General features: G+C 38.4%; 8 protein-coding genes, 4 long non-coding RNA genes and 7 pseudogenes across 13 annotated transcripts; 7 read left to right on the forward strand and 12 right to left on the reverse strand.

Moving 5' to 3' along the window:
• Positions 1-1,053: 1,053 nt before the first annotated feature.
• Positions 1,054-3,678, forward strand: LOC145234132 (protein FAM200C-like). The gene is made up of 4 exons (XM_080098907.1): positions 1,054-1,326; positions 1,482-2,040; positions 2,282-2,641; positions 3,536-3,678. Exons 1-4 carry the CDS (start codon positions 1,054-1,056, stop codon positions 3,676-3,678), a joined length of 1,335 nt encoding a protein of 444 aa, XP_079955033.1.
• Positions 3,679-15,737: 12,059 nt separating this feature from the next.
• Positions 15,738-18,467, reverse strand: LOC145234133 (52 kDa repressor of the inhibitor of the protein kinase-like; annotated as a pseudogene).
• Positions 18,468-22,433: 3,966 nt separating this feature from the next.
• On the forward strand, positions 22,434-25,103 carry LOC145234134 (uncharacterized; annotated as a pseudogene).
• A 2,100-nt stretch (positions 25,104-27,203) lies between these two features.
• On the forward strand, positions 27,204-29,481 carry LOC145233668 (uncharacterized). The gene is made up of 2 exons (XR_013861155.1): positions 27,204-28,755; positions 29,266-29,481. It is a non-coding gene; the product is annotated as an uncharacterized LOC145233668 (long non-coding RNA).
• Positions 29,299-33,331, reverse strand: LOC145233667 (uncharacterized). Of its 2 annotated transcripts, XR_013861154.1 has the most exons (3): positions 30,081-31,010; positions 29,787-30,026; positions 29,299-29,724 (listed from the first exon to the last, which is right to left on the reverse strand). It is a non-coding gene; the product is annotated as an uncharacterized LOC145233667 (long non-coding RNA). The 2 variants fall into 2 exon arrangements; XR_013861153.1 differs by having other exon boundaries at positions 29,787-33,331.
• Positions 33,332-38,630: 5,299 nt separating this feature from the next.
• Positions 38,631-39,059, reverse strand: LOC145234135 (protein FAM200B-like). Its single transcript, XM_080098908.1, has one exon. It carries the CDS (start codon positions 39,057-39,059, stop codon positions 38,631-38,633), a length of 429 nt encoding a protein of 142 aa, XP_079955034.1.
• Positions 39,060-42,001: 2,942 nt separating this feature from the next.
• LOC145234705 (uncharacterized) lies at positions 42,002-43,247 on the forward strand (annotated as a pseudogene).
• A 2,358-nt stretch (positions 43,248-45,605) lies between these two features.
• LOC145234137 (uncharacterized) lies at positions 45,606-46,889 on the reverse strand (annotated as a pseudogene).
• On the reverse strand, positions 46,744-47,357 carry LOC145234138 (uncharacterized; the record flags this gene model as incomplete). Its single annotated transcript, XM_080098909.1, has 2 exons — positions 46,744-47,052; positions 47,113-47,357. Coding segments are annotated over 2 exons (378 nt in total), but the record flags the coding sequence as incomplete, so codon positions are not given.
• Positions 47,347-48,673, reverse strand: LOC145234052 (uncharacterized). The gene is made up of 2 exons (XR_013861260.1): positions 48,411-48,673; positions 47,347-47,493 (listed from the first exon to the last, which is right to left on the reverse strand). It is a non-coding gene; the product is annotated as an uncharacterized LOC145234052 (long non-coding RNA).
• Positions 48,674-66,873: 18,200 nt separating this feature from the next.
• Positions 66,874-74,818, reverse strand: LOC145233639 (uncharacterized; annotated as a pseudogene).
• LOC145233638 (protein FAM200C-like) lies at positions 71,073-72,233 on the reverse strand. Its single transcript, XM_080098406.1, has one exon. It carries the CDS (start codon positions 72,213-72,215, stop codon positions 71,676-71,678), a length of 540 nt encoding a protein of 179 aa, XP_079954532.1. The 5' UTR covers positions 72,216-72,233; the 3' UTR covers positions 71,073-71,675.
• A 7,026-nt stretch (positions 74,819-81,844) lies between the features above and the next one.
• LOC145233803 (uncharacterized) lies at positions 81,845-82,816 on the forward strand. The gene is made up of 3 exons (XM_080098594.1): positions 81,845-82,132; positions 82,208-82,321; positions 82,392-82,816. The coding sequence occupies exons 2-3, from the start codon at positions 82,241-82,243 to the stop codon at positions 82,626-82,628; spliced, it is 318 nt and encodes a 105-aa protein (XP_079954720.1). The 5' UTR covers positions 81,845-82,132; positions 82,208-82,240; the 3' UTR covers positions 82,629-82,816.
• A 69-nt stretch (positions 82,817-82,885) lies between these two features.
• Positions 82,886-91,749, forward strand: LOC145234139 (uncharacterized; annotated as a pseudogene).
• A 2,786-nt stretch (positions 91,750-94,535) lies between these two features.
• On the reverse strand, positions 94,536-95,833 carry LOC145233149 (uncharacterized). Its single transcript, XR_013861029.1, has 2 exons — positions 95,155-95,833; positions 94,536-94,826 (listed from the first exon to the last, which is right to left on the reverse strand). It is a non-coding gene; the product is annotated as an uncharacterized LOC145233149 (long non-coding RNA).
• A 15,462-nt stretch (positions 95,834-111,295) lies between these two features.
• Positions 111,296-112,235, forward strand: LOC145234141 (uncharacterized; annotated as a pseudogene).
• Positions 112,236-116,049: 3,814 nt separating this feature from the next.
• LOC145234142 (uncharacterized) lies at positions 116,050-118,479 on the reverse strand. Its single transcript, XM_080098910.1, has 6 exons — positions 118,254-118,479; positions 117,201-117,748; positions 117,047-117,105; positions 116,737-116,868; positions 116,481-116,695; positions 116,050-116,192 (listed from the first exon to the last, which is right to left on the reverse strand). Exons 1-6 carry the CDS (start codon positions 118,438-118,440, stop codon positions 116,050-116,052), a joined length of 1,284 nt encoding a protein of 427 aa, XP_079955036.1. The 5' UTR covers positions 118,441-118,479.
• Positions 118,480-127,962: 9,483 nt separating this feature from the next.
• Positions 127,963-129,501, reverse strand: LOC145234143 (uncharacterized). The gene has a single exon (XM_080098911.1). The coding sequence runs from the start codon at positions 129,499-129,501 to the stop codon at positions 127,963-127,965; it is 1,539 nt and encodes a 512-aa protein (XP_079955037.1).
• A 567-nt stretch (positions 129,502-130,068) lies between these two features.
• On the reverse strand, positions 130,069-138,936 carry LOC145234144 (uncharacterized). Its single transcript, XM_080098913.1, has 9 exons — positions 138,858-138,936; positions 137,864-138,745; positions 134,928-136,758; positions 133,935-134,141; positions 131,568-131,695; positions 131,388-131,501; positions 131,155-131,310; positions 130,396-131,092; positions 130,069-130,322 (listed from the first exon to the last, which is right to left on the reverse strand). The coding sequence occupies exons 2-9, from the start codon at positions 138,113-138,115 to the stop codon at positions 130,069-130,071; spliced, it is 3,639 nt and encodes a 1,212-aa protein (XP_079955039.1). The 5' UTR covers positions 138,116-138,745; positions 138,858-138,936.
• Positions 138,937-144,179: the final 5,243 nt, after the last annotated feature.

Consider the following 144,179-nt stretch of genomic DNA (forward strand, 5'->3'; position numbering starts at 1 on the left):
CGTGTTTCTGGACAACTGTAGCTCTTTAATCGCTGTTTTAATCTCGTTTTTATTACGAAAATCCCCAAAACGACTATCTGAAATTTCTAGAAAGCATTCTTTTAGCATTTCTCCATCTAAGAACGGTTTTCCTTTTTAGCTAAGAAACAACTTGCTTTGAATGAGGCTAAAGTAGTTGCTTTTGACGAAGAGCAAAATCTTTTTAGACCTATTTGCTGTCCTCGCAAATTTGTTGTAAGCTCTTTAACTTTTATCTTCCTTGCTTCACTTCTTTCCAAATTTCCTTTTTTGGGCAATGCAAGAGAAGCATTACATATTAAACATGTGCAGTTCTCTTTTACCAGGACAAAAAAATAGTCGATCTCCCATTGATCATTAAAATGATACGTTTTCTTTCTTTTTAAACCGCTCATCATTAAAACTGAACTAGTGCTGCCGCTCAACTGTAAATGCTTTAACTGTAAATTTTCCCAATCAATTGCAACTGCTTTGATAACGCAAACACTCTGGTTGTTACGACAAACATTGCAGTTGTTACGACATACTTTGATACCAAAATCATAATTGTCACACAACAAAGAAGTAGTATTCATTTACTTATTTCATTTACAAAGGCACACTTCTGTGGTGTGTCAAATTGTAGCAATTGCTGTTAGATATTGTTTAACTTTAGTTGTTGATGAATATTAAAGCGATGATTAATTAATGGAGGATTTATTGGCGATCGACCAGGCGATCGACGTGTTGGCCACACCTGCTTTAAACGACGACATTCAAATCTCAAACACGGAGTTTTAACCTTGCTGCCGCTATTTGTCTAATTCTTTGAAAAATAAATACTAGTCAATGCATCAATAAAAAGCAAATGATCATCTGTCAGTTATCTAATCATAAAAATGCCAAGTCGTTCTGTTATTAATTGAGTCACATTGGCAATTGTGATGCAACAATTGTCATTGTAAAATAGTAATTGTGCTAGTTCGTTCACTGTTCATTATTCGGATATGAATTTTGACTGCATTGAGAGTGAGACGGTTTAAGCTGTAAGACAAGATGAGCATTAAAAAGAGAAAGTGTATGGAGGAGTATTTGCAGTTTGGTTTTACTCAAGCTACAGTAAATGGCCAAGCTGTGCCACAGTGTGTAATATGTTTTGAAAATTTGAGCAATGATGCACTGCGGCCAAGTCGTTTGAAACGCCATCTTGAAACAAAGTACTTTGGACTGAAAGACAAACCATTAGCGTATTTTCAAGCCAAAAGGGACTCTTTTAGGAAAATGAGAATTGCAGGAGGGGAGAACTTTCGCCAATCGTCATCTGGTGAAGTAGTAGAAGCGTCGTTTGAAATAGCTTACATGATTGCCCTGGCAAAGAAACCCCACAATATTGGGGAAACTAATTAAACCATGTATGCTAAAGGCAGCCGGTCTTTTGTTAGGGGAGACAAACCGCAAGAAGCTGGCAAAAATTTCTTTATCAGATTCTACCAGCTCGTATCGATGAAATTGCAGAGGATATTGAAGTTCAAGTTCTTGAGAAGATTCACGCGTCACCATACTTTGCTATTCAATGTGACGAGACCACCGATGTTGCCCAATTGTCTCAGCTAATGGTTTACGTTCGCTATGTCGGAACTACCACGATTGAGGAGGAAATGTTACTGTGTAAACCGCTAGCAACAACTACTAAAGCAGAAGATGTGTATGAAAAAGTTGCCTTTTACTTTGGTCACAATTCCCTGAAATGGGACAAACTGGTAGGTGTTTGCACTGATGGTGCGCCTGCAATGCTTGGTTCGCGAAGCGGATTTATTACAAGAATGAAGCGAAACAACCCAAACATTGTTGGCACTCACTGCGTGATCCACCGAGAAGCTTTAGCATCGAAGACTCCACCTGCTGCATTAAACAACAAGTTAGCAACTGTCATAAAGATTGTTAACTTCGTCAAAGCAAGTGCTGTAAACTCGAGATTGTTTGCTAAGCTGTGCAATGATTTGGAATCCGATCACAAGGCTCTGCTGTTTCATACTGCCGTTCGTTGGTTATCGAAAGGGAATATATATGCTAGCTCGTGTTTATGAAATGAGAGGAGAAGTAAAGCTATTTCTCGAAGATCAGGGGAAACAGGATCTCTTGGTTTTATTTACTTCAGAGGGGTTTCAATTGTCATTGGCATATCTGGTTGACGTTTTTGAAGCGCTTAATGTGCTCAACCGGACCCTACAAGGCAAAAACACCACGAGAATAGATAATTTTGATGTCATACGTGCTTTTATAGCGAAGCTAGGGCTGTGGCTTCGTCGAGTTCAGCAGGGAAACGCTGCACCATTCGCAAACTTAGATGCAGCCCTTGAACAAAATAGTGTTACACTGGGGGGCGAGCTCAAAAAGGAAATTGAAGCGCATCTTCAGATTTTGAAAGAGGAATTTGAACGGTACTTTCCGGAACTTACCACCACGGAATTGTCGGATTGGAAGCTGACTCGAAATCCTTTTCGCCTCAGTGAAGACCTTGTATGTGAAAGTTTGCAAGAAGAATTTTTGGATTTGAAATACAATTCCACAGCAGAGGATGACTTTGAAGCAATGCCTCTTACTGATTTTTGGGCAAAATATGCGTGCGTTTATAACAATGTTGGTAACGTAGCGCTGCGCACCCTCCTTCCGTTTTCAGCAACTTATTTGTGTGAAACTGGTTTTTCTACACTTGTTAGTGTAAAGACAAAGGCTACGATGACCTACGATGTGCTTTGAGTTCAACGAAACCAAGAATTAAACAACTGGTTTCAAAAAAACAACCTCATCCTTCTCATTAATACTTTTAAGTAACCGATGTTGATAATAAACAAAAATGATGCCTTTTTGACTTGAATTTATTCAGAGGGGGCGTGAGATTTAATAAAAAGTTTCAAGGGGGGTGCGACCCAAAAAGTTTAAGGACCCCTGCTCTAAAAGAATTACTATTTGATTTTGACAACAGAAGTGGGTTAAAAGGAAATTAATATTACGTTTCGTTATGAAGCATGTCTCCCTTAGTTGGGTCACGCAAATGAGAGAGTTTTGTAAATTGCTGTAATGTTTCTTCATATCAGAGTTGCTTTGAAATTAGGATTGCAAATTGTAAACAAAGATCTTGGCACGGTGTGGCTAACCTAGATACATAGAAATACAACTAAATCACAAATAAGAAAATTTAGTCTTGTTCATGGTATATTTAACATACAAAATTAATCAAACAGAAACGGTTAGTGATCCTTTTAAAACACACAATAAACTTTTAAAAACGAATAAAATACACGATATACATGACACTTGTAACCTGCAAGTTTATTATCACTTCAATTTCAAAGTTATTTGACATTTAATGCAATAAATTGCGATTTTTTGCCAATATCTTCACTCTTCAACCATTGCCCGCCATTGTAAAGAAGCCATTGTGTACTGGTTCATTCAAGCGTGACCTGAGTTGCGCATCTAGTGAATTAAGTTATCTATGCTTGAAGTAATTCAAAACGCTTATCATGGATTTTAGCACTGTGTTCAAAGTCTTTGAAGCAAGTGCCTGTCGATCAAGAAAACATTGTGTGTCCACTGATCTGGAAAAAAACGCTGGATAGCGCATCCGAGCGGAAAAATGGAGCACTTGTGGAAGATGTGGCCGCCATATTGGAATGATAACCTGTGTTAGGTGGTAGTAGCGATCAGAACGTTTTTGTGACTCAATACAGCGGTAATGCAAATTTTTTGCTATTAGTATACGCATATTACGCGGTTCTGTGGAGAGAAATTGCATATGTTGTCGTATTTAAATTTTAGCTACTTCATCTACGCAGATAATCGGTTTTGAATCCTCACTGACGTTCAAAAACAACTTTTTGCCATACTTTTTTTAATATTGTGAAGTCGAACTTTTGTGTAGCATTTGTATACCATTTTATTCAGTTCAAATGTATGATTGTCCATAACAGGGCAATCACATGAATGGTCAGATCCTGGAACACTTTGAAATAAGGAACATCCATCAACACTGCCAATGCTATTGCTTCAGGAATTCCTTTTCTTTTGTATAATTTGCCACCTGTAGTGGCAAGCGTGCATTGAAATCTTTTTCTGTTTCCTGGCATAGCCTATAAAGACAGAAAGCTATGGTAAGCTGGTAAAGAAGGTGAACCAAGTGCTGAAGTGTTCGTTTATTGACCATCTTTCCTACATATCTTCCAATGTATAAAATTGTGTTTGTGATGTTGGAACATCTGCATAATCATTTTGGAGTGGATTCCGACGTTCTAAATCGGTGGTTCTCAAACTGTGGTAACTTTTCAGTTGGTACGCGAGTACGATCTAAAATTGCAACTCAACTGGCCCAACTGATCTGCCCTGATTTGAACGAATCTCGTATCTTGTACAGGGTTTGAATTTGCTAAACATACTAGTCCGGGCGAGAAAATTGGCCCTTTTCTTTGTCTATCCATTCAAACAGGGTTAGGACAATGGTTCCCAACCGCCGGTCCGCAAATTATCTTACTTTATGCCAAGCCACTTTAAAAAAAATGGGATTACAAGTAGGCCTATTGCAAAGTTGTTGGTACCTGCGGAACTCATTTTACGATTGGCTGTAAAACTGAAGTAGCTCATACCCGCAAAATTGTAAATAAAGCTTTTGTGACGTTTTATTGTTTTGTCATAAATTGTGTCTAGCATTCAACAATTTTTTGTAAAACAAAGTTATTCTTCGCTTTTGAGATTTTGACATTCATACTGAAAGCGAAACAACAGCAAATATCCCACCAGCATTGATTTGGGAAATGGAATGGCGTTTTGTTGTTTCAGTTGAGTTGATTGTCGTTTGGGTATAATTTGTCGTCCTAAATACACAGGCTATGACTAAATCTTGCATTATGTTGCGCAACGACAACTTTGGTGAACAAAAAGCTTAAAAATATAGGTTGCATTTACTACGATCTTTTGTTGCCGGTCCATGTTTTTTTTTTACATTTTTACCGGTCCCGCGGTGTAGAAAGGTTGGGAACCACTAGTTTAGGATACGCAGTGATACAGGAAGTTGTCAGATGGTACGCAGTCCGTATAAGATTGAGAACCACTGCTCTAAATTATTCTTTATAATTATTGCAAAATGTGAAATTCTCCTATTTTGTTATCCTGCATATATTACTCATTACATTTAAAATATTGGTAGAATCTTGATTCTGGTTTGCCATTTTTCTGTGATTCTGCTTCTTCATAGAAGGCGCTTGCATGCTACTTTAAATAGCTGCTGGGTTGTTCTTGAAGCCCCCAAAAGAATCAAATACTTAATTTAAAAAGCTTTAAATGGGCTGTACTAAATTTGCACATCAACAAATACTTTTAAGGGTTAGTCATTTTCGTGTACTAAAGGCCTTTCGTACTTAAAGCACTCTCAGAAATGGTTTTCATGATACATTATTAGAAACACATAGGGATGATTTGAAGACATTGAAGCCATGGACAAATGCATTCCATTAAACAATCTAATAAACTGTCCGGTAGCTTATCTACCAGTAAATTCTTTTAACCTGAGTCGTGTAACCTAATTTCATTTACATGTGTAACACTGGAAAGACTGCTGCAATAGCAACCTTCATTTTTTTCACCTGTGTTTTTGCAATAGTACGAGGCTTCTTTTGTTTAGCGGTGTGGAGTGCAACCACATAGGGTGCCTCGACATTAGAAGATGTAGTTTGGTTAAATGTACTCCCTTTCTTTAACCTGACACGTTTGAGACAACTTTTTTTAGACTTAATATATTCAACAAGCTCGTTAGCTTGCTTCATGTGAACGTTGTGTAAATGCTGGTTGAGTTGAAACGGTTTTAAACAGCTGTTAGCCAGCGTTTTCATGCATAACACACCACGGTATATCCACTCCATCTTTCACGAGGCAAGTAAATCCGTACCTGATGTAATCTTTGGTGTACTTTCGCATAGTGGTAATATTAACTTTCGCAATCGACATTTTGCACTAGCTTAAACTAGATGCGTGCGGAAAACAATAATAAATTAAAAATGTGAAAATATTTCAGTATCTGCTGTTAACAGACCATTTCTGCAGCTTGCCTTTAGCAACGCTGCGTTTTAAAACAGCAATGATCAGATTGAGTCACAAAGTATTTTCATCGATGAATTGTAACTACAGGCATACTGTATTAACGTGCTCTTCTGGCAAAATATTGTTTGTACCAACGTTTCATATGACAAACTTATAGGTATTCGAGAAAAATCAACGACAACAATTTGCGTAACACTGACATGTACAGGTGGGAAATTTCCCACCGGTTAAGAACCACTGACCTGGGCCAACATATTTACATGTACGTGGAAGCAACTTCAGCCTATACACTATTGGTACACAGTTTGAAACAATTTCCATATATCACCTGATACAAACCAACAAGCAACACCAGAATACAGAATAAAGACCTTTTCAGAATGCAGGGGTCATCTCATGTACAAAGGGATTCTAGAATTAGATTCAAGAAAATGAAACATATCGCTTCATAGCCTTAACCAGCCTAAGGACTTTTGAACTGGCTTTTGTTTTCAATTTCGTCTTAAAGAAATTAGGTTTTGCTCAGAACCTGCAAACAGATAATTACAAAAACAGCTTTAGCTATGATATTTATGATATTCCCTATTTAAATATCTTTCTATTTGCATTATACTTTGTTAGCTTTGAACAAATTCGTAAGTTGCAGCTGCTTGTGGTGGATATTGCATGTACATGAAAATAGGCAAACGGGTATGAGAATGCTTCCCAGAAGTTAATGAATTTGGCAACTGTTTGTCTTTCAATACAAACCACAAATTTATCTGCAGTAGCAGTATTTAATTTTTAAATTAAGTTTTCATACATGTACATCCAAGATATTGCAAATGGTCATGCCTTACAGCAGGGGTCACAAAATGATTTGCAAATGCTGGATAGTTTAGAACCCCTTTCGCCAGTGGTTCCCAACCCTTTTTATTCTGTGCACCCTTTTAGTCGATATTCAAATCTAATTCCCCCTACAAATTTAGTTTGCTAAAACATCGTTTACATTAACATTTTAATATAATTCTTAGAATAGAATTTAAACTCTCGATTAGTAAACTCTATAGCCTCTAATATTCCTTTTGTGCTATATATTATGAACTTTACTTACATTCAAACTACAAGAGTCAACGCATTTAACAGTCAGTGTGAGCTTGTGATTGCCTTTGTCTCGACAACTCATAAATGCGTGGAAGAGTATTGGAACAAACACAGCGAATATCATTATCCACGTTCAATCTGTTTCTCTGTTTTATTTTCATTTGCAAAAGAGTTGAAAAAAACCAGATTCCCAGACATAAGTGGAGACAAGCGGAGGATACTTGTTTCTGAGCTCAAACACCCACTTGGTAACATTTCCTCTTGATAGCCATCGAGTACTTGTATAAAAAAGGAGTACGTGATGGTCTACATCCAATAATCGGGAGTTAGCAGTTCTTCCTTTAACGAAGTTGACCATTTGATTTGTTTGATGAAGAACTTAACGTAATGGAGCAGAAAGCGTTTAACAAATCAGCGCATGACGATGAATCATACAGAGAATACCTTTTGCATTTGAACTTGGGCTATTGATATGAGCTTTAAATCCTTTCAAAAAGCTCACAAAATAGCTGGTGCTCCGCCTGTGCAACACCCACAAGTTCCACAAAATATCTTCGGATTCAAAGAAAGAAGAAACTTCTTTAAATATGTCAACAGCGTTCGTAGTTGTTTCGGGACAGAAACAAAAAAGAAGCTTCTCTTTAAATGCGTTTGAACAGACATACATACCATTAACAAATTTAACTATTTTTAAAGCACAAGGTTTTATCAATTCTTCACCAATTATATGTGGCTTTTTATGCCTCGCTATTTCCAAAGCAACTCAGTAAGAAGCCTTAAGTAAATTTTTGTTTACTCTCATCTCTTTATTCAAAGCGCAAGTGCACGCTCGAGCTCGGCCCAGCTATTACCACAAGAAAAGTCCGAAACAATAATATTACCGAAGAGAGCTCGAAATATATTAAAAGACAATTTGGGTTCAGACCTTAGATTAACAGGTGGTGATCACCACTGAAAGACCTAGGAGAACGGATCCGGTGCGCTTTACTAGCCGTGGGTTCGTGTCGTTCGAAATCATCGGCCGGCTGCCGCATCGCCGGAACGCGGGGTGAGAGATCAATCCCACGCGACGGACAAGAAGCAGTACTCCGATTCGCCATCCCGACAGGCCTTTTCGGACCGAGGTCCGTTTTAGCCGGCCGCGTCAGCTCCGCTCGAGACTTCTTCTGGGTTTCGCGCAAGATGGAATCAGCGCTACATCCGGGGATCGGCTCACTGGGGTTTGCCTCCGGAGCTCGGCTGTCGATACTTCGCTCCTCTCTCGTCCGATCCTAGGTCGGAGACGGGCTAATGCCAAACAGCTTTGCCTGTTCCGACGCCACTAAGCGTGACACCGGAGATCGCTCGTTCCGCCGATCGGCCGGCGGCTCCTCCACACGGCGGCCTGACGAGCGGCCGACGCATGGCGAAACCCCCACGTTAGCACTCACGCATGGGTCTAAGAATGAGGCCAGAAGAGCGGAGGGAAGGTTGGGCGGAAGAACAATTGGGACCGCCGCCGTCCTTCTGATTCCAGTGGAAACTGGTGTTCTAAGCCAGCTTTGGAGTGGGGACGGTGGGACGATTGTCGGGGAACTCTCCCCGACGGGTAAGCGTAAGTTAAAAGGGGAACCGCAGGACGAATCAGTCAGCACCTACATACTGGGGATTGCTATAGGGCAGTGGTTCCCAACCTTTTTTTGACGCGACCCAAATACTCATCAAAATTTTGTTTAGTGGTTTCTCGCGACCCATGGACATGCTATTTTAGTTGTATCTTTGCCTGTAAATTTGAAAAGCTTGTTGAAAATTACTACGCACGTTTAGCAAATCAAATAACGAACAAATGGTGTTGTTTTTTCGACCAAACATTTCCATTTAGCCTGAACTTGGAGCTGAATCGAAGAATTGTTAGCCAGACAACGCTCAACTGTGAGCTAACACATCACTTTATGACGTCACAAACAGTTTTAACCACTACCACGACAAATTGTGATGAAATTATTGTTGGGCAACAATTTACAGCCTTGGGAAATATATATAAAAAAACGCTACAAGGCGAAATCAAGTAGATGCTCTTATTCGCACTAAAACAAGCGACCCAACAGAATGTTCAGGCGACCCAACTTTGGGTCGCGACCCATAGGTTGGGAAACACTGCTATAGGGGACGGAATTACTGGGGGAGGGGGTAGCCGTACGGCGAACCTCCGCCTAATCCATGACGCAAGGTCTGCGAGGAGGCCGCTCTCGGAGTTGGAGGTTAAGACCGGCGAATGGTCGAACACCATCGACGGAATACGGGGAGAGCAGACGGTGCTTTCTTCATCTGCGCCTACACTGTAAATGGTCGTCTTAGAAACTAGCACCAAAATTGGTGGTCCACAAACTCCAACCTGGGTGGAGTTGCTTCCCACCTTTAGGTAACAAAGGTGGTAAGTTCCACCTGTGAATTCCATGGTAAGTGTGAATGTGCCCCCCTTGGTGGCAACCACTACTCAGCTGTCTGCACCACTATAGGGTGTTGGTGTCTCCACCTTCGAAGGTGTTCCAATACAACAGGGTTTCACAAAATTTGTTGGCAAAACTTGTTTCACAAAATTTAATTTGCACTTCGCTTACAGATTGTTTGAAACACGCTGTACACCAATGTGACGATTTTTCAGTGGTAAATTTCTAATACAGCAGAAAAGTTGTATGCTTCGGAAAGCAAATGTTGAACACACAATAGCTGCAGATTATTGCAACTACGGCTTGTGGCAAATTAGGTGCAACACATAACTTCTTTCCATCAACAAACACCGAGTATTCTTCTTTGTCGAAAAATACATGTAGAAACATCTTTTCATCCTCCTGCATATCATGAAACAAGTTATAACCACAGCATTTGTGCGAAATAGCATCATTTCAGAGTGAATTATAATTTAACAATACTGTTTCAAACATTTTTTACTGTCTCATTAAACAAACATAAAAACAAACAAATATAACTGTCAAGCGATTTAATACCACGGACTAACACTTCCGAAACGAGATTGAACACAATCCCGAAAAGAGGGGTGGCACTAAATACCGCATGTGACCGCATGTGGCCGCATGTGACCGCATGTGATTCCTCTTAAAATACACCATGTTATGTGAAATGTAAGAATTCCAGCCCCATTAGGGGTAAAATAGACCAGATTTTAGATTGATTTTAATTTCAAACCTTCACCCAACCCTAATAGCTCTAACCGTCAGCGCTTTCAAAAGTCCGCAAAATTATTTTTTGGTAAAAGCATATTTAAGTCCTTCACAGATTCCTGCCGTGTGATAACATGCGGTCACATGCGGTAGCATGCGGTATTTAGTACCACCGCGAAAAGAGGACAGCCTTGGCGGACCCCTCTACCCACCGGTATCTCGCCGGTCACACCGACGTTTCAAAAGCACAAGTGTTACCGACGTAGACATCCGAGATGCAATCGCTCAAGAACTCGGGTACATCCATGGCTTGCATGCACTGCGGATACAATCATGCCGAATACTGCCGAAGGCATGATTGATGTCTAGCCACCCTACAAAGAGATCTTTGCGACGTAGCTTCGCATCGGCCAGCATGAAGCCCTTTTGCTCAGCAGAGACGACGCCACGCTCCAACGCCCAATTCTGCAGACGACGAGCCAACACCGCCGCATGTTGCGGCAGATCGAGATGGATCTCCAAATCGTCGAGGCCCCCCTCCGGAGTTTTACAAACCCCTTCGTGGAGTTCCCAGTCATCGGTGTTTGATTTACCTTATTGGGATGTCCACGCTCCCGGTTAATAACTGAGCGACGCACAGCGCCGCGGTTATACCGGGGTTTGTGTACTTGTTTTTTTTTGACGATATTCCAGCGGCCACTGTTCACTCTTGCAGTGCGCGCTCGAGCTCGGCAAACTCGTTATGAGCAAAGAAGTCCGAAACAATTGCATTATCAAACCGAGCTCGTAATTCATCATGCGTAAATTTGGAAGTAGCTTACCGACATACTGGGGATTGCTATAGGCCGTATAGGGGACAGAATTACAGGGGGTGGGGGAAGCCGTACAGCTTGTATAAGTAAAACTCTATCAATGATTATATTACAACAACATGCAAAAGTAAGCAAAAAGAATCCGGTTTAATTCACAAAAAACTTAAGGTTGCTGTAAGATCACGGGGTCAAGAAAAGCAAGATGGCGGCCTTGTGGGTTGACGAAGCAACGAAAAAAATCGACGAAACATCAATACTGCGGATGCATCGCCGTTCGAAAGATTGCGGGGCACGCACGGCCTTCACCGCCGATTTGGGTTTGTTTGGTTTTTCTTGTAAGTTGGCGGTGTGGCAAAACACAAACAAGCAGACAACGATACGACGCAGAGCAAGTGGGTGTCTGCATGAAACAACATAACATAGAAAAAAAGAAAAGAAAAACGTCAACAACACATGCCACACCGCCATTAATCTGTTGGAAAAGAGGTTAATTTAATTAGTTTTTAGCTGATTTTCAGTATAAAACGGGGCTGCAGGGTGTCGCAGGGGGGTGGGCTAGTGGACTTGAGGCAGACTGGGCTCCAAAAGGTGTGTATGTGTGATATGTGTGAAAAAAAACTGTGTGCTTTTCATCTGCCTTCCCAAACAATACTCAAATAAATCATGATAAGGGGATAAAATGGAAGGCAGTTTGCGATCTGTGTTCTTTTTTAGGAAGATTTGTGTAGGGGAAAAAACAACAACAATACTTCGTGAATCGATTTAAGGTGAGTGTCTGTGTGCTTCTGTGTGTTGTTAGGGCGGAATATCTCGCTCAATGTATACAACTCGGGAGGGCGCCAGGTGGTTGCTCTTCTGCATACCGTTACATTGTTTGTACATTTCTGGCACCCAACCCTAGGGCTCAGGTGTGCGCAGTGATGCGTGAACGACGGCGGGGGCAATTCCGGGTGTTGTACATGCCTTGTTTACAGTTTTGGTTTTCTTGTTGTTCATGACTTTTATGGGTTGTCAGAGGGCGCCGTGTGTCAGAAACGTGCGGTTGCTCTCGGCGCCCTCATCATTGTTCCAATATGTCCGATTGTTCTGTTCTTGGTCGACTTTCTTGTTTGTTTTTTTCTTTATTTGCCCCCGCCGCCGTTAAAATAAGAGTATGGAGCATGACCAGTCTGCACAAAAAAAGATGGAGCCAATTTGTGTTCTTACGTATTTTCAAGTCCACTAGCCAAGCCCCTACACCAGGACTGCCACACAAGGTAGCTACCCCTAATGGCCAGAGCGGAGCACACTCTGGCTAAGTCCGTCTGGAGGCGACCCGTAATGCCAAGGGCTGAGAGTGTTTGGTTATAAATTGCCCTTGGCGTAGCTTCCCAGGTAACCGACTATAAAACTGTGGAAACAGTTCCCTGTATTTGCTTTCTTTACGGGCCGCCGCAGAGGCAAGGGCATCCGCGCCGTTTTCGAACGGGCACGCGAAGTCGACGACCAAGAACCTGTCGGCACTTTCGAGAATCAAATCCGGCCGAAGGTTCTCGCCCGCCACCACCGCATGCTCCGAACAAACCCGGTCGACGGAAATCTTGGTGTAGTTCCCAGACGGCACGCGACTCAGAACCTCCCTCCTCCATGACGCCATTGTGCCGGGATAAGTTTTCAGGCATCACCGGTTGACAATGGTCGAGTACATGGGGAAGGGTCTCAACCTCGCGCCCACTGCGGCAGCACCGCACGTCGTGTTGGACACGCCTCCTAAACCGTGTCCGGGCCTTCCATATTGTTCACATAATCAAATAATTTTTGCGTTTCATATCAAATAATTCAAATTTTTTTTTTCCAAAATTATTTCACTCAGTTATCAAATTAGGGTTCTTCAAAAATTTAAGCAAAATACGTTGGGATTGCGCTCATTGTTTGCACATCTACATCTAACCTTTTTTACCTAAATGATAAATTAGTGGAATAATGCTGCAGTTATTTTGGTTAGGTTCAAAAGAATTGCATTTTCTAAACAAAATAGCACCACTATTCAATAGGGGGGTATTCAGACCTCGCTTTAAGGCATCTGCTTGACCGCAGTTTTGCAGTTTTCAATCTCGTAACACTGTAAACCCTTCGCCAAAAACTTCAACTGCCTTCGGAAATTGTTTTGCGGGACGTAAATATACCCATATCATTTTATTGTTGCAATTGAGAGCGCATAAAGCACAAAATATCAATCATGTGATCATTTAAGGAAGATCTTAACTTAGTAATAAAGAGTCCAGCAGTACTAAAGTATCTTTCTGCTTCAACTGAAGATGGTGTTCAAGGTTTTAAGGACTTTTGGGCATTCCTGCGTCGCTTCATAAAACATCATTTCTTTTTTAATGTGAGTTAAAACATTTTGTGTTTGAATGGTACCAGAATCCAATGCTGAATTTGTAGAAAGAATATCATTCAACTCTTCAACCTTTGTTCTCATTCTTTTGGCTGTAGGTTGCTCGATATTTTCATCTTCCTTTTCATTATTTTCTTCAAGGACTTCATTTGGAAACAAGCTGACAAACAAATCTCTGGCAAATTTAGGAAGGTCCTTCTTCATTGGGTATTTTAATCTAGACTGTTGAATGACATGGTTGTAGTTTTGTGGCGATTCAAGGTATCTTAATAAACCACAGAGGTTTTTGATTCGTCTCGACTCAATTCTCCGAAACACGGCAGTCAACATCTCCTCAGCGATCTGTCAAGAGTTTTTTTCAAATCTTTTACCAAACATACTTCATTCTCATTCAAACATTTTGATCCATGGTCTAGATCGTTCAAAGACCATCGACGGAATACGGGGAGAGCAGAGGGTGCTTTCTTCATCTGCGCCGGGGGGGATATCCTCGGGACCGGCTCGCTCGTTATGCCAGGGCAGGTCTTGTAGTGCGCCGAGACTTTTAACAGGTTTTTAGCGTGGCTGTCTACGGCGCACTTGCACTTGCCACATGTTGTTAGGTAAAAGTGTGAGGGCCCTGGCATAACCATCACTACTTTTCAGGCAGTCCGAAAAGGGGCAGTTATAAACGGTGGAGTCCCCGGAGTACAAAATCGGTGCTGCGGGGAGGATATCTTCGGGACCGGCTCGCTCGTTATGCCAGGGCAGGTTTTGTAGTGCGCCGAGACTTTTAACAGGTTTTTAGCGTGGCTGTCTACGGCGCAGCCACATGTTGTTAGGTAAGATAGTGAAGTCCTGTTGTGGCAAGTGCGTAAATGGGTCTTAAGTGTGAGGGCCCTGGCATAACCATCACTACTTTTCAGGCAGTCCGAAAAGGGGCAATTATAAACGGTGGAGTCCCCGGAGTACAAAATCGGGATGTTAAGTGGGGCGGGGCTTCCGCTACTCCGGGGAGGTTTCAGAACCTTCTCCACTGTGAATTGAGGAGATGTTAACGTCGGACCACCTGGATGCTGCGTGTAGTAATGCGTTCTGGCAGCAAAAAGGGACGCCCAACGACTATCACACTGTGGGCAACGAAAATCGCCGCTTGACACATTCGAGATAGGGGTGGAGGGTGCAGCGCAACTCTTAAAGTGGTCCCTCATTTTATTGAGGGAACCACGTAGTTTTAGCACGATCTTACATTTGGTGCATTTGACATCCATTGCACTAAGCGCCAACCGGTGGACATTAGTTATGTGCCGGTTGACGCTCGCTAATAGGGATGGTGCAACCCTTCACACTGCACTCGAATTTGTCGCACGAGAGCCGCGGTAACTCACCGTCAGGGGTGGGGCTTCAGGTCTGGTTTGGTCATCCTGCGACAACACCTGCGATTCCGTGCGTGCGCTTCGAAGTCGAGACCTCCGCAGTTCCGGATGTGAATACATAGTGAAATAAAAACAAGGCAGGTTAAAATCCGGGGGTCAAAAAACAAATTATGAGTATATGGTTGAGGTGTAGAGTCTTATTATTAAATTTCCTTTTATTGTTTGTTTAATATTTATGTACAGGGCGATTCTTTTGGATATTTCGACAGCGTTAGTCGTAAGGGATAAAAAAGCAAAAAGAAACAAGACAATTAAAACAACAACCGTCAGAGGCTATGGACTAGTTGAGTCGCATTTTTGTTACACTAAGAGAGAAAAAGGGCGGTATAGATTAGGAGCATGGGCGGATCTAGACGGGGGTGTTTGGTGTTTGGACACCCCCCTCAGAAAAAAAGAATCTTGTGCGCACTAATCCCAATCGATATACGTCGTTCGAAGAATTTTACCTGTGCATTTTTACGTGACAACGACCTTGAGATTGCTTTCAAGCCACAAATAGCCATTTTGACGCGCCCACAAGAACTCACAGGTCTGTCACATAATGCTTTGTTGACCACAACAATTATCGTATTGTTACGTGTCAAAGCGTGATTGCATGATGCAACTGCGTTCAAGCAGTTTTAGTTCAGTTGATGCTCAGACGCATGGAACTACTTGAGCAATCTGCCTATTTAAGAAAATAAAAAGAGTTTAAGAATGGTTCGTTGTTTATTTGCAGCAGGTAAACAGGAAAACGTTACAGAACAAGAAACGCAAACTTTATACACAACACAAGTTAGTATGCTTCGGTTTGATTAAGTCAGGCTTTTAGTTTTCGACGGTTTTTTCTCAGAAATTCGTCCACAATGGCTTTTCATCAGGAATGTGGATGTCAATATGGATGTTCAACAGCGCAAGTCCATTTAAACGATCCTGGACCAACGTATTTCTTAAATACATTTTAAGGCGACGAAGATTTGAAAAGGATCTTTCAACCGTGGCTGTAGTCACAGGAAGTGTCCAAAATATCTGCAAAAGACGTTTTGTTTGATATAACAAATAATACTTCTTCAATATTTGGACATAAACTCTTTTACAAACCAACCTTCAGTAACTTAAAGATGTTGGGGAAAAGGACCTGTTAAGCGTCGTCAGAAAAAGCCATTTCCACTGAGTTCCATTTGCGATGCCACCTGGGCAACTCAAGCAAAAAGTCTTCAGGCTTTATGTCATTGGCATACAGTCTGGCAACCTCTTGAAATTTTTCGACATCGCAATCTGTCCCATCTAGATGGAAAGAATAACAAAACTTAAAAAGTACACAGAAACAAACGGGTAAGTGCTTTACAAATATCTTACGTTTATACCTGCCATCTTAACTGGTAGGCTATTATACTCTTACTTAATTACACTTACGTAAAAATATCGGCAATAATTGGTTAATTTTTGCAGCAGTTCGGAACATCGTACTGAAACGTGCATCCATGCCTCCTATTAACGAAGATACAAAGGGTACAAACATGTTGTTGTAAAAGTGCTGGATTATATCTTCTTCGTTATCGCTAGCACCGAAACGATGGGAACGGACGGGAACATTGTGCTGGTGGGCTAGATACTTTGCTTTTTCAAACACTTGCTTAAATGGCCCGAGATGTAAATTCTGCAAAACTGATTTCACTTCACGTAGTTCTTCGCTTGCTGAGACCACATCCATTTTTTCTTTCTGCAAAGCCTTTGTCAAGGCAAGTAGAGTTTCGGTGGCTAACTTTAGTGTTTGTATTGTGACCAAAAATGAAAATGAAGTGATCTGTCGTCGAAGCGTTTCGGCTTGTGACGACACATTGTTATTGAGGAATTCTTCTACTTGCAGAAGCGCTTGCAAAATACACGGGTACAACAACAAAAACTTTAAAACGCCTTGTGGCGCTCCACCCATCTGGTTTGGCACAACTTTGTTAATTTAGTGGCATTGGTTGTAGTATCACCACGAAAATGATTTTTAACGGCAGCTTCTAAAATAGTTTGACGTTTAGGTGAGGAACGAAAGAAGTTGATCACGTCGGATAGAACCTTCAAGGCTCTCCGAATATCTTTCACTTCACAAGAGTGCATTAAAACCAGATTCAGACAATGTGATGCACAATGGGTGTAAAAAGCAAGCGGATAATTTTGCAGAATGTACGACTGGACGCCACGAAATCGTCCCGACATGTTGGCAGCGCCGTCGTACCCCTGACCGCGCAAACCGCTGATCTGAATACCCCAGCGAACAAGTGATTCGATTAGAGTTCGCGCTAAACTCTCCCCTGACAGTACTTGAACAAAACCAAGGAAAACCTCTTTAATACACCAATCAGGTCGAAGCGGATTAACGGACTTGTTTTTGGGATATCGTACAGTGATAGACAACTGCTCATTACCTGCGACATCTGTAGTGTCGTCAGCAAGGAGGGGAAAATAAAAGGATTGATTTATGTCGCTAACTAAAGTAGCTCGTATGTAGTTGCCACATAGTTCAATCAGTTGATTTTGAATCGTTTTGCTGGTGTACGTTGCATTAGATGGTGTCCTTTTTGGATATAGCTCCACTGCGGAATCGCCAGCGTCTGCACGGAACCTAAGAAGCGCCTTGAAATTGCCATCATTTATTTGTGCATCAGACGAATTCGAACGACCATCATCCCGATGTCCACGTAACGGTAAGCCCTGTCTTCCGCACAGCTTAATAGTGGCAACGACAGACTTTAAGAATTGATTGCACTAGAGTGAGCAGTCATTTGGTTGACCACATCTCCACGGTTTGAGGTATACATTCGAATGAAGTCGCAAGCTTTTCCGTCCGCGTCAATATGATAAGACTCCAGCGAATGCTTTTCAAGATTTACAATTCCTTTTGTTATCTGCGTTGCTGACACGCCATATGGGTCACGAACAAGATTGCCAAGCCTTGATCCACGCACGCTGACTGGGGCAAAAAGGACACATTGTCGACAAAACAGGCCTTGTTTTGTTAGACTGTATGACAGCCACGGAAACTTTTGGAACCATTCACGAACAATGCTTTGTTTGCGCATCTTTCCGTTCACGACACGAGTAAATGTTGGAAACGTGTAGCCTTCAGGGGGAACCCACGGGTTACTAAGTACCTGAAGCTTTATCTCAGCATGAGGCGGGTGTGGAGCTGTGGCTAATTGGCCAATGTCGGATCCAATAGATTCTAATGAGAAGTGAGACTGTAACGTAAATGACCTAATATTCGCACTGACGTCACGAGTAAGAGCGGACGTGACTTGTAAGTTTTCCCATTACGTGATTTATATACCTCAAGTGTTTGATTGCGTGAGACCGCAGAGGTACATCCCATATAATTGCTAATTGATGTTTTGAACACAGGATGGAAACGTTCTGTACCTCCAGGCCAATAACAGATCCCATGTGCGTAGTTTAATGACGTTGTTTTGATATGTGTTTAAATACCGTGTCTTCCAAGTCCGCAGGGGCACAAGGCACAGGGCAGAGTTGACTGGGCTTCGCCCCAGCCCTTGCCCATACATATTCTATTCGATTCGACTTCGGTTGGGCGTATGAATCACACTACATCAAGCCACGTTGAAATTGCATTACCGTTGTTGTCAACCGCACAAACCAACCAAAGCTTTGTGCTTGCAATCGGATTTTGGAACTTCAAACCTCAGAACCAAACGTATTCCTACAATTTGGTGACCTCGACTTCGATAGCTTCCAGCAGCGAGTTACAATCAAGACGAAGAAGAAGAATACGTCAAAACAACAACAACAACAACAACAACTGTGACCTGTCAAGCAACAATCAAGCAAGCGGTACAACTTAATTCCGCTACAATCAAGCATCGCTTAGACTACGACGAGTCGACGAACAAGCACTAAGCCTTGCCAAGTGCTAGAAGGTTACTATCAATCAATCAATCCATCCAAAAGGATTCAAGAGCACGAGCTTTCAATTTCTTGACGAATTAATCAAGCTCGAGCTATTGAGGAGGATATGTACTATTCGAGGTACGGAGATCGGAAAAATAAACTGTCTATTATAACCGGATCACAGAACAAATGGAACAAGCAAATACATCAAGCATCGTCATGAATCACTACTTCAACGATGACGCTTCTTTAAATCTTACCAGTTAAGTTTTACCTTTTTGTTTTTACTATGTCATTAAGTTCTTTGCCTACCCCATTTTTGGGATATGTTATACTAACACGTAACACCGTTATTTGTTTCTTTATTTGTAATGTGCTAGTTTAAAAGCTACTTATTGTGAAACACACACTTAATTTGGACTATTAATTTCGAAACTAAGCTTTTTATTATCGCTTTTGCTTGTCTCGATATCCATTAGCTTCGTGGAGACTCGACTTTTCGAGTTGAGACACTTTGTTCTCTAGTATGCCACCGAGGAAAAGTTAGCTCTTGGTAGCGATTGTGTCTGATCAACACAAATTATTACTTTTCGTGGTTCTGAGAAATACGTTAGCTTCTCGCGCGTACCTGCTTTACACCAGTCCTTATTGTCTACAAGCAACATGCTCTATTTTTGACGGGATGAGACTTTTCCCCGCACTTATATTCTCCCATGACACTTCACAAGGTTGCTATACCTTTACTGGCTAGATGGCGTCCCAATTGGAAACATGATGCATTAGACACTAGACCAGATATCTTTACTAGGCCATAGCTGCCTCAGATGTTGCTTACTGAAGCATATTGCGTGAATAACTTTGACCACGTAGAGTAAAAGCGATTATTATTTAGTGATGTTTTGTTATTTGTAATTGCATCTAAATTTTGCTCTAGCACAAAGCAAACTGTTTATGTACGTGTACTGCTGTTTATTTTATTGTTACAGAAATGTGATTCATACAACTACTTGTGGCACAATGAAGGAGGACATTTGAATTTCCCATACCACTGCTGAGCCCGATTCTCGAATTTTCGGATAACTGTCGACAACCGAGCTCGAGAGACGCGCAAGCGTTATGACAAATTTTACTGTTAACGCGTATCAGTTGGTGTGGTTAATTAAATGTTTTTCTTTCGTATCGTCACAATTGTTTTCACATGTTGTTTCGCAATTCTTTCTTGTGAATGTTTCATGTAAAACACTTTTTGGAGGAAGACTAATGTAACGTAAATGACCTAATATTCGCACTGACGTCACGAGTAAGAGCGGACGTGACTTGTAAGTTTTCCCATTACGTGATTTATATACCTCAAGTGTTTGATTGCGTGAGACCGCAGAGGTACATCCCATATAATTGCTAATTGATGTTTTGAACACAGGATGGAAACGTTCTGTACCTCCAGGCCAATAACAGATCCCATGTGCGTAGTTTAATGACGTTGTTTTGATATGTGTTTAAATACCGTGTCTTCCAAGTCCACAGGGGCACAGGGCAGAGTTGACTGGGCTTCGCCCCAGCCCTTGCCCATACATATTCTATTCGATTCGACTTCGGTTGGGCGTATGAATCACATTACGTCAAGCCACGTTTAAATTGCATTACTGTTGGTGGCTGAATAAACAAACTAACCCAAGTCTGGCCTATTGCTGCAAGTAGAATCAGAAAGCGCAAGTCGCAGAACACGTAATACACATACCTACCTATCTCCTACAAGACTCGGTCGCAGTAGAAGAGACAGAAGCTTTTTGAGTGCTGTGGCTAGATGGAGACGATACTGCCTCATTACGGTCGACTGGCTCGCTGTCTGATGGTGTATGCTGTGGGGTGGAAGAGGCCTGATTACTCTTGAAAAAAGACTGTAAACTTGACTGCCTCATGTTTCTTTTTTTATGCCTACTGTAACTCTGTAAAATAACATGTACAAATTCTTTCTATGTGACAACTGGTTTTACTATTGTATTCGCCGACGTAATTGCAAGTTTCTATATTAAACACTGTGCTTAGTAAAAATAACACAATAATCTAGCAGATGCTAAATGTGCTGGAAAAACTATGTCATTACGTTATTTAAATTTATAGCTGCACTCTTCTAACTTTATCAATATAGCATACGTTTTTCCAAAAAATACATATCCTGGTCACAAAATCTGCCAAGCTACAATGACTTTTCCCACCTTATTGTAACTGTTGCGTCATAAAGCTTATTGTTTTCTTTCAATATCACTGTGATGGAATAATTATAAATCTGCTGGAAGTAATGTCGTATCATTTCAGTGTTCCAAATGCACATTTTTTGAGGTGGTCAAGTTTGACACGGCATTTTAGGCGTTACTAAGTTACGATTTTACATTTTCTATCGAAAATACATAGAATTTAAAATTTTATTCAGGTCAATATTTAACAATCACGTAAATGTAAGTAACAAACCTGCCGCACATCAACTAAAAAATCAAGCTGATTGAAGTCTCAGTAGTATAAAACACAGAAATAGCATTTACACTATTTATTGTACCCATTGTGTAATTTAAAGATTTTCGTTGTAAAATGTTTGTGATTCGTTGAAAAAAATTTGGTCACACTGTGGCAAACGGAACCGGTGCTACGACGCTTCGGCTAGCGGTTGCACGTGTCTGCCACCTGCAGTGTTTATTAGGGCAAGAGTAACGGTGAACAACAAAGAGACAGTGGAGCAGTTTGACGTGACGACAGGATGGCATGTGAAAGCATGGCAAAATAGTAACCGACCGACGTATAAATCGCGAACACCCCCCTAATTTTTTTTCTAGATCCGCCCCTGGTCTGTACACAAAAATTTAAGAAAGATGTTTAAATGAACAAGTTCTGAAACCAATGTAATGTGGTTGTTAAATTTGTTAATTATGATACCAATAAAAAGCTGTATGGCTAGTTTTTTTGTGTGACAATAATCTGTGAAGTGTCATTGAATATGTTGAAAACGCTGACTGTGACTAAATTTACTTAAATGAAACATGACAAATTTTGTTGTCGAACTGAAATACTTCGACCTTTTTCGACTGATTTATATCTTTTTTTCTATATTCCTGTTGTGTTTTACCGTATTTACAACCGCTTCGTTTCGAAGCTGTGTCACGTGTGTTTTTGTTTTTCACATTATTACTGAACGTTGTTGTGTTTGGCCCGTCGCTGTGCAAGTGAACAAAATACACAAATGATGCCGTCTGCTGTTTACACTCGTGTACATTATTGCGTAACAAAAATTACGTCACAATGGAGTTGCTAATTAAGATTTGTATTACTTGTTTTTCTACACCAGGGGCGTGCAACTGTTTATCGCAGTTGGCCACAACTTACACTTAAAATAATGCTGGGGGCCAAACAATAAAGCAACACATACATTTTTAAACAGCTTATTGAATAGCAAAGCGCATGAACACAGTCAAGTTACTCTTTGAGTACTTTTTAATCAATAGGATATCTGCTAACCTTTTCGTTAAATAAATGTCAATATTTTTACTGCACCTATAAATCATGTCACTGAATTATTGCTAAAAAGGCAGTTCTGTCATAATGCACACTATGATGCAACAATGGGAATATGTCGTCACAGTGTATAAAACCTTATCACGGTGTGACGTTGTACAAAGTCAAAAATACCGGTGATTGTGTACAAATAGCAACATTCCATGCTCTAACAGTAAAAAGAATACATAATTAATAGAGTACTTGTAGTCTGCGTGGTCCACGAAAATAGGTGCCGCGGGCCGTATGTTGCACGCCCCTGTTCTACACAAAACAAATGGCTAGAAAACTAGAAATGTAGCTTTTCAATATATTGCCAACTTATATATGTTCAGTAAAGGCTAAAATTTGTGGGGGCAGCACCCCCACAAATTTTAGGCACGAGCCGCCACTGCTCTCTTGTTGGTAAAAGTTAAAACTACAACACTTCATTATGAATCAATGATTGCATTTCTGCATTGCTGTGGCTCTGACGTTGGCAACATAGGTCATGGCAGGAATAAGTTTAATCAAATGCTCAACGTCTTTCAAGTCCACCTGAGTCGTAAAACAAAAGAACTTTTAACGACACCACTCGCATCAACCGGTCTAATGCCACATTTTGCTACAGCATCCGATAAGTCTACACCAAACCGCGTCACAAACCATGCTATTATGATACTAGTGCGCTTTAAGGGAAAGAAAATTTCCATGCCTATCGACGCCCCTACTGTATATCGGTTTGCAGAGGAAAATGTGGTCGAAGGCGGTACTGCTTCTCATTTAGCTCGTCAGATATCGGAGGCGTTGTGTGGAACCTCTGTTCAGCTGCAGCAGCAGCAACTGACGTACTTAGTAGCACATCATGCTGATGGACAGTATCAAGCCAGGCAGTTTGAATCGACTTTAAAGCAACAGGTTTATCACGATGCCTGCTGGCCCGAGTACCACGAAACTTTTCGGCCCACTGGATGGATTGTGCCCTTGTGGACAAAAAAAACAAGGACTGTAAAGGTTTTTTTGAGCGATTAATAAAGCGGTCAAACAAGTTCAACATAATGTTTGGCAGAGGAAAAGGAGCCGCTGAGTACCAAGCCACTAAACAGCGTTACGACTTAAAGGGTCATGTTGCAAAAACGTACGCAACAACTAGGTTTACAAGTAGCGCTAACGAACAGTTTAGCAGCATATACACCAGTTACGAGGCTTTGATCCGTGCATTTGAGGAAAATCGTGAAACTGCTGATGAATGTGAGGAGATGAAATACCTCATCAAGGGACGTGATTTTTGCATTGACCTTTGTGGTGTGCTAGATTGTCTTGCTCCCATCATCAAGATTATGATTAAGTCACAAAGTTTGAATCAAAATTTGTGGCACATAACGAAATGGTGGCCAAAATTAAAAGCAATAATTCAAAGAATAAAATTAAACCTGTCTAAACAGGTTGAAGAATAATCACTCTGTTTAGAAAACACGTTGTTTCCTAAACTTTACCAGCACCTTAACGACATATGTTCCGAGGAAGGAAAGTTCTGCAACATCAAGTTGGAAGATGGTTGGGTTGTTTGTCCAAACAATGAAGAAATTACCACCGGGTCTGTCAAAAGGAAGGTAATTGAATGGAAGATGCGACAACCTAACGATTGCTTGACTGATTTAATTGGCTTATGTGATGCTTTGCAAAATCGACTGGACGCACGCATGACGAAATGCGTGCCGGCAGCAGCTGACATTTTGGCCGATTGTCTGTACTTGCCCGACATTTTGCGTTTGGTTACTGGAAGTGTTCATCAGTTCACCACTGGGAAAGGGCTAGACTGGAAAACCATGGAAATGACAGCTTTGCCAAATTTTTCAAGTATGTGTGCTCTCTGAATCACGTGAAGGTTTTATGCGGGACAAGTCCGTCTCTCAATTTACATCCTGTTTACGCTCAAAGAGTTTTAAGTGTATTTAAGCAAATTATTTTTCGAGTTGTTTGGGAAAACTTTGCTCAATGTAGAAACGAATGGTTTGATTTAGAAGTGGGTGGCATTGGGTCATCAAAACTGCTTCGATTCGAAGTTTCTTGTTCAGAAATGGATTTGGAAGATAGCTACAAATTTACATTTGAAGATGGTATCTGTCTCGCAGCTCTAAATGAACTTGCTGTTTACCAAAGCTTCTATACAAACGAGGAACTGTTTACAGCTGCCGTTAAAGAGTTTTGCATTGCTCTCGATGTCGCCTTGGCAATGGGTGGGTCCGAGGCAGTCGTTGAATCATACTACTCAGTAATGAAAAGTCAATTAAAAACCGGAGGTCAAGCAAACGTCACTCTTGTCCGACGGACAAACGTTGATTGGGTGTACCCAATGCCTATTCAATGCAGAAACACATTAAAAGAGATGGCAGCACTCTACCTCGACGGATGTGACAAATACAAATTGCCCAGCCACCAGGTGCCTATATTTATTGATGACAGAGGTCGAGCACGTTACATTGATAGCAAGGTCCTTTCACGATTAGGTCAACGAGCTTCGAGTTTTATAATTAATGATCAAGATTAACATTTCCTATTTGACTTTCGTTACGTAACGTGTTTTTGTTTATTCGTGTTCCTTCTATTTTTGTTATTGTTTTTTCAATTCATTCGTTTCCGTTCTTTTTATCCTGAATCAGTATGAAAACACCCTACTTACCGTGAATATAACAACCTGTCTGTTGATGCTTGCGCATTCCGTTACTATACCAGTTTTTCATTCATTGTTTTCTGTTTAAACATTGGCGTGCAAAAAAAATCCGCGTGCAGTAACGAAAAAATGGCGTGCAATTTAAAAAAAAAAAAAACAACTCGCGCGTGCAGCTGCCATACTCTGCAGATTGGCACACAGCTAGTCATGCGATTATTTTTATTATGGTTTTTGACGATTCAAGTAAATCTTATGCAGAAACCAGTGCGAATATTGGCGCAAGCGTAGTTTGCAGACCGCTGTAAAAATGTTTTGTATTGGACATGTCTAAAATACGGAAATCGGGAAAAAGTGCCAAACCAAAAGACGGGAGAGGCGGGACTACGGGAAAGCGCATATTCAACATGAATGACTAAAATACGTGACTAGGTGAAAGTTCACACGCAGTTCTCATAGCGTTGGACGAGACTACGGAAAAGCGTTTGTTGGGCTACATCCACACAAGATTTCTCGCGAGCTTAGCGTACGCCCACGAGCTGCCGCAGACGTACACACAGACATAAAACTCTAACTCGCGCGCTAGCTTTCTGGCTCACACAGCCGCACTTTACTGGGATCTTTTCTACTAGTGCTTTTCACCTGGAGAATGTTTGGGTGTACCATATTGGTTAATATAGATAAAGTTTATTCTTTCTATCCATATTATTTACCATAATTTAAAGGAAGTTTGCATTGCCCAAATCATTATGTGTTTTGCTAACAATGCCCTAAAATCACTATGCACTACACACATAATATGCATTTCGCCCAGCACGTAAAGTTACTGAACATCAGAAGTTTACAATTCAAAACTGCGCTGGCTTGCCGGCGTGAGCGGAATCAAATTTATTTAGCCAGCGCTCGCGCGCTCGGCAAAACGCGAGTGTGTTTTTAAGCTCCGCGCCACCTTGTGGACAAAACCTCACGCTTTGCAGCCGAGTCGAAACATAGACTCTACTATAAGCTGGACGCATGAATGAACTGGGCGCCAAACGTCGTTGAGCGCTTGTAGTACTCAAGAAAGTGGGTTGAAAACTCGGAAGATAAGACGCATTGTTATGTACCAGGCTGTTTTTATCGACACAACAGCAAAAATGTACCCAAGCGATCTCTCTTTATAATTAAAAGGCCAGATCTGGGGACAAAATCAAAGGAAGAAAAAGATCACTACAGTAATATTACGAAGTTTGTGTTAGGCATCCGCGATTCCAGCAAAGGAGATCAAATCAAATTTGTATTACACAAGGAAACGTGAGTAGCGACGTTTTTGCAACTAGACTAAATTGAAAAATACTAAATTAAAAGGTTACTACAGGGCAGTAATTAGTGAGGCTCACTTTAAACCCGAGGATGTAAACCCAGGATGTCCTAGAAGCAGTGTTTGGAATTTTGGTTTGTACATCATTTTATTATGCAGCTTTTTGTTAGACTTATTAGTTTTAATTTAGAGGTCAATAATGAGAAGGAACACCAATCCAGACATTAAACAAATTGGATATGGATTGTCTAACATTTCTCAAAGAAAAATTATTAAAAAAATAAAGGGAGCAACACCACATTCGGAAAATCCAATGTATGGACAAGTGTGTGTGAAGAACCATTTAGCAAAACAATTAAAAAATAAATAAAATTCTGCTGCAAGTTTTTCAACGATCATGCTTTTTATTGTGGTCGTTCTTCACATTCAAATTTTGAAATACAATAATACACCTGTTACGGGCATTGAGGAAACAAAATGGCAATACAAATAAATGTTAAAGAAGATAGTTGAATTTATACTCCAAAGTGGGAATTTTACTTGGATATCCATCCGCTTGAGATCACCACGTAGCCCAGCTGACTGAATATTTGGCTTTTTGAGATACTTGTGAAGTGTAAATTTTGCAAAAGTGTGTGACAGCACTTTAAAACAACACATAATCTAATACTTGAGTTACTGAAACAAAATCCACTTTCAATAGGTCACACAATTTTATAAAGTTACAATAATAAACATCATTTTTTGCTTTTTCTAAAAGATTTGTGAAGTTAATAAGACGCACATCTTTCTTAATTTCTCTGTTGTGCAATTTCATAAAAATAAAATCAACTGTAAAAGCAATGATTCATATTTTTTTCAACTAAAGTAACATAATGAGTAGTGGCATGGTCCTCACATAAACTGTTCAATATTGGTGTTTGATGGGAAAATTTTTTTGTTGCTTTTCTTATCAAATACCCAGATACGTATTCCAGAATCTCTGCAAATCAGACAAACAGATAAATAATAATTTTGTCAAGAAAACTACCTATTTTTTATGTCTCTATCATTTCTTCCTGCCCATGGGCTTTTTCCAAATCTGGTGAAGCTGCACAATGTAATGCAATAACATCAAACAACTTGATCAATAGTTGTGCTGCTTGGTTCTGTGGAAGAAGGTGCAGCGATGCATTCATGCAAAGTGATGGATATCTTTTATATAATTGGTCACGGTTTTGGTCTCTTTTGAATGATGAAATCAGTGTCCTTATAAATCCAGAAGTTGGTAGCTCATCTTCGGTTATACGGGCAAGAGCATTTTTGGCCTGAACATAGATAGCCGTTGCTTCCTAGTCAGACACGTTTATATTAAACTTTGTTTGTGCTGTGACTGATGCAAAGTCACTGTCATCCAAACTTAAAAACGCTTCTTCAATTTCACGAAAAGTAAAACTTTCCAAATAACTTGCGTGCTGGTAAGTTGCAAATCAACCTAAAGCAAAAACTAAAGGTAATTAGGTAATTTGGATCAATACAAAAGGGTTACTAAACTGAACTCGAACAAACAATATTTATAATTGCAACGTTAGCCTTAACACTAGAACGGCCGTGGTGTCGAAATCGACACCTTTTGAATTTCGATCTGTATTTTTTGCTAGTAAATACAGTTGCTTCAATATAAAACTTTCAGTAGCTTCCTAACTTTGATTGAAGAGTGTGTCTAACTTTTTTTGAAAACACTGTGTTTCCGAATTTTTTTTCACAATCTGTTTTACCTTCAACGGCCGTGGTGTCAAAATCAACACCATAACATTTTAAAGAGCCCCGGCACCGGAAAATTATTTTTTAATATGTTGTTTGTCGTATTTTTATAAACACGATTCCAGGTTTAAAACCACAAAAATCGAAGTTACTAGTTAAATATTTACGTTTTAAATCTAAAAACACTGACACCTTGCGGATACTTTGTCACTTAGCTCAAACGTCATGTGACGTCACCTCGTACCAACTTGGTTTGGAGCTTGTTAGTTGTTGGTGGTTGTATAACATTTTGCGACGCCAATTACGTTAGTCAGTTTAGGTATTTTGGTGTTTAATTGCTTTAATTTTTATACTCAAGTGTGCAAAAATGCCTGCAGTGTGTTCTGTGTATGGTTGCTATTCGAGAGGAAATCAAAAGGCCAGCAATATCACACTTTTTCGCTTTCCAAGTATAAAGCGATTGCGGTAAGCTTGGATTAAATTTGTTAACGTAAAGAGAACGTGGAAGGGACCAACAAAATGCAGTGTTCTTTGTAGCCTACATTTCACAGATGAATATTTCACAAATAAATTGGATTATGACAGGGGTATGGCAAAGTTGTGGTGTTAAAGCCAAATGCCATTGCATGGATTTATGAGAACATTCTTCTTCAGCAAGAAATGGCAATGAGAGCAGCTGCAAGAAAAGTAGTCACACAGCATATGGTATGCTTTAGTTAATTTTTTTCTGACATAATCTCATTTAACATTATAGTCTCCAATATTACCATTATGTTATACTAATTTAGTTTATTGTCATGCCATTTATTTGGTAATAACAAAAAAGTGTGGTTATGAAAAAAAAAAGGTGTGATAATATCAATACATTTTCATGTAGGGAACCACCCAATCTAAGCTATGAACCAAAATACATTGTGTGTAAAAGAAAACTTCTTCACCTCTTAAAATATTGCCCGAAATGTCAAGGTGCCAGAGTACCCACCAGAAAAAAATTGTTTCAATTGTGACTGAGGCTCAAGATTGTACTGCTCTCTGTTGCAAATAAGTGGAAAGTCAGGAATTCGTAAATGGTGTACCAGAAGTAAATTAACTGCAGATTTCCCTGGACACTCAGCTAAATTTGGTACATACACAATGATGGATCTTTGCAACAATAAAATTGTTGCTATTAACCTTGTTCAGGTATTCAGATGGTAATTTCATAATATTTTCTAGGGCAATGAAGTGGCAAACAACAATGCTATGGAAAAAGAAGGATTCTTGGGATGCATTGAAAGCATCACAAGCAAAGGATTGTTTATTAAAGCCTTTGTGACTGACAGGCATACACAAATCATTAAATACATTAGTGAAGAATCGTCAGAAACAAAACATTATGTTTGGCATGTAGCTACAAGTATGATGAAAATAAAAGATGAGCATACACCAGTATATTTGTGTTTATGGTTTTGAATTTAGAAATCCAAAAGAAACTGACAGCACTTTCTAACAAATCCTATTGCAAAGAGTTGGGACCTTGGGTGAAAAGCATATACAACCACATGTATTGTTGTGCAGCAACGTCACACGGGAATTCACAACTTATAGTTGACAAGTGGCTGTCAGTCAACGTAACTCTGAAGCCTTCCCCAGCACCATTCAACAAATTTTCTGTAGGCAGTTTATCTGTAAAGCCTGAATACATAAAGGTTGCTGGTGGCATATTGCATGTTAGTAGTTGGTACAGTAAAACTTACTCGTGACGGGTGTTACCCTCATCATGATTTCCGAATTGACGTTTAAATCGTTAATATGCTGCTTCTAATGCATACACGTTGAGACATATATTCGAATCCAGGATGTGCATTTATACAAAGCAGATTTGACTCAGAATATTCGTTGAACTTGGCTAACTGCTGTTGCACTTACTAATTTCATGGCAACAAACGCATGATTTTCTCTCCATTACCACACAGTTAGTACATAAACACGAACACCTACAATAATACTGTTACGTGAAAAATACCTTTTGTTAACAACAAAACACCTACCTTTTTAAGAAAACAGTTGTTATATATTCCTTAACTGTCAACTAAGTGTCTACGTTAATTTTATCAATTGTAAACAGTAAAAAAATGTACGCATCAAAGGTAAAACAAGCAACAAAAACAACAGCTGACCAACGCCATTGTTAGAAGTTGGTACGAGGTGACGTAACAATCGCTGCTGCATTTTAAACCAAGGTGTCGCTCGAGAGCTCATTGTTTGATTGAATATCTCGAAAACGACAAATCATAGGACAAAAAAAATTAGTGATTCGGATTCCCTGAATTATGGCAATTCTAAATGGCTAAAATGTAGAAAAAGTCACATCGCCGCTGCCGGGGCCCTTTAAGCGGAAAACTGTTGTATACTCTTTCTTGTTAACGTGAATGCGGTGGTATAAAACTAGGGAGAAACCATGTTTTCATAAAAACGTGTTTGTACATCTCATGTACATACTCATATAGCATTTACGTGAAGTTTATGACGTCATAGACCCACTTTATCCAAGTAGAATATAATATACAACCTTGTTATACTTTGCTGCTAAAAGACTATTTGCAGATAGGGTGCAGTTAGAACGTAGATAAGATGTCATCGCATAAATTCAGTTGTAGATACACTGCAGCAGAAGTTTTAAGAATCTTCATGAAGATTCCGACACTGATGAAAGAGGAGTTGTGTAGTGAAAGCAGTTCTTCATCAGAGGATGAAAATGATAATGAATGTTTAGTAACATCCCAACACACAGCAAGAAACGGAGAGACATGGACCCCTTTACTATCTGCCAGGACAGTACGTTCAAGTCCCTCGAATTTAGTGCGAGTGAGATCAGGTGTCAATCCCAGTGTTCGCTACAAGGCTGCCACCTTGCCTCGCACATGATCTCTTCGAAGGCAGTTTTCAGTATGACATGATGTTGTACCTAAATTATTTCATCAAACAAAAGTGGTTTACAATGGATTATTTAAACTTCCAGTTGCAATCATTTCCATTTGGTACACATGATTTACTCTCACGACCACCAGTATTTGGATGCAGGGCAAAAATACTTCCAGGCAATGCAAGTCAAAATTTATGTTTTTTAAGGATTTTTCCTCTTTTAATTTTGTCTTGTATAAAAGATACAGATGACAATGTTTGGCAGCTTCTTTTAACCATGCGCATGATTATTAAAAATGTACTTTGTCATTCATTACAAAACAATACATTTTGCATTTAAATGTTGTAATTTCTGAATATTTGGAAATGCGTTCTACGTTGTTTTCAACCATCCCTTTGCGCCACTGGCGCCCACTTATCTGTGTCGCTGATTACGTCATAAAAAGTTTTGCGTTAATTTATGCACATACAGTTTTGTAGTAACTCTGTACTACTGCACAGTCAAAGACTGTCTCGTTTGAACAGACAAACCTTTCTGAAAAATGTTCAAACAACCGATATTGTTACGTCACAAACGTATACTTGAAGTGTTACATGCAGGGTTGCCATACCGTCCTTATTTCTAAGATTTGTCCTTATTTTAAAGGGCAATGTCTTAGAAAAAGTTTTTGTCCCTATTTCTAAGAACTGTCCTCGTGTTTGACGAGTCCTTATTTTGTCTTATTTTTAACAATTACAAGTCAAATCCCTGCTAAAAGTAAACCTAGACCTGGGCTGTCGTGAGATGCACTACGTGTTTTCTACGAACAAGGAGTTGGAACAGATTGTGGCAAAAAATATGACATGTGGTATGTCAAGGCTCGAATAAATGCAAAGATTTGTTCAAAACGTTTATTTCGTTTGATATGAAAGTCCAATTGTTCGTGTGTCCATATTTCGAGTTCCATGTCGATGGCAACCCTGGTTATATGCAATGAGCCATTGGATAAAAACATGCAAGAAGTGTTTGCTAAAACTCGGTCAGCAACATCGACACAAATTGACATCGTTTACAAAGGGGGTAGCTTTTAGTTTTTTTCAGGGTGAGCCGCATAACATGAAAATGACATTAGATGACCACATAGCTTACAAGCACAAACGCAGCGCCGTTTCGCAATTGTGGTCTACAAAGCGGTTTTGTGGGACCAGCAGGAGCTACAATATTGTTAAGAGATAGCGCTACTGTCAAACAATAAAATTATGTGACATAAATTCCTAACTCATTTCTGTCATCACAATTAACAAAGAAAGGCACCTGTATACGCACAGTAACGAAAGCATTGATACTTTAAGTCTTGTATGTGATGTAACAAACTGTTTTTGGATCATTTTTGTGCGTCCTGTGAAGTGTAAAACTAGGTAAACTTAAGACCACATGTTGTTGTGGGAACACTTTCGTAGCAAATTAACTTTCAACGGTTAACTCGTTGTTTTCCAAGGTATATATTTAGAACAAATACCTTCGCGGGCTTTACTTTGAATTACCAAACGTAAATGCGTTACATGCAATTTTGAAACCAACCAAACGACCTAGAAACGTAAGAAAAGATTATTATATTGGCTTGTTGCGGAAAAATAAAACATGCTTTGCAATAATTGTTGCGGGGAAAGAAAAAATGTATTACTGTATAGTTGGGTCGGCATCAGCTGCTAATGTTATTGTATACAAGTACAGAAACACTGCAAAGGGTGTAACTTGCAACGTTAGGTGACGTCCAGGCTGAAAATATTTTCGTCTTTACCGAGTTATAAAATTCTGCCTCCCCGCCGATTTTAGCAAGTGGGCGCCTATGCTTTGCGCCCCAAACACCATTACATGCAACACTATCCCTGGGCCATTTTTGCAATTCGGGCCTATTGCTTATACCTCTACACTACGCTTTGAAAGTAAGCATTCATATTTTAAGCGTTTAGTAAGACACAGTCATCAACTTTTGCAAGCATGTTTGCTGGAAAAACCATTGTTTTCCTCAGATATTGTGCTTGGAACAAAAAAACCACAGTATTCACACGTTTTATTAGCTGCTATTGCACATAATGGATTTGATGTTTCAAGGTGCATATTTATTTCTTCAGTGAAAATTAGGTCAATTGAGTATAAAGTGGGAATGTACATTGTTTTGTGTGAAGTAGACGGTGATTTGCATGTTGGAAAAATACGTTGCTTGTTCATGATTGGCAGTCAAATTCATTTTGTTATAATTAAACAAATTGCTCATGCTTATCCACATTATGGTGTTTACAAATTGGAACATTCTCAACGTTTTGATTTATTATGTGTTTGTATTGATAGTTTGTTTTTGAGAATTCCTATAACTGTGTACAACATTGGAGTTATGAGTGTTTAGTCAACATTTGATATGTTTAGGGTTTTAAACTGTTGTTTCTAACAGAAAATGGAGGAATACTTTTGCCAGAACTGGTAACCAATGAAACAAAACTTAAATTATGTTTGAACCATTTAAGCAACCTGGGTGTTATTACCACTGATGATTTTCAGCATTTGAAACTGGATGATTTACTTGTCCAGTTTACACTGGTGCAAGCAAGAAAATTGCTTAAAACTTCCATGGTGAATCAGGGTAAGTAAAAATGCTTCGTAAATATAATTTGTTTAATGATTAAATATTGATTTGAAAAATATTGACCACTGCTGACCTCGGATACTGACAATGACAGCATCATAAATGATGGTGTTCAGTGGATACATGAGTACAGAGTACCTTGGGAAAAATGTTCCGGGGCTTTAATGAATGTTCTTCAAGAAAATAGAGTACCCAATGCCATTTTGAGAAAAGAACTTATTCATGTAATAATTGATAAAGTTATGCAGGTAAAAACATTACAAATGATACAAAATAAATCTACTTTTCATGCAGTCCAAACAGTAGCGCAGTTTAGTTTTTTCCACATGTGTATTTGTTGACATTTGTGCAAACATTTCAGTTTACGGAGAGGCCAGGAAGAAAAAACCTTGAGCGCGTTGCGTATTTGGTTGTTTCCAAATATCCAAAATCATTCAGAGATGTTATTGGAGGCATTCCTATGGGTGATGGCCACAACTCAATTGCAAACCAGCTGTACTACAGATGGGAAAATGTGATACGCAAAAAAAGGAAACTGCAGCATTTATCTGATGTCCAAAGTTCTGCAAGTAAAATTTTGAAAACTCCTTATGGTGTCAAAAATTGGTTGGTTACAAACAAAACCCAAAACCAAACTTCTTTGCAAAATTGGTTATTGCAAGAGTTTAAAAAAGCAAAATCTGAATGGGATATGCAACATACCAAAAATCTCATGAAGCAAACTTACTTCATGCGGGAATTAATTAATAAAAACTCCCCTGTCCAAATGGTGCTGACACAATGGCCATTTCTGACAGAGGCCGAGTTTTTACTTTCCCATTTTGGGAAGCTATTGGAAAAAGAAAACATAGAACATCTGCCATCAACCATTGCTCATCGCAGCATGGAGGTGTATAGGTGAGCACAGTGGAATTGCACTTTTGGTTTCTCATCTAATTTGTTGAATCTTGCTTCAGGTCACTGAAATTAAATGCTCGACCAAATGTGGAAACAGTGCTAAAATCCATTAAGCACCAATGCTCCCAATTTGAAAATAACGATGCAAAGTCCTTTCTGGCTGCTTTTTTTTAAGGAAGAAGGCAAGACCGTTTCAAGGTAAGTGCTGCATTTTTTGATGACAATGCACAGTTCACTTCTAACAAAATTGCACTTTGTGTCTAGGATGAGTATCAGTTAAGCACTATTATAAAGGAAAACGAAACTACTCCTTATGTTATAGCAATTGCTGAGTTTGCAATATACATTCTTATGTGTATGTTTTAAGTAAAAACATTTTTATTCTAGGGGACATGCCAGCCATAGCCAAAATTTTTAGGTCATTGTTGAAAAAACCATAGTAACTTCTTGCAGTGACCTGTTTCTTGCATTGTCATGCTGTATTGCCACCTACTTCATATTCAATATTGAGTATCCAAAAAGTGCATTGGCAACTTTGGAGTTCATGCAAAGGTAAGTGTGGACTATGTTTATGTTCTTTTGTTTGGGTACAAAACATTAAGTACAAAAGCTAAAAGTTTGTTGGGTCAGGTAGTGTTTTTTTTACCCTAAGGCATGTTGGTTTTAACCACAGGTTTTGATGTGTTTGTGATTTATTAGGTTTTTAGTTATAATTTTTTATGTTCATTGAAAAAAAAAACATTGCATAGTTTGATTTTATGTGTAAAATCTATTGTTTATTCAATTAAAATTATACTGACTGTTATGTTTTTTTGTATGTATAGGTATTTTTTGTGGAAATCAATGCACCCGGAAGCAAAACTTCAAAAAAAAGAAAAAATTGTGGGATACATCCAAAAGTTTTGCAATTAACCAACATTATACAGACATACACGCAATAATGCTCTGGATTTTTGCAACAATAAAACACAGTTCTTGAAAGCGTGTTGTATTGCAATGCAGTAGAATTGACAAACTTGTCAGTAAAAAAAACTGCCAGGACTTTTCCCTGCAGATTTAACAGCAGATTATTCAGTGAATTTTACTGGCCAGGTTATGTAAAAATTACGTGAACAGACATGTAAAACAAAACAAAAATACAAGGGAATGCACGTATATATTTACTTGGGATTCTGCAGTAAAATCTACAAAAAGCTGCCAGAAGTTTTAACAGTAAATTTTTTTAACAGTGTAGGCAACTATATGTGAACTTTCACCCAGTTCCGTCTTTTAGTCATGTCTAACAAACGCTTTTCCGCAGTCCCCCGTCTAACGCTATAGGAACTGCGTGTGAACGTTCACCCAATCCCGTCTTTTAGTAAACGAACTCATGCACCCCGTTTTCTTAAAATATAAACTGAGGTAAAAAAGCGATGTAAAAAATCATTATGTCAAGTAAACCGAGCGGAGCTGCAGCCGTATTTTTGATCTAAAACTTTTGACGTAAATTAACGCCAATCCGCACTCAAAACGTCTTTTGATGTAGATATTCTCCAATTGCACTGAAAGTACAGAGCATCATTTATACATCAGTTGAAATCGACATATTTTTTCTAATATCCTGAAAGTCAAATTTTAATAAGCTTAATTGGTTAAGTGGTTCTTAACCTTTTTTTCCAGCGCCTGGCGCCCACCATAAAGTGAGTGTTGTACTAAAGATTAAATGTGATACAGTGAAGTTGCATCGGATTCTCGTTGTAGTCTTGTGCAATTAGAAAATTAAAACTTACATTCTCAGAATGTGATAAATTTACTTAAAGAAATACATCCATAAATAAAAAATATAGAATAAAAACACGCAGGAAAAATGTAATTAATGACTACCTTGGGCCTGGCGAGAATTCGCCTACTTAAAAATATCCGGTTCAATATTTGATAAACAAAGCCTCAGATCCCCCCTTTTACATATTTGCAATCTATTTCTCTGTTTGGTTAAGAGTTGCACGACCATACTGAATCCCTTCTCTACCAGATATGATGAAGGAAATGCCAACAGTAAAAATTTAGTTTTTTTCCAAAGATGAGGATACTTATCTTGTTCCTTTGGCCAGAAAGCTTCATAGCCAATCTGCTGGAACAACATTTTTTCTTCTAAGTCATTTTGCAAGTTTATTAGTTTTTCAACTAGATTTGGATCAGCATTGTTTACATCCGTCTGGAATGGATTTACAACCCACTCTGGTATTTTCAATTCTTTGATATCTTTAAATCTAATCAACAAATCTTCTTTCAGTGCTTGAAGATGAGAGGAATAGCAGTCTAGATCTCAGTGTCTGACAACCATGAATCATCGGTTTGGTTTTCCTGCAGTGCTTTTAAGCTAGGAAACTGATCTAAGTCTGCCTTTAGTACAGTGGTCTTCAACCTGTGGGTCGCGACCCCAAGTGGGGTCGCCTAAACTTTTTATGGGGTCGCTTAAATTTATTACCAAAAAATGATACTTTTTTGTTCTATAGTTCGTAACCTCTGCTAATGTTTTGCAGTACAGCTTGGTACTTCGTGTCACAATCTAAACATTGTGATGCAACAATCCATATAAAACACAAGTTGTCCAACCCATTGTTACGCGATAGAACCCCTTGAATGACATACTGTGTCTCAAATAATACAGCGGGTTCAGGGGAAAGTACATAAATTTACTTATTTCTGCCAAATGGCGAGCTTTAACGCGAATTAGGTTGGCCAAATTAAATGAAACTTGTGGGTTCTATCATTTGAGCGTAATACTGCACACTGAATGCTCTACTTGAAAATTAGGCGGGCATATTTACATGAAAATAGTTTCTGTTTTGGCATTACTTGAAACATTTTTTCACTATCGGAAAAAATGGGGTCGCATGTTAATGCTGATTTAATTTTCTTTTAAATTGGGATCGCCTTTAAAAAAGGTTGAAGACCACTGCCTTAGTAAACAGTTTTTGTAGAATTCTAGTTTGCTAATAAATGCCATTATTATTCCCTTTGCTTTAGTCCCATGCAGTTTGATGTTGACCTCATTTAATTTGTTAAAAATATCAGAGAAATAGGCAACATCTGCTCTTCTGCTTTCCAAATCTGTACTCACTGTCTCATCCAGTAATTTGAATTCAAAGAAATCAATAACAGAACTAGTGATGCACCGAAGTTTCGGTTGGCCGAAACATTTCGGCCGAATCCGCTGTTTTCCAATGTTTCGGTTTCGGCCCGAACTTTTTTAAAAATTCGGCCGAAACCGAACTTTCTTATTGCATTGAATTTAGGCCTTAAATTTCATTTTCTCCAAAACGAAACATCAGGAACTAACTATTTGTTGTATCTATAAAATACGAGCCACGTTGTCTGCAAAATATTAGATGTTTACTAAAGCTTATACATTGTGAAAGTGATTTTAGTTTGTCAAAATTGAGTTCTCTCGCATCAACAACGCAAGGTTTAGTTGAAAACATCCATAAGAAAGGGGATTTTAGATTCGGCCTGATTCGGCCGAAATTATTCGGCCTCATGGCCGAATATTCGGTTTCGGCCCGAACCTTTTTAGTCGGGTTCGGTGCATCACTAAACAGAACCACAGAGGTCAAAAAAACGTCGTAGACAGTTACCTTTCGAAAGCCTTCGGACTTCTGTATGTAACAACAGCCGTTCAAAATCTTCTTCATTTTCATGACAAAGTTGGCGAAATATGCGGGCATTTAATGAATGAGCTTTGATAACAGCTTGAAGGGTGCTATGCAACCTGTCACTAAGATGCTTTGCAGCTAAATGCTGTCTGTGAATCACACAGTGGATTGTAAAGTTGCCTGGAACTTCTCTTTTCAAATGTGCTATAAACCCGCGATGGCGTCCTACCATTGAACGGCGCTCCATCAGTTGCACATGCAATAATATTTGAAAGTGGAATTCCTTTCTACTTAAAGAATTGTTTAACTGCCCCATAAACCGTTGAACCTTTAGTGTCAACCTCTAATTGCTTAGCAAACAAATACTCCTCAATAACTTCATGACTGGTATTTGGATAGCGCACATATGCCATTAACAAAGCTTCATTGTCGCGTTGTGTTGTCTCGTCAAGCTGTGAAGAAAACTGTGCTGTTTTGAGTTCAAAGTTTACTTTCAATGTCATTTGCCATTTGATCAATTCTAGAAGACACTGAACTCATTTTGAGTGGGCATCATGGTACTGATTGTTTCTTTCACTGCTGGTATAATAAGAGTTTCTTCACCAATAGTGTGCGATTTTCCGCATTTAGCAATGAGCTTTGAAATTTTGTGGGAAGGAACAAGTCCTTTCTCAACTTCATTTCCGTATGATTTGAACAGTTTTCCAATGATGCAACGCTTTCCAAATTTTTCCTTCAGATCACGAAAGTATGCTACATCCTTGTTTGCTTTTTCTGGATGCTTTACCTTCAAATGATCAATCATTCTCGAAGGTTTCATTGCTTCATTTGTGAAAGTTTTCTCACATATTAAACACATTGGTAACTGTTCATTATTCACAGAAGGAATAACACCATATTTAATGTATTCACTTGTGTAATGGCGACACTTTCGCTTTTGGTTACTCATCTTAGGGGTGGCTGATCAAAAGTAATAGCAACTAAATTGGAATTGCATTGAATAATCAATAAACTATGTGTGTACTCTGAAACAAACAAAATATAGTTTTCGTTATATACCAAGGGTGGCCAGACCTGCTTCATGCTCGACCTTTTAATACATGGTAGAATGCAAATCACAGTACGCCAGGCCCATTAAAGGCGTCATACCGAATCAGCATGCATTGTTTTATAATCAGGTAAAACAACTCGGCAAGATGGGGAAATACATGTGTAACAGTAAAGAGCCGCAATCAAAGACTCGAAGAGGTGCATGCGGCTCGGTAGCCGAAGTTTGACCACCCCTGTTGTATACTGTATAACATTAATAGTATATTTGTCATAATAATGTGGAAAGGGTAATACTGAAATATTAAACAAAAAATCTTTGGGAAAAATGTGCTTTATGCTTTAAATTACACAACAGGACGCAATAATTATAGACCCATTAAAAATCCACTTCATATAACTTAAGTGTGACAACAAAGGGAAAGTTAATGCACATTATAATAGAGTTTTCCAATTGAAATATTTGACTAAACTAAATAAAACATGTATATTAAAGCAGGTGATATGTAAAATGCAATTATTAGTAAGAAACCGCATTATAATAAAGGATGCAATAATTATAGACGGATTAATGCACCCACGTGGTAACAAACAAAGAATTCATGGTTCTAAATTAGGGGAAATTAGCTGAATTATATTGAAATTTTGACCCACGTTACTTTGATTAGCCTATAGGCTTTGTAACCATACAATACTTTTTAGAGCTAATGATATCAATCATGTGATTTTCAGTACAAAATAATAGATCGGATCTTTGATTAAGTTTGATTTTTAATACTTTCAATTTAGGCTATTTTTTAGCACTCAACCGCCATGTCACTTAATCAACTCTTACATCACATTTTTCACCTCCAAGCGCTAATTAATGACAGTCGTCACAAGGCTTTTGTTTCGACCTTAAAAAGTATTTAGTAACTTTAGTCGTATTGTGAATGGTTAATGAGTTCTGTCGGGAACAAAATAAAGTTCAAAATAGTTCCATGTTAGAGTAGGGTTGCCATATTTTATGATACACAATCCCTGACAAAATTTATCTCGGTTACGTTAACCCAGTTTTTCTCAAACATTTTCGTTATTTTTTCTAAACGGTTCCTTTGCCATTATTTCGAGGGCTCGCGGTCCGCAAGCCTGAATGTGACATCACAGACAAGACAAAAGCATTACAATTGTGCGCGAACAATCGCATTTTAGTTGGTTGTCATGCAATAAAGCCTATATAGAGACGGTCGATCCTCACTTTCACTTTGATTTAAACTTATTCAGTTGCACAAACTGACGCCAAATAGAAATATGTAATTACTTCCACCTTTTCGCGGTCCCCGCAAAATACCCTAAAGCAGGGGTCGGCAACCTTTTTTGCACTGCGGACCGGTTTGAAACTAAAATTTTATATCACGGACCGGCCTTAAAGAACCACTAATCAGTACTGAAAACTAATGACATTTATTACAACTTTGATTCAAAATGAACCTTGCTGGGCAAGTTTTATGCGGCCGGGTAACAAACTCCTCACGGGCCGCGGACCAGTGGTTGCCGCCCACTGCCCTTAAGGACTGCGGATCCCTTTTTGAGAACTGATGCATTAACCATTTTTGCGATCCAAACACATCTATTCCGGAATAAATTTTGAATATTCGGAAGCCACACGGACGGCGACACGAGAAAACGTTAGATACGGTGCTCTGATACGTCAATTAACTTTGTATGTAGGCTTCCGTTTAGTTAAGTTTATTAGGCTAAGCTTACTACTCTATCCTTAAAACAATAAGCACATATATCAGGGGTCTCCAACTTTGACCACTCTAAAAACCATTCGGACCAATTTTACACAGAAATAAACTAACAACGGGAGCCACAAAGACCTTTTTTAAAATTGAAATAAAATCCCACTGAAAAAAACGTTTTTATGTCTCACGACATTCGACTTTTTGTTGTTAGGTAGTTCCTTACATATTAGGTACAAAGTTAAAGCAAATGAAATTTCCCACGTTCCCACGTAGCATCGAATGCTGTGTTTTCTTGAAACGTGGATTTTTATTTGTGGATTTAACGCGTACTGTCCGTCAACTAGTAACAAAGGTATTGTTACGCCCGCGCACACACTGCAAAACCGCAGTAACATGTACGTTAACCTGCGCGCCGTCAGTTTACCTCTTTACGTTTCCTGGCATAGATGCGGTTGTAGCTAACTATTAGAAACTTTCTTCGTTGGTACATTAATTTCATAGTATGTTATGTTTTTTTTCTTAAATTCCTGACTTTTAAGTACATTTTAACATTTCTCCCTGACGCAGATTTAAACACTAAATTCCCTGACATGTCAGGAAAAATCCTGACGTTTGGCAACCCTATGTTAGAGGTAAGATCCAGATTTGGACGTTTTACGGCATAAAAATATAGTTACACCTTCTTAACATAAGTAAGCACCACCTCTAAGGGGCGGTAGTGCCCAGGTTAAGAAACACTGGCTTAGTTCATTAAAACTTTGTGATGCACCCTTGTATACCTTTTGTACTGGGGCACCCCATGCATATCTTGATGCACCCTAGGGTGCACCGTGCACACCGGTTGAAGAGCACTGGAATATGCGCTTTCCCGTAGTCCCGCCTCTCCCGTCTTTAAGTTTGGCACTTTTCCCGTAACCCCGTCTCTCCCGTCTTTTAGACCTCAATTTCCGTATTTTGGACATGTCCTTTTGTATTGCAATCATCAATGTCTTCATATGTGGTAAGCTAAATGAAAACGAAATTTGTTTGTGCGTTGAGAACATGTGAAAAGGAACTTGATACTATTAATGAAATCATAAAGCATGGAAAAGAACATGTGCGAAAATGGTATGAAGCTAAGTAAGTGTCCGTATGTCCAATCATAGAATACTAAACATATAGAAGGCCAACTGAAACAAACCCATTGTTCTCGTCACGCTTCATCAAACCTTGATCAAACGCATTGGCGGCCTTGTTTTGTAGTCAGTTTGTTGGCATTTTGTACCGCTGAACATTATAACTGTTTGAATATTACGCGTTATACAGCATGTCTTATGCTTTAAATCCATCCGGTCTTCCCCAAGACATTATAGATAAGTTGATTTCGGAATGGGAAGAAAGTGACTGTTATGAAGAACCAGCTGCAGAACAGGTCCCAAATTCTCAGTTTGAAGCAGATGTTGCACGACTAACACAAAAGTTTTGCTTGTCGAAGGACGGAGAAAGTACAGTGCAAGATATTTTAGCTCATTATACGAAACATGGTGACCCAAATTATGTGATCGCGCAGTATCCGAAACTGTGTTTAAATGCTTGCTTTGTTTGCGTGCGAAGCCGCCAATCCGGCTTCAAAACGCTTGTTGGACGTCTTGGAAGAAATTTTAAGTAAATCACTTACTGTAGAGGAGGAACATATTGGAAAAATCGACGAAAATGAAAATAATACCATTGAATTTTTGGCTGGTTACACTACACAATAAAGAAGTGTGCTAAAAAAATTCCCACAGAAACACAGGTATTACATGAGCTTTGTTCAAATTGCATTCCAAACGAAGGTAGTTTAATAAAACTGATAGAGTGTAAACTTGGGTGTCTTAAAAAACCGTCTGAAAATTTTATGTTTCTTTTGCAATGTGTTTATTTAAAATTTAGCAGAGAATGTAGCAAAAGCCACTATTAACTTTGAAAAACTAACAAACTAAGTTTTGTGCAGTGTAACCTTTTTGAATTATATGAAACAATGGGGTTGTTCAGCCGAATCAAAAATTCCGCTAGGTGACAGCACCTTCCGGCCATACAATGCGTTGGTTTACGCTGGAGACAATAGCAAAAAACATATATCGGCAAGCTTCGCAGGTGTTTGGGGTGAATTTTTGTGGTCTAAATGTATGTTACGAATAAATGGACTATTATTCTCGTTATCTAAGATAAGTTTGTATAAACTGCAGGTTCAATATACGTATTTCAGCTAAAATTCAGTGAGTTCTTCCCGCAAACCACTGCAGGGTAGATGAAGCATCATCCCATCATGTAATTATTTTCTGTTGCATGTGCGTGATTTTAAACAATTCCTTTATGGAAACTTGTACTATAACAGTATTATTGGAATGTCATTATAGTTGTATGTACAGGTTGTGAATGTAGGAGCACAGTACAACTTTTTCCTGACAAGAAGTTGCTTTTACAAAAAGTGACATAAAATTGCAATTAACAGAGAAACTGTATTAGATACATTTTGGAGGCCAAACTTAAGGTCTTTAATCATCTAATATGAAGACTTGAAGTTACTGAAACATTCGCAACATCAAGCAAGCAAGATTTGACAAAGAAACTATATATCCTTCTATATTTCCACTTGGGAAAGCATTTTCGGAGGAAAGTCAAAAGAAGGAAATTTGAAATGTACTGGCTGGGTGTTATACCAACCAAATAGAGATGTCATATTGGCAGTAAATAGTAGGCTACAACGAAGTAACATCAGTTGCAAATGATTCCATTGCTTGCATCCAAATGCATTGTTGCTTGACAGCTAACAGCTAGCAAATTAAAGATGTAACTTTCGACAGTATTTTTTTTCAAAAATGGCAACAATACAGAATGACACTGAATGTGAGTTTCAAGTACTTTACCTGTTTTTAATTGAAAATTTAACTATGAATATAATGTTTCAGTTTAAGTTCAAAGATATATCAACTGATCTTTACCGTAACACGGTTTGACAAAATAAATATTACCAAGATATGTGTATCTTATTTGGCACATCTAAAGAAAGAATTAAGATTTTTTTCTGTTTAGATCAGATTTATATTATTGACAGCCAAATTAACTGAATAAATAACCATCTTCCAAAGTAGTAAATCACCAGAGGCTGCTATCCTATGTGAACCAAAAGATTCTAAAATGGTAAAAAAATAATTTCACAAGATCTTTTGATTCATTGTATTTGTAAACACACACCCACAATATGTCAACGAATTGCATGATATATATATATTAACTTGGAATAAACAAACACTTCGTTGTTGATAAAAATTTAAATGCTTGCAATGTAGCTCAGGTTGCAAAGAATTTTGCAATTATTGGCAATGCACCAAACAAAACACTATACAAATACTGTTTTAAATATTGATGTAAAGTCACCAAATATATATGTAGGCAATAAAAAGCATGCAATGCTTTTATAGTTGTTACAATTAGACTTTTTGGCAGTAGAATAGCAAGAAAATTATTGTAGCAAATTCTTTGAAATGCTGCATTCCAATTTTGACACTTTCTCCCATGGGTTGCTCAGAAAGTCCCACTATAGCATCATAAGTTGAAGCCAAACAGGACATGTGCAATCAACTCCTCTTTTTGGGTTTTGCCTATTTCTCTTTCAAATTAACAATTTTCCTTGTTTAATACAACCTATATATCTCTACAACAACAGAAAGGTGTGGAATTATGATCTGCACAAATGTATCAGTATACTGACTTATAAGTAGATAAATCAACACCTCGAGCATTGAATTCTTCACAGCGACATACCATATATTGTCAACATTTGTTGACTTTGGGTCATAGATGTATATTTACATGTTGTTTGGACCGATACTCACTGTATTATCATAACATAGCTTAACTCAACTCCTGCAATAATACACTCAAGAATCAGATACTAGCAAGTGCCCTCAAGAACCAGATCTAGCAAGTGATTGTTCGCTAATCGCTAGTCACTAAATAGGCATGAATTAACACAAAAGAACATGGTACAAATCATGTAAATTATCAACAAACATCTGTATTTGCAATAATAAATATATTTTAAAAGCAAAACTAACAACCATTTTTCTCACAAACATGACCCAGACATTTTTTCAAATTACCTTCTGGACAGGTGTAATTGGCATGACATGCGCGAAATTATCAAGTAATTACTCTTTTTCTTTAGTATTTTTTCCGTTTATTTTTGCAAGTTCTTAAAATAGTTGAAATATGTTTCACAATAATAACTTAAGTTGTGGGAAACATGTGGTATTTAACCTAAAAAAACGTCAAGAAAATGTGACTGTTTCCATTGTTAAGCACGACGCGCGAAGCCTCTATAGGAGGAACGTGGCGGCACCTAGTGGATGAACAACTCCATTACAAGAAATAACTAGTGCAGACTCTGTTGATACACCACTGTCATATGTTGTTAAATTGTTTATTCGTGTGCTGTCCTATGGATTTACCAAAAAACTTGTTCCTAACGTTCACAAACAGCGTTCAACTTTGCGGTCATCTTTAAATAATACGAAGTAATTGTGTATATTGTTGTACATCCCTGATGACTGTATAATAAAGTCTTTGCTTTTTATTTTGTGTAATGTATTGTTTTTAGTTATATACAGTAAAAACAAGTCAGGACTTTTTGTAACATTCTACCACACCTAAATAGCAAATTTAAAACAACAGGTTGTCTTATTTATTAAAAATAGCAATCAGGACTGGTGTTTAGCCTTTTTAGGAAGTGGATCACAGCACACAGTTGTCCATGCATTTTTTAAACCATGTGTAGTGACATTGCCTTTTGTTTTTTTAATGATCTTGCGCTGGGTAATATGCTGGATGCCATATGCAGCATCAGAAGCATCAGGGTTGTGCGATCTTCTTCCCATCTGACGCTTTAAAAGCAATAAATATATGTCAAACTCGAGACCCAGCAAAAAACTTTATTTTATTGTTCCATACCAAATTTCCAAAAAATGCCTCCAACACATCTTGGGTAAAGGTATTTAAACAAATGTATGGAAATGTTGGCAACAGCCTTTTGCACAATTCCACTAAATTCCTGGTGGTAAACACTAAACCCTGTAGTGTGGCCAATGCCATAAGTCGCTTTTGCTCTCCTTTGTGGTTTGTGTCAACATCATTCTAAAAAAAAGAAACACACAAACTGCATTAACAGAAACTGAGTACGGTAGGTGACTAAATGCGGAAACCAACAGGTTTCACCATCCAAACAAAATACCTTCCAATTACAGTTTAGCAACAAACATAATTCTTCAAAGATAGGATTTATTTATACTTTACTAAATGGAGTAAGCTCAATATGAGCAGCTGTTAGTCTGATGTTGCACAAAATTGCTGATGATTTTTCAATGTCATACAGCTTTCCTACATGTGTCCATAATCTGTCTTTTCCCAACATATTCATGAATTTTGTTCCTCCTGCTCTTGAGGAATACAGAGAATTTCTTGCAGTCTAAAGAATGGGTCAATATATAATCAGTATTTGCATTTAAACACCAATGTATTTTCATACCTTTAATAAATGTGAAGGGTCAGAGCAAAGATATATGGGACGTAATGGTGCATAGGGGTTTGGAGCAGTAAATGGTTTGTCCAAAGGAATATCCTTTGCTCCACTAACAAGCTTAAAAAAATGACGGTTCACAGAAAAACCATCAGCCACAACTGCATGTACTTGAAAACCCCGAACTTCACATTCATGCAATAGGTGCCAAAATAAGGGCAAGTTGAAACGCTGGTGTCTTTGTGGTTGGATACCAAGCCAAAGGAAGAGATATCTCACGCTTTACAGATCGGAGATAAAAAAACTACAAAATAGGATGCACTTTTACATACTGTTGTACGGTATTTGGTAGCCACATACCTAAAATGTGTGTTGCTAATTCATCTTTATTGACAGTTGTGGGCCCAAGATCAGTAAACCCAACCAGCTTACCTTCCCGAATAACTAGGTTTTGGCGGACTAAAAACATGCAAATGTTAAAATGTTTTTAAGGTCAGTATTATAACCATCTACTACTACTTTTCATTTCATCCACTGCAATATATCCCACTAGTACATTGACTTTGGTCAGAACCCGTTCCAACTCTTTTACAGCCATTGAATTAATTCCTGGTTTAGGAGCAATATAGTTCCTGAGACAAAACAAAAAATAAATAAATAAAACATTTGATGTGTTCTGACAGAAATCACACCTGTAGTTTTTAATTGTTGAGACAGAAGGCAGCGTTGCCACCTTTCTTGTGCATATGTGCTGGTAGGCTGCTGGTGAACGTGCATACAGTTCAATCGCCCAGCGGACGATGTCAGGATGGTACCTTCTTCCATTTGAAGCAGACACAGTTGCATTTTGTATCTGCTGGTGGTACCACAACTTTTGCCACTCATTCAAATGCGTGTTGTTTTGTGCATAAACTACCTGATAGTAAAAGCAAACACAAATAAAGAGTCACCAGTAGAAATTATTTTACAAACCTTAACTGGTTGATGAAAGGTTTCATCAATGCAAACCATTTCCTTTCCATCCTTTAATAATAATGTCTCACAGTTTTTGCAAACTTGTTTTCCATCAGTCACTGCAATATAAAAATGCTAAAATTCAATCAATTTAAAAAAAAATATATATAAAAAAATTACCTAAGATACCACATGACCGGGACCGAATTATGTGTGAAAAACATATTTTATTAGCATTCCATACCAATATGGGGTGCAACTTGCTGCCTTTTTTTTCTTTTCCGATACCCTTGCACATGCTTGCCTCCTGTGCATTAACTACACATCATAATAGTAAAATAAAACTTGTACATACTTTTGCAACAGATTAATGCCTAAAATGCTGTGTAATGTCTCAAACTGTTAGTCGCCCAGTACTCTAAAACTTGTAGCTGGAACCTGCCATCCGTTTAATTCTAAATTTGCAACTTTGGCGAACTGGTTAAACTTTATCCTAAAAAAGCAATTGATGTGTTAATGCTCAAATGCATAAAAAGGCATCATCTAATCATGTAAAAACCTTATTTTTGGTATGATAACATTATCCTCCTTATATTCTGCAAACAATTGTCCTCTCCACTTATAAAAAATATCCAAGAATCTATGAAATACAAAGACACTGAAAAATGAAATAAACTGCTGAAGTGTAAAACAACAAAAACACCCTTTCATTGCTTCAGACAGTTTTCCAGATGCCTTTAATAAATCTTCTATATTTTTATATCTAACTGACGGATTGGCAGGTGGTCTTTTAACTGGCGCCTTGCGCTCATTTACTACAGAAACATTTTTGGGCAAGTTTTTGCATGGCCTAGCTCCAATTTTGAAAACTTTTCTCCCCTTGCTCAATATGTCACCATCCTGAAAATGATCCTGGCAAATTCCAGCACTGAAAGCAAACAATACTTTCTAACTGCACAAGACATAAACTACAAACTCCACATGCCTACACTTCCTTAACGACTTTAAATCACTTCAACAAAAATTTATCACTTACGTTTCTTTATGTAGCATTTGTTTGATGCAATCTCCTGCCTTTGCATCACGCATTGACAGTAGAAAGTTGGTTAAATTTGAGTGATGTCTTTTTTCATCTTCTTTTCGCACAAATTCCGGTCTTTTAACGGTAAAAATAGACACTCTTCTGCCAATTGCCGCACAACGCTCGTATGAGACAGAACAGCCAGGTACAGCACAATGAGTTGGTGCCATAATTTATTTAGTTTTACCTAATATCACTAAAAAATAAAACTCGTATAAGCTACACCGAAAAGCATAATAGTTCTACAACAGGGGTTCCCAACGCGAAGCTTTTTCCGGTGGTACGTGAGTAGCTTCCGTTTTGTTCACATAAACCTGGATTTACAACCTTATATTTTGTTTATCTGGTTTTGTTTACAGAAAAACAACATTCCCCAGGCCTATTGTCATTGTTACGTAACTTCCTGTTGTTTCGTATCATTACGATCTTTAAAATACAGGTCATGTCAATTGTCAACAAAAGCATAGTTGCTCCTTGCTATAAAAAGCCGTACAACGCTGTGGCACAGTTGGCGTTAATTATGTCAAATGATTGCTCTTGATAGATATTATCTGCTGTTTTTTAGCTTAAGCTTCAAATAGCGTTGAATGAAATATGATTCGAACAAATTAGTTGTGCTGCAAGAAGTGGTACCATGCATAGAGCACATTAGTTCTCTATGGTGGTAGGCGTGGCAGTGCAGAGCGTCCAAGTGGTACGAGATTGTAAAAAGGTTGGGAACCCCTGTTCTACAAAGAACAGACAGCAAATTTTGCAAGTTGCAACGAACAACCGCTGACCAAGATTCGTCCAAGCGGAACCGAAATTCGCGTCACAATGGTGAAACAATGAAGTTGGCCTTCTATATGTTTAGTATTCTATGGTCCAATGTGAGTGATCATACCCTGTTGTGTCATCCCGCGATTTTTGTCGCACAGCCAAAAAAATAAGTTATTTCCGCCCTCCAGCGACAAAAACGCAAAGTTCAACAGTTCTCTACAAAATCGCGGTCATCGCAGAGGTCACTGCGATTTCGAGTCCAGGGTCTTTGTGTTGTTGGTAAACAACGAACCGGAGAGTTTCAAAGCTGTAGTAATTTTGGCATTGTTTCGTGCACAGAAAAATAAAGAAATAGTATCAGAACACCCCGTGCTGTACGAGTGGTCAGAACAACTACAATGCTGACAATTTGAAGCAAAACGTTTGGGCAAAAATAGCAGTTGGGCTGGAAGAAAAAGGTTATTATCAAACTAGTATAGAATTATTATTGTTTTGTGTCTTTGTTTCCTTGTGTTTATGTTTGTGAGAATGATTGACAAAATGTTATTGTCTCGTTTTATTACAGATGGAAGTTGCATGTTGCTGTTTACAAAAAATGGATCCAGAAAGTGTAGGCTAGGTCCTAGTTGTTTTGTTTAGTTTCATTTTTTGTTTTCAGAAATTGAATATTAATAATTTGACCCACAAAATTGTGTAAGAACAGTTTGGTGTTTGTTTTAGAGGTGGTTTAGGTCAATAACTATCTTTACATTGTTTTCATTATATGACAGGTTGGGAAGCTTTGGTGTAGTAAGTTGTAAATTCCCTTGTTTGTAAAGCAGTATATTTTTAAGTGGTAGTCACATTTATGTTTTATAGAAATTTACTTTCTTTAGTTGGCACATGCAAAAAAAGGTGGCGAAGTTTGAGGACCAGGTATGGGAGGGAATTAAAAAACTGCACAGATGGCAGTGTCTCTGCTGGCAGTTTTAAAAAACGATGGGAGTGAATGGAGATAATCTTTCATTCCTTTCAGATCATATGAGACACCGCCAGTAAGCTTCTGGTTTCTATGGCTATGTTGGTTTGCTTACCTTGTTAAATTACAGAACATCCTTAAACTATAATAAAAAGCTTGATTTTGAGCCAAAAAATCAGAGCCAATATATTTGTACAGAGCATCACTACGTTTCGACAATTACTATTGTCATCGTCAGGTCATAAGAAATATATGCTTGATTTTACTTTGGAAAATATGGAAGATGAGGAATGACTGTATACTTGGTATGCTTTTTTATTCGAATTATTTTGGTGTAGTCAGTGTTGTGAAGTAACCTAATTTATGTTAAAATATTGTTTTTTGTACCCAGTGTAATTATAACTCATATTTAAGTGGATATCAATTTTTAGTCCCTGAAAAAAACACCCTCATCATCCAAGTGAAGAAAGATATCAAATGACAGGGAGTACGAGCAACTTCTTTCGATATTAAAAACAAGTCAAGTCTCCATTATAAAATGTAATGAGGCAAAAACCAAACAACCAAATGATGAGTTTTGATTTTGAGGATTTGGTGGTGGACTAGTTGAGAAAGTTTAAAAGTTGTTCGAAGCTTGAAAAACATAATGGTTATTTTACCGCAAGCGGTTAATATATGTATCCTGACAAGATACTTGGCCGGATGGACTAAGAAAGTAATTGGCATACTCATCACGAATGATGGTGGCCGATTGGGAGTGCATATTCGACCCAACTTGCCCTATTAGGTGCATGGTAGCATTTTCGTTTCTCCATTGCCTCGACTGGACATCACCAAAACGATCTTAGCAATCCACCAATAAAGGGAAACAATATTGTTTGTGAGTGATTTTTAAAAAGTTATGCAAGCAGCAGGCCCTTTTCGTGATAATTTTAGCCTTTTGAGGTGTGGCGACAATAGGTGAACGAAATACTTAAATTTACTGCTTAAGATACCAAAGACATTTTCTTTCGTTTTTCGGGCGCGCGAAAGGCATTAATTAAATTTTGTTTCAGAGGAAATGTTGCTTCAGCGACATTGGTGTGTGGTAAAACCACGTTTGAGCCAGGCAGCATTTTGGGAGAAGGTAAGTTTAGGGTACCATCCTCTAAGGCCCGACCAAATGTGGAATTGGACAAAAACGCCACCATTACTGTGTAGACCGTTGTCACCCACGTCAAGAAACGTAAAACAACAGTTAGAGTCACACATGGCCATTAAAACAATGCTGAATGTGTGTTTATAGTTAAAGAAGCACTTTTAGAGTTAGCTGGTGCCTGGATAGAGATATGTTTTCCGTCAAGTGCGCCAACAGTTTGGAAAATTCCATGTTTCTTCAAAATTTTTGGCAATAATTTTCCACTGTTCAATTGGATGGTGGTGCAAGATATTTCGGAGACAATATGGTCCAGATCAGGGCTTCCCAAACTTTTTTGATCGCGACCCCTTTTAATCTCTTTAAATTTTTCGCGACCCTTCACGGATAACATGATAAACAGTGAGAAAAAAACGTTTGTTGTATTTATTGAAACGCCGAATTCGAGCGAAAACTAAAAACAACCTACCGGTACTCGGAGTCTACTACTTTACACGTTCAAACATCGATAACTTTTACGTGCTTTAGCCTTAGTTTCTGACAGATTGTTTTGCAAATAGGCACTTGTCACAATTTCTTCGTGTGGTTTGAACGTTTGCTGTGCGTCGAGAACATACGCACGTACGTAAAGGACGATTTACCGGTAGAGCTACTAACACCATAACGCAAATGACAACCAAAAGTCGATTTGGTTATATCTCCAAACAGCTCACGGTTAGGGCTATTAGGGTCGGGGTAAGGTATTTGCACTTAAAATTCAATAAAACTAACCCAGAAAATTAGTTACTAATGCAAAAATTTTAAAAACTTATTTCCCAAACCAACCCATTTATAGCCGCTAAATAAAAAAAATCAGCTTTTTACGCCCCCTAATCGACTTTGGTTGTCATTTGCGTTATGGTGTTAGTAGCTCTACCCGATTTACCGAGTCGGCAAGTTTCACAACGATTTAGGTTCTAAGTAATTTGTTAGGGCGGAAAATAAACTAATAGCAATTCAAGTTTCAGATCATGTATTGTTGACACCTAAACTGAGCTCACCTTGAACCAAGTTTATGCCGTTGCAGTGCTTTGCAAACGGATATTAAACACTGCTTAGAAGTCGTAAATTTATTGCCTATTATTTATTAGAGAAAGTTATTGCGCCAAACAATGCTTAAACGTTTGTAACTCTATATGTCACGTTTATGCTGCATTAAAATGCCTGTGTATTTCAAAACAATTGCAATTGTTGCGTTTCAACCGACGTCTGCTCGATCAATGGCGTCACTACAGCGCGTTTGCGCTTGGCTGAAAACGTTTCAAAACCGACGTAACTTGAACAAAGATGCGATTTTGACGTTATACAAAGATAAAGGCCAGGGGTGTGCGGCACCCTCACACCCCGTACTCTGCGCCAGTGTATTGATTACTTTTTGCAGAAATTGGTACAGCTCTCTGCGACCCCTCAAGTTTGTTAAGCGACCCCTTCCGGGGTCGCGACCCCCAGTTTGGGAAGCCCTGGTCCAGATGACCCAGCAGGTTTCGGTGATAATTTAACAAACCGTCGAATGTCCTACTAAACGAGAAGGTTTGTTGTGAAGCTCCATTGACCAAGTACCTATAAAAATGTTTCTGAACTTTAAACCATTCAGTGACCTTTATTAAAGTGTATACAATATATTTGTCACCACAAATACCTTAGCGTAATAGCTAGTCGAATTTGGGGGGGAATTGCCTTTCTCCAATTTTTGCACACTTGAGTATAAAAATGAAAACAATTAAACACCAAAATACCTAAACTCACTAACGTATTTGGCGTCGCAGAACGTTTACAACAGTGGTTCTTAACCAGGGGTACGTGTACTACCCCTTGGGGGTACGAAGCATCAAAGCAGGGGGTACGACATACAGGGTGAAATTATATGCTATTTAGGCAGATTTGTGAAGAATGCGTAACAAGTTATAACGGGTTAGTTTTGTACTACTTACATTTCATGCATGCATTCAACACCCAAGTTATAAATACACTAAGTTTAATTCCTATTATTACAATGTTATTTACTTCCGTCGACCATTGTAGACAAGGGGTACGAGAAAATTTAATGAAAGCTCAAAGGGTACGAGCGCAAAAAAGGTTAAGAAACACTGGTTTACAACCACCGACTACGAACACGCTCCAAACCAAGTTGGTACGAGGTGACGTCACATGACGTTTGCTAAGTGACAAAATATCCGCAAGGTGTCAGTGTTTTTAGATTTAAAACGTAAATATTTGACTAGTAACTTCGGTGCCGGGGCTCTTTAAGTCGCTGTCACACCGCTAGTCTGAATTCTTGTTTGAATAAATATACCCATAATTACGAAGCTACAGAGTGCGAAAACAACGTTTAAGTGTTCCACGGTAAGGTACTGAGGTAAACGCACAAATATCTCAGCCATTTACTTTCAAAGAAGCTATTTTGTATTCGGTTCTTCAAGAAACTGCTTATTCCTAAAAAAAAGTACTATTCAGGAATAATTTGGGAAGTGCAAACTATTTATGCGGAAGGAACTAAAAACATACGAGACGCTATAACTGTAAATTTACATCAACATAATGTTGGGGAACCCATTGTTAAGGAAATTTTTAAATTGTTTGAAGATTAGCACTTTTAAAAAAAAAACTATATAGAGGATGATGCTTTACGCTCTTCTCACCTGAGAAAGGAGAGAAATGGTTTGTCACAAATCATACTCTGCAAATAGAAGCACAAACTTGGATGTGCCCGAAGCAACTGGCAGATACCAAACACTTCCCAACTGAAAGTTTTTGTTGCCTTACTTTCATCTGTGTAATGGCAGAAATCACTTTGCATGAGATAAAATGTTTTTGGAGCATCACCTTGTGTATTTTACTTTTTCCAACTGACCAGTAGTTTCCGATGTTTAACACACATTAATTTCACCATTTGTTTTTTAAAGCAAGACATTGGATGGGTGGCTAGTGTAGTTGAAATGTTCCTTTTAAAGCTTCTTCTAATTAAACTTTGCATGTTGCTGTAAAATTTGTGTAATTTTTTGTACCATACGAGCAAAATAAAATCCCAAGAGTTTAAAGCGATCAAAAAACAGCAATTTGGATCAGCACAAGATGATATACACCAGGGGTGTCCAACTCGTGGGGTTCGGGGGCCACATTGCAGTTTGGAATTACGCCGAGGGCCGCATGTTATTTTTAATCTAGTTTTATACACTTAAACAACCTTTTCGCTGCGACGACCGCATTGCAGATCCTTATTTCACCAACAGCCGCCAATTATCTGCTGGTTTTTGTTTTAAAATTACAGATGTAAAGAAAAAGGTTTATATCATATATATATACCGTCTATTGACGCCCCCAAAAGCCCTGATTAATTTCCAACTTGATGTACAGATTGAGCTGCACAATGTGAAAATCAGTTTTAACTGTTAATTACGTCAGAATCTATATTGTGACGCATTTCGTACCTGTTTTTTCGCATTGTTTGCACACAATAGGCCTACAAAAAATCTGTGGCATATGCCTGCTAGGCTGGTAATACTCTTTTCAGTAACACAAAATCAGTTTGAAAATCAAATGTTTTGGCAAAGGAGTTTTAATTACATCACGGCCGCTAGCACATATATTTTAATGCGGTCGTACGGCCGCGGGTTGTACACCCTTGACTGAAACTTTGAGGAACGGTTTAATTACTATCGTTTCTATTTATAACATATGAATTTGTATTTATAAATTAAATTTCGGTAAATGTCTGTTTAAATAATGGTTGTTTTCACTTTGAAAAGTAAGAAAAAATTAGTATAGTTAGATAAAAATCTGACAAAATACTACAATTGTTGTTGACTGTTCGTGGGCCGCATTGGAGGGCTTCGTGGGCCGCGAGTTTGACAGGCCTGATATACACGATGTAGTACATCCTCTTGTCTGAAGGAAATAGCCATTCTTGTTGGATTCATGATATAAATGCATGTAAACTACTTTTATTTACACAAAACTTTAATGGCGTCGCTTACTTAAAAAATTCCACGTCACTTGAAGAAAAATTGGGCATTTGACATCTTGTGCCTTTGCAAATCTTGCAGACCAATTACGTCTGGCCACTGCGCAATGCGTGATTCACATTATATTTGTAAAATACAGTCGTTTGTGTGCAACGATTTCATATTGATAACACTGATCTCCACAAACACTGGATTGCGCTACTGGCCGTCACGGTTCAAGCAAATTGAAGCGCAATGGCGCCTGCTCAAGGAAGCCCCAATGGGGAGAGAGTGGCAAAATGTCGCGATAAATTTTGTTTCAGGCATTTGTAAAGCGATTTTTCTGCCCAAATCCATCGGTCTTTATCTTAAATTAAAACTGACAAAAACTTTGCATCGTCGAATAGTGCAGGTAAGCAACTTGGACGTGACGTAACGCCAACCCGCGGCATTCCGCTCTTGTGATTGGCTTAAAAAGTGTGGTTCGAATTCGGAAACATTTTAGAAAAATGATGTCCGTCGCTTGGGGGTAATCCCTCACCCCGCGTTCTGGCGATGCGGAAGCTGGCCGATGAATCCGAACAACACGAACCCACGGCTATTAAAGCGCGCCGGATCCGTTCTCCTAGCTGTATCAGTGGTGATCGCACTCCTATTAATTTAAGGTCTCTGTCTTTTGATTAACTTCGAGGTCGATTTAATAATATTAATGTTTCGGACTTTTCTTGTGTCAAATAGCTTTGCCGAGATCGAGCCAGTCGCTGGTTTGACCCCGAACCCCAAATTACCGGAGATAACGGATTATGATAAAGGAGAAAGCAGGTACCGAATTGACCCCTCCACCGTGGAGACTAAATTCCGTAGCTGCAGCACTCCCTATGTTTTTACTTGACATTCCTATTCCAAATTGTTATACAAAACAATCTATAGTTTTTATGTTTGATCATTGTATACTAAATTTATAATTGTGCACAGAAAGTAACAGTCTGCCAATAGATACTTGCCTGGTCGCATGAATTATTGTTATACAAGGCCAGGAGTAGACAACCTGTGGCCGTGAACATGTAAACTGAAATATTTGGATTTGCAAAACTAGTTTGAGGGGCTGGAAAAAATATTAACAGCCCAGAAGCCGCATGTTTGAGACTTTTTGTAAGCCTATTATGGGTAAGCAATGTGAAAACAGGCATCATTAGCGTCGCAATTTCGATGGTGACGTTATAAACAGTAAAGTCTGATCCCTAGACCAGGGCTTCCCAAACTGGGGGTCGCGACCCCGGAAGGGGTCGCTTAACAAACTTGAGGGGTCGCAGAGAGCTGTACCAATTTCTGCAAAAAGTAATCAATACACTGGCGCAGAGTACGGGGTGTGAGGGTGCCGCACACCCCTGGCCTTTATCTTTGTATAACGTCAAAATCGCATCTTTGTTCAAGTTACGTCGGTTTTGAAACGTTTTCAGCCAAGCGCAAACGCGCTGTAGTGACGCCATTGATCGAGCAGACGTCGGTTGAAACGCAACAATTGCAATTGTTTTGAAATACACAGGCATTTTAATGCAGCATAAACGTGACATATAGAGTTACAAACGTTTAAGCATTGTTTGGCGCAATAACTTTCTCTAATAAATAATAGGCAATAAATTTACGACTTCTAAGCAGTGTTTAATATCCGTTTGCAAAGCACTGCAACGGCATAAACTTGGTTCAAGGTGAGCTCAGTTTAGGTGTCAACAATACATGATCTGAAACTTGAATTGCTATTAGTTTATTTTCCGCCCTAACAAATTACTTAGAACCTAAATCGTTGTGAAACTTGCCGACTCGGTAAATCGGGTAGAGCTACTAACACCATAACGCAAATGACAACCAAAGTCGATTAGGGGGCGTAAAAAGCTGATTTTTTTTATTTAGCGGCTATAAATGGGTTGGTTTGGGAAATAAGTTTTTAAAATTTTTGCATTAGTAACTAATTTTCTGGGTTAGTTTTATTGAATTTTAAGTGCAAATACCTTACCCCGACCCTAATAGCCCTAACCGTGAGCTGTTTGGAGATATAACCAAATCGACTTTTGGTTGTCATTTGCGTTATGGTGTTAGTAGCTCTACCGGTAAATCGTCCTTTACGTACGTGCGTATGTTCTCGACGCACAGCAAACGTTCAAACCACACGAAGAAATTGTGACAAGTGCCTATTTGCAAAACAATCTGTCAGAAACTAAGGCTAAAGCACGTAAAAGTTATCGATGTTTGAACGTGTAAAGTAGTAGACTCCGAGTACCGGTAGGTTGTTTTTAGTTTTCGCTCGAATTCGGCGTTTCAATAAATACAACAAACGTTTTTTTCTCACTGTTTATCATGTTATCCGTGAAGGGTCGCGAAAAATTTAAAGAGATTAAAAGGGGTCGCGATCAAAAAAGTTTGGGAAGCCCTGCCCTAGACTGTTCTACGTAACAAGCTAGAATTTAAATTGGCTATCAGGCACTATTAATAAGGATTTACGATGCGGCCGTCACAGCGGAAAGGTTGTGCACCCCCTGTGCTACGTCCAGGAAATTTAGCATACAAAAGTGTGTAAACCTAAGAAGTTGATTTAATGGCTGGATTGTTGCTACATTCTTTCAGCGATTTGGACATGTGGTGTGGTGTTGACTTGTTCTCAAAACAATTTTTTTGTATTCGCAATCCTTTACTCCAGGGATATTAAAAGTAAAATTTCAGAAAGTACATTGTTCAACCTTAACAGATACTCCAGGTATGTGCTTATTCGCTTCATAATTCACATTATTGACGCAACAATCCCAACCTGACGCAATAATATTTACAACAAGCAGGTCAGTCTCACATAGGTCACCAGCATTCTATGTCTTCCTGTATTTTTAACACTGACCACAGCTGTACTCCCTTCGTGTACCCTAGTTTTAATGTGGTTACACTTGGGTATACAGTATACCCGGTTGAAGAGCACTGGTCTATTTATTGTACGTCGAAGCAAACCCCTTGTACCATAATCTTAAGTTCGACAAAGAGTTCAGTTAAGTAGTTCTTTTTCAAGGTTTCAAGTTGTTTATTTTACAGGTAATTTGTTTATTTCACAATCCGTAAATAGGTGATCCCTGGTTTACAACAAACTTCTGGTAGTTCCATTGCTGCATGTGTTCGAAAAAACTGTCGTTTTTTGCCTGTTTCAGGGGGGCGTGAAGTGCCCGACAAACACCTTAGGGGGGCGTGAAGTGCCCGACAAACACCTTAGGGGGGCGTGGACAAAAAAGGTTAAGAACCGCTGTTTTAAAGCTTTTAGTATGTGACCAACCCCATGGATCTTTTATTCTGTTGATTGAAAAAAAGAAGGTGCATTAAAAAAGCCTTCTAAAAGGTATATGGATGTGATTGGCCATGTGTATAAAACCATCTATTTAGAGTGTATGAAGCAGGGAGTCGAACCGCTTGTCATATGGATTCAGGTTCGGTTCGGGTTCACTTGGTTTTGTTTTTAAGGGTTCAGGTTCGGTTCAGGTTTTTAAAAATGTATATTTTCGGGTTCGGGTTTTGTTCCGGTTTGGGCAAATTATCCGGTCCGAACCGGTTTGCGGTTTTTAAACCAGTTCAAATTTGTATTCGCTTTTGTTTAATTCTACCCATCATCTACCTGGCCTCACCAAACTCAAAAAAAGTGTCCGTGCACTATTATTTTGTACGCGCCCTATAAGTGTTATCTCGTGTATTCTTTAGTGCGCCGTTTTGAAAAAAATCACAAAATATAAAACAGACTGACTGCATTTTTTTACGGGTTCGGGTCCAACGCCAAACCAAATATGGGGTTCAACTCCGGTTCGGGTTTTTAGAAAATCGTGATTAGCGGTTCGGGTTCAGTTCGGGTTTAATGAAATTCACCGCTCAAACCGGTTCGCGGGTTCGACTCCCTGGTATGAAGTGCCCACATAAAGTGGATTTTACTCATGTTAAGAATAGCTTTTTGTGTGGTGAGTTTGTAAACAACTTTGTAAAACAGCTTGCAATTCAAACTAGTCTAAATTTGCATTCTTTTTTTAATTTGTTTCATATGTTATAATTTTTTTTTTGGTTAAAGTTTTGTCTCATGCTTTCGGAAAAAAAGCGTTTTCAAAAACTTTATGAAGAAAAAGTAAACAAGCGAACAAGTGGTTTACGTGGTGAACTGAAAAAGCTTAAGCATGTTTAAATTAATTTTAAAACAATCTTTTTTGTTTTAATAAGTTTTGTAGTAAATTGAATTGGCAAAAGCAACTGCTTGGCTTTCACATTTTATATGTGCTGTTCTATCATACCAAAACCATGGTGCAAGTGAGTAGAAACAGAACTTTGTCAGTGTTTGTCATTTTGAACTGTCAAAACTTGGGTTTGTTTTAACATTTAAAAAAGGGTGTGGATGTGGAAAAATGTGAATTACACAAAAATTAACGAGGTTTTACATGTATAAAATAACAAGGTTAAACAACGACTTTCTTCTTTTCACTGATTGTTTTTTCACAGACAGATGTCCATGGGTTGTTTGAACCATGAGAACATGTTGTGTTGGCACCTTTAAGCTTTTTAAATTTTTTCCGCTTTGTCAAGTGATGGATGCCATAGCTCACTTGATCAATGTCAAGATTTTTTGATCGATGACCTAATTGACGCTAAAAAGTAATCAACATATTAACAACCTAAATCAGATTGGCTATTTTTCAACATACAAGATTTCCGAAAAATGCTTCTAAAACATCCTGTGTAAAAGAATGCAGACAAACATACTCCATTGACGTTAGCAGCCATTTTGAGAGACAAATAAAATTTCTGGTCGTAAAAATCAATCCTTCCAATGTTGGCTTTGTCATTATTTTTTTTAATTCATTATCCTTAGTTTGCATCTAAAAATAAAAATGTTAGAATACAAAACAGTCACTATATGAAGTTCTAAAAACTTACTTTTCATGATAAAAGTGTTTTAATGAAAGTTTCTTCTAACCATATCAGTCTCTCATCATTTTCTGATTTAACTGGTCTATAAAGTGTACTTGGTTAGTTAGAATCAGAAAAAAGTTTTTTATAATGCAAACTTTGCAAACAGTAGCGCATATTTTGAAGTTCCACTTGCATCTTTAATTTCCTGTAGACACACTCTCCTACCCTCCAACTCAAAACATCACGTGCTAAATTAACTTTCATCTAAAAAGTAAGGTTTCTCATTTTTGTTCTTACCAAGGTTTCAAATCAAAATTAAAGTGACCTTGCTGTAGGGCAGGGGTGGGCAATTAATTTTTGAAAGGGGCCACACAAGAAAACTGACTTGTGTTGGAGGGCCGGACCAATAAAACTAATTCTGCTCATCAATTTCTCGGGTATTAGGGCAACAGAGTTCAACAAACTAAACACACAGCTTTACCTTTGACTTCTGTAAACAAATATTTAACAGTCCATGCCTTGTTGAAAGTGCGGCATTTTGAATCGACTTTTTTCTTTTTGCAGTAGGCTGACATGATGAGGGCTAGCTTAAGCTAATTACCAGCATCAATTATACATAAAACACATGTTGTCCAACCTATTGTTACACAGAATGGCTCAATATGGCTTTCTTGCGTAACAATGGGCTGGATAATTTGTGTTTTATGTAGACTTTGAATAGCATCACATGTAGCTGTACGCCTACGCATGTGCGTTAATATAAAAATATTAATTTATACATATATATTTATACAAAAACAATTGTCGTATTTTATGCACAGTATAAATAGGCCTTTTTGATATATGTTTCAATTTACTTGACCTCACGCGGGCCGGACGGGGACAGTCAACGGGCCGGATGTGGCCCGCGGGCCGTACAATGCCAGGTATGCTGTAGGACGTCAACTCAATGTGGTCTGCTGTTAGAGGAGTGGACAAGAGCATTACAAATGTTGTTTCTATTTGGTGTAACTGTTTTATGTGTATCCAGAGCGCATCTTCACCAAACATATTTGTTTATGAACTGGAAGAAATGTGAATAAATAAGTTAAGAAGAATAAGAAACAACACTTTTAAAAAGCTACTACCTGCAATTTTACACGTTTCATTTCTAGTTAAACTAATTGTTTCAATGAATGTTCCATTTCATTTTGTGATGAAATGTAATTTGTTATTACTTGTTGCAGTTTTTGTGCCCTGGCACAATTGTAGTTTTTGTGTCACATCTGAAACAGTTTTACATTTACATGAACAAATCAGCAAATTTAAGCTTGTTAATGTTTTCCAGATAACCAAGTAAACTGTACAGAGTGTCAGTTTTAGGATCTCCAATATTTGGTGTTCGCACCTTCCAGCCAGACAATGAAAGAGATAGTAAACTGGCATCTGTTCCAAATTCTATCCTAAAATTTCAAATCTTAATTTTTCCTAAGATGTATTTTTTTAAATGTAAGCTACAAACAGTGCAGCAGACTGTTTCGGCATTTTTAATGCGTTAACAAATCTGTTCACAGCAGGTTTGTTTTGTGCATATCTACATTGGTATATTACAAACCGGGCACATCGAAATATACAATTTAACAATGGTGTAACAGAACTGTACGTATGGGTTCCAAATAAACATTATGCTACATTCGGTTTAATATTCAGTAATAGTTTGCAAAAGATCCAAGAAGTAACATTTTCCCAATATAGGGCGACAACTTTACAAGTGTAAAACAAATGAAAAATGGTTTCAGGGAAACTTTGGCAGAAAACGCACTTTTCTAAAGTTACTATGCCAAAATTGTATAGTTTATTATTTGTTATTACCGCTCTTAAGTTTAATTTGATTTGAAACGCCCTTAATTTTGTTTCTACGGTACAGTTATACGTGTTCCTGTACACATCCCTCCAGTTGGGCTTTTCTGTACTATTCTATGTCGGTTTCCCATTTTTTCTGTTCTTGTGTTGGCGGTTCTGATGTGTGCTCTTTTACGAAAGTGTAAGTTTCTTTAAATGTGTCGCGCAGGGCTATGGTATGCAACCAAGTTGGTTCAGTTTCAGTGGGTACTCTGTTGGTTTGTCGGTCGTTTGTATCCCAATTGTCTGGGATTGCGGGCTTGCGGCGACTAATTTGATAAAATTGGTGAAATCTTAATTTGTTGGCTCAAAGTTAAATTTGAGGGCAAGTTCGTCGTATGTATAGTAATCACCATCATTGTTAAGTAGATCAAGGTGACTGAAAATACCAGCGCGAATTAGAGGTGGCATGTAAAAGGGTTTTAGGCGTGATCGGACTTCTCTATTTAACCAAAGGGGTCTATAAACATTAGCGGGGAGATTTGTAAGTTTTGCGAATTTTTTGCAGGCAGAGACTGCCTTTCTTAATGTTCGTAAGGGGATTGATTGAAGGAAGAGTTTTGAGTTGGGAGACACACTGCTATTTAACCACGAGTTGAATTCGCTGGGGCTCCCGACCGAGGTTTCGAGATCTTTCCATGGAGGTGCATACGAATTGTTAAATAATCGATTGACCCATTTGGTATCTAATAACACCAGATATGCGTCCAGGTTAAACATATTGATTCCCCCATCCTTAATATTACAACAGAGCTTTGCTCGTTTTACTTTTTCCCATTTTGAGTTCCAAATGAACTTAAAAAAACTCTAAGGTTTTTGACGAATGCTTCTGGTAGGCAAACCCGCCCAATTAGCGTTAATCCTCTCCCTGACCAAATGTTTAGTATAGCTGTAATGGGAAAGTTAATTCCTAAGTAACGAAAATACGTTTGGGGCCACGACAGTTCTTTGTCTAAATATGATTTCTCAAGCGATGAGCGTTTTGAACCAACGAAGAAGGCCGATGACTTTTGGATGGTAATTTTACATCCAGACATTAGGCCAAATTCGTTGATAATTGAAAAGGCTTTGTCAAAGTTTGATACGTCCCCGTTTAAAAAAACGAGTGTATCATCCGCCAGGAGTGAGACCTTAAAATCGATGCCATTTAAATTAAGCCCTACTTCATCATCTAGTAGGCGAAGCGCCGCGGCTAAGCATTCTATACAAAGCAAAAACAGAGTAGGAGATAGGGGATCCCCCTGCCTTTACACCTCTTTCGATTTTAAATTCGCGTGACAACTGGTTGTTGTTGATTAATTTGCTTGTGGGGTTGGAGCAATATTTGGTCTAATGAAATAGTTTTTCACCAAATCCGAATGTGTGCAATACCGCGTGAATAAAGTTCCACTCGATCGTATCGAACGCTTCATAAATATCCAACGAGAGAATAGCGCCTGGGCATTTATAGAAGTCCGCATAATCAACTATGTCAAATAATAGGCGAAGGTTATCACCAATAAACCTCTATTTAATAAATCCGTTCTGGTCTGTTTTGACAAGATGGTGTAAATTGAGTTTGATGCGATTGTTTACAGCAGGGGTCGACTGGTCGATCTCGGACTGATCTCAAGTCGATCGCGAGGGTTGCAGAAAATTATTTAAAATAGTTGCTTTGTAACGCGTTGCTGTACATAGATGACTTTATTGTGTGAATTAATTATAAGGATATGTTAATAAGTTCATAAGTGGGCGCTTTGTTACGTTACAAACAGTTGCAGTAGTAGTTGTTACTTTGTTCTGGTACTCGCTATGTCTTTGCTAATTTGTATTGGAATGGTAGATCTCGAGAGTTGAACTACCTCAAAAGTCGATCGCGAGTGAAAAAAGGTCGGGGGCACCCCTGGTTTACAGCTTTGGACACTATTTTATAATCGGCATTTAGAAGAGTTATCGGTCTATAGTTCGTGACATATTGTTTATCTTTACCAGGTTTGGGAATCAGGGTCACCACACCTTGGCGTTGAACTGGGCTGAAGTGCCCCATTTTCTCCGAAAATTGCCATGTGTCACAAAACAAGTCTTTAAGGTCGTTCCAAAATGTGTTAAAAAATTCAATTGGAAAGCCATTAAGACCTGGCGATTTGTTTAGGGGCATAGATATCAGCGTCGCGTAAAACTCGTTTTCCGTAATTGGTAGCTCGCTATCCTCTAGTTCAGTGGTCTTCAACCTTTTTTATAGGCGACCCCAATTTAAGGGAAAATGAAATCAGAATTTACATGCGACCCCATTTTTTTTCAACACTGAGAAAAATGTTTTAAGTAATGCTGAACCGAAAGAACAATTACAAACAACTATGGCGATACAAAAGTATTACGAATAAATTACTATACAAAAGTATTACGAAAAAAGTTTTTAAGCCGTTTCATTTAATTTTAAGACATGAACCCAATTTTCGAAACACAAACTTGTCAAATTGTTCAACATTTAATTTGCACTGTTAGTGAGATGGTTGCGCCTGTATACTGTTCACAAGTTTTTGAAGCCACGGCTTGACTTTGCACAAGCTTAACCGCATGCCATGCTCCACTTCCAATCGATTACGATGTTTCGTTTTTAATACACTCATTGCACTAAATCCTGCTTCACACAGACACGTGGTTGAAAACGGGATTAGAAAAATTTGGCATAGTTGGGTACGTTGCATAAATAACTATTCACTCGTTCTGGTGTCACCTTAAATATTACAAACTTACAGTGTTGAGTCATAATACACGTTGTCGAAGCCCATTGTTACGCGATAAAGGCATTTTCTGTTTTTCCACTACCACTATTTAATTGCAACATGAGGTAGCAAGCTGTACCACAAAACAGGAGCAAAAGTTGCCATCTAAAAGAACATAATATTAGTTTCATTTTCTGTAATCAATTTTAAAATGCAATAAATTAAATTCGGCGACTTATTGCGACCCCAGAAAAAGTTTAGGCGATCCCACTTGGGGTTGCGACCCATAGGTTGACGACCACTGCTCTAGTTGTGCCTGATTCAGGGAGGGCAGGCGTAATTTCGAGAGGCGTGAAAGCAGCTCCGGGTGGGTAAGAGGATTATTAGGCTGTTGATAGAAGTGCTCATAGAACAAAACCAGTTCGTTTATAATAGCATTTTGATCTGTGTTTGTAATACCGTTTATGTTTAATTTCTCGATGGATTTCTTGGCAGAATGGCGTTTTTCCAAATTGAGGAAATATTTGGAGTTTCGTTCCCCATTTTCTACCCATCTTGCCCTAATCCTGATCATAGCACCTTTTGTTTGTATCTACGAAAATTCATCTAGTTTTGTTTAGAAATCGTCAAGTTTTTCCACAAGGTCAGTGGGTTTACACCACAACTAGCGTTATTTATTTTAAAATCCCTTATTGTGTTTTGGATCTTTTAAATGTAGTTGTTGTCAGAGAAGATTTGTATTTAATTTCCAGTACCCGCTGCCACGTGGGCTTTGGGAAAATCTTAATCCTAGGTGGATGATCTTGTGGTCAGATTTAATGCCCACCGAAATGTCGGATGACGTCACTTTGTTAAATTCGAAATTAAGAAAAAATCTATACGAGTAGCACAAAAGGGGTTAATGTAACGTCAGGAATTTGCGCGGGCGTCACACTAGAGTAGTCCAATTTCTGGAAACGCGTGAATTTATTTTACACTTCGACACGGTAATCACGTCACGTTCACCGTAGACACGACACGACACGATAGACACGTTCAAGATAATCACGGTTTTCTGCAAAGAGAACATTCACTCAAAAATGCGAAACAGAAATTAAATTTATACCGGCAGAAATAAAGCTTACCAGAGTTTTGGACCAGGGTATCAAAGATAAACACAGTTTGATATCACCAGAAAGTGTTCTACACAGATAAAAACGTAGACTTTTAATATACGGTTAATTGCGATAAGACAACTTTAATGCAAATCAAGCTTACCTTGCAAAGGCAACATTAATCCTTTTCGTCAGAGTTTTTAAGTTTATAAAGCATTACCATCTATTAATGACAAACAAATTATAATTGGTCACTTTCATTACTTTATCTAACGTTTGCAAATTAAAGTCAGCAACTAACGAACTACACGTGGTCCAAACTAAACTCAATACTAAATGGCCAAAAGCACAGCATAGAGAAATAAACTACAATGATATTGTTACGTCATAGGGAATTCTGGCATTGTGGTGCAATCACACCATATAAGATGTGACGTAGGTTACGGTTGAGTGATTTACGATGTTACAGTTAAGTTGAAGTCGCGAGTATTTTTTGGCAGCTGGGTGAAGTCTACGAAAAACATCACATAAGTCATAAGTATTTATGTGTGATAGAATTCGCTGACGAGAATTCCGATTGGGGTGTGAAGGCCCGTGGCTTTTATCTAAACGTTCTTGCAAAATAGCGTTAAAATCGCCGCCGATAATTAAATTGGGATTATTTCCTGAAGCGAGCTTATAAAAAACCATGTCAAAGAATTCTGGTTTGTCATTGTTGGGAGCGTATAGGTTGCAGAGTCTTATTTCTGAATTGTTGAACAGGAGGTTGAAAATAACGTACCTCTACCCCTTCAGGGTCTGCTTCGACTTCGGTAATCGCGTAAGTGAATTTGTTTGCAAACAGAATTGCTACGCCCTTGCTGCGCGTAGAGTCGTGTTCCCAAATTATTTCATTTTCCCATTCTAATTCCCACAATTTTTCTTCATTAATGGAACAGTGCGTTTCCTGAAGGAATATTAGGTGATATGATTTCCCTTTAAGAAAGTTGAAAATTGTCCTGCGTTTACTACGTTTCCGTAAGCCTCCCACGTTAAATGAAGCGATATTTAAAGTAGACATGAAAAATAAACAAACAAAAAGGATATTGTAATACAGAAGGGTCTATTAGTATTTTTGTACTCCAGGTTCTATATCCCATTCGTATTCAAGCCCACTGTTACAGTTGTATGGTTTGCTTGGTTCTACTTCTGCCGATTTTTTTCCACAACTACAGTGGATTAATTTTTTTTTACATGCCGGATTTGAGCATTCTTTGCTCATTGCGATTTTGGGTAACGGGTTTACAGTGTCACAAGTACAAGTGATAGCATACCTTTTACATTGGATGCACTCATATAGGTTAGTTTCCAATCTGAATTCCGGCTGCAGTTCGTCGCAGCATGGCATCAGTTTCATTTGAGCTCGGCATTTCGGGCACTTTGCTTCCGTTTGACGAATCGTTATTAGAAATAATTCGGCCTCATCACAGCATGCTTTCACAACTTTATATTCTTCTTTGCATTTGCAACAAAAGAAAAGTTTGGAATCTGGGTCAATCAAACTTCCTGTGTTGCATTGAGGACAAGCCACGGGGATTGTGAATTCACATAAGCTTCTTGATTTGCTGTCCGGAAATTCGGTAGGGCTATTGCGTGGACGCTTTCTTGACCCTGCCTGAACAGTCGTAGCGGTCTCCAGGTCTGTATTTTCCTCGTTATCTAGTACACCTTCGGGAGCAGTGTCGCCACCTGATTCGAGTTGTGACGCAACTATAGGTTCTCAGGGTCAGTTCGCGTGACCCAGTTTCCTTATCAGGTTTACATCGAACTTTCGTGCTTGACCTAGTTCGCTTATCTCTGGATGCGGTGCTTGTTCTTTGCTGGTTCTGGGTGTTTTGCAGGTGTGGAAAATCTTGTCTTTTGAAGCAGTTAGACGGTTTATGGCAGGGGTTCCCAAACTTTTTTGGTCTGTGGCCCAAATTTTTATTTTATGGCGATTCGTGGCCCACCACGTGCTGTAAAGTTAGGCACAAACAACAATTTCTATGAAAGTATAACTCAAAAACAGGCAAAATGGTTTCTAGCAATTTATTTCTAATGAGACACATGCTCCTGAAATTTGGCTACAAGATTCGGAATTCTTGGCTCTGTTGATGACAGAGCACAGCGAATATCTTGCTCAACTTCAAGACGGTTACGCTGCTTGGACTTCACATTTAAAAGGGTTGAAAAGGCAGATTCACATAGCCACGTAGAGGTAAAGGGTAATAACTTTTTTAGAGCAAATTTGCTTATTTGTGGATATGACGATGCCACTCTTAACCAAAACTCAGTGACCGAAAAAGCTTCAAATAAATCTCGGCAGCTTGAGTCGTTTTTTAAGTCAATCAATTGGTCTTGCAGCTCATCTTTTACTTTCTCAGGGGAAAGCCGAAACGGATTTCTTGCAAGGGATAATAGGTCATTTTCAACTGCTTCAGGAAAATATGATTTGAATTCGCTTTCCAGATTTTCAAGATGTTGAGCAACATCGGTCTTTAGCGCTTCATCTACCTCAGAAATATCAGCCAGATTGCTAAATTGCCATTCTGAACTTTATGCCTCCAGTTTGACCATTTCTCTACAAAAGCATTGATAAAATCCACAAACTGAATAATGTGTTTTTCTTTCCCTTGCATTTTCAGATTAAGAGTGTTTAAAGAATTCAGGATATCTACCAAGTATGCCAAACAAGCAATAAATTTTGAATTAGTAAAATGAACTGCTAACTCCGGTTTCACACCATTTAAAAAGATTTCCAGCTCATCACGGAGCTCAAAGACTCTTGACAAAACGTTCCCTTTAGAGAGCCACCGAACCTTTGTGTAATACAGCAGATTTCTATAATCCGATTCCATATCTTCGCAAAGTTTTCTAAACAGACGAGTATAAGTAGCGCTGCTTTTCACAAAATTTACTACTTTGATAGTGACGTTAAGTACTTCTTGCAGACCAGAGGGTAAAGTTTTAGAAGCTAAAGCAGTGGTTCCCAACCTTTTTGTCTTGGTGACCCCTTTAAAATTTTTCTTAGATACCGCGACCCCCACTTATATCCTTTCCTAAATGCATAATTAGAAAGGCAGCACTAAAAATGTTTTCTTGCATTTATTGACAAATCAATGTGATGGTTGACCTTGTAGGTCTGCAGCTAACCGTGAAATTCGAGGTTGGGTGCTAGACAGAGCCAGTCTCATGTCGTCTTCCACATTTATTCTATTTCTTTCCTTCGTTTTCATATGTAGAAGAGCTGAAAAACCACTCTCGCATAGATACGTCGTAGCGAAGGGCAGTAACACTTGAAAAGCCAGCTTAGAAATTTGTGGGTATGAATCATACATTTCACACCAAAATTGAGAGAGTGACTTTTCATGGTAGCGAATTCGAGCAGATGAGTCATTCTTAAGATCAAAATATTGATCTTGGATTTCATCAGGAATGCCACTTGCAACCAAAGAAACGGAAAACGGATTTTGAACAAGTGTAGCTTCTTGCTCTTGGAGTTCTGGAAAGTAACGTTGGAACTCGGACTCCATGGTCTGCAGGTGTGCCACAATCAATTTTTTTAAATCTTCGAACTCTTCACCCGTTTCTTCGATGCAAGAAACACTGGACAATCTGTCAAACATAGCAATGATCCCAATATGCACTTTTCGCTGCCAGTTTTTCAATTTTGAGACGAATGCCTTGACATTATCATTGAGTTGTATAATATTTGTGTCTTTCCCTTGAAGTTTCAGATTTAGGCAGTTCAATTTTTCAAATATGTCCGCCAAATAAGCCAGGCAGTTCATCCACTTATCATCATTGAAGTATGACAAAAATTCCCTTTTATTTTTAAATTCTAAAAATGCCTGAATCTCAACCTTCATCTCATAAACGCGATTAAGAACGTTCCCTTTGGAGAGCCAACGAACAGCTGTGTGGAAAAGCAACGTTTCGTGTGTTGAGTTCATATCCTTGCAAAGTTCTTTGAACTGACGTGAGCTGAGACCTCCTGCTTTGATAAAATTTACGATTTTCACAACAGAATTCAATACATCTTTTAGTTGAGCTGGTAATGTTTTGCTGGCAAGTGCATATCTATGGATGAAACAGTGCGTTCCCTTTGCTTCAGGTGCAAGCCCCTTGACTTGTGTTTGAAAGCCAGACTGCGATCCCAACATAGAAGGGGCGCCATCGGTACAAACTCCACAAACATTTGTCCAATCAAGTTGGGCAGATTCAAAAAAAGTTGTAATCTTCTTCATAACATCTGCACTTTTTGTAGTAGTTTCCAGCTCACTGCAGAAAAGAAATTCCTCTTTGAAGTCACCGGAATTGATATACTTGACAAAAACGAGAAGCTGAGCGCATGAGCTAACATCTGTTGTCTCGTCTACCTGAATTGAAAACATCGGAGAAGCCTTGATCTCCTGTATCACTTGCACTGTTACATCTTTGGACATATCCGATATGCGTCTCTTGATAGTATTGTTAGAAAGAGAGACTTGTTTAACTTTCGCCGCACTTGCATCCCCGAGAACCAGCTTTACTGTTTTTAACAAGCATGGTTTCACAAGTGTTTCCCCAATAGTGTGAGGTTTCTTTCCTTTGGCAATTTCCAGTGCGACTTCATAGGACGCCTGATGTACAGCCACATTTACCTGATGAAAGTTTCCAGTAGCATCAAGCCGTTGCCGCTTGAGACCAGCTTCATGGCGCTTAAAGAATGCTGCATCCTTTTTAGCATGTTGAGGGTGCTTGGTTTCCAAATGGCGTTTCAATTTTGATGGTTTCAATGATTCTGCGCTAAGAACAACGTTGCATAGAACACACTGTGGCTTCTCAACACCATTGGTCAATAAAGAAGTAAAGCCGAGGTTAATGTACTCTTCAATGTATTTTCGTTTTTTCTCCATCGAACGATGCTCCCTTTAACTATTTTTTAGCAATCTCGAGTCTTGACTGATCTCTGTTGTCTAATATACAAGGCTACTTTGTTAATAGAGTTTCAATTTACAGTGACTGTTACAGCGAGAATTGCTTAAATGTGCCTTCTTTCTCTGTTTACCAGTGATATGACTTCATTGACTATGACGTAACAAAGCGTCTGCCAGGATTGGTTAGAAATCTCCAAACGTAACAATGCGTTTGATGTCATTAGTGTCGCAATCTTGTGCTGGCCACGTTTTACAGTTTCTTTCTGTGCTGTGAGCAGGCTTTTTAGTAGTTGCAGTTGTGGTGGATCTAATGTAGTTTTTGTAGATATTTATGTGCTAACAATATAGTGAATTATGTGCAGCTATAAAAACATGAAAGCTAAAGTTATTGTAATTCTGTCCTGGACTCCTAACAAGTTGGTACGTAATTTGAATGTGTAAATTGTGTAAGTTAAATGTCGTAATACTGTTTGTGTATGATTTAAGAAGTATTGACTTTCTTAACGTGGCATATTCCTAAGTGAAGTTTATCGGCCATATTGAATGTGCGTATTGTTGCCGATTTGTGACGCGTTTCTGTTCGTTTAACAGAGAACCAATGCTGTTGTGCAACCAAGGAGAAATTTGTACCATCAGGCAGACAGTGTTGCGTTCAAGACAAATTAGGAAACCCCCTAGTGCGGCGGTCGGTGCAGATCCAGGCTGTGCAGATTTTTAAATAAATTACGGCCGCTACAGTGACTGAACGCTTAGTGTAGGACCTACAGTCATATTTATTACATCACAGTGGACGCATACTGGATGAGTGACACACAATAAGGCACATACTACTAGCGCACCGGTACCTCGCCCTACTTACATTCACTTTTGTTGTTGCATGAGCAATAGCTTCGCGACCCCCAGGTTGGGAACCACTGAGCTAAAGCTTCCCGGTGAATGAAGCAATGTGTGAACATAACGTTGGGAACCTTCCTTTGAACAAGTGCTCGAAATCCACTTTTGGACCCAAGCATTGCTGGTGCACCATCAGTGCACACAGCACACAAGTTTTTCCAGGTCTCATTTTTAGTGAAAAAATGGTTGACTTTTTCCATTACATCTGATGCCTTTGTAGTGGTATCCAAGGCACTACAGAAGAGTAATTCTTCTTTTATAGATGTGCTAACTGCGTAGCGAACAAAAACCATGAGTTGAGAGACTGAGGACACATCAACAGACTCATCCAGCTGGATGGCGAATAAGCCAAAAACAGACATATCTTTTATTTCATTTATTACCTGATCCTTTATGTCTTCTGACATTAATGCAATCCGTCTCTTTACTGTGTTATTAGATAAAGGGATTTCTCTAAAACTTTTCTCATATTTCTCTCCCAGCACTATTCTAGCCATGGCTAGTGCACATGGTTTAATAACAGTCTCCCCAATATTATGAGGTTTTTTCTGCTTGGCTATTATTTGGCTTACAACAAAGGATGCTTCTGTAAGTTTCCTATCACTCTGTTGAAAGCTTCCAGTTGCGTCAAGTCGTTGACGTTTGCAGCTAGATTCCAGTCTCTTGAAGTACTCCTCGCTTTTATTCTTAAGGGGGCACTTCTGGTTAAAAATCAAATTTTTTGAGTTTTTTATGTTTTAGTCGATCTAAACTGTAAATTTCATACTCTTTCTACGTATGCAATCAGTTTTTTCAAATTATTACTTCTTATTTCTTAAATTTGCTGTTTTTTGAGTACACCTTTCAAATTTTGAGCATTTTTTTCAATTTTTGGATATTTGTGCCCCTTACAACAAAAAACTAGAGTTGGCACCATCTGTTGTGTAATATTAGCAAAACAGCTTGAAATAAGGATATTAGTTGCAAATTTTCAGATAGATGCCATTAGTAACTGTTCCATGTGTAAACTGGTAAAGTAAAAACAATTTCGTGAAGATTTTTTCAGGATTTTTGTTGTTGTGTTTGTTGAGTAGTTTGCACTTTTATAGTAGTTTTTAGAGTTTTAGATAGAGTATAGAGTAGTTTTTTTATTGCTATTTGTCAACAATCTTGAATGCTTTTGATTTTGACAAAGGAAATTGTAAGTTTTAAAAATGCCTAGAGTAAGCAAATGTAAGAAGTTCAGAGGTGTCGCAAAGCAGTTTGGACCCACTCAGAAGCAAACAGCCTTAGTAGCTGAACCTGCAGTGGAAAAGGATACTGGTCACAAAAGTTCAGATGTACCAACAGCTTCTGAAAGAAAGCTACGTGATAGTTTGATTTCTGAAGAAGACTGTGCCATTGATATGGATTGTGCAACTCGAAGTTGTGGATACCGTTTGATTGACCTTCAGGCTACTAATAGTGGTTTAAACCATCTCCTGGTGGTTACACAATAGTTCAAACTATTCACCATGTTTTTGTGGAGATTAATGCAATAATTTCCTTGTTTTTTAAAAAAAAAAAATTTCAAATCCGTTTTTCTCAAAATCAACTTTTTTAATGGTAAATTTGTAACTGCTCCACACCTGCTCATTGGATTTTGCCAAAATTTTGCACAGTTGATATTTAGGATGTCTTCTAGTGATTAATGGAGCTTTTTGTAAAAGCTTTGTTTGTAATTAATGTTATGCCCACAAGTTCATACAAAACACTAATTCTGTAGGTTCACTTGTAAAAATTGTATTTTTTTCTGTTGTGATGCCTTGTGTTCAAAATCCCTCCATTGTTTTGCTGACAAAGGTCCATACTTTCACTTCACCCTTTTTTAACTCAACACCTTTAAAGCCTTTTGACTTTTAGGGATTTCTGTTGAAATGTAACAAATATTATTTTTTGTGTTTGAGTATGTGTTTTTCTAATGTGTGTGCCAATAGCTCAAATTTGAGGCCATATTCATGAATAAAAATTCTTGCCCTTTCCAGCAATATGGTTTATGGGGCTTTGTACTTATGTCTTAGAAGTCCCCCCTTAAGTTCAGGATGCTTTTTTTCAAGGTGATTGCTCAATTTACTTGGCTTCAATGACTCATTGCTTAACACACAGTAGCATACAACACACTGCCCCTTTTCAGTTCCATGAACATTAAGAGAAGTAAATCCAAACCTTATGTAACTTTCATTATACTTCCTTTTACCCATATTTGCAGCTATTACTTAGTAAATATCACTAAATGTTTCTGAAAAGTAAGCTATAGTTCAATAAGTGGCTACTTCGCAATTCCCGCTACTCACATGCTGACTGTTAGAACCCATTGTTAGGAGACAATGACCTTTCTTGCTAAATAATTATTGTTTTGCAAATATTATGTTTTTTCAAAACAAAGCGCATAATATCTACAGTATAACAAAACAGTAGAATCTGTTTAAATGTCTCTGTGGCCCACTGAAAATGTCTTGGTGGCCCAGTAGTGGGCCATGGCCCACAGTTTGGGAACCACTGGTTTATGGCCTTTCTCTCCACAGTATTTACAAGTTATTATTTGTCCATTGTAGGTGACATAGAATTCATTTCCCATGACCCGAATGTAGCTGGGGATGGGATGTTTTTCCAAATCGACTTTATTCATAGTAACTATTCTCATTCCTGAGAAGAGACCCTCTTTATCTTTTCTGTGTGTAATTTTTTTGACGGGACCATATTGTTCTTCCAGGATTTTTACTATCAATTCGTTAGGAAAGGGTATAGGTACCCATCCAATTCCGATATTAATGATATCACTTTCGTAAAGCCTCGTGTTTTGAACATATGTAACTTCCATCAACCTTTTATTAAGATCTACAACATTTTTCCTTGTTGTACATGTAACATCTACGAGGGTCCCCTTCATTTCCGCTATTCCAAAAACTTTTGTTAGCGAAAAATTTCTTTCATTAAATTCCATAACTCATCTCTTTTAAGTTGTCTCGAGGCTTTAAAGCTCAAACAGTTAGGCCTTTTTAGTGCACTCTTTGCACTCTCAGTTGCCGCTCGCGCATAACTAGGCTGCTTGCTCATGGCTCCTTTCTCCACGAGCGCCAGACGAGAATGTATTGTCTCCAGCATAAACCAACGCATTGTATGACCGGAAGGTGCTGTCACCTAGCGGAATTTCTGATTTGGGTAAACAACCCATTGTGTGCGGTTTGCATTGCTTTGCGATCATAAAACTGACTACATAAGTTGCTTTAATAATGTTGCTGGAATTCTCCATTTGAATCCAAGCGGTCACGCTTGATACTGTGGGTACAAAGGTGTAGTAAATGGCCTTCGTAACCTGCTTAGCAACACCGTACTTATGTTGGTAAATTTGCGTATAGCGTATAGATCGTGATAAAGATCAGCCTCGTCTGGATCTCGGATGATTAGTTGATTGAAGCTATACGTTGTAGTGATATAACTTCTGTTGGTATTGAATGAACTTATTTACACGGCAATGTCTAGTCAAAACACCTTCGATGAACTCTTCTTTAGGAGGGAGTTCGAAATTGTCTACTAGATCAAAGAATCTAGCGCACCAGTCTCTGTAGAAAACCAGCTGACGGCGCGGTGGCACGCTAAGCGGTATTAAGTGTGGTAGGTAAAGACTACCTGTACTTTCGTCTTCACTTTCAGACTGTTCCTCGTCAATTAATGTCATGAGTCTCGATAAACAAGGGTTTGTACCTTAATTTGTTTATTGTCTTATTCAATCAAAATCTTGTTCAAATAGAATGTTTGGGAAACAAAAACAAGTCGTTAGAAATTAATAGTAATAACGTTTACATACAAACTCAAGTTTAACTAGCAACCAACACATTACTTCAATGTAAGTAATTGAACAGTAAGCCAAAGGGTTAACTGCGGTAGGACTAAAACTGCTATGAGCCATTACATCAGCGGTACGTTTTATAAATTCATAACACGTGACATTAAACTGTACAACTATGCTCTTGCACACTTTCTCACACACAAAAGAGCAACTAATTCACCGCATGAGACAAAACATACGATTAAAGCGACCAGATAGCAAAGTCGATCAACCTCCTAATTTAACTGTAACAGGGAATATTATCAACTCGAGCATTTTAGCAAGTAAAACGAGCTAATTTGGTAAACAACTATTGCAAAGTTTGCACAAATTATGACGTAATCGCTACAAAATACCCCACGCCATGTTTTTAGGCAATGGGCAATATATGGTCATTGCGTTTTGTTGGACATTAAAATAACACACAGAATATTTACGTTATAAAAGGGATACAATTGACAATTTGTTGATTTCTGAAAATTTTTGGATCAATTTCACAACAATAAACACGTAACAGCACAGATATAACAATTTTAGCAGTAGACATTTGAAACAGTATGAGCATATACATTCAAAAACAAACAACATTCAATTTACACCACACCAGCAATTATCAAACTTGATTATCGCATTTTTGAGCGTAACGTTTTTTGTGTTTCTGGAGTTTGATTGTGTCCAGGGGCCAGACATCAGAATTGTCTGAATTTGGTGTCTGTCGGAATGGTGAATTTGAATGTTCTCTGCCTTTGATCGTAATAGTGGTGGAAAGTCACTTCGCTTCTGAAACATACGGTGGCCAAGGATGTCAGTACAGTACGGTACGCCTACAGTTGTGCGTACCACGTACCTCGTTACGAAGGGCGTACCGTACCACCGTACCGTACCAAATGTAAAAAACTAAACCGTACCGTACCTGGGGTACATAGTGCGGTAATAACCAACTAAAGCTGTTTTAAATTGATTATGATTGTGAAGTGGGAGGATTAAAAAACCATACTCCTAAAGCACATTTCCATTTGTGATGTAGGATTAGAGATTTTTTCATGATGTTATCTGTAAATAGGTTTTCAACTTTTTAAATTGTTTTAATTTAGGTGAAAAATTACTACCAAATATGCATAGATTGAATGTAAGGCACGGTGTAGTAGGTGCAGCCACTGTTAAAAATGGAAAACAATGACTTCATGTAAAAAGTATATACACCAGTTGTTAAAATGTTTTTGTGCAGCATTGCATTTCCATTCATTCTTTGATTGATTAAGAATGGCTGTTTCCTTCAGACAAGAGAATGTAGTACATTGTGTAGCATAATCTTGTGCTGATTGAAATTGCTGTTGTTAGCTATCTACAAACTCAGAAACTAAAACTTTTTAACTTGATGGTTGGTTGTATTAAATGTATCTTTATTTTTGCTGTTATGGTGCGTAAGATTACCAGAGACCATGTGAAAATACTTTTTACCTTTAGATTTTATACCCAGCCTTTATTTTTGTCATATTTTTTAATATTAATTCATATACCAGGATAAATATGCTGAAAGTATACAGCCTAGGTTTATGAAAGCCATTTTTTCCTAAAAAAATTATATGCTTAACTCCAAGTCCAAATACCAAATTTTTGTGTAAATAAATCTGAAACAGTGTGGAGACTTTAAAAATGTTACATAATTCAGGTGTTGACAGAAAAATGTTTAGAATACAAAAATCAAGAAAAAGGGTGTTAGGCAACTATTGTTGCATACCTCAGTGCACCAATAGTCAAGTAAACATGTCAGTCTACAAGTTACCATCAGGAAAGAGAGTAAGGGGTAATGACACTGCAAAATGGAGAGATGAAATGCTTCATATTATTTACAAGTATAGGGACCCATCATTACACAGCTTTGCAAAAAAGGTCAAGGAGGGCAATGTTTTGATTTGTGTAGAACACTTTGAGTCGGATTGTATTGTCAGAAGTATGTTGTGTTTTAAAAGACCCTTTTTTGTTTTGGTTCCATAATTTTAATTTTCTGTTTGGGTATTTTTTCACATTGCAGCAACAAAAAAATCATGGTTGAAGAATGGGGCATTGCCTTCAAAAAAACTTCCAAACAAGTCTTGTGAAACAACAAAAGCAAAGCCCAGGAAAGAAATTTCCATCAGTTCAGTAGAGCAAGCTCCATTTACTTTAAATGATGTCAAAAAGCACTTTAAACCAAGTTTTGGCTGGACTCTTAACTTAGAAAATGAGGAGTTAGTTTTGACCATTTATAAAGATCTATCCTATAAATTGGTTCTCAATGGTGTACCAGTCCCAAATCCAGCTTTGCCCCTAATATGTAAAACTCGTCTAAAAGAGTTTCTTGCAATGATTGAAAATCTTTCCCTGTGCAAAGGCGTACAAATTTTTTTAAGCAAGGAATTAACAAAATTCACAACTCCTAAAAGTGAGACAGATGCAAAAAAAAACTGGTTGTGAGGTATATACCTGAATAATTAACTGTTAAATAGCAACTGTTTAACTAAGCTCCATTTTAGATACTTATCTCCAAACTGTAACATTTCTACAAAAGATTTTGGTGTTTGCACTGCATGTTCCAGTTTTTCTTTAAAAACACAATATAACAGGCAAAGGGCCAAGGAAAGGTTAAGCTGTGTCGTAGACAGCATTCCAAGCAAAAAATCAAAAAATTTATTATCAAACAGCAAAAATAGGCTAGCATCAGCCTTTAAGCGACAGAGATCATTGTAAGTTTTAGCCAACTTTTGCATTGTTAGTTTAAACATATTTGACAAAAAATGTGTTGTAAGGCTTGAAGAAATTGAAACAAAGTATGGCAAAGAGATACCAGTTAGTGAGCAATGTGATAGCTTAATGCAACAAATTGCTTCTGGTTGTAAAGAAGACCTTTTTTTAAATGATTGGTGGCACAAACAGGCTGAACTTCGTAAAGTATCTAAAAACCAACGACGCTATCCTGCGTCTATTATAAGGTGAATAAAAGTTATTTATGGCCAATCTAGTTATATTTCACTCAATTTTGAATATCAACAGATACTGCATGAAAATTTTTAACAAAAGCCCATCAACTTATCAGTTCTTGAGAAACTCAAAGGTGTTAGTTCTTCCCTCAAGACAAAGGCTGTGTAAAGAGGGAAATCAATTCTCACCTTCAGTAGGATTTCAGAAACACACCTTACAAGCTTTCAAGGAAAAAAGTTTGAGATGCAAACTGGATCATGAAAAGTTTGGCTTGCTGGTTATAGATGAAATGTCAATACAGGGTAAGGTTGAAAATGAGTTCCAACTGATGAGTATGAGCAGTTTAACTTGTTAACATTTTATTCCTGCTGAAAACTACTATATTGTGTTTCAGAAAATGTAGTGTTTAAAAAAGAAACAGGAGAGCTAGTGGGCTATGTGGATTTTCGGGATGAACTACTTACCTCGCTTTCTAGCTCTGAAAATCGCATTGCCAACCATGTCCTTGTCTTGTATTTAAGAGGTTTAAAATTACAAACCCTTTATCAGTCAAAATACATGTATGAATGTAACCTTCAACCTTTAGGAGTTACAAACAAAGACCTAGATGGTGTTGTTGCCTACTTTGCAACAAAGTCTCTTTGTACTCAATCTTTGTACTTTACAATACTTGAAGCGATTCTTCAACTTGAGATGTCAAACATAAAAGTCTTTGGTGTTGTAGGTATGTTTTGACCGTAATTGCAATAATAGTCAAGTTTTTTTTTTTTATTATGTATTTTACTTTCAGGTGATGGATTATCTGTTAACAAGACCACATTTTCTCTGTTGGCTCAGAATGAGGATAATTCATTACCTTACAGAATGAAAAATCCCTGTGACCTCGACCGGTTGCTAAAAACCAAAACAGTATTTTGCAATTCATTTCATAATTATTTCCTGTTTCAGGTTCATATACTTTGTTCAAGATCCCCCACATGTCCTAAAGACTGTACGAAACAACCTAATGTCAAAACATAAAAAATTGTGGAATGGGGAACCAATATCGTTTGAACCGATCCAAAGGATGATTTCGGAAGACATACAGTTAATGCCTTGGCGTTTTCCCAAACTGACATTTTCTCATGCATATCCTAGCTCACAAGAAAAAAATGAGTGAATTTGGCTGCACAGGTTCAAAATAGGTGTTTTGGTGTATGTCTGCTACATATGTAGTTAATTTTGGTGTTTTGCAGGTTTTGTCCGAAACAGTTGGCCTTGAAATAAAAAAGAAGGGCTATAAACAACTTTCAGATTTTGTCCTAAAAATTGATTACTGGTTTGATCTTCTTAACACTGGTTTGTTTGATCACAAAAGAAAGCTTGAAGAACACTTAAAACCTTATACCAGTGTTGATGACAATAGAATAACATGGCTAACAACAACATTTCCAGGTACCAAACCACACAGAGTTTGTAGCTTGAGTAATAGTGGTATGCCATTCCACTTTGTTGCAGAATACATTAAAAATTGGAGAAAACATGCTGAAAGCCGGCCTGACTTTGATGAATCTATGTTGTTGTCAAAAATCACGGAGGAGGGGTTGATTATGACCTCAAAATCAATCGCAGGAATAATTGTCCAGGCTTTAGAAAATGGGGCTGGATATGTCATTACACGACGTTGCAACCAAGGTATTTTTTAACTGGTAAAGATTAATGTCCACTTACCACAGACTACAAATGCCCTTTAGATTGCTTAGAGTCCTATTTTGGACATCAAAGAATGCTTGGAAGAAGAAACACAAATCCCTCACTTTTTGAATTTGGATACAATGCAAATGCCATAAAATGTAGACAAAGTTTAAAGTCAAGCAATGTGCAACATAATGAAGGTAATTGTATTTTACAAGGCAATTTCCCAGACACATTTTAAAAGATCTTAAGATCTTGCACCATCATTCCACGATCTGCCATTATGCTATCTTTTGGTTCAAACCGGGTTGCAGCTTCTAAGTACAATTCACAATCTTCGATAATATGTCTATCGCTTGCTGCCCCCCTAAAGCTATCACTCACAAATGAAACTGTTCCTCTTGGTGTTACACCCACCATAGTTTTGATTGTTTTTTATTCTTGTATGTAGAAAATGTACTTGATTGTGAGTTTAGATCAATAGGTCTTTCAATAGGAATTTCTGTTGCATCCAAAATAACTCTTGTAAAATTTTGTGCATGGATTGCTTTACTACTTCAGAAGATGGCCACGTGTTGATTTCTTTTAGCTGATGCCATAAAAATCTAACCCAAGTAGAAAAAATTTTTGAAATGCCCTTACATATGCCAAATAAGATGCCCAGATCTTGATGATCTTTATTTTGTCGAAGCTTAATGAGGGTAAGGAATAGTTGATTTCTTGGACTCAAAACATCACATTTATAGTTCAAATTCAGATCAAAATGTTCGTAATCATCAAACCCAGTGTAATACTGTGTAGCAGAATTGTCATTTTTAAAGACTTCAAGATTAAAATTTACTTTGTTGCACAACAGCATTGGGCCAGCTGTTTGTGTAGCAACTGTTGCATTTGATTGGCAAATAGCAGATTCATTGGATTCAGATGTTACTTCTGTATCCATAGAACTTACTGCAAAATTCACAGACAGTGCGATTTTGATTTCTTTGTCTTTTGCTTTCTTTAGAAACTGTTTCTCTGAATGAAAATAAAGAAGGTACGGCATTATTTTTCAAATGCCGCTTTCTTCGTCTTCCATGTTGAGATCTTTTAGCAATAACATAATCTGTTGGCTTAAAGTGTTCATAACAAACAATTGAAGAGCTTAAGTTTGGTTTCCAAAGTGTCTTTAATGCTGCATTTTCTCTCTTAATTGCAATTCTCTATTTTTTACATAGCAACTTGTCTTTAGGAAAAAGATGTCCTCCAATCCTACTTTTGCAACCAGGAACACAACAGTATGATGGCATTCCTACAACACTATTGCAAAGCTTCCATCAAAACTTTTAGTCCACTCACATCTAATGAAACTACTGTGCAGCTGCAGTGCTTTGCGCAGAGAGAAATAAACATTATTTTAGCCTGAAGTACGCACAATAATCCCGCTATTAATCCAAATCTGTCGCACATTACAATATTTGTTAGTCTAATAAAACGTTAGAAGCATTTCGGACTAAAAAACCACATAAAACACCAGCCAAACTCGACAAAGACTAACTACATTTCGCTATCGTCACCCAGTATAACAAGTGCATGGCCGGAAGGTGCTGCCTTTATGGCCGGAAGGTGCTGCCACCTAGCGAATTGTTTGGTTTCGGCTGAACAAGCACAAAAGGCAGTTCAAGATTTTGAAATTTCCACATTAACCAAATTTATTTCTTACGGAAAGAAATCCCATGGTATGGAAAACATTTGAGGTGTTTTGTGTAGAATATTGAAGTGTGTTGTATATATATTTTTTATGTTGCCAAAGATATCTCAAAAGATGATATACATTGGGACAAAGCTTTAATCCCATACGTTATTGTACAAAGTGTTTGGATGCAATGCCAACATGCAAAAGACTACAACAAAAAGTCAAATGAAAAGCCCTAAGCATGCACTCCAAAGCAGGTGTACTTTTGTTTTCACTTTTGGACTTCCATTGAAAGTAATTTTGTTTCAAAATAGTTTTGTTGGTATTTACAGTTGCTTGACCATCCAACTACTGTCAGACATAGGATGTGTATTCAAGGTACAAAGAAGTGTAATTGTAAAGCAAAAATATGTATACAAGAAGTGATGAGGTTTCCCCAATTTCAGGTAAGTGTTTTTGTGTGTAAATGCTCCACAAGTTTCTTAGCCTGACAGATATATGTCGTTATATTCACAGAACGATGGCAAATCTCAACATGCAATGGCTAAGTCAGCTAGGTTTATTCGCAAGACTTTGAACGAGAGTGATTCAAGAGAGTCTCTGTTGAAGGAATGTGAGGTGCTCTGCAGCATTTCCTTTCCCAGTAGTGATGATCATTCTGGTCATGTTATTGGAGAAGTATGTGTATTGATAGATTGCTATTTCACAATAAATTCAATGTGGTTGAGGTTATGTGGCCATACTAAAAATTAGAGACATGTTTCTTTTTTATGCAGTCAGCAGGATTTCTCCAAATGGTTGACAAGTGAATCATTACAAAAATTAATGACTTGGTGAACGAAGGTGTATGTAATGTTGGGGAGATCATGAGAGGGTTAAAATCATTTGTGATACACGAGCTGTTTAAAAATGATGATGTACCATCAAATACAAACAGGAGATTTTTTCCAACAAGAAAGGATGTCGAGAGCCACTTCTACAGGGCATTTACAAAACGTAAGCTTGCAAAAATGGATCAGACACATGTCCAATGTTTGGTTGATGAGTGGGTCAAGGCCGGTGATCCAGAAGACAAAATCTTTTTTCGGCCATATGTTCCCAGTTCTATACAAAGCTCTGCTTCAGATCTCACTGATGAAATAACAGCCCCAGTAATTGCATCCTAGCAAACCATGTTGTTTGTCCATCAACTTGAGTGGCAGCGGAAACTTCTTCGTTATGGGCAAGACATTTGTTTGCTTGATGCCACTTATAAAACATCGAAATACGCTCTGCCTTTATTTTTTGTGTGTGTTAAAGCAAACATGAACTACCAGGTTGTGACTAGTTTTATCACACAAAATCAGGGGCCGGATTTACCAATAGGCTAGGTAGGCTGAAGGCTAGGGCCTCAACGTCCAGGGGCCTCGAAATTCGGTTTCGAAGTTTGTAATTCTTTTTAAAACTTGACAAGTTCACCCCCCTTTAAACCCTAAGTATATATATATCAAGCTTTTCAGAGTAGAAAATTCTATACACAACTGGTTTCAACAACGTTGTAAACAGTCATTATTACGTTGCTTGCGTCATAATAAAGGCAATTATTACGCACATTCTGCTGAAAGCTTCTGTTAAAGTACCGTAGTCTTCTCTGGATACAAGTTGATTTCAAAACTCAGTAGTTGCAAAGGGAGGGGAAAAAGAAAGACATCAGAGTAGTGGGGATAGTCAAAATTTTCAATTCACACCTGGTGAAGTAGATCAATCCCAAGGTATTACAGGTACTTATGCAGATGATGCCGAACATAGATCTACACATACACTGAGTTTAAAGGACGTTGGTTTGTGGAAAAAATTATTAAATGAATAAATAGCCTACTGGATAGAGAGAGGCCCTTCTGAAGTTCAGCACAGTAGTGGTCCATTTTCTAGTTCCAAACGAGTGTACAAAAAGCAATCCAGGTTTTGCACAAAAACTCTGTTTTTTTGCAACGAAAGTCAATGGTGAAACACATGGGCGCAACTAGGGGGGCAGGTTGGTCGGCATGCCAGGTCCCTTTTCTATCGGCTTTGTTGCGTATAACGGCTCTCGTACAGCGCCGAAAACACGTTCGTTCGCATCAAGCTAAAAATAACTTGCAAATGACAGGACAAGGCGCCGGTACAGCAGTATCGCTTCATCGGCATGTATTGTGATGGTAAAAACGAAGTTTCTGCGATTTATTTATACAACAACCTAAATAACCACAACAACGATCTTTGTTGGCTTGAAAATAACGACTTGAAAACGTATTTACACCTACACAAAAATAAAATGTTGATCGGCGTGGAGCTTTAGCCAAAAATCTGTTAACAACTTGTTTGTAATTTACATGTCAGTTCCTGGTCCGCTATCCGAAACGAAGACATTATTAACAAATTTATTATTAACAAAGACTTTTGAAAAAACGAAGACATTATTAACAAATTTACAGATTGAAAGATTACCGTGTAAACACCCAGTCGAACGAGTTTATTTGTTACGAAACAATGCCTTGTTTAAACAAAGAGTATTAAAAACATGAGTGGAACCTCTGACGTAACAATGGACTTTTAGGGCTTTTCCTTCGTACTGCGTCACGGTTCAGTGCATAGAAGTTTTTTCAGCATTTTGTTGTAGTTCGCTTGTGTTCTATGAGTTATTTTTGCTTAAAAATGTAAACGGTTAAGCGTATAGCGCGCAAAACGATACGAAATTGTCATCGCATGTTTCCATCTCTGTTGCAAAAGAAACAAACTATAAAAGATTGTTCACAGTGGCACTGAAACAGGTTTTGTGCAACAAGAGAAATTTTTTGTGAATAAAAAGCAAATTTGGCCAGAACCTATTTGTCAGGTTCATCAAGTTTTCACCGATGAATTTTAGAATTCCGACCAAAAACAAGAAGCATTTTTTATTTTCAATGGAACCCAAACTATGTTTTTTAATAGCTACAAATCACTGAAAGCAGCAAAGGTAAGTGTATTTTTGACCATTTCATTTGAACTTTCATTGCCTGCCAGGCAATCTGATGAGCTCAGAGCGAAAAAGTTCTACAACTTTATATTTTTAGGTAATAATTTATTCATAAAATATGTCTAAGCGTTGCTGTCTGCCACAATGCCACAACCGGTTTCACATTTCACATTTATTCATGTTCCAAACAAAACTATACAAATTCATCACAGTTCCAATGGGCTGATAGCCTTTAAAAAATTATTCTTGGGTATAGAAGCGATCAACACATCAAGGAGCTGTACAAAAAAGACAGCGCCCGAATTTGTCAAATCCACTTTTCAAGAGTTTTTTTTACAAAAAAATGGTTGCTTTAGTTAATAGAAGCCAGCCGCAACCAGCTGAAGATTGGAAGCCTTTCAACACAAAATATGCCCCAGAAAAGTTTTAAATATGAAAAAAGTGTCAGGCAACCACCATCAGAAAGAAAAGTGACTCCTCAGTTGTATTATAAAAACTTTTCAGCTTTCAAGAGCAAAAATCCCAAATGGTTGGGAAAAAAAGTTTCCCAAATGGTTGACAAAAATCCCAAATGGTTGGGAAACAAAAAATGCCGGTTATTATGGATGGGGAGGTAAAGCCAGTCACATTGAAAAGTAGTGTGTCAGGAGTGTAACCATGAGCCAACTTCTTGAAAGTATAACAGCATCAAATATTTGTCAAGGAAGCACAGGAGTAGGTTCTCTCCCACATAACACCACCAAACAGGGAGACCCACTAAGTACAAGCTTGATTCCCTGTGTAAAAATTATAGCAAATCGGTGAGGTTTAATATTCTCTTTTGTGTAGATTTTCCTGCGGTTCATCAGCTTGCTCCATTTTTGTTACTGGTTCAACGCAGTGTTCCAACTGTTCATTCTTAGATATGAACGATAACCATAACAATAACAGAAGACAGAAGTATCTGAAAAACACGTAAACATTACAAAAAGTGCAATTAGGACATTGTGTGCAGAGCACATTAAGAGTAAAAACCAAGAGGTAACACTTTTTTGAAAACAAGTTGATAGTTTACCACAAGTAATTAACTATGTTACAGAATTTCTGAACTAGAAGAAGAGGTAAAGGCTTTTTTACAACAAGACAAGGATTGTGTTGGTGTAGACCAGTGGTGGCCAACCTATGGCGCCTGCGCCAAACGTGGCGCATTGCATGATTAGAAAGGGCGCATTGCCTTCTTTTGATAATCATGAAAATCAAATTAATCAGCTCGCTATCGCTCACTAGCCTGAAGAAGTGTTGGGATGAATCAAAATGGGCCGCACCTGGCGATCCTTGACGGTGAATCACCAGTCACCACATTTTTGTCAGTTTACAATTGCGGCTCGTTCCGGCTGGTGCGTTGGTAGAGCTACTAACACCATAACGAGAATCTGCCCCCAAATTTGATTGATTATATCTCCAAAAATGCTCACGGTTAGGGCTATTAGGGTCGGGGTAAGGTATTAGCACTTAAAATTCAATAAAACTAACCCAAAAAATTAGTTACTAATGTAAAAATTTTGTAAATATTTCCCAACCCATTTATAGCCGCTAAATAAAAATTCAGCTCTTTACGCCCCCTTGTGAAAGCGGGCGTTTCTGATTCTCGTTATCAAAGTATATATAAAACATGTAGACTTTGCTTTATATAGACTTTGCTCGTTATGATGTTAGTAGCACCTGGTGCGTTGTGCATTGTCTTTCGTTTGTGAACATTTGCAGTTATTTTCGAAATTTAACCCTTTCATGCAACTGGGACGCAGTTCCTTTTTGTTTTTTGGATATTTTTGACGATTTTATTTAGATTAGGGAGGGTATATGGATGTCAATCCAACACAGTATATGGCGCATCCAACACAGTACGTTAAAAAGTTGGCGAATGGTATGTAGAAGGTTGGCCACCCCTGGTGTAAACAATGACATGTCTAACGATTTTCAAATGATACTATAAAGTGATATGACATTTTTTGTGATGTCACAGCTGACCAAACATTTTAGGCATTTTATACACATTTTGTAGCAACTAAAGCAGGTGAGGTTGATGATTTCCACAAAATATTTTGGGAGGAACAAATCAAACTGAACAAGAAAAATGCAAGTGGTGAAAGATATCACCCAGAAATTATAAAGTGAGAATATTTGTAACATATGGGAAATGTTTTCATTTATTTGTTACCACTTAACAAAGCTTTGTAATCAGGTTTTGTTTGAGTTTGGCAAGTAAAAGCAAAGCTGCATACAATGAACTTACCAGCAGTGTTATTCTTCGCATGCCAAGTGCCAGGACTTTAAATGACTACAGGTTAATAGGCAACATCACATAAGCATATAGAAAATATAATTTGCTATCCAATATTGCTACAGACATGTTTATCGAACTTCACCAGGAATACAACAACATGTTATTAATGATCTTAAAGAAAAATGTCAGTTACTTCAACTACACCAACGCTTTTTAACAGTTTCTGTGGATGAAATGAAAGGTATTTATTCTGAAATCTCGAAATTTTTTGAAACTATTGTTTATCTTTGTGTTTTAGTGAAAGAATGAATTGTGTATGATGCAAATTCAGATTCTATGATTGGATTTGTAGATTTAAGTTCTTGTCGCAATCAAAACCAAGTTGCTGTAACCCAGGGGTGGGCAAACTACGGCCCGGCAAAGGAGTTCATGCGGCCCGCCAAATGTTGGGAAATTTTAAACAGAAAGTTTCCGAGCAACGCTGAATAGTATTATAACCACAGGCGTAGTTTTGAAAAATACCGGGGGTGTTTACGTGAATTGGTCTGCTGTTTCTACCACGTTATCATGCAAATATTCACTTGAAACAATTTCTTCGTTCGATAAAAGTAAAAGCCATTCACGTTTTCAAATACAGCCCACTTTGTACTGTTGACGCCAAAACTTTGGTCACTTTGGATCAAGTTTAGGTCGTTGCAGTACATTGCAAACGGACATTAAACACGGGTTTAGAATCATTAACACAGACCACGACACTTAAGATGGATACTAAAAGCGGCTCGCTTTGTTTAATGTTGGCGCAAGGAATTTATTAACAAAAAAACGTGGTGCAGCCTATGTTGCAACAAATGCTATGTTTACAACAAATGCTTTATTTTTTTATTTAATTGTAGCGTTTCAACCAATGTTTGTGCAAACAAAGTGACAACAAACGTATTTGCACATAGCTGAAAATATACTATGTTAATATTTTGAGCTAAATCAGGGGTACACAACCAGCGGACGTACGGCCACATGCGGCCGCGTAGACGAGTTTGTGCGGCTGTTCCCATGTATGTCAAAATACATGTACTGGCTGCCGTGACGTAACTAAAACTATTTTGCCAAATATTTTGATTTTCAAACTGCTAAAAACAGATTTCGTGAGACTGAAAAAAAGATTACCATCCTAAGAACCACATGCGCCAGGCTTTTTATCCGCTTATTGTCTGCAAACAATGCGAATAAACAGGCACCACAATCGTCACAATACCGATTATGACGTCATAAACAGTTAGCTCCGTTCAGTTAAACTTATGCACCAAGTCAGAAATTTTCAATATGAGAGTTTTAAGCAACTTTGAATGGTATATACATGAGATAAACCTAATTCTTTACACCAGTTATTAAAAAAAACAAGCAAGCAATTGGGGGGCCGTTGGTGAAATACAATGCGGCCCCATAAGATTAAGAACTTTTGAATGCGGCCCTTGCGCTGAAAAGTTTGCCCACCCTTGCTGTAACCCATGCATTGCAGTTTTATGCCCGATCAATCCTATGTTCAATTTTTCCAGGCCTGTTGCTTTTTTGCCACAAACAAACTTCTGGCATGGCAGCTTACCAGTATTGTTTGGGAAGTAATTGAATGTTTAGTTAGCTGTGGATTTAGTACTTGCGTTGATTACTGATGGTGCATCATGCAACAGAAAAATGTTTGCCAACTTAAACAATCTAAATCTGGAAATTCCTTATAAATGTTGCAATTTGTACAGTCAAGATGTTCCACTTTTTCTTATTTGTGACCAAAAATAATGACCCTCACATCTAAAAAAGTTTTTTTCATTGTTTTCGTCAAGGTTAAGCAGTTGCAAAACAAACTTACTGATAACTTTTTTGTTCTTTGTCTTCGTCTAATAAAATTTCGACCCCTGTTTCAGCCATTTTATAGCAATATTTTTCTAGTTTTTACTGATTTTCGGTAAAACAAGAAAAGCATGTCAACGCATTGTGTTTAAAAACTATATCTAGCCCGAGAAGATCAATTATCGCGCTTATTATTAACTTGTAGTCTGCTATCTTACTAATACAAAATCAGCGAAAAACGTGCAAAACTTCTATGTACTGAAGCGGAACGTCGTACGAAACTAAATTCAGCTTAACAATGCAAATAGTCACGTGACTCGCCCGAGTTTCATCTCATGGTTTATAATCTCTTTGGTTATCATCACAAACTATCACAATTGGCTTTGTGACTTACAAGTGTTACTTTTTCACGGCATTCGAAGCCGTACAATCCAAAGACGAATCCCATCTTTTTAGATTATTAGTGAAAAAGCGCGTCGGACCATTTGACCAATCTATAATACGCACTTTGCAATACAATCCTTTTTGGGAAAGTCGTGTTGGTAGTTCGTTGCCTGCCCCCTCAATTTCCCGCTAGTTGCTCCACTGCTCCAGATATACAGATTTTAGACTGGATTATCACATCATCATCACTTTTATAAGAAATTAAAGGGACAGGAAAAGAATGTTTGTACAGAGACTCAATTCATTCATTTAAATCTGTAGGTAACTTAACTTTCATTTCAAATTCAATAATCTCATCCTTAAAAATGCTTCTTTGGTTTGACAAAGCCTTTTTAGTGGATCTTGGTGTGGGAATTAAACTTTGTGGTACACAAGTAAAAACTGAAGGAGGATTTGCTGGTCGATACCTGCCATATGATAACAGCTTCTCATACCCTGCTGGCCAATGCTTCTCACACACAACTGTACCTGCTTTGTCTGGAATGTTATCACGGGGTATTGCGCTAAGCCATCTCAAATGCTGACATTTATCACAGGGTAATCGAAAAACTGAGGTTTTGTCTTGTGAATCATAGCCACTTCTGCAACCTGTCACACAACACTTTCTACCCATAATGGCAATTTGATAATCTGCTTTTTTTAAGATCAGTACACACACTCTACATAAGAGAAACGAAGGTCAAAAAAGATAATCCAAGTCGTTCTGTTTTTTTTTTTCTGAGAGAATAATAATTTAATGTGACATTCTGACCCAAAACAAAATGTCATAAAAGAATCATCTATCCACTCAGCTATTAAGATGTGATATGAATATCATATGTGATATATTAAAACTTCATTTCTTGTTTGCAACTTTTATTCCCCAGTCCTAAAGATTCTAAGTAAACACACAATAACTTAACCTTAATTTATACTGGGCAAAAATGCACTACAAACAACAGTTCAATTGCCTAAACATTCCATTAAAAGACCTACCGTGCGTTCAATATTATCTATTGCGTCCTAACAAGTAAAATTTAAAAGCAACCCAATAGTTTATAATAGAGTTCAGACTACAGAGACAATCGCTAAAAACTGATTCAAAACCATCCGCCTCCAGTTTCGAGTCAAGCGTGACCGATGTCCAGGCCAAAGATGCCACTTTGTATTAAATTTTCCGTCGTTTTTTTAAAGAGGCTAGAAGCACTTCCGAGAACTAAGTTGAACAATTTGAATAATCCTGAACAATTTTAGCCACAACTTGCCAATCACTTTCAGGAAAATGAAGGGAACCATTTGAAGCTGCCATTTCTTCGCAAAATTCCTTGAGAGAAAGAAGTCTATCAAGTATGTTAAAAACAACAACAACATGGATTTCGACTTACAACTTGGCGGCAACAGTCATTTTTGGTAAATAAGATATTCCTTTGATAGTTGAGAGACGAAATCACAATGATAAAGGACGAAACTACACTAGGTAAATTAAAGTTTCTGAATAACAACTTTAAAAATTTGGGAGGGGCCATGGCCACTTCCTGGCTACGCCACTGTCTGGCGGGACAAATAAGTAGGGGCTTATTTAGGTAAAACTTGTTTTAAAATTATCTTCCATAACTCCCGAGCCTTTGTTATGATGCTTAAAATACCACCTTGCTTTACTGCGGTGCTCCGCAACCTTTTTTTCACGCACGTCGCACCATACAAGCTTTAAATGTTCGGCGATGCACCCGAACCAAAAATGCAATTTGAAAATTTTCGAAACACTGAAAAAGCATTGAGCTAGGGGTCTTAGGGCCGAATGCAGAAACCTGGATTATCTCAAGTCGCGGCTTAGCGCCAATCGAGGCTCATAGGCCCGGCTCAGCGGTATGCAGAAACTCGGATCAAGCTCGGCTCAGTCAAGCCGAGGATTAGGTCTGTCACGCATCACTGACGCCAAATTTTCCGTTGTGACTAGCGTTTGTTTTTGTTTGGGCGCGATTGGGTTTGGACGGCAAATTGCAACAGGAAAGTTGTCGCTAACATTTTGGAGTGGACAGAAATTAGGCAGACGGCGGCAAAAAAAGTTTAGACAGTACCGTTTTTTGTGTTTTTTTGTAGGATTGTTCCTCAATTTTGACAAAAAGTAGTTGTATTCTCTTGAGAACTCTTTGCTGGTATGAAGTTAAGTGTAAATGGCTTTATTACTGATATCTGTCAGCTAACAGTTGTGTTTTTTCAGGCACTATAACTCATTTATGATTATGAAACTATGTCTTCAATAGAAGTTTGCAGCAAAAGGGCACGCCACAGCTTTGTTGATGCTGACAAAGAGTGGTTTGCTCACTGATCCGGAGTACCACTTCAGTGACGTGAAAGCTCCCCAAGGATGAGAGCAGAAAGGTTGTTGTTGAGTTAACAACTGCAGCGCCAGGCACATCAACAACTGTGTCTCAGCCACAGAGCAGCAATCTCCGCTCGATGCGCAAACATAAAATAGTAACTAGGCAGATATTGTTAGAAAGAGAGCTAGCTCTCAAAGAAGTGAAAGAAAGGCGAGCCTTAGTTGCACAAGAGTTTAAGGTGGAAAAAATGAAGGAGGCTATTTGTGCTGAGCAATTAGCCGAAATAAAAGAGAGAAGGGCGCTGAATCGAGAAATGAGTGCGCTGCAATGTGGTTGCAAGAGCTGCCGGCCCGATGTCCAACTGTAATCAGAGGGGGCTTCCTAGGAAACATACTGGTGATCCCAAGAAAGGGCCTCCGTCCAAAAAAAAAAACTTGGGAAAGGATCCAGTGTGCGAGGAAAGCAGGACGGATTGAGCACTTAATTGCCCTTCATATTGCTCAAGGCAAAAGGTTAATGTGAAGGGCACCTAATTTGTTATTAAATCATTTTAAATTAATTTGCAGACATTGAACTATCACAGAATATATTTTGCCTATTTAGTTGTTTTTTTTTCACTAGTTTTTATTTCACATGTGTTTATATATTTTACCATATGCATTGTTTATTTGCAATCAATAAAGTCTGCTGCTGACTTTTGCTTGCCTGAACCACAAAAAGTTAACATTGTTTTGGGTTATATTTTTGAACTCTATCACCGCCAACAAATCAGCATTACATCAGAAATGGGAAATAATAAACACATGAATGTGTGGTGGTATCGCAAAAAAGTTACCATGCAAGCCTCTGAAGTCAGATAGATTTTAATGTAAAGATTTTGTAAGAAATTTTGATTAGAAAACTCCGCTCATATGTTAACAAACAAAATGCGGCTGTTATAATGATTTTATCTAGTTTTATAAAACATCCTCGTCAAGCTGCATACACCTTGAAATTACCAAAATTCACAGTAAATGGTCATAAATATTAAGTACAAAAGCACATCGGCAAAATGTAAAATAGATCCCAAGAAAAGTCTATATAAAACAAAAGCTGTCCAACCTATTCTTACACCATAGAGCATATATTGCCCTCAAGTCTATAGAGCTCTTCTGGCAAAAGTATTTTTATTCCGACGTTTCGACGTCCTATACAGGTCGTCTTCATCAGGGTAAATAACACTGAATGCGACTAGAACAGTGCACGATAAACAAAGGAAAAAAGAATGAAACGCAAGCACGTCACAACGCAACGAAAACACCGCGCGAAAACGACCTGTATAGGACGTCGAAACGTCGGAATAAAAATACTTTTGCCAGAAGAGCTCTATAGACTTGATACTATGCCTGGCAGCAACAGCTTATTTATATATTGCCCTCATTAAGCCTGTTTACATGCACAAATTTACCCGGGTAAATTACGAAAATTTACCCTCAAATTTATTCCCTTTTTGACGTCACCGTCTGTGTAAAAATTTACTCTCTAAACCAGCGCTCTTCAACCTTTTTGCAATTTTCAAGCAACTTTGTATACCCTACACATGGTAATTTTTAATTGTGCACATAAAGTAAAACAGTCAACTAATAGTTACGGTACTTGCCTGGTCACGTGAATTATTGTCATACTAGACCAGGGGTAGATAACTTGTCGCCGTGAACATGTAAACTGAAATGCATGTACTGGCGGCCGTGATGTAAATACAACGGTACGTATTTGGATTGTAAAACTAGTTTGAGGGTCTGGAAAAAATATTATCAGCCCAGAAGCCAATCAATCTACGGAACAAGCTAGAAATTAAATTCGCTATCAGGCACTATTAGGAAGGATTTACTATTCGATCATTTAAAAAATCAGTTAATTTTGTTTATTTGACTTCATCTCAAAAAGTTCGAAAAATCCTATTTCGTTTTCGCAATCCGTTACTCCAGGAATGTTAAAAGTAAAATCTCAGAAAGTAACAGGTAGGTGGTTATTGCTTCATAATTCACATTGTTGACGCAACAATCCCAAACTGACGCTATAATATTTACAACAAGCAGGTCAGTCTCACAGGTCACGAATGACTATGCTATGCCTTCTTGCATTTCATACGAAATAGTGACCTTTAATAACACTGACCGCAGCTGTATTCCCTTCGTATACCCCTTTTCAGTCGTATACCCTAGTTTTAATGTGGTATACACTTGGGTATACAGTATACCCGGTTGAAGAGCACTGCTCTAAACGCATCATTTCACATGACCTTAAATTTACCCTCTGTTTTTCGGTTCACTGAGTCCAGCTGTAACAGTTCGTATTTTATCCGAGGAGTTGTTCATGAAGAAAGATGGATTTACGTGAAAAAATACTCATTATAGCGTTTTTTTACTGCTTGGAATTTCAATTAAAGATCATGTATCTAAGTTTAGAGTTTTATATCCGTTGCCGACGAAGACAGAAATGTCTGGTGTTAATTAACAGGCTTCGTGGACCCAAGGTTCGATCTTGTTGGAGTCTTTCTCGGTAATTTTTCTTGGAAAACGTCTGTTTTTTAGTAGAACTAAGAGCCATAATTGTACTATTTGTACACATTCTGTTTTTTCAGATCAGATGATTTTTGGAAAACCATTGTGCCCACATTTACAGATTCCCAACAGATTTCAAATTTTCGGGTCACAAGAGAAACGTTTTATAACATAGTTGATCTAATTAGCAATAAAATGAAACCAGGTTAACTATATGTTTTGTAGACAATTAGATTAAACATATTAATTGTTAACTACCTCTCTGTGCTGAATCTATGCTGATAACACTGCTGTTGCAAATGAGATTTTTAATAAGTATGACCTTCAAAATATAGATGATTTACAAAAATTTGCCACAAAATAGCATCACACAAATGTAGCACTATATACAATCTTGTTTTGTAGAAGGAGTATAAAATGAGCAATATAATTTCCATGTTAATAAACATTTGTTTTTATCAGATGAAAGCAGTGTCAGAGAAGCCATTCCTACAGACAAAAGGTGTGCCATAGCCACATATAAATTGGCATCTGCCTCAGAGTTACGTACAGTTGGTAACTTGTTCGGGGTCAGTTCAGCAACTGTTCACAAATACATGAAAAAGTATAAACCATGAATGTAAAATGGTTAAAATTAAATACACTTTTACAACTTCACTTTGTTTCTTTTTCCAAGATTTTGTCTACTTATGTGCTTGAAACTAACAAAATTTATTAAACTACCGGACCAATCAGAAGCAATTGAAATTGCAAAAAGAATAAAAAACAAGCATCATTTTCCCCAGGTATTTTGTGGTTTTAAATTTGTTGACTTTTCTTAAAGCATTAAAGAATTTAGGTATTTGGTTCCATCGATGGCAGTCATATTGCTGTTACACCACCAAGAATGGGTAAAAAGGATTATACTAACCGAAAAGGTTGGGATTCCCTTGTGCTTCAAGGAGTGGTGGATGACCATTTGTGATAAGATCATTGTATGACAAAAACATTCCTGCAGTTTATGTTAAAAACATGTGAATAAAAACTTATGATCTCAAGTTTTGTCTGGTGAATTTGCTAGCTTTCGTGATGTCAACATTAAGATGCCAGGAAGCTGTCATGATGCAACTGTATTTAAAAATTCTTCACTCTTCCAAAACTCTGACAGGCTTCCTAAAGTTAGTTTTTATAAAACAGAATGCTTTATAGCAGAAGTCAAATATAGTATGTTACTTAGGCACCATCACAAATAGAAGGTGTTGAAGTACCGTTGATGCTTCTCGGTGACCCAGATCCACCTTTGCCTTGGCTGTGCAAACCCTTCACGGGAAGTAATTTGCCAGAAGAAAAAGAATCTTTTAATTTTTATCTAAGCTCCGTAAGAATAATGGTTGAAATTGCATTTGGCAGACTAAAAGCTCGCTGGAGAATTTTAGGAAAAAAAATTGATTCTAGAATAGATTTAGCCCCAAGTATAATTTCCGCTTGTTGTGCTCTTCACAGCATTTGTGAAAAAGCAAATACGCCAAGCCCTGTTGTAGAGGAAAGCGTACTTGTAGCTGAGGAATTGTTTGCTAACAACGCTGCAACATCTAGCGAAGGTGCACTATGTCGTCAAGCACTTTTAAATTATTGTTCAAACAACTTGCCTTTACGTCGTTCCAGTTTTGCCAAATAATTTACATTAGCCTACTTTTAGTTAATTATTTTAATTTTCTTGTTATTTCGACTGTTGCTTTTTGCACAGTTAAAATTGCTTGTTACTGTGATTTTCCTATTTATCCAACTTTGTCATTTTTATTTATTTAACTTTACTGTTATATTTTTTTTAAGTTTCAAGAACGTATGTGTTTATTAAAATAAACTAACAAATGAAAATAAATAATTAACAAAAAACTTTAAAACCAGTAAAAAAAAGAACTTATTGTTTTTCTAATATTTCTAATAACTGCTTTACATTAATATCAAAGCAACTGCGCATCAAATCCACTGACCGAACAAAACACTCTATCTTTTTCGCTTTCTTCTCTGAGCGCAGAAATTATTTGTTCCACCTCCGTTTGACCTTAAAACATTTTTTTAAATATGCTACTACGAAAGACAGTACTACAGACTACCTCTTCTGTGTCGTCGCATAGCTGGGGTTTCGTCCTGTGCAGATGTAGGGGAGTTGCCGCGAATTACAGTTGGCGTGGCATCGCAACTAGAATTCGACGTAGATGGGGAGTCAGTTGGGTGAGGGTCACCGTTGCTGGGTTGTGTGGGGCTTGGCGGTACGGGGGAAAAAACAAAGTCAAAATTATTTAAGGACTCCTGAACACAAAATCTTTGAAATTCTGCAACAAAATTTAAAATGACTTTATTTTGCGGCTGCAACGACTCATAAAATTATTTTTGTCTTTTTACAACACAAGTTGAGTTACCCAAACTTTCATTAACAGGATCTTGCGTTTCATCCTGTCGCGTTTGGTCTTCCAAAGTCTGTGGCAGAGATTCTACGGTAGATTCGTTATTGTTTAACTACTTTATGATTTACTACAATTTAAAGGTACCGTGAAATACCACACCTTTTTCTTGCATTAACAATTGGAGCGTATCAATGCCATTCTTGTTCATCGCCTGAGAAACGCGCAGTTTTATTGAATAATCAAATATCGCACACAAAAATGTTTAGTAAAATCGTACCATCGTTCGCGGCCTTGCACTTAGCAAAGTGTTCATTTTTTCAAAATACGTCCACTTTACTGAACCTGACCCAGACTTTTGTGTCATGGTTTTTTTTATGATAAACTTTTTTTAAGTTTTTCCATTTCTGCAGTAGTTTCTCGCTGTAAAAAAAACGAATAAAAATCACGCACTTTTAGACTTTAAAAAAATGTCATGCTTACACATCACAAGTTTAACCCCTTGTATTCATTTCAATTGCCACCTCGCTGAACACAACTTTATTTCTCTTCGTCATCCCATCCAATTTTTCCATAACTCTTTGTGTTACGTCGTTTTTGTCAACTGCTGTAAATATAGCTTTGTCCAGCAAACGTATAACAATTGTCCTGTGACGCAACAGTTAGTGTTCCATTGCGTGACAATTAATGTTCCAATGCGTGACGTCAATTGCCTGTGTACTGTGTATGTTGCAATCATTTGTAATTTGCCTCGTGGTGTACGTTTGTGAACTGCTGACAGGCATAATTTGAATTGAAGCCATCAATCTAAACTCTGATACCTTTATTTAGCAGCTAGAAAGTATAAATAAATTGCTGAGTTTGATAAAGCTGCATTTGTGAATCATTTTGCTGGTAAGTTTGGCTTTGTACTGTAATGTGAAGTTTTGTTCTAAACCTGTAAATGTTTGGTTGTTTGTGCAGGATTTGTTCGGCCTTTAAAGCATCATTTAATACCAAAACCCCTGTGGCCAAACAGTCGGTATGTTTACTTTATTGCGTGTTATATTGTGATTCATGCTTTATATGCTTTCGTTTTTCTTGTGCAGAAAAACCGGAATTGACCATACCATTAAACGAATTGTCGTTCCTTTATGGTGTCCGCGTTTTTTATTGAGCCACATTGTGTGACGTTTGCGTGAAAACAGGGGAACACGCGACAGAAAACGTTACACTTTGTTCTATCATTATTTCCAAAAAATCATTTGTTTGGGCAATACTCCAAGTATTATATTTTTTTTAAATCCATTTTTTTATTATAGTATAATTTTCGACTTAGATCCTAAAACGCAAATGTAGCGGTAGATACTTTAACACCAAAAACTAGCGGCACTGGAGTCCGGTTTACTTTAGGTCAAATGACAAATAGTTTATGATACTTTATAAGTGCTGTTTAAACCACCAGAATGCAACTGTTGCTGTAGTGTAGTGGAAGAAACAATGCCTCATGCGCATAATTTTTGGGTTCGAATCCCGTTTAATTTTTATCATTTTTTTAACTTTTTTTTGCAGACTTGTAGAAATGCCGGCGGTTAGGGCTATTAGGGTCAGGTGAAAGTTTAAAATTATAAATAACGTTAAAAACAAGCATTTCCAAACATTTGACCTGACGTTACCTTCTTGACCTAAAGTAAACCGGACTCCAGTGCCGCTAGTTTTTGGTGTTAAAGTATCTACCAAATGTAGCAAGGCATGCACTTCCTGCAGTTAGAAGGCTACGCTTCGTTGTCATCGCAATAGTAAATTTCTCACCACACCAAAAAAACCGACTAAAGTACTAAACTTTGCTACACTCTATCTGGATTTTTAAATTTTGCTTTAAAACCACATGTTTTTCGACTCTCATAAGCATTTCGTGTGTACAGCGTATCAGGCGACCTACTACTTTGTTTACAACGATACGGGTGAGTAGTTTGAAAAATAAACATTTCAATAGTGTATTTGTTACGTCATAGTGACTAGAAACAATTAGTGTTACATGTTTGTTTTTTCAATTGTAATGTAAGGTACAATCCGCACGAATACTTTGTTCTTTCCTCGTTACCATCAGTCGCTTTGCAATGCTTACTTTTTCTATGATTCTGCATGTCGTGCTCTGATTGCACGAAATCAAATCCCCATCTGTTCTTTGAAAATGACCGGTTGCATAAAGTCCTAATGTAATCAGAAGTTGTAAAAAAGGAGGAATGGCATGTGCTCTCACTATTAGATCTTCAGATATTATATTTAGAAGGAGACAAACTGTTGGCTTGGAGAAACGGAATCTCTTGAAAAAATCTTCATTGTTGAAGCGCTCAAATGGATTTTGATAATCTTTTAAATTTCTGGTATCATCCAACATCTCAAGAAAATCAATAGTATCAAGGCTTGTACTTGAGGCCATGACAAAACGTTGGTGATGCCGGTGGTGATTACAAGTTGATTAAAAAAATGATGATTTGAAAAAATAAAAAATAGATTTTTCTAAAAAAATAAAACTTGTTTTTAAACAAAATAGAAAATGATATTAAAAAGTAATGTATTCCATTTGAAATACCACCACATCAAACTACCATAAACTTTTCCTGTCGTCTGAAAGACCACGCATACAACCGTGCACGTCTGCCTTACCTAACTTTGCACTTACCTAACTTTGCAAAAATTTAAAAGTTAGTTCGCGGACCGCACAAGAACCCACTTAGGGCCACACGGGCGGCACACCCAGCATCGTCTTCCGGCACACCGGTTGCGGAGCACTGCCTTTCTCTTCTTCTACTGCAAGCAGCGATGTATGTGAACAGGTGTGTCGAAACCAAATCGTATATGTGGTTGAGCTATCGCTGTCATTATCACTTACATCAACTTCATCATCACCAAACTTGGTTCCCACCAGCACTGCAATGTTCCTGCGATAGGTGTTTTCTCCTGTGCAGTAGTTGTACAGATTTGATCATGTTTGCTTTATAGTCGGTAGTAACACTGTAAATTTGATCCAACTGTATGTGGTACAACTTCCATAAGCATTCCTTTAATTTGTGACTCAGTATGGTGGTGCGTTATCTCCTTTATTGCTAAAGTACGAAAAACAATTTTGCCCTCTTTTACAAATTACATGACCCTCAAAATCGATCCAGCAATGTTGCAATGTCTATCTTTAGTGATATCAGTTTTCTTTTAACTTCGTTTAAGCGATTCCCAACCTTTTCCAGCTCACGGCCCCCTTTAAAAAAAATTTTCGGGCAGACCACTGTTTTAACACGTTGTAGCCTACTTTTGCCTCAAATTTACCTCCTGCCTTTATGAAACCGTGGATGTAAGTTCAGAAAAAAACACTTAGTTGTTCACCCTTTGGTTTTAAAGATATATATATTTCGCTTTTACAGGTTACAGCATCGTCAGTATCTACGCACAAGCAGAAAGATTCGTAAAAAAAACAAATGAAAACAGTATGCGTAAATATCTACTAAAAAAACTATAAAATAGAATATTAAAAAACGTTACTCAAGCTGCAGCGGCAACCAACGCACCGAGTGAGAACCACTACCGCATCAAACAAGTGAAAAGACAAGAAAAAACGTTGCAGGTGCGCGACCCGAGAGAGGGAACGGGGCAAATTATATTTTATCGTTCGATAAAAATGGCGGGGAAAACACGTTACTTGACGAGATAAGGCGAGGTAAATAAATAAACACGAACAAGTGGGAGGGTAATGCGAAAGGTGTTATTTTACTCTAGGAAGAACCATTTTTTTGATGTTTATGCTTGCACCACTTTTATTTGGTTGTCCTCAAAAATGTCCAATAAATGGACCGGTGGTTTTTGTACAAACTGCACGAAAAAACATTCAGCGATGTCCAAATGTTCTTCGAATGCTGTGCGCAATAGGGTAGTGGTGTGCCAAAGCCGTTTTATCGTCGTTTTCGTTGTGTTGGTGAGTTTTCCATATCGACCTGTGGCCATTTTAACGGATGGAAAATCGGTTTTTCGTCTGGCCAACATATTGCGCATTGCAAATTCGGCATGTTGCAACATAAATGCTGAAATCCCTGCATGTTACATGGGGCGCTAACGTGAACATCCCATTAGGTGTGGTGAGGCTGTCGGATGCGACATGTGGTTACCGAAATGGCCATACAATGCGCAATGACCACATAGGAAACAACCCGGCAGTAATGGGATGTTGGTCAAAAAACTACTTTCTAATGCCTGCATCAATATGTCGTCGCTTGCGTTTGTTGACAAGCTCTCCACATCGCAAAAGCATTGAGCATCCATGCCCCTATGTTCACATCTCCTCCCGTCGTCGATCCATTCACTGGGCATTACTATGCTTTCCAGTACCCTTCGATCTTCTTCTTGGGCTTTCTCCCGCTCGCAAGGGTCTTCGTACTTCTTCTTTCGTTGTTCATATTCTTTTCTTGTCATTGGTGGTATGGCTGGGTCGTAAGTGTGCCTGGTATAATCAAAGGGCTCACCCATTCTCGTCACCAGTTCTTCGTCATCCCTTTTTTTCTTTTTTTCTGGCACCGTTTCTTCTTGTACCAACTTTCTTTTTGGAACCGGTGAACTGGTACTGGTTCCTTCCTCTTCGCTTTCGTCGTCACTGCTGGCAGCGTTGAATTCCTCTACGACACTATTTACGTAATCAGCCATTTTAACAATATCCTCGTCTATAGGTGTTTCCTGTAATAATTTCTCCATGATTTCCTTTGCCAATTCGATCATTATCTCGTTTGTGCGAGATCCCTTGATTTCTTTCTGCGACCCTGTTTGCGGATTTGCCGAATCTTCGGGCCACATTGCCTGGATGAATCTACGTTTCATCGGCTGGAGATCGCCAAGACTCGCCAACTTCACGATTGGGTTCTTAGTATTCGTCGTGATGTAGGCGCATGTCGCCTTATTGTCCTGGCGATCTCCATGGGTCTTAGCACTCCAATTCGAGTGATACATGAACTTGACGGCTGATATTAGTGCATCATTATTAAAGAAACTAGACCCCGCATCGTCTATCTTCAACACTTTGTGTTTGTGGCGCAGCGCCATTTGCCCCACTCCCTGCGAGTCGTTCGTCAAGGTACTCGCATACTCCATGGGGAACAAGAACTGACCTAATAAGGTCTTGCCCTTGCCTGCTGCCCCATGGAGACAGAAGTGGGGTGCGAAACGGATCCCATCCTGCTCCTCGTTTCGCGCCTCTAGCGCTGCGCACACCAGAGCGATCTTGAGCTCGAACGTGTTCAACTTTCCGTCGTTCCACTCTATACTTTTGGCCTCGTTGATAATATCGTTTATTATTTTGCACCCGTCTTTTACAGTCCATTCTTCATATTTTTTTTTATTTACACGCCGGAACGCCTTTTTCATCTTCCTGTTTGCCTTCCCGAAGCTGACGGTGTTGTAAGCTCTTTTGGCGAGCGTTTCCGGGAAGGCAAAGTCCTTTTCAAAAAGGCGTTCCTTAAATGCGTTGCAGCTGGGCTTTGTGTCAAAGGAGTTGGCTACCTCCTCTGCGATCTTTTGCCAACGCGACTGGTTTCCATACTTGTTTCTTTCGCTGCTTATTTTTTCGATCAACTCTGGTGGTATTATTGCCGTCTTTTTGTACATGTATCTGATGTAAGCATTCATGTCTTTGACCGGTGCGATATATAGCACGTTTATTCCCAGGCTTGTCAAGATCCGGATTACGCTCTTTTTTGTTAACGGAGTCGGCCTTCCACTCCCAGTCTGATTCACTCCTATGTAAAGTCCATGTCGGTGGCCCTGGTTGGACTGGCCCCGCTCGGAATTCCCCAGGTAAATCACGCCACTCGGTATTTGATGAATACCCTCTACCTCCGACTCTGTGGTAAAGGCCCACTTTCGCGCGCGGTAACTTGCATCTTCTTCGGCTGGCAGACTCATCCTTGTAAACTTCAAACAGCTCTTTTTCAAATAATTTCAGAGTAGCGTTATTTTCTGCTACGGTCTTATTGATATCAGCTTTATAGTAATTTTTAGCTATACTGGCAACTGTAGAAAAAGCAGGTAATTGTTCACTGTACATATTGTAATGATAATAAACGCAACGAAACACAACATATATACACATTCGCTGGTACCGGTACCACTTCATCGGTACTGATTTTTAGTGGTACCGGTACTAACGTGGATTGCACAATATAACTTTGGCTGTCATAGTGTAAGGTATTGTGATGTAGTTGTCTGTCTTTGTTGCGTAGATTTCAGCTCCTGCCCCCTCTTTATTGTATGCCACTGCACACAGGTTCTTTTTGATAGATTCCTCGTATATGTGCATCTGAGTGTGCATCATTTTCCCTGACGGTGGTTTCCCGTTCGTGCAATCATACCACGGTGTTTCATCCATTGTGCTTGCCGTATCGTTTGTTGATGTTGTACTTGCAATGCATGTAGTATGCGCATCCCTCTGGAGGAACTTAATTTTTATCACCGTATGGTCATCACCCAGCTGGTACCTCGTCATGTTCGGAAACGATTGCAGAGGAAACTCTGTACTGTCAGTGTCGAACACGAGAGTGGAAACTTGTCCGAAATCAAACTTGTTATCGTACACCATACTATCAGTGTCCCAAGCCACGTCCATGTACACCATTGGCAATGTCCTGCCACTATCTTCCTGCCTGTTGAGGCATGCTGCTGGCCACAGTACTACGTTCCAGTCGGCACACTTAAACATTTCGTACTGTGACCCCATTCCCGTTGATATTATTTGATCTAGACTGTTGTATGTCGTCAGTCCCTGCGGCCCAAAGACTTTCCATCTTCTTGATGCTACTGAGCCTCTGTCCCTGCCTAGGCATAGCTGCCTTGATATGACGTCACTGTGGACTATTGATTGGTTTGCGATCCCCGGGTAAGCCACGCCTTCAACCGTTTGCGTAGACTGCCAGTTGTACCACGGTGCCCAGTTTGTCTCCGGTGTCCCCTTATAAAACCAGATGAATCCTTTGGTAACCATGGTGTAGGTACATGTAGGACTAGTTGGGTGCATTCGGGGTATGGCCATTGTACGGGTTCCAGACCTTCCCCCGCCTGAGTTCCCCGCGACACTTTGTCCAAGCCTTGCTTGTTTGGCAGGAGGGCCTCCTCCTCCTCCTTCATCGTCGTACATGCTGGCCCCATCACTGAGTTCCATGTCGTCTAACTGACTTGTAGGTGGTGACGTTGCTGAAAAACCTCTTTTCCTCATAGCTCCGTCTGCTGGTATGTTGGTGGAGGTGTTTGGTTCTCCTGCAGCAGCCTTCTTAAGTTGTCTGTTGCGATTGATCTTCTTAAGCCTTGCCCAATCCTTTTTTTGATTGGGCATCTGAGGTAATACCGCCTTTTTAAGTAAAAATATATTGCGCACAGCTGCAGCAGCAGGGCCAGTATGATCAGAAATATCTCGCAGTAAATCGTCGTCTGCAGTATTGTATTGCCAGTATGCACTGTTTCCAAGCTTCTCGTATTGTTTGTCGTGTTCTCTACACTTTGCATCTAGTTCAGATGTTACTTCTTCCCCTATTTTATTCCCAGGCCCACAATGTGGATGTCCAGGTATTGTAATACCACCAGTTGCGACCTTCTTAGTCGAGCGCAGCGGCATAATGATCAACATATTAATTTTACTTACCTTATATACTTCCTCTTTCTCCTTTCTCCTATTCTTCTAGTACCAGTACCACTTCTGTGGTACTACTGCTATGTGGTACTGCTTATAACACCCTCTAAGTGGTTCTGTACCTTGTTCGGATCCTAGCCAGAGTCGGTGGCTTTCGTTTTTTTCCACTAGGCTTAAGTAGATGGGGAAAACTAGTGGCCCAAACGTCCCTTTGAGCCCCACACCTTGTGGATGGGTTTGTTGGAAATCTTTCTGTCCATTTTTCAGCTTTACCAATGATGTCGTGGACCATGTTTTCAGGGAAATTTGACAATATGGCCTTTTGCTGGAGGTATCGCAGACTCTTTGAGAAGTCTTCGTCTCTTTTATTGAGCCGATGCATCCTTTTCGCCTCACCATGCAGAATCGACTTAAAAATCGATATTGGATGGTGAGAGACCTTCCGTCTTAAAACCTGCGGTTGACAGCAGTTTTTTTCACGTAATTTTTTGTTGTAAACTGGAACACGACACAATTGCAAATGAGAAAAGAAATGTGCGCCTCCTTCTGATCGGTTGCAACTAAGCTGAAATTTTACGGCCGTTGTCGTCAATAAAACGAGCAAATCTTTTCGACGATATGCAACTGTATTTGATGTATTCTGGGTAAAAATGAAGCTAACAAAGAGAGTTCTGGCATCAAGATTTTACAACTAATACAAGTACTGTTGTGACGCGACAATTGCAGTTTATTTATTGCTGTAACGCGCCATTCGCAGTTTGGGTGTGTAATAAAAGCTTTGTTTAACGTGAATCCTGTTGCGGCTTTCATAATGAGTAATTATGTTTGTTTGATTTTTGATAATATAGTTAAACTTAAAAGTATGTTCTCACGAACTGTATAACTTTTATAACCTAAAACTTTTATTTTACTATGATAATAGTTTGACGTTTCGCGGCCCACAAGAAAGAACGTCGCGGCCCACCGCTTGGGAAGCGCTGGTTTAAGGCACTCTTTTTCGTGGCTAAGTCAGCATCTTTGTTCCGTATATTTTCCCGCCTATTCCAGAAATCAGTGAATTAATTATTTTCCGAAATCCCGAATCTTTCATCAGTTTAAATGGCCTTCCATTTACAGTTACTAGTTTTAAACAAGCAGCGATTAATGTATTAGAATCTGTCTTAACTTTAACGGTTTTAAAAAAAAGTACTATCACGCGTGGATTGTCCAGGTTTAAAACTTTTTTATTGGACAATACCGGAACTATTTGTTGTGCTAGAACCTAAAATAAAAACAAACCGAAACCTTTTTGTGTCCTGTATCAACAACGTTTGTGGTGGTGATTTTTGAAGTAAAGACTGCATTTTTACGAATTCGGTTTGGGTTTTTAGGAAAATGATATGTGGGGTTCGGGTTTAAAAATCGCTCGTTCGGGTCCGGTTTGACACCCTACTTGTTCTCATAAATAAAAAATCTTTTATCAGGGCTATAAATTGTTGAAATATATACTCAGCGGAATAAATGGCAGTTAATTTGTGACAAATAAAGTTAATGGTTTAGAATGGAATGGCTAAAAGCCCAGTACAATTCAATTTGACCAGATTCTACGTAAAGCCGAATCAAATAGTAGAATAATGGATTGTGTAGGCCAGAAGCCCAGTCAATACTGAACCGTCGGACTGTAACTTTTGTCCCAGGAGAACTTGGAAAGACTCTGTATACAAACACACATCAAAACCGTTACCGCATAAACTACGCACGTGGGATATGTGATTGCCTGAAGACACAGAACTTTTCTATCCTGTGTCCACGCATCAATTAGCAATTATTTGTCTTTACTACTACGGTCTCACGCGATTAACACTTGGGGTACATAAAATCACGTGAGGGAAAACTTACAAGTCAAGTCCGCCCTTACTGATGAAGATTCGTATGATTTTTTAACACCATGATGCCCTTTCAGTCATTTCTATTTTTTGAATATTTACTCGAAATAGCGTTCACAACACAAATCACATAATTGATTTAAGAATATAAAAAGTATTTAACCTTTACTTCTGAATTAGAACCAGGTTATTTGCTGATAATCTGATATCACTGTAAAATAAGATTTAGCACAGTATCTTAATTTTCAGATACCAATGTCATTTAAAATGTGGCTAATCCTTCGGAAGGTGCTTTAGCTACATGCTTAGCCTTAGTGTAGTTTCCATGCTGAAAGATCTAACTTAAAGTTCTCTTCAAAAGTAAACAATATACTGAAATTCCAGAAACACAATCTTGTCATTTACATGCAAGCATCAAGATTAGTAAAAATGACACTCCTGCCTTTCTGCTTGCATTATTTTCCATGATGTGCAGGTCTTAAAACCAAAGCATACATATATTTTGCTGAAAGTGTGGCACGAACTGCGTGCCGATAACATTTTGGAAATATGCCGTTATCGCATTCAATCCCGTGGCTGAAGTGCTGGTTCGAGGTATTCTCCCACTCGTCTTTGGACAGTGAGGGACTGGGCGTACCATCGTTGGCTTGCGAGGGTAATAACCTCGCGGTCACCCAGGCGTGGTGGCTGCCGCTGCACGCGGTCGGCTGGAATCACTCACAGGGCGAACTATGTAAAGCAAAAGTGTCAGTGCGATGGCAGCTTATTATCAGGGAGCTCCGTTCGTGGAACTCTTTGACCGGGTGCGGATGCCTGGAAAGGGACCTACCTGTTTACGTATGTGCGCTGGGCCACGCCGAGGCTAAAGCTTCGGTTCGTCGAGGGCGCGGACGGGCGTTTTTGCGTAACGTCGGGTAACAAGACGTTGGCTCCTGGCAACCGGGGAGTATTCACCAGACCGCTCCACTTGATGGCTTCAACCAGGTGGAAAAAGGTGTGGGCCAGTCATCCCGATCAAGGGAAGACCGTAAGTGCTCACACCCTGAACGGTTATTCCAACCACTGGCTGAAAAAAAAAACGGGGGCCCTGTCCATCCCAGAACAAAGATTCGCCTTGAAAGCCTGCATGAACCTCTTTCCAGTAAAGAAGGTCCGGACACGGTTTAGGAGGCGTGTCCAACACGACGTGCGATGCTGCCGCTGCGAGCACAAGATTGTGAGACCTTTCCCCACGTACTCAACAATGTCAACCGGTGAAGCCTGAAATCCGATCCCGCGAAAATGGCGTCATGGTTTGAGAACTTTCGGCCAGTTTTGATTCTGGAAGGTGCCAACAGGTTTTTGGTCGTCGACTTCGCGTGCCCGTTCGAAAACGGCGCGGATGCTCTCGCCTCTGGGGCTGTGGCCCTTAAAGAAAGCAAATACAGGAAGCTTTGTGGAAACTTGGGCCGAGCATCAAACAAGCGGGCCAGTTTCCACAGTTTTATATGTGTGTACACTTTCCTCACGAAGGGTTTCATATGGTTCTACAGAGGAACAGCAGAGACCAACTGGGCACCATGGAGTACTTGGGAGAGCACTACGGCGATTGAAGGGGTCTCATACCCAACAGTAGCAAACAACTCAATAGTGCACAGTGACGTAATAGACAGACAGCTATGCTTAGGAAGAGACAGAGGCACCACAGCATCCAGAAGGTGGAAAGTATACGGGCCACAAGGACTAACAACATACAACAGCTTGGACGAAGTACTGCAAACAGGAAGAGGATCTCAGTACGAAATGTTCAAAGCAGCAGACTGGAATGTAGTACTTTGGCCAGCAGCATGTCTCAACAGACAAGAGGACTCAGGAAGAACATTACCACTAGTATACATGGACGTATCCTGGGATACAGACACATTAAGCGAAAACAACTTCGACTTTGGAACAGTGGGAACAAATCATTTTGACGGAGACCCATCAGAATTTCCATTGCAGTCATTCCCAAACATGACGAGATATCAACTAGGAGACGACCATACCGTAATAAAAATCAAGTACCTGCAAAGGGACACGCACACCACATGCAGTTCGGCGACGGACACAACAAACGACACAGCAACAACAATGGACGAAACGCCATGGTACGACGTAACAGGAGCAAATCCACCGTCAGGAAAACTAATGCACACGCAACTACACGTGTACGAAGAATCAATAAAGAAAAACCTGGTAGCACCGGCTTACAACAAGGAAAGTTCACAATCACTGGAAGTCTACAATGCAAAAACTGACAATTACATTACCATACCGTATACGATGTCCGCGAAACTTATATTGTGCAATCCACGTTAGTACCGGTACCAGCGAAAGTGTATATATGTTGTGTTTATTGTTATTTCATTCATTACAAAATGTTTAACGAAAGATTACCTGCTACTATTCATGTACAGAGCATAGCTAAAAATTATTACAAATCTGATATTAATAAGACCGTAGCTGAGAACAACGCAACATTGAAGATAATTGAAAAAGAGTTATTTGAGACCTATAAAGATGAGCTTGCCCAACGAAGAAAACGAAAGTTACAGAGGAAGAAAATGGGCGTTTACAACAGACGCAGAAATAGAGGGGATACATCAAACCCCAAGTGGCATTATATACTTAGGGAATGCAGAGAGGGGACAGTCGAACCAGGGGCACCGACATGGACTGTACATAAACGTGAGTCAAACTGGCAATGGCAGGCCGAGCGCTCTGACGAAAAAAAGTGTGATCAAGATATTGACGAGCATGGGCATACACGTACTGCATATAGCGCCAGTCAAAGATATGGCCGCGTATGTGAAATACATGTACAAAACAACGGAAATAATCCCACCAGAGCTCATGGAAAAGATTGGGAACGAAAAAAAGCAATATGGAAATCAGTCAAGGTGGCAGAGGATAGCCGAGGAAGTAGCGAACACATTTGATACGAAACCCAGCTGTAACGCTTTCAAAGAACGCCTGTTCGAGAAAGACTTCGCATTCCCGGAAACATTAGCGAAACGAGCATACAATACGGTATCGTTTGGAAAGAGCAACAGGAAGATGAAAAAAGCATCCCGTAGAGTTAACAAGAAAAAATACGAGGAATGGTCGGTAGAAGATGGCGCAAAAATCATAAATGACATCATCAACGAGGCGTCACACATCCAATGGAACAACGGAAAGCTGACAACGTTTGAGTTAAAGATAGCACTGGTATGCGCGGCATTAGAGGCGCGCAACGAAGAGCAGGACGGCATAAGATTCGCACCCCACTTCTGCCTCCATGGGGCGGCAGGAAAAGGCAAGACATTGCTCGGACAGTTCCTGTTCCCCATGGAGTATGCGAGTACACTCACCAACGACTCGCAAGGAGTGGGGCAAATGGCCCTGCGCCATAAGCATAAAGTTCTAAAGATAGACGACGCTGGAAGCAGTTTTTTTAACAATGATGCACTAGTGTCAGCCGTCAAATTTATGTACCACTCAAATTGGTCAGCGAAGACACACGGAGATCGCCAAGACAACAAGGCAACGTGTGCCTACATAACGACCAACACAAAAAACCCCATCATTAAACTGGCAAGTCTTGGTGATCTCCAACTGGCGCCATCTTTTTTTGTGCAGAATTCGGCGGCGGGGGCGGCACATGCATCAAATGAAAGAAACAACGACGGGCTACCACTTAACTTAAACTGTTGACAACCCGAGCACTGATGAGGGCACCGAAGTAACCACAACTTCAAACTGCAACACGTGTGAAATTACCCACCATGGCGCCCTCTGACAACAATACCTCAACCATGCCAGCTGAACATGAAAACAAAGCACCTTGGAATCGGAAACCGCCCCGGCCGTCGTCCACGCATCCCCGCGCACGTCCGAGCCCTGGTGGAAGGGTTGGGCGCCAGACATGAACAAACAGTTGAACTGCATGCAGAACGGAACGGTGCAGAAGAGCATCTATCTGGCGTCCTCCCGAATTATATGCACGTATCGTAGTAGTCCGCCAGGGCCGGAAATCACACACCAATAACACACCTTTAATCATTACGTTAATTTTCCTTTTCTTCCCTTTTTTACAATACACATACTCGTCAAATAAACTAAAATGACAAACTGCCTTCCATGTTATACTCACACCATTATTACTTTTTTTCTCTCTATACAGACATACTCACACACCCTTTTGGAGCCCAGCGTGCCTCCAGTCCACTAGCCCATCCCCCTGCAGCCCCCGTCTTATATCAGAAACCAGAATTAAACCCAATAAAATTAACCTCTTTTTCAGACAGATTCACGGCGGTGTGACATGTGTTGTTTTACGTTTTTTCCCCTCGTGTTTATATTGTATTGGTTGTATTGCAGACACCGATATATTTTGTGTGTTTTGTGTCTGCAGTATATTTTAGCCACACCGCCACCTTACCAGTTAAATCAAACACAAATTCAAAATGATATTACACCCACCGTCCTAGGGCGGTGGAGGCCGTGCTTTCGAACTGCGATGCCTAAAAAACATGACATTAAAATAGAAAATTAACTTAAAATAGCGTAATTTGAAAACTTAAATGAAAATTGAAATAAAGTTGATTTGTAAATTAAAAGTGATTTGAAAACGAAAAATGATTTGTATACGAAAACGCTTTTAAAACGGAAAAGTGATTTAAAAACGAAAAGCGATTTGAAAACGAAAACTAATTTGAAAACAAAAAGTGATTTGAAAACAAAAAGTGATTTGAAAACGAAAAGTGATTTGAAAATAAAAAGTGATTTGAAAACGAAAAGTGATTTGAAAATATAAAGTGATTTGAAAACGAAAAGTGATTTGAAAATGTTTTTCGCTGTCTCGACGTGGCCGAGGCGTGCCAGTGCCAAGTGTTTCCGAAATCATTTTTACATTTTTGATACCAGTCTGATAACTTGGCAGGCGCACTGATTTGATTTGCAGTGCGAATAGCTGTACCTCAATTTGCCACGTTTTGATATTCATCTGCAAAGTAGTTTGCCATGTTTAATGTTTATGTGTAAAGTTTGTTTGAAACACTGTGATAGTGGGTGTTATTGTTGGGTGCTCGTTACGCGGGAATTTGTTTCGTTTGGTCAGTTTTAATGTAGCCTTCTTGTTTGTCTTACCGAAAACAAATCTTTCCAAATGGCTGAAGCATGGGGCAAATTTAAAAATGAAATGAAACAGAGGCGGTCAAAGGATTCAGAAAATAAAGCCCCCAAAGTTAATTTTTCCCAGATTATTGAAAAAAAGTGCTTAACAGTACAAAAAAGCAGCCCTGAAGTTTCGGGCAAAGCCCAGAAATATTCTAAGATTGGAGCTCGTCAATTTGTTCCATTCCTATTTGACGAGATCACCATTAAAAATACTAAAGAGGCGTGTAACAATCACTTCTCATTTGAAGACCAAGGTTTGACTTGTGACATTCTGGCTGGAGAACAAGGTCCATCCTATGTGTTACTAAATCAGCTTCCTAATTTTAAAGTGCTACATATAAGAGCTATTTGCAAACAAAGTCGGATGTCTTGTAGTGAAGTTTTAACATTGTCTTCCAGTAAAAGCATCCAATTGCCAAGCATCAAGAGAAGAAAAATAAATAGTGCTATTAAACCTGAATCCAGTGTGAAAAGTGAACAAATTGTACTGAAAGAAGATGTCATTCCAAAAAGTCTCTCGGTTTTAGATATGTTGAAACTGGGATCTGCAATGGAATCTACAACCACTAGAATAAAACTTTCAAAATTTCAAATTTTTAATTTACTTTGGGGTACCGAAAAAGAAGTTGACATTCAGGTCGAAAAAGAGTTTCAGTGAAGGTGGCTTTAGGAAAGCATTTAAAGTTCATTCTCCAAGCAAGATGTTGCCAGGAACCTGGGTTTTAAAAAAGTATCTTCCTTCAACTCTGGAAGCTATAAAAAAAACAATCAAACTCCTGAAATGCACACTCGTAAGATTGTGCAGTGCCATATGCTAGCAGCCAATTTTGCAGCACAACTTGCTAAAGCTGTGAACAGTGGCGGCTCGTGCCTAAAATTTCTGGGGGTGCTGCTCCAATTTTTAGCCTTTATTGGACATATATAAGTTGGCAATATATAGAAAAGCCACATTTCTAGTTTTCTAGTCATTGTTTTGTGTAGAAAAACAAGTAATACAAATCTTAATTAGCAACTCCATTGTGACGTAATGGTTGTTACGCAATAATGTACACGGGTGTAAACAGCAGACGGTATCATGGGGGAATTTTGTTTACTTCCACAGCGACAGGCCAAACTCAATAACATGCAGTAAAAATGTGGCACAAAAACACACGTGACACAGACTCGAAATAAAGCGGTTGTAAATACGGTAAAACACAACAAGAATATAGAAAAAAATATATTAATAAATGAGTCGAAAAAGGCCGAAGTATTTCAATTGGACAACATTTAAGTAAAACTGGTTATAACAATGACTACTAACTAACACTCTTGCTATTCAGTCTTTAATATGGTCATGCAGGGGCGTATCCAGAAATTTAAAAAGGAGGGGGTCCAACTTTGTCTCGGGGAATTTCTCAACCCCGTGTTATTTTTCTTGACTTTATCGATTTGGGGGATTTCCCGCGTTTTCAAAAGACAACCTGCGATCTAACGTATTCGACTGCGTTCACTGGCAAGAATAGGCATGCTGCCCGGTATCTATTTCGTAGCTACAGGCAAAATCTAATCAGTATTTGTATTTGAATAATGACGTTTACCGCGGCATATTGAAGTGTTGCACAAGCTACTGTCATTGTCCGTTGCCTGAGTGTAAAAAAATGGTGTCTCGGAATGGAACGAAATAAAAATATATTTGGCGCTTATACCAGAACAAAATACCGAAGTAAATAGATTGCAAATAGGAACTTATTTTGTTTAGTTTCGTTCCGATAAAAAACATTGGTAAAAAAGAATGCTTAATATTAGCACAGTTGTGACGAAGTGAGATTAAGGTACTGCAAAACAGCTTTGTCAGCGCAATTGCAGATGTAGGACAAGGGAGTTTGTGGCGTAATCAAAATTTTATTGTTGCGTCATCAATAGGCAGGTTTATAAGCAAGTACTGTTGTACAAGTTACCATTTATCACTAATATTCACTATGGAGCCAGCTAAAAGACCCAGACAGTCGAGATTAGAAAGTTTTTTTGGGCAGTCTAAGTCGATTGAAAAGTTGCCGACAACACCAACGACAGAAGTTAATGTAAATGTAAATACTGAGCAACCAGGCACTTCATCAGATTCACATTCGTCAAGCGAGAGAAGTTCTGTAGCACACGAACTTGACATTGGACATTATGTAGGTTGCAAAATTGACGACACGCTTAAATTTCAACTCCTCACAAACGCATGGTCGCCACCAGAAAATTTCATATTTCCAATATCTCAACGGATTGTAAAAGAAAAAGTTAAATCTCTCAGCTTTCAGTATAGTTGGTTAAACAGGTTTCCTTGGTTATGCTATAGTGACGTTGCCTCCGGAGCATTTTGTAGATTTTGTTTGATTTTCGGACCGAAAATTGCTGGTGGAACACAACTCAAGGTTTTGGTTACAAAACCGCTTCTTAACTGGAAAGACGCTCTGGAAACTTGCAACAAGCATGCTCTTACTAAGTACCATGCACTTTCTGGTGCTAAAGCGGAATCGTTCCAATCAGCGTTTAAATCACCAGCGGGCTTTGTACACGAGCAAATGGACCGGGGAAGAAAAATACAAGCAGCTAACAATCGTGCAGTTCTTTCTTCTGTGCTAGAGACGGTCATTTTGTGTGGACGTCAAAATATTGCCCTTAGAGGCCATGCTGATTCTGGTCCCGTGAGCGACCCCACGCAGCAAAGCACCACCGTAAATGAAGGGAATTTTAGGTCTTTGCTGCGATTTCGAGTGTCTTCTGGCGACAATGTCCTAAAAAATCATCTAGAGACGTGCGCCAAAAATGCAATGTATACAAGTTCAGTTATTCAGAACGAACTTATTTCGACTTGTGGTACCCTGATAAGAACAGAGTTAGTGGAGCGGATAAAGGAGTCCAGGTTTTTTTCTGTTTTAGCAGACGAAACCACTGATGTTTCAACCGTTTCTATTTGTATAAGATAAACAACTTTCTATTTGTATAAGATACGTAACATCCAATCCAGGCGAATGTGTTGAACTTCGCGAAGATTTTTTAGGCTTCGTTAAATTGGAAAATTTAACTGGCGATTGCATTTCTAAAACAATTTTAGGATCACTAAATTCATGGGGTCTTGATACTAAATGGCTGCGTGGTCAAGGATACGACGGAGCAAGCAACATGGCTGGCAAGTTAAATGGCGTGCAAGCAAAAATACTGCAAAAACACCCAACTGCTGTATATTGCCATTGTTCTGCCCACTGCCTTAATTTGGTTCTGGCATCATCCTCTGCCATTGGTGCATCTCCAAAAGTTTTAAAACAAACGACCAACTTTAGAAAGCCCGTATCTCATGGGGAAAGACTGGCTGTGACTCTCAGGTAGTGCATGAAGACAATGACTACAACTGTATCACATACTGTGGTAAACAATGTTATTTTAAAATAGATATCTAGCTACTGGGATAGCTATTTCACTATTGCATCATCCTACAGACTAAGTAGACAAGTTGTATCCAACATTGTAAGAGATACTTGTGAAGCTATTTGGGATATTCTACAGCCAGAGTACATGCCTCTTCCTGACAAACAAGCGTGGAAAAAAATTGCAGTTGGATTTGAAAAAAAGTGGAACTATCCCCATTGCTGTGGGGCCATAGATGGTAAGACTATATTGTTAAACAGGTTGAATTTCATGCAGGACCTTGTTATGTATGTTTTATGAAATTGTTGTATGTATGTGTAGGGAAGCACTGTGTACTAAAGGCACCAGCAGGATCAGGTTCACTTTATTTTAATTACAAAAAGACATTCAGCATTGTACTACTTGCTGTTGTGGATGCCTACTACGATTTCATCACTGTAAATATTGGAGCATATGGCCGTCACAGTGACTCAAACATATTTTCAAAATCAGAATTTGGAAAGTTGGTGTTATCTGACCAACTGGATTTACCTGAACCACTTCCTGGTACACACAGCCCTCAAGTACCATATTGTTTCGTGGGTGACAATGCTTTTCCTTTGTGGAAAAATTTGATGCGACCTTATGGAGGAAAAAATCAAACATGCAATCAAAGAATTTATGACTGCAGGTAATTAATCCAGATTAGGCATACTAACTCACTATAGTTACAATTTAATTTTGCTGGGAACAACATTTTTATGCATGACTGTTTATTTCAGACACTCCCGTGCTAGAGGAAGATCTGAAAATGCTTTTGGAATTATGGTCAAGAGATTTGCAGTTTTCAATAGACCTATCCAAACTAGTGTGGAAAATGCAGACAAAGTTGTCAAGGCAGCTGTAATTATGCATAATGTTCTCAGAAAAGAAATGGGCAGTGACTATATGTCAGAGAACAATGTAGACCATGATGGCCCTGGTGGAACTGCAACTTATGGGGACTGGAGGAATGGTTTCTCTACACAAGGAGTGTTGCATTTGAAGCCAAAGTCTGGGCGTGGAGGGGTCTTACAGGCTGAGACTGTCAGATCAGCATTTAAGGAATACTTTGTTAGTGAGGCTGGCTCTGTAGATTGGCAACATCATTGTGTAACTCGCTCATCTTTGTAGTTTCATCCATAAGCATTGCATTTTTTTTTATTAAAATAAAAAAAATTGAAAGAAATTGAACAATAAACATGAAAAGAACATTTGTTGCAATGGAATAGTTTAAAAATTAAATAGCCACTTGCTGAAAATTTTTGATAAATGGAACATTTTATGGAACACAAAGTAAGGAACTTTTTGAGTACACAAATTGGTTATATTTTTTCAGGCAGATTTGACATAGTATCCAGAAGTAAACAGTAAACCTGTTTTTGAAAATTGATCCTTGTTTGTGTTGGTAACCCTTTAACATCTTTGGCAATGCTCAGAAAGAAATGTGTTGTTGAGTCAGTTTCCTCTGCATGGCAAGGGAAAATTAATAATACTATTCACCAATGACAGAACTATTGCATAGAACACTAAAAACTATTACATACAACCTAAAACATACGTGGTGTGGAGGTTTCTTGTGACAATTTGGTTGCGGCTTCAATAATTGCTGCTCCAACCCTATTGTTTTCCATTTTTTCTTGGAATATCTTTTTTCTTTTTCTCTTAGGCAAAGGGCCTAGTTATAAGTCAAAAAACAAAAACAAATCACATTCCAGCAAAATAGTTAGGATGAGGGAAAAATCAAATTGCTTACTAGGTGATTTACTTTCTAATAGAGTTGCTGGAGATTGTCTATTAGATGGAGCCTGGCTATGGTTTGATGATGGTGTGGTTTCAACTACAGTTTCCATGTCTAATGTAATCAATGAGTCATCTGTGAACCAAGTAGTTTCATCAGAACACTCAGTTTCAACTTGTACTTGGATTGGTACATTGCAATGTGTGCTACATTGGAAGAACAGGAATATTCTTAAAACAAATAAACAAACAAATTAAAATCATACATTTACCTTCGAGGTTTTATAAATGGCTCTAGAAACTGCATTGCTTCATAATGTGTCCATGTTCCAAGTTGCAATGCAGCAGATCCAGATTTAACACTTGTGTTTTTCTGTTTTTCACGCCTATATTTCTCTCTTAACCTTTTCCAAAAACATATCAAATTGTGTTTAAAAAATATCTAGTATCTTCATTACATCATTTGGGGTACACAACAACTGTCAACAATCTGAAAATAATTAGTTTTACTACCATAAACAGCAACTGCTAAACATTCAGTCGCAAAATCTGTTCTGTTTTGCCCGCACGCGCTGCCCGAACAATGGATTTTCAATTGGGCTGCGAGCGACGCGCACAGCGTCACTTTGAGCGGGCGACGCCTGCCGGCAAAACATTAATAAACAAAGATCGTGCGAGCAGTGTGGATGGGGCCTTACACTTTAAAATAAAATTTAAATGTGTTTCAAAATTTCACCTGATTCGATGTGGACTTTCCATAAATGACAGTGGTATTTGAATCAATAATATCACTGTGAAAGTTTCGCAAAAATGCGTGCATTGTTGCCATAATACCAGTCTCTGTTCCTTTGTCAAGTCTTATATATGATGGGATGGTTCTTGCTTCATACAAATAATCCAGATAAAATCGACCTATTAACTTTGGGTCACAATTATCGGTCCAAACTCTAATCCACAATTTTTTTCTACTTGCTGTGTCGATGCACCCATAAACGGCTAAAGGAAAAGTGCATCTTTGGAATCCCATCAATTTACAATGTCCATCAGGAGAATGTACCCAGTCAGATCCTTTGCTTGTAAAATGACCCTTTTTTGCCTTTCTTCTCATGTTTGCTGGGTTTCTGGTATGCATACCTTCTGGGTCTAACTCAGACATGGCAGCGTATACTAAGTACCTAGGTACATTCATTCCATGTTGTTTTCCTAATTTTTGGTGCATGGCTCGATAACCCAAAAACTTTCCTGGCCCATTAAGTTCCGTATTTACGGCTTCCTTTACTTGATCTACAGTCAGGGGTTCCCAACCGGTGGTACGCGAAGGTTTTTTAAGTGGTACGCGAGTAGCTTTCGTTTTTTTTCACAAAAATTTGGATTCACAACATTCTATTTTGTTTATCTGGTTTTGTTTGCCAAAAAAAATCCCCAAGCCTCTTCTTATTGTTACGTAACTATTTCTGTTGTTTCGTATCATTACGATCTACAAACTACAGGTCATGTCAATTGCCAACAAGAAGCACAGTTGCTTTGAAAAGCCGTACAACGCTGTGGGACAGTGGGCGTTGATTACGGCAAATGATTGCTCGGCCAATTGGTGGACAGTAAGCAAAAACAAAAATATCATTAAATTTAGTTGTTGTGCTTTAGTGTTATTTTAGTAGGCCAATATTATTATTCTTAATAAAACATGATTCGATTAAATAAGTTGTTCTGCAAGAAGTGGTACGCGTGGCAGTACAAAGCGTCCAAGTGGTACGAGATCGAAAAAAGGTTGGGAACCCCTGATCTACACCAACTGAATAATCAGTGTATGAAATGTTAAAATACTTCAGTCTGCGACATGAAGTTCGCAAACTCCATGTGTACAGTGGAAAATCCCGTTTTACAAAATCGAGGATTTCCTCTCTTTTGATTGACTTTTTGACATACTCTTGCAATGCTGTGGCCAACACCATGTCGTCTTTCCACTCACAAGACATTTCCACCTAAACGAATTGTTTTACCAACTAAACAAAACACTATATTTAAATAGGCAAGCGCAAATTCCATTTTCCAAAAGTTGCATATTTTATATTTTCTACCAACAATACCAACTGATTATAGCGGACTTTTCATAACTCCCTCCACATAAAGTGCATCTAACCGTAGCACTGCATTGTGTTTCACAAACTATTTCATGAATGCTATTTTATTATATGTTATGCCATTAAAATCATCATATATTTTACCTAAAAATTGATGTAAGTTGTTTTACACATTCGGCATTTCAAAAGCAAAAATTGCGCGATTGACGAAACTGTAGGAAAAAATGCTTTCGGAAACACTTGGCACTGGCACGCCTCGGCCACGTCGAGACACCGAAAAAACATTTTCAAATCACTTATTGTTTGCAAATCACTTTTTGTTTTCAAATCACTTTTTGTTTTCAAATTAGTTTTCGTTTTTAAATCACTTTTCCGTTTCAAAAGCGTTTTGGTATATAAATCATTTTTCGTTTTCAAATTTTTTAATTTTTAATTTACAAATCACCTTTATTTAAATTTTCTTTTGAGTTTTCAAATTACTTCGCTATTTTAAGTTAATTTTCTATTTTAATGTCATGTTTTTTAGGTGGCACTCATAGGCCACCATACTAAAAAAATATTCACTTAACGAACCTTAACTTCATTTCTATCCTATGTTACAAATGACAGAGATGAAGTGAGATGTTGTATTCCACAACCATCATTGCCTGAACAACTGTTGTACTTCATGCCTGATGTACCACATCTTTTAAAAAACCTCCGCAGTGCTTTTCTGAAACAACATATGTTTACCTAACAGTGTTTTGTGTCCAAATACAACCTATCAACTAATCAGGTAGTTACCACAAAAACATGTAAATTCAGTACAGTTAAATATTATTTCCAAAGTTTGGTTGGAGAAGCTGGTTTTGCATCAAGACCAAGGTGATTTTAAGCTCGCCCCCAAGCTGACACAAGGCCATATTCACCCTACACAATATCAAACAATGACTTTCCAGTGTTCTTCGATCTTCTTCTTGTGCCGCCTCCCTTGTCTTTGGGTGCTTCTTCTTTTTTTCTGGTACCTCCTGTTGTTCTACCACGGCCTTTCGTTTCTGTACCGGTGATGAGGTAATGGTTCCCGCCTCTTCCTCCATGTCGCTATCGTCACTGCTTGCTCCGTCGTACTCATCGATCACATTGTTTATGTAATCTGCCATTTTCACTAAATCTTCATCAATCGGCACTTCTTTTAGCAGTTCTTTCATCACCTCTCTGGCTAGCTCTATCATAATCTCATTTGTTCTGCTTCCTTTTATTTCCTTTTGGGTTCCAGTTTGTGGGTTAGCTGCTCCTTCCCATTTCGCTTCTATAAATCGCCTCTTCATAGGCTGGAGATCGCCAAGGCTTGCCAATTTGATGATGGGGTTTTTGGTATTTGTAGTTATGTATGCACATGTTGCCTTGTTGTCTTGGCGATCTCCATGTGTCTTTGCGCTCCAGTTACTGTGGTACATAAATTTTACTGCACTGACCAACGCGTCGTTGTTGAAGAAGCTGTTTCCTGCGTCGTCTATTTTTAGCACTTTGTGCTTGTGGCGCAATGCCATTTGCCCCACTCCTTGCGAGTCGTTGGTGAGTGTACTCGCATACTCCATGGGGAACAGGAACTGTCCTAGCAATGTCTTGCCTTTTCCTGCTGCCCCATAGAGGCAGAAGTGGGGTGCAAACCGTATACCATCTTGCTCCTCATTGCGAGCTTCTAGGGCAGCGCATACCAATGCTATTTTCAGCTCGAATGTAGTGAGCTTTCCATTGTTCCACTCTATTGCTGTTGCCTCGTTGATAATGTCATTGATAATTTTTGCTCCTTTGACTGACCACTCTTCATACTTTTTTTTATTTACTCTTCTGAAAGCCTTTTTCATCTTTCTATTGCTTTTGCCGAATGACACCGTGTTGTAAGCTCTCTTCGCGAGGGTTTCTGGGAACGCGAAGTCTTTTTCAAACAATCTTTCTTTAAAAGCGTTGCAACTTGGTTTTGTGTCGAAACTGTTTGCCACCTCTTCAGCTATTTTTTGCCATCTGGATTGGTTGCCATACTGTTTTTTTTCGTTGCCTATTTTCTCTAGTAGTTCTGGTGGAATAATCTGTGTTTTCTTGTACATATATTTGACATATGCCACCATGTCCTTCACTGGGGCTTTATACAACACGTGTATGCCCAGGCTGGTCAGGATTTTTAGTACACTTTTCTTGGTCAGAGCGGTCGGCCTGCCATTGCCAGTCTGATTCACGCTTATGTATATGCCATGACGGTGACCCTGGTTCGACTGCCCTCTCTCCGCGTTGCCTAGATAAATAACGCCATTTGGGGTTTGGTGTATCCCTTCTCGGTCCGCGTCCGTTGTAAATGCCCACTTTCTTCCTCGATAGTTCTCGTTTTCTTCTTCTGGTAGACTCATGCTTATATGTTTCTAATAAATCCTTTTCCAATATTTTGAGCGTCGCACTGTTTTCAGCAACAGTCTTGTTAATGTCAGCTTTATAATAATTTTTAGCTATGCTTTGTATAGTAACTGTAGGAGGTATTCTTTCGGTAAACATATTGTAATGAATGAAATAACAATAAACGCAACATATATACACTTTCGCTGGTACCGGTACCACATCAGCGGTACTGATTTTAAGTGGTACCGGTACTAACGTGGATTGCACAATATAAGTTTCGCGGACATCGTATACGGTATGGTGATGTAATTGTCAGTTTTTGCATTGTAGACTTCCAGTGATTGTGAACTTTCTTTGTTGTAAGCCGGTGCTACCAGGTTTTTCTTTATTGATTCTTCGTACACGTGGAGTTGTGTGTGCATTAGTTTTCCTGACGGTGGATTTGCTCCTGTTACGTCGTACCGTGGCGTTTCGTCCATTGTTGTTGCTGTGTCGTTTGTTGTGTCCGTCGCCGAACTGCATGTGGTGTGCGTGTCCCTTTGCAGGTACTTGATTTTTATTACGGTATGGTCGTCTCCTAGTTGATATCTCGTCATGTTTGGGAATGACTGCAATGGAAATTCTGATGGGTCTCCGTCAAAATGATTTGTTCCCACTGTTCCAAAGTCGAAGTTGTTTTCGCTTAGTAATGTGTCTGTATCCCAGGATACGTCCATGTATACTAGTGGTAATGTTCTTCCTGAGTCCTCTTGTCTGTTGAGACATGCTGCTGGCCAAAGTACTACATTCCAGTCTGCTGCTTTGAACATTTCGTACTGAGATCCTCTTCCTGTTTGCAGTACTTCGTCCAAGCTGTTGTATGTTGTTAGTCCTTGTGGCCCGTATACTTTCCACCTTCTGGATGCTGTGGTGCCTCTATCTCTTCCTAAGCATAGCTGTCTGTCTATTACGTCACTGTGCACTATTGAGTTGTTTGCTACTGTTGGGTATGAGACCCCATCAATCGCCGTAGTGCTCTCCCAAGTACTCCATGGTGCCCAGTTGGTCTCTGCTGTTCCTCTGTAGAACCATATGAAACCCTTCGTGAGGAAAGTGTACACACATATTTGATTGGTTGGGTGCATTCGGGGTATGGCCACTGTTCTGGTGCCAGACCTTCCCCCGCTTGAGTTGCCTTGTGCACTGCCCATTCTTGCTTGTTTGGCAGGAGGGCCTCCTCCTCCTCCTTCTTCGTCGAGCATGTCGCCCCCATCGTTTATGTCCATATCATCTAGTTCTCTACTTGGTGGTGAATTTGCTGCAAATCCACGTTTTCTCATATTTCCGTCTGTTGGTATGTTGGTGGAGGCGTTTGGTTCTGTTCCAGCAGCCTTCTTAAGTTTGTTGTTGCTATTGATCTTCTTAATCCTTGCCCAATCCTTTTTTTTATTGGGCATCTGAGGTAGTAATGCCTTTTTAGATAAAAATACAGAGCGCACAATTGAAGCAGCAGGGCCACTATGATCAGCGATATTTCGCAGTAAACTGTCGTCTGCAGTATTGTAGTGCCAGTATGCATTGTTTCCAAGTTCTCCGTACTGTTTGTCGTGTTCTTTACAGTGTTCATCCAATTTAGATGTAGTTTCTTCTCCTATTTCATTTCCCGGCTCACAATGTGGATGTCCAGGTATTGTTATTCCACCACTAGCTAGTTTCTTAGTCGACCGCAACGGCATACTGATCAATATATTAATTTTACTTACCTGATATACTTTCTCTTTTTCTTCTCTTATTCTAGTACCGGTACCACTTAATTGGTACTACTGACATGTGGTACTGCTTATATGACTCTCTATGTGGTACTGGTACTTCAATATTCTATTATATCCATTAACTCATTGATCTAATAGGTACTATTGTTTGGTACTGTGACGTCAGAATACGCTGCCGAAGGCGATATATAACAGCTCAGGTACTACATTTAAAACATATAAAAAATTATTGTTGTTTCCCTGTGTGGTTAATCCTCACCTTCAAGTCAAACTATAGGTGTTAAGTCATTCCACTGCCTCAGCCTTAAAAACAATGGTTGCGATGGAGAAAAATTTGTCAATATATAAACAACTGGTTTGACATAATGAACTTACGATATATGCAGGATGCACTTTTTCCGCGGTCTGTAGATAAGTTGGACCAACTGACAGAGGTAGAAAAACCATTTCAGTCCAACAAAATTACTGAAACATAAAATACAGAATGATTTACTATTAAGTCCTATTTTAAATTTTAGATGTTGGAAACCTTTCAAGCAATAAAGATTTCCAGTGTATGGCGTGTAATCCGGTATTAAATTGGCAACAACATGTTTGTTGGCTTTGTACCAGGAGCTTGTGGTACATGGTACCTACAAGTTTATAATGTCTGGTCGTTAACCCAAGATGCTCTAGTCTAGAGAACCTGTTTTCACAAGTTCGTAGCAAGGGTTCATCACACCCAAAGCCAACACAATTTAGGCTCAGTCTCCGAATGATTTGCCTATCACAAATGATGCAATCACACAAAAAAGGAAATTATGAGTCAGATGACACCCCACATCTAGTCAGTATTTTAAAGTCCCAAAGCGCAGACTTCAACTTATCTGCAGAACCAGTCCAAGAGGAAAAAAGCAACTTGGCAATTCTTGCAGAAACATCTTCCTCTCTGCTTTCAAATTCCGAAGAACAAGGATTCTATTATGTTTGTGGTTGGGCTGTTCACGAAGTTCTAAAAAAATTAGCTGTCAACAATGCATGATGTATTGCAAAAATAGCAATCCAATTTCAAGCAAGGAATCCCTTCTTACCTGTTTCCGTCCATATACAACCAGCCACAACCTACAACAACAGGAATCTACCATGCACTTGTAACATAAATGATGTAATATTCGCATTGACGTCATGGGTAGAGCTGCCATGACTTGTAACTTTTCCATTACGTAACTTTCATATGCTACGCGACTTATAACGTGGGAACCACAAGTGGCTATGTCATGTAATTGTCCGTTATTGCGTGGGACAGGATGAGAACGTTGTGAGCATCCGTACCAGGACGGGATGTTGACGGGACGTATGCCTAAATTATGTTGTTTTGATCTGTGTATATATTCTGTGGTTTTGAAGTGACTTTATTCTATTCGATTCGACTTCGGTTGGGCGTATGAATCACACTACGTCAAGCCACGTTTAAATTGCATTACTGTTGGTGTTATAATAAAACAAACTAACCAACGGCTGGACTATTGCTGTTAGCACAATCGGAAGCGCAGGTCGCAGAACATGTAATACACATACCTACCTATTTCCTACACACTTTTGTCACCCTTCAAAGAAGATTTTGGTTATACTTAGCAGGCTGAAAATATTTTCCGACAATAAGTTTCAGAAATGACAACAGAAAGTGAAAATCTTCAATTTTCGCTTTCACATGTCATGCCACCAAATTTGGAATCTCCCAACTGCCATGCTGTTGTGCCCAAAATCATTAAAAAGTATGTGAAGCTTCGTCTTCATATTCATGGCAAGGCAGTTACCAAACAAGCCGTACAAAAAAAGCAATTTGCAGGAAAAAGTGCTGCCAGGTTTTCGTCAATAAAGTAAACACGTTGTTTAGTTTTTTTCTGATTGATTAGTGATTTTATTGGTGTACAGCAGGCTACATTCCATCTCGAACACCTCCTACATAGCGTTAGTCCATACACTAATAACGCAGAAACAGTCTCTTTCATGATAACATGTTCTCTTGTGGAAAGTATAAAATAAAAATTGATTAATTTCCGGCCCCTTATTAACAGTAAACGCCTTTAAAATGTGTCAAGTTTTTCTGCACCCAATGCAATGGCTACACGAGACTCACGCTTTTGGACACAAAATGGCGGCCAAATTTGTCAGTTGGAGTACTCGTGATTTCTATGACTCTGGTCTAACCAATGGGTAGAGCTACTAACACGATAACGAGGATCTACCACCCAAAATGACCTAATTCCCGGTAGGTGGCGCAATAGAGCATTCCGCGCCAAAAAGGCGTATTATTGAAAGTGTACTTACATTATTTGGTCGTGGTGTGTAGTTTAATTATGTTGTGTTTGTTTCATAAAATGGACATTAAATTTATTAATTTTCATGTAGAGCAATGGATATAAAGTTCATTAATTGCAAAAACTGTCACGTGGAGCTGCGGCAGGTTGCTGACAGCAAAGTGAGTTGTTTTAAATTGTCAAGTAGTCGTTCAAAATTTAGCAAGACAACTTAATTCATTCTGTTTATTATACAGACACAAAGGGAAAATCGGCAACGAAGGTAATACAGTTGATTGCTAATTAGGAAATCTGTGTGGCAGATGATTTAACATAAATAGAAATGCTGTATATATGTTCAATTTTACAGATTTATGCCTTACCGGCAATTCAGGGCCCTACAACAGTAAGTGACCTGTTTATAATCATTACCATACAATGTGTTACTATTATATGTCTTATATTTTACAGACAAAATAAAATATCCCCTAATGCAAAGTAAGCAAAGTGGTGTAACTGAAATTTGGTGTAATTAATCCATCTATTGCATTATTATTTACAGATGGCTTCCCAGAAACAAATTTAATCATAGAAGTAAGACCATTTTTTAAATATGCCTGTTTATAAAATAGATGACAACATTGTGTTTTTAGACCTTTTAGACCTAAGAGTCCCATTTAAAAATAAAGTAAGTATGTGACATAACAGTGGATTTCAGTAAGGCGTTTGTGCCAATTGATTATGTCTGTGATAGAGCTAATGACATCACCATTTTTGTAGGCACCAAAACAGGACACCCCGGCAGAAAATGTAAGTATGTGGAATATTAATAACAGTGGGTTTCAGTAAGGTGTTTGTGCCAATTGATTATGTCTATGATAGAGATAATGACATCACCATTTTTGTAGGCACCAATACAGGACACCCCGGCAGAAAATGTAAGTATGTGGAATATTAATAACAGTGGGTTTCAGTAAGGTGTTTGTGCCAATTGATTATGTCTATGATAGAGATAATGACATCACCATTTTTGTAGGCACCAATACAGGACACCCCGGCGGAAGATGTAAGTATGTTGAATTATTAATAACAGTGGGTTACAGTAAGGTGTTTTTACCAATTGATTATGTCTATGATAGAGATAATGACATCACCATTTTTGTAGGCACCAATACAGGACACCCCGGCGGAAGATGTAAGTATGTTGAATTATTAATAACAGTGGGTTACAGTAAGGTGTTTTTACCAATTGATTATGTCTATGATAGAGATAATGACATCACCATTTTTGTAGGCACCAATACAGGACACCCCGGCGGAAGATGTAAGTATGTTGAATTATTAATAACAGTGGGTTACAGTAAGGTGTTTTTACCAATTGATTATGTCTATGATAGAGATAATGACATCACCATTTTTGTAGGCACCAATACAGGACACCCCGGCGGAAGATGTAAGTATGTGGAATTATTAATAACAGTGGGTTACAGTAAGGTGTTTTTACCAATTGATTATGTCTATGATAGAGATAATGACATCACCATTTTTGTAGGCACCAATACAGGACACCCCGGCGGAAGATGTAAGTATGTGGAATTATTAATAACAGTGGGTTACAGTAAGGTGTTTTTACCAATTGATTATGTCTATGATAGAGATAATGACATCACCATTTTTGTAGGCACCAATACAGGACACCCCGGCGGAAAATGTAAGTATGGTAAAAGTCCTTAAGTGTAAAGTTTTTTGAAACTGTTGCTGTGCTTTGCAGAAAGAAGAGAAATAAAATGAACAAGTTGTTTATGGTGTCGTTTTTGAAAGTTTTAAAGTAAAGATAACAATGCACAGAGTCTGCATAATGCGTTCCATATACACAATTTCTTTGGCAGTTATGTTTATGATAAAAAGATAACAATATTTAGGATTGTATTTACTAATATGAGAACTTATGTAAACTATCATGAGAATTCCAACCACACCCATGGGGCTCTCATTTGTGGTCGTTGGCATTTTTGATAACCCAGACGCCTCGCCAGTAGCCCTATGAAACTGGGGGTTTGTAGTACAACCACACCTTTAAGCGTTCAAGACTGCAGGGTTTAAATCTGCAGACTTAAGGCTAACCACACCTGTTGAAGTGTTCAAAACTTCTTGCCGTAATAGTAAAATACTATTGCAGTGAGTCAATCACACTCAGGCGTTCAAGCTAAATGCTTAAGGGTTAACCACACTCAGGCGTTCAAGCTAAAAAGCTTAGGGGTTGACCACAATAATGTGTTTCAGTAAAAATGCTTGTTAGGTAATAACACTTTTAAAGCATTTGTACTGATACTGATAAACTTTTCAAACAATGCCTTACAAAAAAGTGATATTTTGTCTATTACATGTGTAGCGGTCATGATATTAATTTTTAACTGGATCCAAGTGTTGGTATTTCCGTTCTCATGCAAGTCATAAGATATTTTGAGTCATTTTGTTATTCTAGAATGTTCTGCACAGACAGGTGTTTGTTCATCATTACGCATACTTCCTCTTGTTTATACTGTCGTTTCAAGTTTAAAGTAGAACACAGCCGCTAGTACTTGAGAAGAAGCATAGCAGCTCGGTCGAGGGCGCTATGACTTTATAAATTGCACCTTTGCCATAAAATGAATTCTATAACTTAAAGGAAAAAAGGTTTCACGCAATAGCCAATATTTTGCTCTACTATATATAACTTATTTTCGACTTTGTCGCCGGTCTATTTTTGGTCTATTCTTAAGACTATTTTTGAGTCTTCTATTTTTATCCCATGTGGATGTGTAGCTGATTTGAACGTTCGCCTTTAACGTTATTCAAGAATACAAAGAAAGAAGAGACATATGCGTGGCTGTTAATCAGTCAGCTGTTATTGAGATGCAAAGACCAGACTCACCAAACAATTTGCAATGAACATCATAGTTTACATTGTAGCCGCCATTAACAAGTCGCCATCGAGGCAGCAGCGGCCACACATGCACAACTAGATATTGCAGCATTTAAGGGCATATAAACCTATTGTCCACAATGGAACATTGTGAAATTGTGTAAAGACAGCTGGTGTGAAAACCTTGTTTACATCTCACACACTTAACCCATTCCCCTTTCATAATGCTGGTATTGTCTAACATAGTGCCAGTTTGACATATTTTACACTGGTCTCTCTTCAGACTTCCTTGAAGACAGTTACCAGAAATACAGTGGAACATATTTTTTCGATATACAACTGTGAAAGCGGGTTGCATAAGGTTTGTGCCTGCTGCAAGCCATTTTGCGTACATGCAAATAAAAACACCACAACTAGAAGAATCGTTTTGTGGGGTTCGCATTGGAACTTCCACTGATTCTAGTTGGAAATGGAATTTTTCAGCCAGCAGGTAGTTAGCCAACTCCTTTGCAGCTTGAATCTTTGTACTTGTCCTAATACAAGGCATATCAATAGGATCCAAGTAAATAAGTTTTTTGTTTTCAATATCAATTGTCAAAAGAATCCAGTGGCTCTGCGATGGGTTCCATGGAATGAAAATAAGCTTTTTGTCTGTAAGGGACATGCCACGCCAAAGATTTTCAATGGGACCCTTTTTTTCAAGGTGTTGTGCCACCATAGAACAGACATACAAAGTATGGTTGTTAGCAGAAACTATCTGCCACAAAAAACTGTTAATTACTTCGCCATCAAGCCATCCAGCTACAAAGCGTTCATCAACTCTTTTTAATAGTTGCTCTTCATGTTTTGGTAAAGTTGGTTCCAGTGACTTTAACTCCACAATTGAAAGGTAATGTGTTCCATTTACCAAAATTTGTTCATTAAGTTTGTAACCTCTAAGGCTTTCTACACTTGGTGTAAAACTGTTCAAAATTGGCTTGACAATGGGAGCTTTTGAAGTTACCTTGTGTGAAGGGGAAGGCATAGTAGTCACTTGGTACAATGGCTGCAGAGTATTTGCAGAAGCTCCCACTCTTGATGTAAATGGGTTCACCTTTGGTCGTTTACGGGGAAGCTCATCACCACTTTCAGACCAAAGCACCTTTCTTTTTGTTTTAACAGATTTGTGTTTTGGAATTTTTGAAATTCTAAGTCCATCATCATAACAACAGGCTTCCATCAGGTTGTCTTTGATAGATTGAAGGTCTTGGATACCTTGCTCCAAAGCTTTTTGGGATGTTACATCATAAGACATATTTTTTATGTCAACCAACAAATCGTTGAATTTCCGGATGGTTTGCTGTCTTGGAGTGTCTTCATTTGCAACAGTGGGTGAATTCACAGTTGTGTTTGCACACAATGAATAAGTTGAAATGATATTACTTGTAACAGCTTCTTCATTCGGTTTTGATGCACTTATAGCGTTCACAACATTTGGATCCAACACCATGTGAACAGAATTGTGGTACCATTCAGGTAAGCTGGACCAATCAACATCATCATACTTGTTAAACACAGCAAACATGTGCTTACATGGCAAGAAGTGTCGGGTAAAATCTGCACATGTGCATTTGGGAAATTCATCCTTTGATCCCAATTGCACAGTGTACATTTGGCCAGTAGATTCACTTTTAACTGAGAATACATTTCCATTCCTTGCAATTGTGTTTGATTGCAAATTTGCAGACTCCCCAATTCTTTGAATACAATGTTTTACCAATTTTCTTGGTCTGTTTTGTAAAAAGTCAGGAACAGAACTGTTGTAACTTCTGTAGTTGCTTGAAGATCTTAAGTTTTCTTGCTCATACCTAGATTACATACTTTTTTTCATACACCGACAGTCAACTATAATTAAATAAAAAAGTATGAGACACATGTGAATATTCCTTAACAAGTTGAGTACTTTGACAAATGTTGTACAAACAGGGATCCAACAAATTATATTTTTGTTGCAGCTTACTTGGTTTTTCCATCTGGGAGAAAATCTTTGTGTAAAATTGTAATCAGTCCAGATAAAGATTTATCTGTTCTGAAACGTGTATGGCATTCTTTTAAAACTCGATTTTGTCTTTCCACACCATTGTTGGTGCGAACAAGTACTTTTAATTGATCTGCTCGATACAGCCACAACCAACGCTAAAAACATACCTGTCATAAATACCTAGCTTGTATCTTTTATTTAACAACCTTCCTCTTTTTGTGATAGCCAAGTTTTAATAAAATAGTTTTGAAGTTTATCATTATCAATCCATTGAACACATGACTGAAAATCGTGTAATGCTGTTTGGTAAGTTTCCTCACTTTCAGCTCTGGCAATAGCTCTCATAAATGCTAATACTTCATCTTTGCTATCCCGAATACCGTTTTCAGACTTTTTCACCCAACGCTCCCATGCTTGCTCACGATGAAAGTCGCATATTAAAACATGGCAATCTACAAAAGTATAGTTTATATATTAGTCTTTTCATTAAACATATACATAACTCAAAATTAAAAACAAGCTTACCTGAAAAAACAGTTTCAATGGCATGTATTTCAGCATCACATTTGTCTGTCATAAAAAAAGTTGGTTTCCAGCCAGGTGTCCATTTCTTCAAAAGCGAAAGAGCTTCTTCAATATCAATTTGCCTCTCATTTTGTGTGATAAAACTAGCCACAACCTGGTAGTTCATGTTTGTTTTAACACACAAAAAAAACAAAGGCAGGGCATATTTAGAAGTCTTATATGTAGCATCTAGTAGGCAAATGTCCTGCCCGTAACGAAGAAGAAGTTTTTGCTGCCAATGAAGTTGATGGACAAACAACATAGTTTGCTCTGATGCAATTACAGGAGGTGTTTTTTCATCTGTAAGGTCTAAATTAGTGGTGTTTACCACATTAGGAATATATGGTCTAAAAAAAATGTTGTCCTGTGGATCTCCAAACTTGACCCACTCGTCAACCAAACATTGGACATTTGTTTGATCTATTTTAGCCAGTTTACGTTTGGAAAATGCCCTGTAGAAGTGGCTCTCGACATCCTTTCTTGTCGGAAAAAATCTTCTATTTGTGTTTGATGGCACATTATCATTTTTAAACAGTTCATGCACCACAAATAATTTTAGGCCTCTCATGATCTCCCCAATATTGCATATGCCTTCATTTACCATTTCATCAATTTTAGCAATGATCCGCTTATCAACCATTTGAAGAAATCCTGCCGCCTAAAATACAAACAAATGTTCATATTTATATGTTCGAATCAATAATGGTGTTTGTAACATACTTCTCCAATAACATGGCCAGAATGATCACCACTGCTTGGGAAAGAAACGCTACAAGCACATTCCTTTAACATAGACTCCCTTGAAGCTTCGTCTTTCAAAGCCTTGTGAATAAGCACAGCTGACTTATTCCTAGGGTTTTGAGATCTTGCCATAACCTGATATTAACAACAGCAAACATCAGTAAATATGAAATTATTTTTTATTCGAGTATTAACATGAAAAAAATACTCACTTGAAATTGGGGAAACCTTAGTATTTCTTGTATTAGTATTTTTGCTTTGCAGTTGCACTTTTTTGAACCTTGAATACACACCTTTTTTTTGGCAGGATTTGGATGGTCAAGCAACTGCACACAACAACAAAATACTATTTTTGTCTTTAAGTCAATGTAATGAGTAACACACAAGCATACCTGTTTGGGAATGCATGGTTTACGTTTTTCATTTCTTTTCTCATTTTGATCTTTGGCATGTTGGCACTCCAGCCACACACTTTTTACAATAACATATGGGATAAAATCTTTGTCCCATCGAATACCACCTTTTGAGATATCTTTGTCAACATAACATGATCAGCAATAAATATGCGACCGTTGATTTTACAAAATAGTATACAATAGAAATGTTTCACATACCATAACACTTTTTTTGGTACACAATAAATTTGGTTAAAGTGGTAATTTCAAACTCCTCAACTGCCCTTTCGGCTTGTTTAAACGTAGAAAACCACTGAAATGTATTAGAATGATAGTTTATTAAACCACATAAAAAAGTATAGGACAAACCATACCTTCAAATTTGTTTCATCTACTTGGTTGGGTTGCTTGCATATTTTTTCTGTAGGCAATGTCTCCGTTAACTGTTACAAATATAATAAAATGACTTTAGGGGAGCTGAAAAATATATAATGTAAGAAGGACACGTTTCTTTTATAACAACTATAGGTTCACAAAAGGAAAACTTAGTACATTTAGTTCTATACAAACCATGTCAATGGGAATTTTTAAAAAGTTTATATAAAATGCTGTTTGTTGAGACAGCTGCTTTCCAGTTGAAAGTGCTTCTTTGATGTGTTTGCCTACTACCCACCGTCTAAACCAGGGGTGGGCAAACTACGGCCCGCGGGCCGCATGCGGCCCGGCAAAGGAGTTTGTGCGGCCCGCCAAATGTTCGCAAACTTTGAAGAGAAAGTGACCAAGCAACGCTGAATAGAATTATAAGCACAGGCGTAGAGTTTTAAAAATACCGGGGATGGGACTTGCCTAAACGCAGATACTTTTTACGTGCTTTAGCCGGTTGTTTCTGCCACGTTATTATGCAAATCGTCACTTGACACAATTTCTTTGTTCGATAAAGTAAAAGCGGTTTACGTTTTCAAATACAGCCCACTTTGCAATGTTGACGCCAAAACTTTGGTCACTTTGGATCAAGTTTAGGTTGTTGCAGTTCTTTGCAAACGAACATTAAACACGGCTATTAAAAGCGGCTCGCATTGTTTAATGTTAGCGCAAGGAATTTATTAACAAAAAAACGTGGTGTAGCCTATATGTTTAAACAAATGCTTGTTTATTTTTTAAAACAATTACAATTGTAGCGTTTCAACCAATGTGTGTACAATCATTAAAGTGACAACAAACGTATTTGCACATAGCTGAAAATATACTATGTTAATATTTTGGGCTAAATCAGGGGTACACAACGTGCGGCCGTAAGGCGACATGCGGCCGCGGAGACAAGTTTGTGCGGTCGTGACCATGTATGTTCAAATACATGTACTGGCGGCCGTGACTCAAATACATGTACTGGCGGCCGTAACTAAAACTATTTTGCCTAATATTTTGATTTTCAAACAGCTAAAAACAGCTTTCGTGAGACTGGAAAAAAAGATTACCAGCCTAGTGACCATATACGCCAGGCTTTTTATCCGCTTATTGTGTGCAAACAATGCGAAAGAACAGGCACCGCAATCGTCACAATACAGTTTATGACGTCATAAACAGTTAGCTCCGTTCAGCTAAACTAATGCACCAAGTTAGAAATTATTAATCTGGGCATTTCAGGCGACTTAAAATGATATATATATGTGATATAAACCAAATTCTTTACACAAGTTATTTCAAAACAAAAAAAACAAGTAAGCAATTGGCGTCCGTTGGTGAAATACTATGCGGCCCGATAAGATTAAAAACCTTTGAATGCGGCCCTTGCACTGAAAAGTTTGCCCACCCCTGGTCTAAACTGTTACTTGTTCTACATATAAAGCAGAAAATTGTGTGACCAAGTATCTGAAATATTTGTTTATCACAACACAAAGAACATGTATAAAGGACAGGTTGTTAATAAACCTTATCTCTTTTTAAAATAAATTACATTTTTAAAATAATTAAACTTTCAACTTTGATACCTTAAAGGTTGGAAACATAGTAACTTCAAACATTGTTATCGTGTAAGCATGCTGGAAAACCATCTCCTCATTTTGCTGAAATGATTTCCAGCAATTACTTTCAAGTCAAGTCAAGTCAAAATTTTATTTGCATTGTCACTAAATCAATTGTCATTGATGAACATTTTAGTAAAAACAGCAAGGACACCGAAAAAAACCGTTGGTTATCGAGTCAAGTGTCCCGTTATTTGAATGATGCTTGAAGTATTGTGGGTTTTGTTCTGCCGTAGGATCGCAACCGACCGCACGAACCTGGCGGGGTACGTCCGGTTGCATAAGACGGTGGTTGAACCCGCGGGTTCTGCTGGCCAAATGAAACCCGCCTAAACGGAAACACCAGCTCGGTTCCTCGGAACGTTTCCTGTGATCCCGTAGGCAGACCCGGGTGTCCCGAGGACAGTTCGTTGCGATGGAAGTTGGTTCTGAAGTGTCCGTCGCTTATCTCCTCTGCTTCCTAGGTTTCGTAGGATCGATGGCGGGGATCTCCGATGTTGAACGGTGTGGAAGTAGAAGGTGATGACTGTTCTCGTCCCAGGTGGCAGATCTGAAAAAGTCAAATCCTACGGCAGTACTTTGCCCTTTTATGTGTGACTACGTAATGTTGTTTATGCACAAAATAAACAAATATTAAAAAGCGATAACAAAAAAATAACACTGGAATAAAACTGTGGGAAAGGAAATAAAAACAAAAAATCAGAGTATGTGGAGAAGGAAAAGGAAACAAGGCTATAAATTAATTGTTTAGGGGGGGCTGGGGGCCTGGACTTCGAGATGTATTAGTTCGAGATTGATGGTATTGCATCAGTAGATGCGAACGGTATTTTTTCCTAAAGGAGGAGCGTGCGAGCGACTTTGTGACGTGTGGTATTTCTTCCCATACTTTTGGACCTCGATAGCAAATTGACCTTGAGCCAACGGCGGTGTTTGCGCGGGGATAAAAATAATTCTGACTGTCGGCCCTTCTGGTGTTGTGAGCATGGACTGACGAAATAGGTGTAAACAGGGTGTTGTATGTGGAAGGTAGTGCACCAGAATGAAACGCGTGAACCAGTTTGGCTAATTCTAGTTTATAGACAGAGTTGCCATCGACTTGAAGCCCAAAAATAAGGACAACCGCAAAAATATCTTTTCGTACGAAACGAAACAAACATTATGAGCAAATCTTTGCCTTTATATGAGCAATGACACACCATTGTAGAAAATACTTCGTGCATCTCACAACCGCTTAGGTCTAGGTTTACTTGTAGCAGGGATTTGACCAGTAATTGTTGAAAATAAGACAAAACAAGGACTTAAGTCAAAAATAAGGACATTTCTTAGAAATAAGGACAATGAACTTTTCTAATACATAGCCCTTCAAAATAAGGACAAATCTTAGAAATAAGGACGGTATGGCAACCCTGTTTATAGATGTCTCTAATTTTCAGAAGGCGCATATGGTAGTATATGGGGGTGGCGCGACATCGGTAGGTACTCCGAGTAATAGCTCGCAAGATTTTATTGTGTTTAATGTTGAGGTTATGCAGTGATGCGGTGCAGCCACTGCCCCAAGCGGCGACGGCATATTGCAGATGGGAGTATGCAAATGAGTAATAAATAATTCGGAGAAACTTTTCTCCAAGGTAATCGCGAAGCTTATACACTATACCGCAAGCTTGAGCCAATTTTCTTTCGACATACGTTATATGGTGTTTCCAATTTAACTGATCGTCGATGTATACTCCCAGGTATTTTGTTTTCGTCGATCGCTGTACTTGTTGCGATCCCATGAATATGGAAAACTTGTCGGAAAAAGAACGCTTGCTAGGACGAAACAGTAGGTACGTTGTTTTACTGGTGTTTAGTGATAATTTGTTGTGTCGCATCCAATTGTCCACGTGTGTGAGTTCCTTGTTTACGTTTTCCTGCAGATCAGTTAAAGACTCTGATGACATGCAAAGGCACGTGTCATCCGCAAATAATTTGGTTGTGAATTGGGATGCAGTGGGGAGGTCATTAATATAAAGGGAAAACAGAAGAGGAGCCAAGGAGGAACCTTGAGGACAACCGCACGTAACGTAGTGAAATTGTGATGTTACATGTGATATGCGTGTGCATTGCCTGCGGTTACGTAAGTAGCTACATAGTAATTGTAAGGGGCCTCCCCGTATTCCATACAGGTGCTCCAACTTCCACAACAAAACCTTGTGATCGACGGTGTCAAACGCTTTTGATAAGTCCAGGAAAATAGCGCATGTATATTTCTTCTGGTCAAGGGCGGCTAACACTCTTTCGTGGATGTCGTAAATTGCCAGGGAGGTGGACCGATTGCATCGAAAACCATACTGGTGAGTTGTAAACATTCCATTTTTTTCAACGTAGTCATACAAACGTTGATACATAATTTTTTCAAATATCTTAGCAAACGGGGATAGCAGTGAAACTGGCCTGTAGTTAGTGCATTCAACTTGTGAACCTGATTTATAAATTGGTATCACTTCCGCAACTTTAAGTTCATCGGGGTATTCCCCATTTTGTATACACCAGTTAAAAATCTCTGAGAGCATAGGTGAAATAATGCTTTTAACCATTTTAATGTATTTAATAGGAATTTCATAACTTGGCACAGATTTTTGACTGTCAAGTGTGGATATATACATTTCCACCTCATCTGGGGTAGTGTCAAAGAAGAAGAAGGATGATGGCTGTGCGGTGTAGGCACTGGTCGGTGGTGGCATTACTGGTTGTGGAATAGACGAAGCCATATTTGCTCCGATGTTAGCAAAGAACTGATTAAAGTTGCTGGCAATTGTAACTGGGTCTGTGGTGCAATGTGCTACACCATCTAGTTTAAGTTCTGCTGGGGCATTGTGTGGAGTTTGTTTTCGTGACAACAATCTATTGACTATTTTCCACATTCCCCCTATATCATTTCTATGATCGGTTAATTGCTTTTCAATGTATTTATGTTTAGCTTCTCTCAGAATGTGGTTTAGCTTGTTCCGATACTGTTTATATTGGTTATGTTTACTTGTACTTGCAAACCCCGACCTACATAAAGCATGATACATTTTGTTTTTCGTTTTGATTGACTTATAAATACCCTTGCTTATCCAAGGTTTTTTGGCCAATTTCCTTCTTCTTCTAGTCATTGTGGTAAGTGGTGCATGTTGCTGGAGTATCTTGTGAAAATAATGGTTGAGTAAAGTGAATTTGTGCAATATAGATTCAGTAGATAGAGGTATGTTGCTAACAGCACCTTTTATGTCAGAAATAAATTTTTCGCGATGAAACATGGTCTCATTTCTACTTAGCATTTTTTCTGTTTTATCATAGCAAGTTGAATGCAATAACACAAAAGTTGGCAGATGGTCAGAAATGTCTGCAGATAGTATTCCTGATTTGCAGGAAATATTTACATTGTTTGTGTAAAAATGGTCAATAAGAGTTTGGCTGTGGTTAGTTAAACGAGTTGGTTGACATATTAAGGGTGATAGACCATAAATTTGAATAGAATCTAAAAAGTTTTGAATACTTTTAATTTCCTTGTGTTGCATGAGATCTATGTTGAAATCACCACATATATAAACAGTCTGGTTGGTATCACTCAGTTTATGCAATACTGATGATAGTGCATCCTGAAACTTTTCAAATGAGTGTTTAGGATGCCTGTATATTACTCCCAATATTACATTTTTTTGTTTCAATTTAAGTTGTAACCAAAGACTTTCAGTATCTGGGGCAGTAAGTGTAATATCAGATCTTATGCTATATGCAAAGTGTGATTTTATATATACTCCAACTCCTCCAGCACTATGGGGAGTATCAACATGATAGAAGTTATATCCCATTATATCAGTAGCAGTGGTTATGCCCTTGAGAGTTATTCTAGTCTCAGTTACCATAATAATGTCAGGGGATCTAAACATATCAGATAGCCATTGTTCTAAAGCCAGTTTGTTTTTCCTTAGACTTCGAATGTTAATGTGCATTATATAAATATCTTTGTTACACAGTTTTTTTAGGGCATAGTTTAAGGATGCACTGTCATAGTAATCGGAATGGGTATGATCACTGTTTGCTAGTAAACAGGGTTTACCAGGTGTTTCTATGGGTACAATGGCATTTCTTAGCTCTAAGTTGCTGATATTGCAAAAGGGTAACATGGTCAATATGCATCTGGTACAAAAGTATGGGGTGTTTTTGTTGACACTACATTTGTTACATTTCATGTGGAAGAAGGGTGTTTAACTTTATTTGGGTTTAGGTATTAATCTTATGCCTTACTAAATCTTTGTCGCTCCGGATGGCAATGATGTTACTGTTGTCATCCTTTTTTAGAAATGTTGCTCCATTTCTGGTCCAGATATGATGGTACTGATGCTCCTTCTTGAACCGGAGACAGCTATTAAATCTCTCACGGTTCTTCTTGGTCAGGCTCTCATTAATAAAAATTTGATTGACCGGGGATACACCTCTGTTAGATTGTTTAAGTTTATACCGGTTTGAATATATTGCATCTCTCACTTTACGGCTCATAAATTTTGCAATAATTGCCGAGCGTGGGTGGTCTTTTGATGGTCTCCGAAGTCGGTGCGAGATGCTGATGACAGGTTTACTAATAGTGATCCCCAACTTTTTCACAGCCGAGATCACCAGAGTGTCTGTGCACTCATTTTCAGAATAGGGAAGGCCCTTGAATTCCAAGCAGGGTCTGCGACCATACTGCTCGAGGTCATTTAAGTCCTCAGAAGTGGAGATGGTCACTGCTTGTAACTCCTTCACAGCCTTCTTTAGTTCCCTATTTTCTGTTCTTAAAGTTTTTAATTCAATCTCATTGTTTGCTACCTTGGATTTTACCTCCTCATATTGTTCCTGTAAAAATGTCTGGCTCTTCCGGATCTCTTTTAGTTCATTTATCAGCTCTTTTAAGGTTGAGTCGGTAGAGGTTTTGCTCTCCCGAACTTCTTCCCTCAGGGATTCGATCCTCTCCAGCACTATAGATTGATCATCCTTCTTTTTCCTCAATTGTTGAGTCACAATCCTTTGCTTTGGCAGGTCAGATTTTTATTTCAATAATGTCACCTAAGCAACCTTATTCAAATAGAATACTTTGAACAGTAATGTATGGAGTGTCATTGTTCCAACACACTTTGGTTTTTTTAATGTCTGTAAGTTTATGTGTTTAAATATATGTGTACATATACAAATATGTTATTAAAATGTTACATATATGCAGATGAATAAATTTCTTTAAACTAAGGTTAAAATGTAGACCCACCATATGTCTTTGATTTATGCAAATGCAGCTTTAAATCCGTCACAGTTTGGAATTGCAGAAATGATTTTTCTGCATTTTCTTTACATTGAAACCACTGCAGCCAAAAAATATACTTTAAGACAAACCAAATTCGGAATTTTTACGCAATTACCAACCTTTTGAATTTGGAAAATCAAATTCATGCAAGGTTCTTGCATTTTCATCTCTGCAAAAAAATAACTATCCTTTTGTTCTCAATTTATTAACAAAACAACCTACGTGGCTTCTTTAGCATTGCATGGAGTCATATCTTGTGCACTTGAGTCCTCCACCATGTTTGCTTGCGAAAATTAATTGTTTTAAATTTAGCTTAATTTTACTACAGCTTAGCTTAATTTCACTAAACTAAGCTACACTAAATTAAATTCAGCTTAATTTAATTAAACGCCACTTAATTGGTTGCAAACGTGGCGCAAACTGGTTGCAAACGTGGCGCAAAACTTAAAAAACAAGAATCAGAAAAATAAACAATCTATCTACTCCCCTTGGATACCAGTTCAACCTTAAAGAACCAGAAAATTTGTACCCTTATCTTGTGCAATTCGAACAGAAAAAAGCAAAAATCCTTGACCAGCAAATAAACCCGGAGTCAAAAACAAAAACAGGCTTTCCGGACTTATCCAAATCAGAGACACCCAAAACTTAAACTCCAGAACCCTCTAAGAAACAACCCCCACCGACCAAAGAATTTCCAGCATCTGCAACACCAGCTTTAAAAACGAGACCAGAAAAAAACCATCAAGTTCAGACCATACATCACAAACAGACACAGATGTATCCTCATCTAAAACCAATCCAAGCAGCCCATGTCTCAGGAACTTATTTGTTTTCAGAGCATCAAAAAAACTTGACTTTGGAACACATTCCAGCTCTTCCATCTACGACACACCCCAGACTCCACAACCCACCCCCCTTTAAACCCTGAATCCCCAAAAAATACACTAAAAAACGCACCTATCCTGATAAATTCAACTCTGAGCCCCGACGATTTCACATCTCCCGTCGAATTCTTCCCCGAAGAAAAAGACAGTGTAGAAATAAATATAGGTGAAACCACAGAAGAAAGAAAAAGAAAATCGAAAGAAAACACACAGTACAAGCAGTAGCAATAACAGGATACCTAAAAAGAAACCAAAAAAAACTAAAAACAAAATGACGGCATTTTAATTTTAATTAAACAAAGTTTTGGGCAAAATCTAAATTTCCAACATGAAATAATAATTGATTATCGTATTTAAAAACTAACCTTCGAAATAAATAACATTCCAATAGTGCTAAAAAATTTTATATCCCTTCAGGCAACAGCGCATCCATCGTAAATATAAGAATCGAACATATCTTTAAATTAAATGACGTATTAGAAAACCGCCAAAACCAACCCCAAATTCTTGGCGGTGACTTCAACTTATTAGACGATAAAATAGATTCAATGACCTCAGCATACCGTATCAAAAGCGACACCTTAAATTGGGGACAAACATTAAAAAGATTTAAATTAACCGACTGCTTTCGCTTTTTCCACCCAAACAAAAAATTCTACACCCGCATAGGAAACAACTCATCGACTCGCCTAGACCAACTTTATTGCAATACAGATCTTTTAAGCAAATTAATTCAATTCGACCACCACCAAATTAATTTCTCTGACCACTGTTACGCGCCTTCCACGACTTTTAATTTTAATCTTAACAAACAATGGGGCAAATCGCCTTGGAAATTAAATTTAGACCTTTTAAATGACCAAAATCACATCGCTTTAATTCATAACCTTATTTTAGATTACGAAAACGAAAAAGATACAGTTGATAACCAGATAACCTGGTGGGAAAACTTAAAACCTAAAATTAAAAAGCAATCTATTCGTTCGCGATCCAAAAGAGAAAAAATGACAAAAAACGATCCAACAAAACCAAAACGAATTAGATAACCTCGTAGAAAAAATGGTTCGAAATAACTTAGAAGCCAATATTAAATTCGTAGCACTTAAAAAGAAATCAAAAGCCCAACAGGAAACAGAAATGAAAGGAGCACAAATCAGAGCGCGAGTTAAACAAGTCACTAGTGAGGAACGACCCGATAAAATATTCTTTAGAGTTGAAAATATAAAACAAGAAACGACCAGTATACGAACGCTAAATATAAATGACAGAATAGAAACGGATCATGACAAAATCATTAAAGAGGTAAACTTATTGACATAAATTTTATTCAAACTTATGGCAAAAAAAGCAAATCTACGGCACACGCACAAAACCATTTCCTTTCTAATATTACATTTGATGCAACCGATGATTTAAGCCAAATTTCCCCCTTGACCTTTACCGAAATAGAAATCTCAATTAACGCAATGAATCTAAACTCATCACCCGGACAAAAAACTCATCACCTTAAAATTTATAAAAAAAATTGGCCCCTACTAAAATACAGCTTTCACGAATTAACACAAAACATATATCTACAAAAAGAACTCCCCAATTCATCTAAAAACGCGATAGTAAAATTAATCCCGAAAAAAAAAGACAAAACCCTTATTACAAATTGGCGACCTATATCCCTTTTGAATTCTGACTATAAAATAATAAGCAAAACCATAGCAAACCGCCTAAAAAAAGAACTAAGCATCAAAATCGCTAATGAACAAAAATGCGGATTACCAAAACGTTATATCCAGCATATTCACTACAATATAAAAGCCATAATCGAATTTGCAAACAAAAATCGACCCCACTAGCCCTCGTTTTAATTGACATTGAAAAAGCTTTTGATACCCTAAATCAGGAATTAAGTCCTGGAAAAATTACAAATAAACGACTATACTTTAAATTGGATTAAAATTTTCTACAAAAACATAACAAGCCAAATTAACGTAAACGGCAAACTCACAGATGAAATTAAAATCCTACGCGGTGTGAGGCAGGGTTGTGGCCTGTCCATGTTATATTATACGTAGCCGTAACCTAAGCACTAATCCAAACTACAAACAACACTTCGAAAATAAATGGAATTAAAATTGGCCCAGGTGAAACAAAAATTCAACAATACGCTGACGATTCGACTTTTATAATATCCAACCAACCATCATTGAACGAAATTTTCGACCATATGAAATTATACGAACTAGCATCCCGACAAAAAATTAACAAAAACAAAACCGAAATCATCGCCTTTTCCCATAATTTAAGAACCGACGTTGAAAAACAATGTAAAAATATAAGGTATAAATTGCGCAACCCAAAATTGGCAAATAAACAAGAACTGGAAAGAATTTAAAAACCACTGTCGTAACATTGTGTCCAAATTTATTAATAGAAACTTATCACTATTTGGCAAAATTTCTGTAATTAATACATTAATAATTTCTAGAATCCTATTTTTAGCTAGAGCCTTCCCGCCCCAAAAAAAACATTTAAAAGAGCTCAACTACATGATATTTCAATTCCTTTGGCATCCAAACAAAATAGAGCAACTATCCAGGAAAAAACTTATCGCTCAAATAGAAAACGGAGGAATAAAAATGCCCGATCTCCAAACAAAAATTGACGCTACGCAATTAGAAAAACTACGAGACCTTATTGTTCCCGATAAAACTCCCGAAATTTGGCAACAATGGGTCCTTTATAATTTAAGATTTAAACTTCGTCAAATTAAACCTACCCTTTTTATCACAACAAACCAACGTCCTGGAAAACAAGTGCAGAATGGCTTAACATTTTCGAACTATATAAAAACTTAATTGACATAAACAACGATTTCAATTGGACTTCGCCATTTCTATTACGAATTGATAAAGAAAAAAGAAACTATAACCAGCCCAACATCCAATCAGGGGCTGCTCGTGCGAGGGGGCGCGGAGCTGCAACACCCCCTAGAATCTAGGGCCTAGATATTTTTACTTCTACCACAATATTACAGATAACTTTCATTATACTTTTTTTTATTCTTTAGCAATATATAATAAGCATAATTTCCGCATTGATGGGCATTTTTTTAAATTATGAAATTAATAAGTTATCTATGGTGGAGCTGCAGCTCCAGATTCATGACGTTTTGCAGTTGTGCGCATGCGGACTTGGAAAAGCTGCATGCCGGGCGAAATAGGCGACAGGGGGGCTGTGGCTCGCGCAGCACCTCCCGTGACGTAGCGCTAGTTGCGTTGTCTGCTTCGCGTCAGCTCCAAAGCCAAACCCGTGTACTGTATTTTTAAGTTCGACAAGGAGTTATATATTTGCCATTTTTTCAATTTATTGTTTCACTGTCAGTCGTGACTTTTTAAGATGACTGTAAGTGGGTTTCAGTTTTTACAGTTATCATTGAATTTAAAAGTATGTCTATTTACACCTTGAAAAAGAAAAAAGGTCATCTAACACCTTGAAAAGTTACGATTAACCTTTGAAATAAATAAATACCTTTAAAATAATTAACCTTTAAAAAAAATAACTGATTTAAAAAGTTTTAAGAAAATATGGGATAAAACATCTGCTACTCCAAATATGTCATGCAGGAATAAGCAACAACAAGAAATACTCAGTTTGAGTTCTTAATGCTACCAAACAAAAAATAGCTTTGTGACTGTGAAGTGAAATGCCTCACTGAAATTCAGGCTGTATCAAATGTAGAATAAACAATTGCAGAAGCAACAGGATTTTTGAAATACCTGAGTGAAGACAATTTAAAGTTTTGGTTTCTTAACACAACATGTGGACAGTATTTGCATCCAAGTGCAATCTTGTGTATTGATATAATGGGACATGTACTGTTTGTCTAAAACAGTAGCTGCTAAATTGCTTCACCGGAAGTGTTTCTCAAGAATGAACATTCTACAGACAAGATAGTAGTGACCACGAAGCACATTCTATTGTTGACAAAGAAAAGCTAGTTACTGAAATGAAGATGTTTCTGTAGATCTGATGTCCATGATTACTTTGAAAATAATCTAGATAATGTTTTGACAAGTGAAATTACTAGGATTAAAAATCCTTTTTGCTGTTTCCATGAGCCCTTTAAAGACAAAACAGTTCTTGTCAACACTGAAAAGGATGCAAACTTTTCTTAGGAACACCATTGTTTCCAAAAGACTTGCACTTGCAGTGCCAGCACTAAAGTCTACGCCCATGGCAAGGAGGCTTTAAATTTTGTCAAAAAAAACGAACATATCAATTACTGGATTGTGTAACTTTACTACCAGCAATCTTTAGAAAAGTTAGAATAAATGCCAAGAAGACTCAATAGAAAAGAATTTAATCGCGTGACAAATCCTACTGTTTACCATCTGAATGTGCAAAA

The sequence above is a fragment of the Phallusia mammillata genome, chromosome 6, assembly GCF_965637545.1.
Source record: "Phallusia mammillata chromosome 6, kaPhaMamm4.hap1.1, whole genome shotgun sequence".
Classification (NCBI taxonomy): Eukaryota; Metazoa; Chordata; class Ascidiacea; order Phlebobranchia; family Ascidiidae; genus Phallusia; species Phallusia mammillata.

Excerpts from the sequence above, each read along its gene's own strand:
- LOC145234144 (XM_080098913.1), bottom strand. The coding sequence starts at position 138,115 with ATGAGCCGTAAAGTGAGAGATGCAATATATTCAAACCGGTATAAACTT. Across the intron at positions 131,502-131,567 it reads AACCATGCATTCCCAAACAG|TTGCTTGACCATCCAAATCC; the intron begins GTATGCTTGTGT and ends TGTTGTGTGCAG. Across the intron at positions 130,323-130,395 it reads CATTGAAACTGTTTTTTCAG|ATTGCCATGTTTTAATATGC; the intron begins GTAAGCTTGTTT and ends ATACTTTTGTAG.
- LOC145234143 (XM_080098911.1), bottom strand. The coding sequence starts at position 129,501 with ATGTACACTGTGCAATTGGGATCAAAGGATGAATTTCCCAAATGCACA.
- LOC145234132 (XM_080098907.1), top strand. The coding sequence starts at position 1,054 with ATGAGCATTAAAAAGAGAAAGTGTATGGAGGAGTATTTGCAGTTTGGT. Across the intron at positions 2,041-2,281 it reads GCTGTTTCATACTGCCGTTC|CGAAGCTAGGGCTGTGGCTT; the intron begins GTTGGTTATCGA and ends GTGCTTTTATAG. Across the intron at positions 2,642-3,535 it reads GTGCGTTTATAACAATGTTG|CACTGTGTTCAAAGTCTTTG; the intron begins GTAACGTAGCGC and ends CATGGATTTTAG.
- LOC145233638 (XM_080098406.1), bottom strand. The coding sequence starts at position 72,215 with ATGGCTAGAATAGTGCTGGGAGAGAAATATGAGAAAAGTTTTAGAGAA.
- LOC145233803 (XM_080098594.1), top strand. The coding sequence starts at position 82,241 with ATGTGTATTCAAGGTACAAAGAAGTGTAATTGTAAAGCAAAAATATGT. Across the intron at positions 82,322-82,391 it reads TGAGGTTTCCCCAATTTCAG|AACGATGGCAAATCTCAACA; the intron begins GTAAGTGTTTTT and ends TTATATTCACAG.
- LOC145234142 (XM_080098910.1), bottom strand. The coding sequence starts at position 118,440 with ATGTCTTGTGAGTGGAAAGACGACATGGTGTTGGCCACAGCATTGCAA. Across the intron at positions 117,749-118,253 it reads ATACACTGATTATTCAGTTG|ATCAAGTAAAGGAAGCCGTA; the intron begins GTGTAGATCAGG and ends CCCTGACTGTAG. Across the intron at positions 116,696-116,736 it reads CCATTTATAAAACCTCGAAG|AATATTCCTGTTCTTCCAAT; the intron begins GTAAATGTATGA and ends ATTTGTTTTAAG.
- LOC145234135 (XM_080098908.1), bottom strand. The coding sequence starts at position 39,059 with ATGAGTAACCAAAAGCGAAAGTGTCGCCATTACACAAGTGAATACATT.